Source organism: Mustelus asterias, chromosome 7 (assembly GCF_964213995.1).
Source record: "Mustelus asterias chromosome 7, sMusAst1.hap1.1, whole genome shotgun sequence".
Classification (NCBI taxonomy): Eukaryota; Metazoa; Chordata; class Chondrichthyes; order Carcharhiniformes; family Triakidae; genus Mustelus; species Mustelus asterias.
The window spans coordinates 2,848,436-2,992,614 of NC_135807.1; the positions used below are offsets into that span (position 1 = coordinate 2,848,436).

General features: G+C 45.8%; 1 protein-coding gene across 1 annotated transcript; it reads right to left on the reverse strand.

The window, feature by feature from the left end:
* Positions 1–13,363: 13,363 nt before the first annotated feature.
* On the reverse strand, positions 13,364–104,027 carry ankrd29 (ankyrin repeat domain 29). The gene is made up of 10 exons (XM_078216984.1): positions 104,001–104,027; positions 101,663–101,773; positions 101,355–101,453; positions 97,809–97,907; positions 96,818–96,916; positions 57,343–57,441; positions 39,528–39,626; positions 34,472–34,567; positions 26,312–26,410; positions 13,364–13,447 (listed from the first exon to the last, which is right to left on the reverse strand). The coding sequence occupies exons 1-10, from the start codon at positions 104,025–104,027 to the stop codon at positions 13,364–13,366; spliced, it is 912 nt and encodes a 303-aa protein (XP_078073110.1).
* Between the last annotated feature and the right edge of the window lie 40,152 nt (positions 104,028–144,179).

Genomic DNA, 144,179 nt, shown 5'->3' on the forward strand with positions numbered 1-144,179 from the left:
GGAGGAACAGAGAGATCTTGGGGTCCATAGCCACAGATCTCTAAAGGTTGCCACTCAAGTGGATAGAGCTGTGAAAAAGGCCTATAGTGTGTTAGCTTTTATTAACAGGGGGTTGGAGTTTAAGAGCCGTGGGGTTATGCTGCAACTGTACAGGACCTTGGTGAGACCACATTTGGAATATTGTGTGCAGTTCTGGTCACCTCACTATAAGAAGGATGTGGAAGCGCTGGAAAGAGTGCAGAGGAGATTTACCAGGATGCTGCCTGGTTTGGAGGGTAGGTCTTATGAGGAAAGGTTGAGGGAGCTAGGGCTGTTCTCTCTGGAGCGGAGGAGGCTGAAGGGAGACTTAATAGAGGTTTATAAAATGATGAAGGGGATAGATAGAGTGAACGTTCAAAGACTATTGCCTCGGGTGGATGGAGCTATTACGAGGGGGCATAGCTATAGGGTTCATGGTGGGAGATATAGGAAGGATATCAGAGGTAGGTTCTTTATGCAGAGAGTGGTTGGGGTGTGGAATGGACTGCCTGCAGTGATAGTGGAGTCAGACACTTTAGGAACATTTAAGCGGTTATTGGATAGGCACATGGAGCACACCAGGATGATAGGGAGTGGGATAGCTTGATATTGGTTTATCAAATGCCTTACTAAAATCTATGTATACGACATCAACTGCTCTATCTTCATCTACACACTTAGTTACCTCTGTTGGTGCAGACTCAGTGGGCTGAATGGCCTCTACTGCACTGTAGGGATTCCGCAACTTCTATGAAGTTGGAGAAGGTAGTGAATAAGGCATATGGCATGCTTGCCTTTATAGGACGGGGCATAGAGTATAAAAGTTGGGGTCTGATGTTGCAGTTGTATAGAATGTTGGTTTGGCCGCATTTGGAATACTGCATCCAGTTCTGGTCGCCACACTACCAAAAGGACGTGGAGGCTTTAGAGAGAGTGCAGAGAAGGTTTACCAGGATGTTGCCTGGTATGGAGGGGCTTAGTTATGAGGAGAGATTGGGTAAACTGGGGTTGTTCTCACTGGAAAGACGGAGGATGAGGGGTGACCTAATAGAGGTGTATAAAATTATGAAAGGCATAGATAGGGTGAACGGTGGGACGCTTTTTCCCAGGTCGGTGGTGATGTTCACGAGGGGTCATAGGTTCACGGTGAAGGGGGGGGGAGGTTTAACACGGATATCAGAAGGATGTATTTTACACAGAGGGTGGTGGGGGCCTGGAATGCGCTGCCGGGCAAGGTGGTGGAGGCGGACACACTGGGAACGTTTAAGACTTAACTAGATAGCCACATGAATGGGATGGAGTGGGAATGGAGGGATACAAAAGAATGGTATAGTTTGGACCAGGGAGCGGAGCGGCGCGGGCTTGGAGGGCCGAAGGGCCTGTTCCTGTGCTGTATTGTTCTTTGTTCTTTGTAAACAAAAAGCTGTCCTTTCCACACAATTGTTTTAAAATTGCCTTTTCACTCTAGCCTGCCTGCCTACTCTAACTATTATTGCATGGGATTGTAATACTCAGGAGTTGTTATACTGGCTTGTTAACATGCTGAATTGTCCGTTAATTATTATTTTCAAAATGGTGGGCGGGCTGTTGATTTTGGCGCCTGCATGTTTATCTCTTCATTGGAACTGGACCAGAGGTTGGTGAGAAGGTGAGAACTTGTCAACTGTCATATTTTACATGCCACCCTTAAAACACACCCTTAAAATACAGCCCATAGAAAATGTATGGTCCAGAAGGAGACTGTCCAGCTCTTGGTCCATAGCACTGCAGGTTATAGACTTCAAGTGCACATCCAAGTATTTTTTAATTGCGACAAGCCTTTCTGCTTCCACCAATCTTTCAGACAGTGAATTCCAGATACTCCCAGTCCCATTTGTTTCTTCTTAGCTCATCTTTATTCCTTCTGCCAATTACAGTACAGGAGACAATTCATAAAGTAGTTTATTTATTAGTTACAAGTAGGCTTACATTAACACTGCAATGAAGTTACTGTGAAAATCATTTAGTCGCCACACTCCAGGACCTATTCGGGTACACTGAGGGAGAATTTAGCATGGCCAATGCACCTAACCAGCACGTCTTTCAGACTGTGGGAGGAAACCGGAGCATCTGGAGGAAACCCACGCAGACGCACGGAGAACTTGTAGACTCCGCAGTTACCTAAGCCGGGAATTGAACTCTGGTCCCTGGCGCTGTGAGTCACCAATGCTAACCACTGTGCCACCATGCCGCCCTGTTATATCTGTCATATCTGTGTCATGCTGTCATATCTGTGCCAGCTGAAAAAGCCATCCAACTAATCCCATTTCCCAGCTCTTGATGCATAGTTCTTTGATCTCCCTGCTAAGAAAAAATTAGGTCCTTTCTACTCATTCTATCTAGGCCCCTCATATTTCTATACACATATCTCCCCTCAACCTCGTTTGTTCCAGACAAAACAACCTGTCTATTGCTTTTATCTTATTGTTTAACTCACTGCCACTTCTCTTCCAGGAATGCCTTCCCTGAAAAGAAATACTGCTCTTCTCCATAAGAACATAAGAAATAGGAGCAGGAGTAGGCCATCTGGCCCTTCGAGCCTGCCCCGCCATTCAACAAGATCATGGCTGATCTGAAGCGAATCAGTTCCACTTACCCGTCTGCTCCCCATATCCCCTAATTCCCTTATCGATCAGAAAACTATCTACCCGTGATTTAAACATATTCAACGAGGAAGCCTCCACCACTTCAATGGGCAGAGAATTCCAGAGATTCACTACCCTCTGAGAAAAGAAGTTCCCCCTCAACTCTGTTCTGAACCGGCCCCCCCTTATTTTGAGGCTGTGCCCTCTAGTTCTGGTTTCCCTTCTAAGTGGAAAGAATCTCTCCACCTCTACCCTATCCAGCCCCTTCATTATCTTATATGTCTCTATAAGATCACCCCTCATCCTTCTAAACTCCAACGAGTACAGACCCAATCTGTTTAATCTCTCCTCATAAGCTACACCCCTCATCTCCGGTATCAACCTGGTGAACCTTCTCTGCACTCCCTCCAAGGCCAATATATCCTTTCGCAAATAAGGGGACCAAAACTGCACACAGTACTCCAGTTGCGGCCTCACCAGTGCCTTGTACAGTTGCAGCAAGACCTCCCTGCTTTTATATTCTATCCCCCTCGCGATAAAGGCCAACATTCCATTTGCCTTCTTGATCACCTGCTGCACCTGCAGACTGAGTTTTTGCGATTCGTGCACAAGGACCCCCAGGTCCCTCTGCACAGTCGCACGATGTAATTTTTCTCCATTTAAATAATATTCCAATTTACTATTATTTCTTCCAAAGTGGATAACCTCACATTTGCTAACGTTATATTCCATCTGCCAGATCCTCGCCCACTTGCTCAGCCTATCCAAATCTCTCTGCAGACTTTCCGCGTCCTCCACGCAATTCGCTTTCCCACTCACCTTCGTGTCATCAGCAAACTTGAATACCCTACATTCAGTCCCCTCCTCCAGATCATCTATGTAAATGGTAAACAATTGAGGCCCCAGCACCGATCCCTGCGGCACGCCACTGGTCACCAACTGCCAACCAGAAAAGCACCCATTTATCCCAACTCTCTGCTTCCTGTTATATAGCCAATCCCCAATCCACGCCAACACCTTACCCCTAACTCCGTGTACCCCAATCTTCTGCAGCAACCTTTTGTGAGGCACCTTATCGAACGCCTTCTGGAAATCTAAAAACGCCACATCCACCGGTTCCCCTCTGTCAACCGCACTAGTGACATCTTCATAAAAGTCCAGTAGATTCGTCAAACACGACTTTCCCTTCATGAATCCATGCTGCGTCTGCTTGATCGAACCATTCTTATTCAGGTGCTCTGTTATTTCCTCTTTAATAATGGACTCTAGCATCTTCCCAACTACGGACGTTAAGCTAACCGGCCTGTAGTTACCCGCCTTTTGTCTACTTCCTTTTTTAAACAGGGGCGTAACAGTAGCTGTTTTCCAGTCAGCCGGCACTACCCCAGAGTCCAGCGAATTTTGATAAATTACTACTAACGCATCTGCTATTACCTCAGCCATTTCTTTCAGTACCCTGGGATGCATTCCATCCGGGCCCGGGGACTTGTCTACCTTCAGTCCTATTAGTCTACCAAGCACCACCTCCTTAGTAACAGTAATTGTATTAAGGACCTCCCCTCCCACCAACTCTCGATCTCTAATATTCGGCAAACTATTTGTGTCTTCCACCGTGAAGACCGACACAAAGAACTTATTTAAAGTCTCAGCCATTTCCTCGTTTTCCACTATTAAATCCCCCCTCTCATCTTCCAAGGGTCCAACATTCACTCTAGCCACTCTATTCCTTTTTATATACTTGTAAAAACTTTTACTATCATTTTTTATATTTTGAGCTAGTTTAGTTTCATAATCTATCTTTCCTTTCTTAATCGCTTTCTTAGTCGTTCTTTGTTTTTCTTTAAAGCTTTCCCAATCCACTAATTCTCCACTATTTTTGGCCACTCTGTACGCATCTGATTTTATTTTAATACTCTCCTTTATTTCCTTCGTTATCCACGTCCGGTTATCCTTTTTCTTACAGTCCTTCTTTATCACCGGAATATATTTTTGCTGAGTACTTAAAAAAATCTCCTTAAAAATCCTCCACTGTTCCTCAGCTGTCCTACCTACCAGTCTGCTCACCCAGTCTACATTAGCCAATTCCACCCTCATCCTATCGTACTCCCCTCTGTTCAAGCAGAGGACACTGGTTTGGGACCTTACTTTCTCACCCTCCATCTGTATCAGAAATTCCACCATATTATGATCACTCATCCCAAGAGGATCCTTCACAAGAAGATCCTTAATCCTACCTGTCTCATTGCACAGAACCAGATCCAAGATAGCTCGCTCTCTCGTAGGTTCTGTAACATACTGTTCAATGAAACAATGCCGACAGCATTCCAAGAACTCTTCCTCAAGCCCTCCACGTCCAACTACAGCCCCTCTCACCCGTAGTATAAATCTCTTCTGATTTTCTTTGCTCTTAGCTCTGACGAAGGGTCATTCAGACTCAAAACGTTGGCTCTATTCTTTCTCCACAGATGCTGTCAGATCTCCTGAGATTTTCCAGCATTTTCTGTTTCTGTCTGTCCAATCTTTCTTTAAAGCTGAAATTGTCCATTCCTGGCAACATCCTCATAAATTGTAAATCCTCCTAAAGGAATAGAAGGATATGGTGATAGGGTTTGATGGACTAGGCTGGGAGGAGGTTCATGTGAAACATAAAACCACAGAGACAAGTTGGACCAAGTGAAATGTAGTTCCATGAGTAAGTCCTGGTAGTCATGTGATGATGCGCAGTGCACGGGACAAAGAACAAAGAACTGTACAGCACAGGAAACAGGCCCTTCGGCCCTCCAAGCCTGTGCCGCTCCTTGGTCCAACTAGACCAATCGTTTGTATCCCTCCATCCCCAGGCTGCTCATGTGACTATCCAGGTAAGTCTTAAACGATGTCAGCGTGCCTGCCTCCACCACCCCACTTGGCAGCGCATTCCAGGCCCCCACCACATTCTGTGTAAAAAACATAGAACATAGAACATAGAACATAGAACATTACAGCGCAGAACAGGCCCTTCGGCCCACGATGTTGCACCGACCAGTTAAAAAAAAACTGTGACCCTCCAACCTAAACCAATTTCTTTTCGTCCATGAACCTATCTACGGATCTCTTAAACGCCCCCAAACTAGGCGCATTTACTACTGATGCTGGCAGGGCATTCCAATCCCTCACCACCCTCTGGGTAAAGAACCTACCCCTGACATCGGTTCTATAACTACCCCCCCTCAATTTAAAGCCATGCCCCCTCGTGCTGGATTTCTCCATCAGAGGAAAAAGGCTATCACTATCCACCCTATCTAAACCTCTAATCATCTTATATGTTTCAATAAGATCCCCTCTTAGCCGCCGCCTTTCCAGCGAAAACAATCCCAAATCCCTCAGCCTCTCCTCATAGGATCTCCCCTCCATACCAGGCAACATCCTGGTAAACCTCCTCTGCACCCTCTCCAAAGCCTCCACATCCTTCCTGTAATGTGGGGACCAGAACTGCACACAGTACTCCAAGTGCGGCCGCACCAGAGTTGTGTACAGTTGCAACATAACGCTACGACTCCTAAATTCAATCCCCCTACCAATAAACGCCAAGACACCATATGCCTTCTTAACAACCTTATCTACTTGATTCCCAACTTTCAGGGATCTATGCACACATACACCTAGATCCCTCTGCTCCTCCACACTATTCAAAGTCCTCCCGTTAGCCCTATACTCAACACATCTGTTATTCCTACCAAAGTGAATTACCTCACACTTCTCCGCATTAAACTCCATCCGCCACCTCTCGGCCCAACTTTGCAACCTGTCTAAGTCTTCCTGCAAACTACGACACCCTTCCTCACTGTCTACCACACCACCGACTTTGGTGTCATCAGCAAATTTGCTAATCCACCCAACTATATCCTCATCCAGATCATTAATAAATATTACAAACAGCAGTGGCCCCAAAACAGATCCCTGAGGTACACCACTTGTAACCGCACTCCATGATGAATATTTACTATCAACCACCACCCTCTGTTTCCTATCCGCTAGCCAATTCCTGATCCAATTTCCTAGATCACCCCCAATCCCATACATCTGCAAAACATCCCTCTAATATCTGAGTTATACTTCGCCCCTCTCACTTTGAGCCCGTGACCCCTCGTGAACGTCACTTCTGATCTGGGAAAAAGCTTCCCACCGTTCACCCTATCTATACCCTTCATAATCTTGTACACCTCTATTAGATCTCCCCTCATTCTCCGTCTTTCCAGGGAGAACAACCCCAATTTACCCAATCTCTCCTCATAGCTAAGACCCTCCATACCAGGCAACATCCTGGTAAACCTTCTCTGCACTCTCTCTAACGCCTCCACGTCCTTCTGGTAGTGCGGCGACCAGAACTGGACGCAGTACTCCAAATGTGGCCTAACCAGCGTTCTATACAGCTGCATCATCAGACTCCAGCTTTTATACTCTATACCCCGTCCTATAAAGGCAAGCATACCATATGCCTTCTTCACCACCTTCTCCACCTGTGTTGCCACCTTCAAGGATTTGTAGACTTGCACACCTAGGTCCCTCTGTGTTTCTATACTCCTGATGACTCTGCCATTTATTGTATAACTCCTCCCTACATTATTTCTTCCAAAATGCATCACTTCACATTTATCCGGATTAAACTCCATCTGCCACCTCTCCGCCCAATTTTCCAGCCTATCTATATCCTGCTGTATTGCCCGACAATGCTCTTCGCTATCCGCAAGTCCAGCCATCTTCGTGTCATCCGCAAACTTGCTGATTACACCAGTTACACCTTCTTCCAAATCATTTATATATATCGCAAATAGCAGAGGTCCCAGTACAAAGCCCTGCGGAACACCACTGGTCACAGACCTCCAGCCGGAAAAAGACCCTTCGACCACTACCCTCTGTCTCCTATGGCCAAGCCAGTTCTCCTTGTATCCCATGAGTCTTAACCTTCTTAACCAACCTGCCATGTGGGACTTTGTCAAATGCCTTACTGAAATCCACGGCCCTTCCTTCATCAACCGTTTTTGTCACTTCCTCAAAAAACTCCACCAAATTTGTAAGGCACGACCTCCCTCTTACAAAACCATGCTGTCTGTCACTAATGAGATTGTTCCGTTCTAAATGCACATACATCCTGTCTCTAAGAATCCTCTCCAACAACTTCCCTACCACGGACGTCAGTTTGTCACATGTTTGTCACATACCTCCAATTTGCTCACCCAATCCTTACTCTGGTTTAAAATTAGACTATTCACCTCATAGCTAGTTAAAAGTAGTTATGAGAGGCCTGTGAGTAGCTGATCCATTTGTGCTATATATATGTACAAGGAAATATTGCATTCACATAATGCTGTAAACAAACAATACCACAAGAATTTTTTAACCTGGACCAATTGTTTGCTATGTTCTTTTTAGTCCATGAATATACATTGGAGTGCTCCAAGTGAGAAACTAAAAGGGTTCTCTTGATCCAGATAATTATATTCATAATCATATACTGTACTTGCTGCATTTCAAACTATTCACTAGTCTACTATTCAGACTATTTGTCGCACCAGCACCATCTGCTGGACCAAAGCACAGTCTCAACCAGTTGATATTTAAACAAAAGAAACATAGGAACAGGAGAAGGCCATTCAGCCCCTTGAGTCTGTTCTGCCACAATTCAGTGAGCTCATGGCTGATCAGTGTCTTAACTCCATCGACCCAATACAATTTATATCAATGACTTGGATGAAGGGGCCAAACATTTGGGAGCTAAAATTACTGATGACACGAAGATAAATAGGAAAGTAAGTTATCAAGAGGCAGTAGAGAGTTTGCAAAGGATATAGACAGGTTAAGTAAGTGGGCAAAAATTTGGCAGGTGAAATACAATGCAGGAAAATGTGAAGTTCTCCAGTTTGGTAAAAATACAGGAGCCGAATATTATTTAAATGGAGAGAGATTGCAGAACTCAGTAGTGGGATCCAGATGTACATGAATCACATAGACCAGATTTTAGGCTCACGGGATGGGTGTGCGCTCGTCCGGACCATATGTAAAATATCATCAGATTAGGTTAGTAGTGCTTCCTGAAGTCATCATGCGTGCACACAATTTTGAGATCGGTGGATGTGCGTATCAGATGTGTGCCTGCCAACAGTTAAAGGGCTAATTAAGGCCATTAACAATCCAAACAGTGATTTAATGCTGTTTATGCGATTTATAGCTTGTCGCACAGGCAAAACAGGTGGATGGAAAACACATTTTTAGAATTTCCTTATCCAAGGATGGGATAAAAGGCCCCCAGAGCAGCAGCGCTTTTTCTGTCATTGTGAGTTCATCGCTGTGTGAGTACACAATTGTCCCTGAATTTCTTTGCATTTTGTTGGTTTTCAAGCCTGCCTTTCAGCATTTCAGGACTTCATCTTCCCTGGAAGGTTTCCCTGAGGATTGCAGCACAGTGCTCCCTTATTGGCAAAGCACTGGCCCACTTTATCTCATCGAATGGAAATAGTGTATTCTGCTCGTGGGACCTCCTCCAAAGAGGAAGAGAGTAGCAGGAAGGAGAGGAGGCCAGGTGAGCACGGGCAGTGTCCAATGGAGAAACCATAGAACCATAGAAATGATGCAGCATAGAATGCAGCCATTCGGCCCATATTGTCCATGCCAACCCAAAGACACCCAGGTGCCCTTTCTAATCCTATCTTCCTGCATATGGCCCATAGTCCTGCAACTTATAGCACTTAAGGTGCAGATCCAGGTACTTATTAAACCAGGTTAGGGTCTCTGCCTCCACCACCAACTCAGGTGGCGAAGTCCAGACAACCACCACCCTCTGTGTAAAGAAGATTTTCCACACATCCCTCTAATCTTTCTGTCACTTAGCTTGAATCTCTCACCCCCAAGGGAAACATGTTACTCCTGTCTACTCTCTCCCTGCACCTCACAATTTTGTATACCTCAATCATGTCACCCCTGAGCCTCCTCTGTTCCAAGGAAAACAACTCCAACCTCTCCAATCTCTCCCCATAGCTTCAACTTCGTGGCCTAGGGCTCGGCTCCTCTCTCAGACTGGATCCTAGTCTTTTAACACACAGACCGCAATCAGTAAGGATAGGCAACACCTCTTCCATGATTATCCTCAATACCGGTGCCCCACAGGCTGTGTCCTCAGCCCCTTACTATACTCCTTATACACCTATGATTGTGGCCAAATTCCACTCCAACTTGATTTTCAAGTTTGCTGATGACAATTCTGTAGTGGGTCAGATCTCAAACAATGATGCGACAGAGTATAGGAAAGAGATAGAGAATCTGGTGAACTGGTGCAACGACAATAACTTCTCCTTCAATGTTTGTAAAACGAAGGAGATAGTCACCAACTTCAGGAAGCGTAGTGGAGGACATGCTCCTGACTACATCAATGGGGATGAAGTGGAAATGGTCAAGCGCATCAAGTTTCTAGGTGCCCAAATCACCAGCAACCTGTCCTGGTCTCTCCACACTAACGCTATAGTTAAGAAAGCCCACTAATGCCTCTACTTCCTCAGGAGGCTAAGGAAATTTGGCATGTCCGTTACAACTCTCACCAACTTTTACAGATGCATCATAAAAAGCATCCTTTCTGGTTGTATCACAGCTTGGTATGGCTCTTGCTCTGTCCAAGACCGCAAGAAACTACAAAAGATCATGAACGAAACCCAGTCCATCACGCAAAAGCCCCCCATTCATTGACTCTGTCTATGCTTCCCGCTGTCTCGGAAAAGCAGCCAGCATAATCAAGGACTCCACACACCTTCTTCCATCAGAAAAAAGATACAAAAGTCTGAGGTCACGTCCCAACCGACTCAAGAACAGCTTCTTCTCTGCTGCCATCAGACTTTTGAATGGACCGAACTTATATTAGGTTGATCTTTCTCTGCACCCTAGCTATGACTGGACTCCATCTGCCACTTTGCTGCCCATTCCATAAATCTATCTCTATCATTTTGGAGCTTACAATTATCCTCTGCACTATCCACTAGACAGCCAATTTTTGTCACATCGGCAGATTTCCCAATCATGTTCCCCATGTTCAAGTCCAAGAGAGGCGCAGGGTGAGGACATTGAGGCAGACAACTGGAACCTTCACAGAGGCCCAGATACCAGGGATGTCTTGTTCCTGTGAACCTCCAGCTAGGCATCGAAGGCATTGATGCTTCCTCTGGCAAATGGCATTGTCTCCTTTGCAAACAATCATTAAATGAGAACCCAACCCAGAACATCAGCACCACACAACACAATACACCTACAAGCCTGTGTTGCATCTAGCACCTATTCAAACTATCCAGCCAACTCAGGCCTGTTAAAGTAAACTAAATATTCATGTTACTGTACGTGAACAGACAAAGAACATACAAAATTGCCATCCCTAACACAAACTTAAAAATAATCAATGCAAATAATGTCACCCATGACACGCCCAGTTTTGCTCAACCTGCCTTCTACTCACATCTGCAGATGCTGCCTCTTGGTGCACCCTACCCACCCCACCTCACTGGTAGCAGCATTGGAGGCTGACTTTGCTGTCCTGGTGGCCATGATGACTTTGGTGGTCATGATGACTTTGGTGGTCATCCTTTGGCCACCAGAGCCTGAATAGGCTGTGCCTGGGAGGGTGTCCATAGCTGGAAACTCCTCAGTCACCATGGCATCAGATGCAACGGCCACTGGCAGAGGGATGGAGGAGCTGATGTCCTCATCCGAAGTGCTCTGAGAGGAGCCCACAGAGACGACAGATGGCTTGTTTGTCAATGTGAGGCATGTTAGCATCTCCCTGCTCATCATTGATGGACGGGCACCTAGCAGAGGGACTAGGTATCCTGTCCATCTCTTACACTGGTAGTGACCTCCTGATTGGATTGCAGGCCCGAGCACAACCCCAAGGACCCTGAGTCTGTTCCTGAATCTGCCTCTCCAGGAGAGTCACCGCTCTCTCTTCATGGAGGGGGCTGTCCACTTGGTGTTAAGGGTCAACACAATACCCACACTCCACATGGACCGCTCAAACACATTAGGTAATACTGTGAGAAACAAATGCATCTATTAATTGGGAACCACCTGGTAAGGCAAGAATGTCTCTAAATGTCTTTTCCCCACTGTAGATCCACATGGAAGCTCCTGAAGAACAGGTATATTTTTGTTTCAACAACAGTAACAGTGAGAATGCTTGCTAGCTTGTACTCACTACTTGCCAACATATGACCACCCCCCCCACTCCCTAGACAGGATTAGGATCAATCTGAGGACCATTGGTGAGCTGCCTTGGGATATATGGTAGACATTCACAGCCAGTCTTACTAAAATGAGACCCCAGATCCAATATTGATAGAGCCTGGGGTTCTACTTGTTCAAGTGCAAAGACTGTTCTCCTGGGCCCACTCTGTATTGGTTTAAAAGCATAAACATGTTTCTGCTCCAAGGATTGAGTTAAGTAGAAATTTCTTTACTCAGAGGATTGTGAATTTGTTGAACTCTCTGATTCAAAGGCAAGAGATGTTTATTTGAATATATTCATTGGTGAGAACGCTAGGGGCGGAATTTCCCACCTGCCACAGGAATTGTAGATCAATCATGATCTTATTGAAAGGTTTAGCAAGCTGAAGTGACTGCCACTGCTATTTCTTATGTTCTTAAGAGACTTTGGAGTCTTATGATTCTGATACTGGTAGAGGTTTGTGCAGGTGAAACAATACCTTATACTGTCAAGTAGTGACAATATGCCTAACAGCAGGTCCTATGCTGATTTCGCCACATCTTGCAGTCTCCCATTTAAGACTGAGATGAGATTTTTTTTTCTCCAGAGGGTCAGCAGTCTGTGGAATTATTTTCCAAAGAAAGCATTGGAGGCTGGGTCATTGAATATATACAAGGCTGAGTTAACAGATTATTGCTTAACAAGGTAGTCAAGGATTTTGGTGCGGAACTGGCAAAAAAGAAAATAAAATTGAGGTGGCAGTCAGATTAACCACGATCTGGTCCTGGAGCAACTTGCAAAGGGCAGGGATGACCTCCTGAGACCTCAGATGACCCTGATACCCTAATACTCCCACGGTAATTTGTCAAAAAAATTTGGATTTTCCGATAAAACAGTCAAATAAATACTGGTAACATTTCAGTTTAGTTATGGTTTAATAAAACAATATTAACTTAAAAATTATTATTTGGTTCAGTACAAGCGACCCATCTCCCACATGCAGTTGTGCAGGATGATCCTCAGAAAGTTGCATAGCATGTTTTCTAGTGAAATGATAAATCAATATTTCAACACTGTCATTTATTAATAATAGAATGGATTTTGATAAAAAAATTGTTTTATGGCAAAACATTAACCATTCGCAAGAGACATGAAGGAATAGTTTGCTATTTCTAGCAAAAGTGTAAATGCATTCTTCATTCTCAAGTTTACAATTTAGTCACCAACAGCAAGTAAGAAATTCCATCCATCCATTCTTAATGAATCAAATGCCAAAAACAATTGGGCACCAGTAACAAGACTTATGAAACCTAATTTTTACTTTTAATTAGAATAAAATAAAAAAGGGATTCACAACAACCCTTTATATGGCTCACTAATTTTTACATAACATTCTTATGATCACTCAACTGAATTGTGTCCCTGGTCGGAAGCAGATGCCATTACAATTCTCACTACTGTGTGTTTGTCAGAATGGACCTTGTGCCTAGTGTGTTGCACGTCTTCAGCTTTCTGCCCTTCTTTGTTTTGACTGAAGCTGTTGGATCAGACGATCATTCCTTGTTAGATCTGCTGGTAATTCTTCTGTCTGAAATACAAAGTGCAAATTGAGGTTTCTATGATATTTCAGTGGAACATATTTTCCCATGATGTGGCCAGGTGTTGTGGAAGATCACATGCAGAAGACAACACTGGCAATATGCAGTAATATTATATGGAAACAGGGCAGTTCATGTCAGTGCTTACCCTCCATACGACCAGATAGTTCCAGTAACATTTACTGTTACTAACCCCCTTCAGCCCTTTACTTTCATCCACCTGACAAGCAGTTAATATTTCAAGCAGTTGTTTACCACATGGCATGTAGAATCACATAACGCAGAGAAGGCCATTTGACTCACTGTGCCGATGCTGGCTCTTAAATAGTTTTACTCCTAACAGGCCTGCAAATGTTTCCCCTTCCAGTATGTATCCAATAACCCCTTGAAAACAATTAACTAAATGCTTATTTCATAATGTGAAATATTTCTACTGAACTATTTCTACCTACTGTGTATACTCATGTCAAAGTCGAGTTATCTTTAGTCAGAAAAAGTAGGGAATAGACTTAAGAGTAATATTTTCAAGAGGCTGAAATCCACCCTCTCCCATTAAGAACATAAGAACATAAGAAATAGGAGCAGGAGTAGGCCATCTAGCCCCTCGAGCCTGCCCCGCCATTCAATAAGATCATGGCTGATCTGACGTGGATCAGTACCACTTACCCGCCTGATCCCCATAACCCTTAATTCCCTTACCGCTCAGGAATCCATCCATCCGCGCTTTAAACATATTCAGCGAGGTAGCCTCCACCACCTCAGTGGGCAGAGAATTCCAGAGATTCACCACCCTCTGGGAGAAGAAGTTCCTCCTCAACTCTGTCTTAAACCGACCCCCCTTTATTTTGAGGCTGTGTCCTCTAGTTTTAACTTCCTTACTAAGTGGAAAGAATCTCTCCGCCTCCACCCTATCCAGCCCCCGCATTATCTTATAAGTCTCCACAAGATCCCCCCTCATCCTTCTAAACTCCAACGAGTACAAACCCAATCTCCTCAGCCTCTCCTCATAATCCAAACCCCTCATCTCCGGTATCAACCTGGTGAACCTTCTCTGCACTCCCTCCAATGCCAATATATCCTTCCTCATATAAGGGGACCAATACTGCACACAGTATTCCAGCTGCGGCCTCACCAATGCCCTGTACAGGTGCATCAAGACATCCCTGCTTTTATATTCTATCCCCCTCGCAATATAGGCCAACATCCCATTTGCCTTCTTGATCACCTGTTGTACCTGCAGACTGGGCTTTTGCGTCTCATGCACAAGGACCCCCAGGTCCCTTTGCACGGTAGCATGTTTTAATTTGTTTCCATTGAGATAGCAATCCCATTTGTTATTATTTCCTCCAAAGTGTATAACCTCGCATTTATCAACGTTATACTCCATTTGCCATATCCTCGCCCACTCACTCAGCCTGTCCAAATCTCTCTGCAGATCTTCTCCGTTCTCCACACGATTCACTTTTCCACTTATCTTTGTGTCGTCTGCAAACTTCGTTACCCTACACTCCGTCCCCTCCTCCAGATCATCTATATAAATGGTAAACAGTTGCGGCCCGAGTACCGATCCCTGCGGCACGCCACTAGTTACCTTCCTCCAACCGGAAAAACACCCATTTATTCCGACTCTTTGCTTCCTGTCGGATAGCCAGTCCCCAATCCACTTTAACACACTACCCCCAACTCCGTGTGCCCTAATCTTCTTCAGCAGCCTTTTATGGGGCACCTTATCAAACGCCTTTTGGAAATCCAAAAACACCGCATCCACCGGTTCTCCTCCATCAACCGCCCTCGTCACATCTTCATAAAAATCCAACATGTTCGTCAAGCACGACTTTCCCCTCATGAATCCATGCTGCGTCTGATTGATCGAACCATTTCTATCCAGATGCCCTGCTATCTCCTCTTTAATTACTTCACAGAGTTAACATAGAACATAGAACATAGAAAGCCACAGCACAAACAGGCCCTTCGGCCCACAAGTTGCGCCGATCACATCCCCACCTCTAGGCCTATCTATAGCCCTCAATCCCATTAAATCCCATGTACTCATCCAGAAGTCTCTTAAAAGACCCCAACGAGTTTGCCTCCACCACCACCGACGTCAGCCGATTCCACTCACCCACCACCCTCTGAGTGAAAAACTTACCCCTGACATCTCCTCTGTACCTACCCCCCAGCACCTTAAACCTGTGTCCTCTCGTAGCAACCATTTCAGCCCTTGGAAATAGCCTCTGAGAGTCTACCCTATCCAGACCTCTCAACATCTTGTAAACCTCTATCAGGTCACCTCTCATCCTTCGTCTCTCCAGGGAGAAGAGACCAAGCTCCCTCAACCTATCCTCATAAGGCATGCCCCCCAATCCAGGCAACATCCTTGTAAATCTCCTCTGCACCCTTTCAATGGCTTCAACATCTTTCCTGTAATGAGGTGACCAGAACTGCGCGCAGTACTCCAAGTGGGGTCTAACCAGGGTCCTATAAAGCTGCAGCATTATCTCCCGACTCCTAAACTCAATCCCTCGATTAATGAAGGCCAGTACGCCAGTTGCTAGGATTGGAGACTGTTCTTGTCAACTCTACCCCCAAAAGCAGCACAAAAGGAGCCAAAAAGCATTTTTATTTATAAATAAATAACTTCCATGGAGACAGACATTAATTGTGTACACTAAATAAATCAAATTTATAACATTCAAAAACAAAAGCCATATATACAAATTCATACAATTTCATTCAGTTATCTCCAGAGTGCAAGGAAAAGTACTACTTAACGCCATGGCATGCAGTGAATGTTTTTTAAAGTCATAAAAATCACCCTTCTCCTCATCTTCAGAATCAAATAACATGTCCCAATCTGCTTCTTAATTAGGATCATCAACATTATCTTCATCAACAATCATGTCATCATTTCATCCCACAAATAATGATCTGTGTCATCAAGTGCATTGAATATCCCATATTTCTTGAATGATTTGTGAACAGTCTTTGTTCTGGTTTTGTTCATTCTACAACACGTTTACAAATGTCAGAGCCCCTATATTGCTCTTTTTATTTTGGTTCATGAGATGTGGGCATCGCTGGCTGGGCCAGCATTTATTGCCCATCCCTCAGGGCAGTTAAGAGTCAATCACATTGCTGTGGATATGGAGTCACATATAGGTCAGACCAGGTAAGGACAACAGATTTCCTTCAGTGAACCATTTGGGTTCTTATAACAATCGACAATGGTTTCGTAGTCATTAGAATTTGAATTCCAATTTCACCATCTGTTGTGGTGGGATTCGAACCGTGGTCCCCAAAGCATTACCCTGGATCTCTGGATTACTAGTCCAGCAACAATACCACAACATCACACCCCCTTCCTTTTGGGGAGCCGCCCCTTTTACTTTGTCCCTAAGTTAATTTGAGTTCGTTTACTTGATTGGTGTCGAAAGAAATACTTGATTGGTATCGAAAGAAATCCCTAAGTTAATTTGAGTTTGTTTACTTGATTGGTATCGAAAGAAATACCACAACGTCACTGTCTCCCCATAATGATCTTGAAGGGCTTGCTTAAAGAGATATCCAATGGTTGAACAAGACAAATTAGACAGCAGGTAATCACTACAATTGTTAGGAATTGGTTAACAGACCTTCCAATTAAGTCTTAATTTGATGTCAATTATTCAATGGAAGTCACTGATATATAAAGGGGCCACAGGTGGCACTGAGCCTCTTTTAGGGCAAACCAAATAAACCAACTCAAATTAATTCAGGAATAAAGGAAAAGGGGCAGCTCCCCAAAAGGAGGGAACAGCCCAAACAGAACAGAAGTGCAAAGGAAACTTAAAACAACAAATCATAATGTGATTATTGGGGTCTACAATGCACCCCAGCCCCTGCAGTGCCCAATGGGCATGGAATGTGACAGGTGGCACTGGATGGTTGGTGGAGAATTGTGTGTGGAGTTGGATCAAAGAAATAAAGGTATTTTATGAAGAAGCAGAAAGCGTGTCTCCTTTACTGAACAGCAACTGAGAGGCTCAAACACTGGTAGCAGAGAATGGTTGTTGGTTCCAAGTAAAGGGCTGTGAGTTATGACTTTTTTGACAAAAAAAAGACTTCACTTGAATTCTAACTCAATACAGGAGTGAGTAGGCGACAACAAAATAGTGGAACCCAGAGTAAAAGTGTCAGATTATGACTATCCACCATTATTTTCAGAAACTGAACTCTGCCCAATAGAGAAGTGAAGTCATCATGTGGACTATGGTAACTACTTTGGGGAAAAGGAAACCAGGTATGGCCTTGGATCTTTCTTTACCATATAGAAGTAAAATCAGACAAAGTATTTTCCAAATTGGAGTTGGAACATTTGAACTTGGAAGAAGGTCTGGACAATTTATTAAACTTTATGGATAAGATTTATCAAAAGGATGACTTAAGTGCATATGAAGCCTGGTCAGAATTTGATAGATTTCAGAAATCAGAGGATATTTCTATTGAAGAATATGTGATGGAATTAAGTAGACTATATAAAAGCTGCAAAAACACTGCCTGGAATTTCCACAGTCTGTGTTGGCATTTAAGTTACTGGACTGTGCTAAAGTTACAAATATGGATAGGTTCCTAGTTTTGATGGGAGTTAAGTTTGCAGATAAAAATACCTTGATCAAATGTCAGCGGCCCTAAAAAATCTTTTCGGGAAACATTCTATCCCTATGGCTTTTATGACACAAATGGGTCAGTCAGTGATTAAACAATGTGGAAGATACACTTAACAGGATGGTGAGATCGGACAGGCACAAGCAGGCTTCAAGAGTATGGCAAAAGATTGGGACCCAGAAATTACTAGGACAAAAAACCCTTTGATACCTATAGCAGGAGGAAGGATGTGGAGAATGGTAACAGGAACATGAACCCTGGAAATGCCCAGGGTATGATTTTTCTGGTGTGACTCTAAATTTCATTATGCTTTCAACTATCCAAAACGATCTAATAGTGTTTGAAGCTACACATGACATGGAAGAATTGGAAGAGGAATGAGGTAGTGACCAGAAAGAAGGCACTGTCTTATTAGCAAGAAGCTTTACTCCTGTAATGAGAGTTTTGCTTGCAGAGTCCTTTAATTGTGCTGCATTGGACAGTGGCTGCACATCTACCTTGTGTGGTACTGTGGTTGAACTGTTACCAGGGCTCTTTAAAAGCTGAAAATGGGAACAAGGTTAAAGAATTTGAAAGTTCCACAAGTTTCAGGTTTGGGGATGATAATACCCTGAAGTCACTGAAAAGAGTGGTGATCCCTTGCAATATTGCAGGAGTGAATCATTTTATTAGCACAGATGTGATGTCAAGTGAGATACCTTTGCTTCTTAGTAGACTATCAATGCAGAAAGCACACGAAACTGGATATGGAAAATGAGGCAACAGTTTTGGAAAAATGGATTTACAATTCACACAGTCGGGACACTATTGTATTCTGTTAACGAAAGTTAATTTTTTGGGTAAAGAGGTTAAGGAAGTGTTATCAGCATCCAGAAATGTGACTTCAGCTGATGAAAAGCTCATTGTATTGAAACTGCATCAGCAATTTGCGCATCCATCTCCTTGGAGATGCAAAATTTATTAAAGGATGCAGGGGTAAGAGTGTGCTCACTGTGAGGTTTGTAGGAAGTACAGAAGGACACCTTCACGACACATAGTAACTCTACCTTTCGCCATAGAACTTAAGATCTGGGATAAAGCAAACAATATATTCATTTTGCACTTTGTAGATTTGGTCAATCAACCGTTGTACGTAGTAAAGAAAAGAGTAATCCTGGATCCGATCATGGAAAAATGGATAAGGACAGGAATGGGGCCACTGGCAAAGTTCCTCACAGACAGTGGGGGGGTGGGGGGGGGAAGAAATTTGATAATGATGAGTTTAGGAATGTGTGAAAACATGAATATCATAGTAATGAATAAGGCTGCGGAAAGCCCATTCAGTAATGGAGTGTGAGAAAAACCATGCGGTAATACATGAGGTGCTCTGGAAAATTTTGTCAGATAGACCAAATTGCAAATTAAATTCAGCCTTAGCATAGGTGCTGTATGCAAAGAAACATAATTGGGCCTAATTGCTGGAATGTTTGTTTATAATCTGGGTGAATGCCAATCTTTTAGTATTTTCTCCTGAGGTTTTTCAAGTGGGGCACGGTTAAGTTGATTAACAGGAAAAGTCATGTGGCTTGTCAGGGCAGGGCTAGGTTCACAAGCTTAGTTGCTGTTTGGGAGTTGTAGCAAGAAGCAGCTCTTTTTATCTCAAGATTAGAGACAGGTATCTGCCAGAAAATAGGTCTCTTTCTCTGAAGTTCTGCTGTTTGAAGTTGGCTTTTTCTCTGGAGGTAGCTGTATGGGAGTTTGAAGACATGTGGCTTTCTGGATCTCTCTCTTGAGGTGTTAAAAGGCTCACCTAGCATACATGTGAGCTATGTTTTGTGCTAACTGAATCTGAAGAAGAATGTATGTGTGGGGATACTGCTTAACTTGGAACTATGGCAATAGATAACTGTTAAGAATTATATCTTGTGATGTTTAAGTATTTCAATTAGTAAAAGTTATGCTAATTCTTTTTGTTATATTTTAACTGTTAAATAAATTTTGTTTTAATAAAAGCTTCCTAGTGGGTTAACAGAATCACACCTGGAGTGACGCATCTTACGTTTGTAGTAATGCCCAAATCAAATAAAGTCAGGGTCCAGGATAACTTCATAATATAACTTGCAGTTATTTCAGAATGCGAAGTAAAACCACTACTGTGGTGTGTACACAGTCCCTGGGACTACAGCTCAGTAGGCCCAGTCCTAGGCCTGCCTTATAAAAGGCTCAGAAAATGAGTTCCAGCTGGGCAGGCCACTGGCTGTTACCAGGGGAACTCATACTCAAGGAACCCCACAGGAAATCAATCAGTGATTTCCCCATGGACCATGTGGGGGTTACGACAGTTCCTTTCTATGAAAGACTTTTATTGAACTATATATAAATGATTTGGAGGAAAATATAACTGGTTTGATTAGTAAGTTTTCGGACGACACAGAGGTTGGTGGATTTGCGGATAGCGATGAGGACCATCAGAGGAATCAGCAGGATATAGATCGGTTGGAGACTTGGGCGGAGAGATGGCAGATGGAGTTTAATCCGGATAAATGTAAGGTAATGCATTTTGGAAAGTCTAATACAGATAGTAAATATATAGTAAATGGCAGAACGCTTAAGAATATTGTTAGGCAGAGGGATCTGGGTGTACAGATACACAGGTCACAAAGTGGCAACGCAGGTGGAGAAGGTAGTCAAGAAGGCATATGGCATGCTTGCCTTCATTGGCTGGGGCATTGAGTTTAGAAATTGGCAAGTCATGTTACAACTTTATAGAACCTTAGGCCGCACTTGGAATATAGTGTTCAATTCTGGTCGCCACACTGCCAAAAGGATGTGGAGGCTTTGGAGAGGATACAGAAAAGATTTACCAAGATGTTGCCTGGTATGGAGGGCATTAGCTATGAGGAGAGGTTGGAGAAACTTGGTTTATTCTCACTGGAACAACGGAGGTTGAGGTGCGACCTAATAGAAGTCTACAAGATTGAGGGGCATGGACAGACTGGATAGTTAGAAGCTTTTTCCCAGGATGGAAGAGTCAATTACTAGGGGGCACAGGTTTAAGGTGCGAGGGGCAAGGTTTAAAGGAGATGTTCGAGGCAGGTTTTTTACACAGGGTGGTGGGTGCCCGGAACTCACTGCCGGGGGAGGTAGTGGAAGCAGATATGATAGTGGCTTTTAAGGGGCGTCTTGACAAATACATGAATAGGATGGGAATAACGGGATACGGTCCCTGGTAGGGTAAGGTAGGGGGTTTTAGTTAAGTCGGGCAGCATGGTTGGTGCAGGCTTGGAGGGCCGAAGGGCCTGTTCCTGTGCTGTAATTTTCTTTGTTCTTTGAACTGATTAGAGCGAGCTATCTTGGATCTGGTTCTGTGCAATGAGACAGGTAGGATTAAGGATCTTCTTGTGAAGGATCCTCTTGGGATGAGTGATCATAATATGGTGGAGTTTCTGATACAGATGGAGGGTGAGAAAGTAGGGTCCCAAACCAATGTCCTCTGCTTGAACAGAGGGGAGTACGATAGGATGAGGGTGGAATTGGCTAATGTAGACTGGGTGAGCAGACTGGTAGGTAGGACAGCTGAGGAACAGTGGAGGATTTTTAAGGAGATTTTTTTAAGTACTCAGCAAAAATATATTCCGGTGATAAAGAAGGACTGTAAGAAAAAGGATAACCGGACGTGGATAACGAAGGAAATAAAGGAGAGTATTAAAATAAAATCAGATGCGTACAGAGTGGCCAAAAATAGTGGAGAATTAGTGGATTGGGAAAGCTTTAAAGAAAAACAAAGAACGACTAAGAAAGCGATTAAGAAAGGAAAGATAGATTATGAAACTAAACTAGCTCAAAATATAAAAAATGATAGTAAAAGTTTTTACAAGTATATAAAAAGGAATAGAGTGGCTAGAGTGAATGTTGGACCCTTGGAAGATGAGAGGGGGGATTTAATAGTGGAAAACGAGGAAATGGCTGAGACTTTAAATAAGTTCTTTGTGTCGGTCTTCACGGTGGAAGACACAAATAGTTTGCCGAATATTAGAGATCGAGAGTTGGTGGGAGGGGAGGTCCTTAATACAATTACTGTTACTAAGGAGGTGGTGCTTGGTAGACTAATAGGACTGAAGGTAGACAAGTCCCCGGGCCCGGATGGAATGCATCCCAGGGTACTGAAAGAAATGGCTGAGGTAATAGCAGATGCGTTAGTAGTAATTTATCAAAATTCGCTGGACTCTGGGGTAGTGCCGGCTGACTGGAAAACAGCTACTGTTACGCCCCTGTTTAAAAAAGGAAGTAGACAAAAGGCGGGTAACTACAGGCCGGTTAGCTTAACGTCCGTAGTTGGGAAGATGCTAGAGTCCATTATTAAAGAGGAAATAACAGAGCACCTGAATAAGAATGGTTCGATCAAGCAGACGCAGCATGGATTCATGAAGGGAAAGTCGTGTTTGACGAATCTACTGGACTTTTATGAAGATGTCACTAGTGCGGTTGACAGAGGGGAACCGGTGGATGTGGCGTTTTTAGATTTCCAGAAGGCGTTCGATAAGGTGCCTCACAAAAGGTTGCTGCAGAAGATTGGGGTACACGGAGTTAGGGGTAAGGTGTTGGCGTGGATTGGGGATTGGCTATATAACAGGAAGCAGAGAGTTGGGATAAATGGATGCTTTTCTGGTTGGCAGTTGGTGACCAGTGGCGTGCCGCAGGGATCGGTGCTGGGGCCTCAATTGTTTACCATTTACATAGATGATCTGGAGGAGGGGACTGAATGTAGGGTATTCAAGTTTGCTGATGACACGAAGGTGAGTGGGAAAGCGAATTGCGTGGAGGACGCGGAAAGTCTGCAGAGAGATTTGGATAGGCTGAGCAAGTGGGCGAGGATCTGGCAGATGGAATATAACGTTAGCAAATGTGAGGTTATCCACTTTGGAAGAAATAATAGTAAATTGGAATATTATTTAAATGGAGAAAAATTACATCGTGCGACTGTGCAGAGGGACCTGGGGGTCCTTGTGCACGAATCGCAAAAACTCAGTCTGCAGGTGCAGCAGGTGATCAAGAAGGCAAATGGAATGTTGGCCTTTATCGCGAGGGGGATAGAATATAAAAGCAGGGAGGTCTTGCTGCAACTGTACAAGGCACTGGTGAGGCCGCAACTGGAGTACTGTGTGCAGTTTTGGTCCCCTTATTTGCGAAAGGATATATTGGCCTTGGAGGGAGTGCAGAGAAGGTTCACCAGGTTGATACCGGAGATGAGGGGTGTAGCTTATGAGGAGAGATTAAACAGATTGGGTCTGTACTCGTTGGAGTTTAGAAGGATGAGGGGTGATCTTATAGAGACATATAAGATAATGAAGGGGCTGGATAGGGTAGAGGTGGAGAGATTCTTTCCACTTAGAAGGGAAACCAGAACTAGAGGGCACAGCCTCAAAATAAGGGGGGGCCGGTTCAGAACAGAGTTGAGGGGGAACTTCTTTTCTCAGAGGGTAGTGAATCTCTGGAATTCTCTGCCCATTGAAGTGGTGGAGGCTTCCTCGTTGAATATGTTTAAATCACGGGTAGATAGTTTTCTGATCGATAAGGGAATTAGGGGATATGGGGAGCAGACGGGTAAGTGGAACTGATTCGCTTCAGATCAGCCATGATCTTGTTGAATGGCGGGGCAGGCTCGAAGGGCCAGATGGCCTACTCCTGCTCCTATTTCTTATGTTCTTATATTACAAGATGTCTATCTCCAGAAACGGATTCATGACATGGTCACATGGCTACAGAGAGCCTGAGGAATCAATTGGACTTGTTACATTTCAAAACGCAAACAGACACTGTCAGTCGATATTTCTCCTCTTTTTCTTCCAACTCCTTTTCTTGCAGGTGATGATAAACATACGTGGATGTACTGTAGAGTTTCTCCAGATTGGACCAGGAAGTGGAGTATTGATTTAAGCAAGCCAATAGTTAGTTCAATTAAGTTTCTCATTACTCACGTTGTTGGCCTGTTTTGCATCATGACAGGAGTATTGAGTCATGTTTAGAAAGGGTAAGCTATTATTTAATAGCCGGTATGTAACTTGGCAACCTGCTTGGAATAAAAGCAGCACAGAGGATTGGTATAGAATGAAAAAATCTAGAAGTGTGATGAGGGTCTGGAACTCATTGCAAATATATTTGTGTATGCACTTGAGGTGCCATAACCTACAGGGATATGTACTAAAGGAGGAATTTTCCCATCCTGCCCACCACGGGAATCGTAGCAGGTGTGGGGCGGACCATGCAAAGGTACGTTGACCTCGGGTGGGACTTTCCAGTTTTGGGGCGAGCGTGGCTGGAAAATCCCATCGTAAAGCTAGAATGTGGGATCAGACAGCTTAGCTCTTTTTCAGCCAGCACAACGTGCTAAAGGCTTCCTTTTATGCCGTAAATATTTCTATATTTTTGTTTCTACCACTCAAAGTATTGCAAAACCCCCAATGCTTTTTTGAGGCCAGGATCACATGATACAGTACAAATTCCCAGTAGCCTCTGTGGCAGGAAACAATCTCCATCCCCGCCATGGAACCTTGTCCCAGCAGGGAAAGTTTCAGCCAATCTAAAGTTCAGAGCTCCTTGCACCCAGTTAAAGCCTAAAGTGAAATCTAATGTTCTGTCTTCCTGTGTCACTGTGTTCCTCCTGGTACAGACAGCTTCAGTGACCTCCCTGATACATCAGCGTACTGGAAGTTTGGCAGTGTGAAAGAAACCCGCAGTGTAAAAGTTGAGAGCCATGCTGACCAGGATTGATACAGGCAGTATTGTCCATTCTATGGTTTGAGACTGGGGTTGTGCCTGTAACAGGTGATGTAGCATGGTGACTGGCTGCTTGGTAGAGCAACTGTGACTAAGACATTGCCCCTGAGTAAAATTAATGTAGAAGGGATCTCTGAATACCCACTATGAGTATGACCTCTCACGCAGTGCCCCCTCCTCTTCCTTGTAACAGCTGCTCCAACTCTATAGTGTCTTGATACTCCTTCCTAAAATGGCAGTCCTAAGAGGGCTACCCCTGATGGCAGTCAAATTATTTCTGAGGCAGCGAGGAACAAGACAACACGAAAATGGTTCAAAAATAACAGAAAATGCTGGAAAAACTGGAGAAAGAAACAGGGTTAATGTTTCGAGTATGTATGACTTCTTCAGAGCTAAGGAGAGGTAAAAGTGTATTGGATTTTATATTGTTGAACAGAAAAGGTGGAGCAAAACCTTTCTCTGTTTACACAAATGAACATTCCAGAGTGATTCAAACAAAAAAATTGCTGAGAAGTTCATCAGCCTGAAAGGAGAAACCAGAAATTAATTTGTAAGATTATAGAACATAGAACATAGAACATAGAAAGCCACAGCACAAACAGGCCCTTCGGCCCACAAGTTGCGCCGATCACATCCCCACCTCTAGGCCTATCTATAGCCCTCAATCCCATTAAATCCCATGTACTCATCCAGAAGTCTCTTAAAAGACCCCAACGAGTTTGCCTCCACCACCACCGACGTCAGCCGATTCCACTCACCCACCACCCTCTGAGTGAAAAACTTACCCCTGACATCCCCCCTGTACCTACCCCCCAGCACCTTAAACCTGTGTCCTCTCGTAGCAACCATTTCAGCCCTTGGAAATAGCCTCTGAGAGTCCACCCTATCCAGACCCCTCAACATCTTGTAAACCTCTATCAGGTCACCTCTCATCCTTCGTCTCTTAGTGTGATCCCTTTAAATACTGCTGGCAAGGGGGACTTCCTGCTGGCTAGCACGTAGCAAGCAAAGCACTGGGGCAATCTACACAGGACCCTAAGGGCAATTAGGGATGGGCAATGAATGCTGGCCTAGCCAGCAAAGCACACCTCCCTTGAATGAATTTGTTAAAAATCCCCCTTTTAAATGTTTCTGACATCTGCTCCAAAACCAGTACAAACACTTTACAACCACTTTTCACCAATGTTAACATTACTGATGAAAGGTCAGACATTAATTGTTATCTCCTTTGCTCTCTCCACAGATGCTGCCTGACCTAAATATTTCCAGCATTTTCTAGTTGTATTTCATCAATATAGTGGGTAGCCTGAAGTGTGGATGCATGTCTTACTGCACCCCATTTTGCAGCCTTGATGAGCTAGTTAATGCCTGAAAAAAATATTCTGTGAAGCTGAATACCTAACCCTGGGCTTACAAACATCAGGAAATAAAAGGCAAAGGTAAGTGCTTATTACCGTATTCCTTAAACTTGGATCTGCTCCAGAATCAAGGAGAAGGCCAACTGTTCTAACACTGCCTCCTAAAACCGCAGCATGGAGAGCTGTTGTCCCATTCTGTATAGGAAAACAAAAAGTCAATAATCTGTCCTGCGTTCAACGCAACCAACATTGTACCAATCAAACCATAATACAATTTAATACACCACAGCTACGTACATGTTAACTGGCCACCTGTTTCAGTTACCAAAAATGCTACGATACCTGGCTGTCTTGACTGGGAAATAGGGTAACGAGTTCCGAGAAGGAAATAAATTTTCAATGGGATAAAATAAAAAAATGTTGAAGATAGCGTGCAACATTTAGGGTATCTACTTATTTTTAAACATGGAATACTTTGAATAGAACATTGAACATCGAAAAGCTACAGCACAAACAGGCTCTTCGGCCCACAAGTTGCGCCGAACAATTTCCTTATCTTCTGGGCTCATCTATAACCCTCAATCTTACTAACCTCCAGGAACCTATCCAAAAGTCTCTTAAAAGACTCAATCGAATCCGCTTCCACCACCACTACCGGCAGCCGATTCCACGCACCCACCACCCTCTGAGTGAAAAACGTACCCCTAACATCTCCTCTATACCTACTCTCCAAGCACCCTAAACCTGTGGCCTCTCGTGACAACCATTTCAGCCCTGGGTAAAAGCCTCTGAGAATCCACTCTATCAATACCTCTCAACATCTTATACACCTCTATCAGGTCACCTCTCATCCTTCGCCTCTCCAAGGAGAATAGACCTAGCTCTCTCAACCTATCCTCATAAGGCATACCACTTAATCCTGGCAACATCCTCGTAAATCTCCTCTGCACCCATTCTATGGCTTCCACATCCTTTCTGTAATGAGGCGACCAGAACTGGGCACAGTACTCCAGGTGGGGTCTGACCAGGGTCCTATACAGCTGCAGCATTATCTCCCGATTTCTAAACTCAATTCCTCTATTGATGAAGGCCAGTATTCCATACGCCTTCTTAACCACAGCCTCTACCTGCGACGCCGCTTTGAGGCCTATGAACCCGGACCTCAAGATCCCTCTGTTCTTCCACACTGCCAAGCGTCTTACCCTTAATATTATATTCTTCCATCCTATTCGGGCGGCCCGGTAGCACAGTGGTTAGCACTGCTGCTTCACAGCTCCAGGGTCCCGGGTTCGATTCCCGGCTCGGGTCACTGTCTGTGTGGAGTTTGCACATTCTCCTCGTGTTTGCGTGGGTTTCCTCCGGGTGCTCCGGTTTCCTCCCACAGTCCAAAGATGTGCGGGTTAGGTTGATTAGCCAGGTTAAAAAATTGCCCCTGAGATGTGTAAATTAGAGGGATTAGCGGGTAAATATGTGGGGGGTAGGGCCTGGGTGGGATTGTGGTCGGTGCAGACTCGATGGGCCGAATGGCCTCCTTCTGCACTGTAGGGTTTCTATGATGATTCTATGATTATTTCTATTCGACCTGCCAAAATGAACCACCACACACTTATCTGGGTTGAAGTCCATCTGCCACTTCTCCGCCCAGTCTTACATCTTATCTATGTCTCGTTGCAACTGCTGACATCCCTCTACACTATCCACAACACCTCCAACCTTTGTGTCATCAGCAAACTTGTCAACCCATCCTTCCACTTCCTCATCCAGGTCATTTATAAAAATCACAAAGAGCAAGGGTCCCAGAACAGATCCCTGGGGCACCCCACTGGTGACCGACCTCCACTCTGAAAAAGACCCATCTACAACCACTCTTTGCCTTCTGTGGGCAAGCCAGTTCTGAATCCACAAAGCAACGTCCCCTTGTATCCCATGCCCCTTCACTTTCTCCATAAGCCTTGCATGGGGCACCTTATCAAACGCCTTACTGAAATCCATATAAACCACACCTACCGCTCTTCCCCCGTCTAAGTGTCTAGTCACATCTTCAAAAAACTCAATCAGACTCGTAAGGCATGATCTGCCTCGGACAAAGCCGTGCTGGCTACTTCTGATCATATTATTCCTTTCCAAATGTTCATAAATCCTGCCTCTCAGGATCTTCTCCATCAACTTACGTACCACTGAGGTTAGACTCACCGGTCTATAATTTCCTGGGCTATCTCTTCTCCCTTTCTTGAATAACAGAACCACATCCGCCATCCTCCAATCCTCCGGAACCTCTCCCGTCTCCATTGACGACGCAAAGATCATCGCCAGAGGATCAGCAATCTCTTCCCTCGCCTCCCACAGTAACCTGGGGTACATCCCATCCGGTCCCGGCGATTTATCTAACTTGATGCTTTTCAACAGCTCCAACACATCCTCTTTCCTAATGCCCACATGCTCAATCTTCTCAGTCTACTGCAAGTCTGCACTGCAACTACTAGGATCCTTTTCCACTGTGAATACTGAAGCAAAGTATTCATTGAGTACCTCTGCTATTTCAACCGGTTCAACACAGACTTTCCCACCATCACATTTGATAGGACCTACTCCTTCACGTCTTATCCGCTTGCTCTTCACATACTTGTAGAATGCCTTGGGGTTTTCCTTTATCCTGCCTGCCAAGGTCTTCTCATGTCCCCTCCTGGCTCTTCTAATTTCCCTCTTTAGTTCCTTCCTACTCGTCATATACTCTTCTAGATTTCTAACATTACCTAGCTCCCTGAACCTTTTGTAGGCTTTTCTTTTCTTCCTGACTAAATCCGTTACAGCTTTCGTGCACCACGGTTCCTGTAACCTACCATAACTCCCCTGTCGCACCGGAACATTGCTGTGCAGAGCTCCAGACAAATTCTCCTTGAAAATTTGCCACATTTCTTCCGTACATTTCCCTGAGAAAACCTCCTTCCAATTTATGCCTCTAATTTCCTGCTTAATAGCATCATAGTTGCCCTTACTCCAGATAAACACTTTCCTAGCTCGGCTGATCCTATCTCTCTCCAATGCTAATGTAAGGGACTGAGAAAAATGGGGATTTGTGGGGAAGACATTTACAAGTGTTCTTTGTCCCTTGTGGGTTTCAGTGTCCTGTTTGCTGAACAGGATGCTGTTTGTTGTGTGATGTGGGCTGGGCCAATCGGATTGCTCTGGGCGCGGGAAGGAAAAAAAGGCGCCAGGAAGTGAAGCAGCTGCGGAGTGGGCAGAGAGTGTGAAGAGAGAGAGAGCCACGTTTTGAAGAGGAGCTTTTCCCAGGCAGTGAGAATGCGGTTTGGAGTGAGAGGCAGCCAAGCGTTCTCCTGCCTGTTCTTTTCATTACTGCTGAGGAGGACAGCCTTCAGTGCACTGGACCTATATTGCTGCACTGATAGCTCGAGGCACCTCTGCCTCCTGCGGCATCATCTTCCACACCTGTGTCTCTTCTGGACTGTGTGTGTGTCGTGAGTAATTGGTGGGGACTATACAATCCAACTGGAACAGTATCTACAAGTGTGTTACTGAGGACGAGGTCCCCCATGTGTGCACCAACGGATGGGCCCCAACGGTTATAGATCAGAGCTCTTGGTGATGTTTTGAACATTTTTTTTAGGGTTGAAACTGTTTGGTGGGAAGATCTTCGGTTTGGGATTCTTTACCTGTTGTATATCTGTTAATTATATTTGTTATTAAATTTATTTTTGTTATTCCGATTACAGTACTGACATTTATGGGTAAACAGGGAATTAGCCAAATCAACATCAACCGCTAGGAATTCGGGATCCTGTTGATTGAATATTTAAATAGTAGCCCCATATAGTGGTCAGCAGGGGGTTACACTAGTGTAAAGGAGATAGAGTTATGATCACTATCCCCAAAATGCTCTCCCACTGATAGATCTGACACCTGCCCAGGTTCATTCCCTAATATCAAATCAAGCACAGCCTCTCCTCTTGTAGGCTTATCCACATACTGTGTCAGGAAGCTCTCCTGAACATACCTAACAAACGCCTTTCCATCTATACCCCTTACCCTAGAGATATTCCAATCGATATTTGGGAAATTAAAATGAGGTTATGTAAACCTTATCTCTAAGATTTTACAAACCTATGTTGCTGGCATGGAACCTCATTCTCACAAGGGGAAATAATTTCTCAGCATCTACCCTGTCAAGCCCCATGAGAGCCTGTGTCTCAATAAAAGCCCACTTCTCATTCTTCTAAATGCCAATGAGTACAGGCCCAACCTACTCAACCTCTCAAAAGAACAAGAAAACTACAGCACAGGAACAGGCCCTTCGGCCCTCCAAGCCTGCACCGACCATGCTGCTCGACTTAACTAAAACCCCCTACCCTTTCAGGGACCATATCCCTCTGTTCCCATCCTATTCATGTATTTGTCAAGACGCTCTTAAAAGTCACTACCGTATCCGCTTCCACTACCTCCCCCAGCAACGAGTTCCAGGCACCCACTACTTTCTGTGTAAAACATCTGCCTCGTATATCTCCTTTAAACTTTGCCCCTCGCACCTTAAACCTGTGCCCCCTAGTAATTGACTCTTCCACCCTGGTAAAAAGCTTCTGACTATCCACTCTGTCCATGCCTCTCATAATCTTGTAGACTTCTATCAGGTTGCCCCTCAACCTGTCTCATTCCAGTGAGAACAAACCAAGTTTCTCCAACCTCTCCTCATAGTTAATGCCCTCCATACCAGGCAACATCCTGGTAAATCTTTTCTGTACCCTCTCCAAAGCCGCCTCATCCTTCTGGTAGTGTGGCGACCAGAATTGAATACTATATTCCATGTGTGGCCTAACTAAGGTTCTATAAAGCTGCAACATGACTTGCCAATTTTTAAACTCAATGCTCCGGCCGATGAAGGCAAGCATAGAACATAGAACATAGAACAGTACAGCACAGAACAGGCCCTTCGGCCCACGATGTTGTGCCGAGCTTTATCTGAAACCAAGATCAAGCTATCCCACTCCCTATCATCCTGGTGTGCTCCATGTGCCTATCCAATAACCGCTTAAATGTTTCTAAAGTGTCTGACTCCACTATCACTGCAGGCAGTCCATTCCACACCCCAACCACACCACACCCCAACCACTCTCTGCGTAAAGAACCTACCTCTGATATCCGTCCTGTATCTGTATCAAGAAGGCATGCCATATGCCTTCTTGACTACCTTTTCCACCTGCATTGCCACTTTCAGTGACCTGTGTACCTGTACACCCAGATCCCTTTGCCTATCAATACTCTTAAGGGTTCTGCCATTTACTGTGTATTTCCTATCTGTATTAGACCTTCCAAAATGCATTACCTCACATTTGTCCGGATTAAACTCCATCTGCCATCTCTCCGTCCAAGTCTTCAACCGATCTATATCCTGCTGTATCCTTTGAAATGAAGGCCAAATTGCACGTGCCTTCCCTATTACCTGCTGAACTTGCATGCTAGCTTTTTGTGATTTATAGAAGCAGGAGGTGACCACTTGGCCCTTCGAGCCTGCTCCAACATTTATAACGATCATGGCTGATCATCCAACTCAATAGCCTAATCCTGCTCTCTCCCCATAACCTTTGATCTCATTTGCCCCAAGTGCTACATCCAGCCGCCTCTTGAATGCATTCAATATTTTGGCATCAACTACTTCACCACTCTTTGGGTGAAGAAATATCTCCTCACCTCCATCCTAAATGGTCTACCCCGAATGCTCAGACTGTGACCCCTGGTTCTGGACTCCTCCACCATTGGGAATATCCTCCCTGCATCTACTCTGTCTAGTCCTGTTAGAATTTTATAAGTCTATGAGATCCCCCCTCATTCATCTGAAGGCCAGCAAAACAGTCCTAACCTAGTCAATTCCACCATCCCCGGAATCAGCCTGGTAATCCTTCCCTGCACTCCCTCGAGAGCAAGAACATCCTGCCTCAGAAAAGGAGACCAAAGCTGCACACACTACTCTCGGTGTGGCCTCACCAAGGCCCTGTATAATTGCAACAACACATCCCTGCTCCTATACTCAAAACCTCTCGAGTGAAGGCCAACATACCATTTGCCGCCTTTACCACCTGCTGTACCTGCATGTTTACCTTCAGTGACTGGTGTACAAATACACCCAGGTCCCACTGCACACTCTCCTCTCCCAATTTACTGCCATTCAGGTAGTAATTTGCCACCTTGTTTTTGCTTCCAAATTGAATAATCTCACACTTATCCAAATTATACTGCATCTGCCATTGATTGGCCCACTCACCCAACCTGTCCCAGATCATTCTGAAGGATCTCTGCATCCACGTCACAGTTCACTCTTCCACCCAACTTGGTATCATCTACAACTTTGAGATGTTACATTTCGTTCCCTCATCCAAATCATTAACATATATTATGAATAGCTGAGCTCCCAGCACCGATCCCTGTGGCACCCCACTAGTTACTGCCTGCCAATTTGAAAAGCACCCATTAATTCTTACTCTTTGTTTCCTCTCTGCCAACCAGTTTTCTATCCATCTCAATACACTTCCCCAATCCCATGCGCTTTAATCTATGCAACTGGACACCCAGATCCCTCTGAACTGCAGCTTTCTGCGGCCTTTCATCTTGGCACAGTGGATGGCACTGCTGCATCACAGCACTAGGGATCTGGGTTCAATTCCGGCCTCCGGTGACTCTGTGTGGAGTTTGCATGTTCTCCCGGTGTCTGCGTGGGTTTCCTCCAGGTGCTCTGGTTTCCTCCCACACTCCAAAGGTGTGAAGGATATGTTGATTGGCCATGCTAAATTGCCCCTTAGTACCTCGGTTGAACCTGCCTCCAACACATTTCCAGGCAATGCATTCCAGACCGAACACACATCGTGTGAAAACATTTTTTCTCACCTCACATTCCTGCTCCTATTTTCTATGTTTCTGTTTTGTGATCCAGAGAATGTGGGTTCAAATTCCATCATGACCATCTGAGAATTCATTTGAGATCTTTAAACTAATACATTTTAGGGAAAGAAACCAGTTAATCTTACCTGGCCTGACCTATACATAACTCTGAACACACACTTCAAGACTGACTTTTAACTGCTCTTTGAAGTGACCTAGTAAACCACTCAGCTGTATCAAAACTGCACTAAGAAGATTCACTATTAACTTCTCTGGGCAACTAGAATGGGGCAAAAATGGGAGCCAGGTCCCAACAATAATATAGAAAGCCGTGAATAGAGATTTCAATATAGTGTACTTTTGAAGGGACTCTGAGGGACAGGATCTACCAACATTTGGATGGACAAGGTCTGATTAGGCATAGTCAACACGGCTTTGAGCATGGGAAGTCATGTCTGACGAATCAGAGGTAACCAAGAGGATGAATTAAGATAGGGCAGTAGATGTTGTTTATATGGACTTTACTAAGGCCTTTGACACGGTCCTGCATGGCAGACTAGTCTGGAAGGTTAGGTCACATGGGATCCAGGAAGAACTAGATAATTAGATTCAAAATTGGGTCAATGGTAGGAAGCAGAGGGTCAAAGGTTGTTTCTCGGACTGGAGGCCTGTGACTAGTGGTGTGCCTCAGGGGTCGGTGTTGGGGCCCTTGTTATTCATTATTTATGTAAATAATTTGGATGTAAATATACAAAGCATGGTTAGTAAGTTTGCGGATGTTACTAAATTAGGAGGTATCGTTGATGGCGAAGAAGATTATGAAAAATGACTGGGGAACCTTTATCACTTAGGGAAATGGGCCGAGGATTGGCAAATGGATTTCAATACAGATAAGTGTGAGGTGCTGCATTTTGGAAAGTAAAACCAGGATAGGACTTGCACAGTGAATGGTAGAGCCCTGGGGAGTGTTGAGGAACAGAGGGACCTAGGAGTACAATTACAAAGCCATCAGTTTATCCCTCTCTCTACTTTGGAAAGACACCATGATTTTGAATATTTCTATCCAATCTCTCAACCTTCTCCAAGGATAACAGTCTCAACATCTATCAACAATCTATCCATGTGCATTAAGTGCACATTCCTGGAACATTTCTTGTGATTTTTGTTCCTGCACACTCTAATACTTTCACATTCTTCCTTAACTGGAACTGCCTAGAACGAGATGCAGTACTCCAGTTGAGGCTGAACTAGTGTTTATACAGGTTTTTCATTACTTGCATCCCATTCCTGATTCAGACAGTGTTATCTTCGATTTATGACTTGGGGTTGTTTCTCAAATCAATATTGACATAAAAATAATTTACTTTTTACCTCAAGAATTCCCAGTGAAGGAGAATATGTCAATAACTCTCGAACAACTTCCGTAAAACCTTTGTATGCAGCTTTGAATAAAGGTGTCGAGCCATCCTTTTGAAAGAGTAATAATTGTGGATTAACATGGGATTTCTGGTTTGTTAACTTAAAGGTTTTCATAATCAGAAATGTTCATTTTATGCATTTTGCAACAATCCAAGTTGCAAATTTTTTATATGTGGAAGAGATTCCAGTTTATGTTAATTCATCTTTATGACTTGTTCAAGTGATAAAATATTTTCATGCGTAAGACCAGAAGACATAGGAGTAGTAGTAGATCATTCGGTCTACTGGATCTGCTCTGCCATTAATTGAGATCATGACTGATCTGATATAATAATCCTCGACTCCATTTTCTCACCTCATCCCCATAGTTGTTGAATCCCTTTATCTCGGCCTTGAACATATTTAACCACCCAGCCTCTACAGCTCTCTGTAAAGAATTCCACAGGTTTACTACCCTCTAAGAGATGAAATTCCTCCTCGTCTGTCTTAAATGGATGACTCCTTACTCTGAGATTATGGCCTCTGGTCCTAGACTCTCCCACAAGGGGAAACAATCTCTCAGCATCTACCCTGACAAGTCTCCAAGAATCCTATATGTTTCAATAAGGTTGCCTTTTGTTCTTCTGAATTCCAACCTACTCTATCTCTCCTCATAAGAAAATCCTTCCACACCTGGGATCAACCTCGTGAACCTACTCTGGACTGCCTCCAATGCTAGTATATCTTTCCTTAGATATGGGGACCAAAACTGTTCACGGCATTCCAGATGCAATCTAACCAGTGCCTTGTATAGTTTTAACAAAACTTCCCTATTTTTATACTTCTTTCCCTTTGGAATAAAGGCCAACATTCCATTTGCCTTCCCTATGACCTGCTGAACATGCAACTTTTTGTGATTAATGCACAAGATCCCAAAACCCTTGTGTGGTAGCTTTTTCCATTCAAGTATTATTCAGATCCATTATTCTTACCAAAGTGCACAACTTCACATTTTCCTACATGAAATGTAATTTCATAAATGCCATTTTTATTGAACCCCTGTTATGGTTCTGATTTAATTTATCATATTTATGACTTGTTCAAGTGTTAAATATTTTCATGCATAAGACCAGAAGATGCCAGAGTGGGCCTACTATTACTGTTGATGATGGGGGTCTATGATTCCCAAATTGATCATAGAATCCTACAGTGCAGAAAGAGGCCATTCGGCCCATCGAATCTGCACCACCACTATCCCACCCAGGCCCTATCCCCATATCCCTACATATTTACCCATGAATCCCTCTAACCTATGCATCCCGGGACACTAAGGGGCAATTTAGAATGGCCAATCAACCTAGCCCGCACATCTTTGATACAGGCTGCATGCGGGTCCTCATATGACCATAAAGACGGGGGCAGAACTCTTGTATCTGGGACTAACTCCTGTGGTGGGGGTGGGAATGGGCAGTGTTTCTCGCTGTGGAGGCCAGTAGGAAAACAGTCCATGGGTGCGATTTTACAAGAAAAATACGAATTGACCAGCTAGCATGAACAAATGAAAGTTTCAGATCCGTTTTCTGGGCGAGTCTTTACTCCGAGTCTTATGGACATAGACTGTGAAAAAATAGGCTAGACCATTTCCAGCCACTAAAAGCAATGGGTGGGGCTTAAGTCACCAGCCAGCTTGCTCTAGCAGCAGAGGAAGCTACTGCGCATGTGCAGACCTTTGTGGCGAGAGATCTGTCAGGTCTCTGCTGCTGCAGCTGGCCTCAATGAACTCCAACATCCCCAGCTATCAAGGGGGTCCATGGCCTATCGTGAGCCCCACACCACCCAGAAATATTGTCCCCGCATCGAAAGGAGCGCTCAGACCTCATTTGATGGCACAGAGGTACTCGTTGGTAAGGCTGAAGGCAGTGGTCGCAAAGGGACTCGGGCTACAGTCAGACGCCAGGTATAGGAAAGGGATCTTTCCAACGGGTGCACCAAGACTGTCAGGACGGAAGCAGTCATGAGGGAACTCGGACGGCAACTGACAGGAAGAGGAGTGGAGCACATTCAACGAGGGAGCTAGAAGTGCACGGAGAGCGACAAAAGCACAAAGTGGCTACAGAATGTGAAGGCGAGAAACAGATAGAAGCAGGAGGAGTTTATTTGGCCCTTTGAGCCTGCACCGCCATTCATTCTGATCATCAAAAGCAATATTCTGATCCCTTTAGCCCCAAGAGCTATATCTAATTTCTTCTTGAAATCACACAATGTTTTGGCCTCAACTCCCACCAAAGGAACCAGAAAAGGGCAGGCCAGTTCAGGGCAATGGAGCCTTTTAATGAAGATATGGAGAGCTGGATGCTATACATGGAGCGTCTCAACCCTTATTTAAAAACAAATAAGGTAGAGGAGGAACTCGCAGTCGCAGTGTTCTAAAGCACTATCGGGACTGAAACGAACGCGAAGTTAAGGAGCCTCATACAACCATAGAAATCTGCGGAGTGTCCGTTAGCCGAGTTGTGTGAATCACTAAAGAATCATTGTGTCCCAAAGCCATTTGAGAGCAGAACGGTTCTTGTTTTTGAGCAAATGCAATTGGAAGGTGAATGCATTGCGCAATTTGTGGCTGTGTTGAAGAGTCAAGTGGAGCACTGTGAATTTGGTGCCTTCCGACAGGATGCTTTGAGGGACCATATGGCGTGTGGGCTTCGCGATGAAGTGATGCAATGGAAACTGCTGATACAAAATGTCTAGATTTAAAGTGGCTTTTGCGATAGTTGCCTTTATGGAACTGGCTACAAAATATGCAACGCAACTGGGTGTCGGTGCCCGAGTACACAAAGTAGCCGAAGAGTAACAATGTGGTGTTCACCATAGAATGCCGCCACTGGCAAGTCAGGCCACAAGGAATCCGCATGTTGGACTCACGAAGTCCAATGTTGCTGTAAGCGGGTAGGTCACATTGCTCGGAATTGTAAAGCGTGAGGAAAAGGGGAATTAGAGATGAACCTGAAGACTAAGCACAAAATACATACCACCAGCCAAAAAGGGACAAAGAGCCCACCGGATCTGCCGAGGAGGCAGAAGAACCCAAATTGACAGACTTTTGCTTGAACATTTTATCAGTTAGAGGAGCAGCCAATAGATTCTGGGTTCTTCCAAAGGTGGAAGGGAAGGTAATCAAAATGGAAGTTGATACGGGGGCAGTGGTATCACTGATCCCGGGACTCAGTATACAAAGACAAGTTTAAACTCTGCTGTTGAAGTCTTCAGAAATCACCACCTAGAGTCATACAGTGCAGAAAAGGCCCTTCAGCACAGCACACTAATCCCATTTTCATGCACCTGCCCCATATCCTTTTGAATATTATGATACTTCAAGTGCTCGTCCAAATATTTTTAAAGGTTGTAAGGTTTCTGGCTGCAACTACCTTCCCAGGCAGTGAATTCCAGATTCCCACAAACCTCTGAGTGAAAAGTTTTTTTCTCAAATCCCCTCTGAATCTCCTGCTCCTTACCCTAAAACTATGCCCTTTTGTGATTGGCTCCTCAACGAAGGGGAACAGCTGCTCCTTACTCAGTGTTCACACCCATCACAATCTTATACACCTCTAAATCTAGCACTCTGTGCAGACCAGTACCTACATCCTTTGATCGAGGATTGGCAGGAGGGAAAGTTTTGAAGATGGACTTATCTCAAGCATATCTTCAATGGGAGTTGTAAGGGTCCCAACCAACTCTGACAATCACAACTCATCGGAGGCTTTTCCATTATAAGCATTTTCCCTTTGGTATTACGTCGGTGCCAGCCATTTTCCAAAGGGCAATGGACCAAATTCAGTGTGGGTTACCTGGGGTCCATTGTTACTTGGACAACATTTTTGTTATGGGCTCCACTGAAGAGGAGCATTTGAAGACCCTCAGGAGGTTGCAGGGACATGCCTGAAAGTTAAGAAAGAGAAGTGCGATTTCTTTAAGGATTCGATTGAATACCTGGAACATGTTATTGATAGTGAGGGACTTCGAGGCGCCCAAGAAAATGGAGGCTATCATGAAAGCTCCCAGACCAGAGAATTTATCGCAGTTACGATCAGTCCTGGGAATGGTAAATTATTACGGCAGATTTGTCCACTGTACTGAAACCCTTACACCGCCTGCTGGGTAAAGGCCAACAACCATGGAGATGGACCCAGGGGTGTTAAGGGGCTTACCGGCAGGTAAAACATGCCTTACAAATGTCTGAGGTGTTGAAACACTTTGATCTAAAGTTGCCATTGCAGTTGAAATGTAATTCCTCACCTTATGGGGCTGGCACTGTATTGTCACATGCATTGTCCATAGGAGAAACATAGAAATTAGAAGCAGGAGTAGGCCATTCAGCCCTTCGAGCCTGTTGCACCATTCATTTTGATCATGGCTGATCATTGAATTCAATATCCTGATCTCCTCCCCCTCCCTCTTCCTCCCACATCCCTTGATCCCTTTAGCCCCAAGAGCTATATCTAATTTCTTCTTGAAGTTAGACAGCAGCTAACCACTCTTACAAAAGTCCAGCAAGCTTTTTTTAACTTTAATGTTTGTTTTATTTAAACCCGCAGCTGCATCTAAGAATTACCTTGTATGCCTTAATGGCCCCCACCCTGTTCTCAAATTCACCTTTGAAATAGAGCAGGCAAGTGAAGTCCCATTCCTTGGCAAACTAGTTGAGAAATCTGACAGGCGGTTCTCTAACATGGTTTAAATTCTAAACAATGTTTGGCAATTAACTGTCAGTCACCATCAACTGGCACATTCTCCATGGCAATGTCTCTACCAATCAGAGTATACTTGCCAACCAATCAGCAAACTCCTCTTATGTGCTATAAATTGTTGTTCCCTTTATATTTGGCATGCTTCAAATTGAATTCAAGACAAAAAGCTTTGACAAAGTCTCTTTTTCAGCAATAGTCAAATTCTGCCCTAGCAAACAACTATTAATAGGTTTCCACTGAACTGATATAAATTGAATGCAAGCTTTCACAAAGAGAGATCTGACCTTCCGAGGAGTATCTGAATTAGCTCCCTGCTGGAGAAGCAGCTTAACAATACCACTGTGTCCCATCTGTGCAGCTATCCACAATGGAGTTGTTAGATCCTAAACAAAACAAATAGAGATTTTAGGACAGGCTTTGTCAATTTAAGAGGTTTTTGTAAGGGAGATGAGAGAAGCAGAGTGGTTTAGAGAGGGAATTCTAAGGCTTAGGGCTATGACATTTACCAATTATGGGGTTAAGGAAACTGAAAATGGACAACAGGCCGGAATTGGAGGATTATCGAGTATTTCATAGAATCCCTACAATGCAGAAGGAGGCCATTTGGCCCATAAAGTCTGCACCAACAACACTCCCACCCACCTACCCCATAAACCCCACATATTTCCCCCACTAATCCCCCTGACACTAGGGCCAATTTAGCATGGCCAATTAGCCTAACCCACCCATCTTTGGACTGTGGGAAGAAACTGGAGCACCCGGAGGAAACCCAGGCACACATGGGGAAAATGTGCAAACTCCACACAGTGACCTGAGGTCAAAATTGAACTCTGGTCCCTGGTGCTGTGAGGCAGCAGTGCCACTGTGCCGCCCACACTTGGAGGATTGTAGGGCTGGAGTAGGTTATAGAGTTTTAAAGTTTATTTATTAGTAACACAAGTAGGCTTAAATTAACACTGCAATGAAGTTACTGTGCAAATCCCCGAGTCGCCACACTTCAGCACCTGTTCGAATATATTGAAGGAGAATTTAGCATGGCCAATGCACCTAACCAGCACGTCCTTCGGACTGTCAACTTTGTTTTCATTAACTTTTTATTTGACATTTGAGGAGGTCACGGATAAGTTTACAGTCCATCTTGAGGTCACGAATGAACCAGACATGGCCAGGAAATTATAAAGCCAGCTGGCAGGCAGACTTCCTGGTCCCATTCCGGGTGTCAGCCATTTTGACCAAGACGGTTAAGGGTCACCATCTCCTTCAGGCGGAAGGCAATGAAGGCTTGTAACAGACAATTGTAAAAGGGATTTTCCTGTCGGCTGTCTCTTTTTTTATTCATACATGGGCATTGCTGGCTGGGCCAATATTTATTGCCCATCCCTAGTTGCCCTTGGAGGGCAGTTGAGAGTCAACCACATTGTTGTGGCTCTGGAGTCACACATGTAGGCCAGACCACGTAAGGACGGCAGATTTCCTTCCCTAAAGGACATTAGTGAACCAGATGGGTTTTTCCGACAGCTGACAATGGTTTCATGGTCATCTGTAGATTCTTAATTCCAGATATTTTTTATTGTATTCAAATTCCATCACCTACCTTGGCGGGATTCGAACCCGGGTCCCCAGAACATTAGCTGGGTGCCTGGATTAATAGTCTAGTGATAATACCACAAGGCCATCACCTCCCCAGACAGCATTTATTAGTGTCACAAGTAGGCTTACATTAACACTGCAATGAAGTTACTGTGAAAATCCCCTAGTCGTCACACTCGGGCACTTCAGGTACACTGAGGGAGAATTTAGCATGGCCAATGCACCTAACCAGCATGCCTTTGGAGCTGTGGGAGGAAACCGGAACACCTGGAGGAAACCCATGCAGTCACAGGGAGTACATGCAGACTTGGCACAGACAGTGGCCCAAGCCGGGCATCCAACACAGGTCCGTGGCGCTGTGAGGCAGTAGTGCTAACCAATGTGTCACCATGCCACCCCATGGAGTACTGGATGACGAAGGGTACTCTGTCCGCCATGTCCCCTGTTTTGTCTTCTGAGGAGATCGGTGTGGTTTTTCACTGTGTTTCAGGAAGGACAGGGAGGGAGGCAAGAGAGGGGGGGGAGTGGCACTGTTGATCAGGGATAGTGTCACGGCTGTAGAGAAGGTGGACGCCGTGGAGGGACTGACTACGGAATCTCTGTGGGTGGAGGTTAGGAATAGGAAGGGGTCGGTAACTTTGCTGGGTGTTTTCTATAGGCCGCCCAATAGTAACAGAGATGTTGAGGAGCAGATGGGGAAACAGATCCTGGAGAGATGTAGGAATAACAGAGTTGTCGTGATGGGAGATTTTAATTTCCCAAACATAGATTGGAATATCCCTAGGGCTAGGGGTTTGGATGGAGAGGAGTTTGTTAGGTGTGTCCAGTAGAGTTTCCTGACACAGTATGTGGATAAGCCTACTAGAGGAGAGGCTGTTCTTGATCTGGTGCTGGCTAATGAACCTGGACAGGTGGAGGATCTCTCGGTGGGTGAACATCTTGGGGATAGCGATCATAATTCTATCTCCTTCACGATAGCATTGGAAAGAGATAGGGTCAGGCAGGCTAGGAAAGTGTTTCTCTGGAGTAAAGGGAAATACAGTGTCATCAGGGAGGAAATTAGACGGGTAAATTGGAAGGAGGCATTCTTGGGGAAAAGTACCGAAGGAAAGTGGAGGATTTTCAAGGAATGTTTGTCTGGAGCTCTGCATGACAACGTTCCGATGAGACAGGGGGGTGTTGGTAGGGTACGGGAACCGTGGTGCACGAAGGTTGTGATGAACCTGGTAAATAAGAAAAGAGAGGCGTACAGAAGGTTCAGAGAGCTAGGAGGTGTTAAGGATTTAGAGGAGTATACGCGATGTAGGAAGGAGCTTAAGAAGGAAATTAGGAGAGCGAGAAGGGGTCATGAGAAGACCTTGGCGGGTAAGATTAAGGAGAATCCCAAGGCTTTCTACAAATATGTCAAGAGTAAAAGGATGAGATGTGAAGGCATAGGACCCTTAAAAGGTGAAGGGGGAAAAGTTTGTGCGGAACCGTTAGAAATGGCGGAGGTGCTTAATGAATACTTTACCTCGGTATTCACGGTGGAAAGGGATCTGGGTGGTTGTACTGCTGGATTGCGGAGGACAGAAAGGATCGAGCATGTGGACATAAAGAAAGAGGATGTGTTGGAACTATTGAATGGCATCAAGGTTGGTAAGTCGCCGGGACCGGATGGGATGTACCCCAGGTTACTGTGGGAGGCGAGGGAGGAGATTGCGGAGCCTTTGGCGATGATCTTTGCATCGTCGATGGAGACGGGAGAGGTTCCGGAGGATTGGAGGATTGCGGATGTGGTCCCTATATTCAAGAAAGGGAACAGGGACAGCCCGGGAAATTACCGACCGGTGAGTCTAACCTCAGTGGTTGGTAAGTTGATGGAGAGGATCCTGAGAGACAGGATTTATGATCATCTAGAGAAGTTTAGTATGATCAAAAGTAGTCAGCACGGCTTTGTCAGGGGCAGGTCGTGCCTTACGAGCCTGGTTGAGTTCTTTGAAAATGTGACCAAGCACATTGACGAAGGAAGAGCGGTGGATGTGGTCTATATGGACTTCAGCAAAGCGTTCGATAAGGTCCCCCATGCAAGACTTCTTGAGAAAGTGAGAGGGCATGGGATCCAAGGGGCTGTTGCCTTGTGGATCCAGAACTGGCTTGCCTGCAGAAGGCAGAGAGTGGCTGTGGAGGGGTCTTTCTCTGCATGGAGGTCAGTGACCAGTGGAGTGCCCCAGGGATCTGTTCTGGGACCCTTGCTGTTTGTCATTTTCATAAATGACCTGGATGAGGAAGTGGAGGGATGGGTTGGTAAGTTTGCTGACGACACCAAGGTAGGTGGTGTTGTGGATAGTTTGGAGGGATGTCAGAAGTTGCAGCGAGACATAGATAGAATGCAAGACTGGGCGGAGAAGTGGCAGATGGACTTCAACCCGGATAAGTGTGTGGTGATCCATTTTGGCAGATCCAATGGGATGGAGCAGCAGTATAAAATGAAGGGTACCATTCTTAGCAGTGTAGAGGATCAGAAGGACCTTGGGGTCCGGGTCCATAGGACTCTTAAATCGGCCTCGCAGGTGGAGGATGCGGTCAAGAAGGCGTATGGCGTACTAGCCTTCATTAATCGAGGGATTGAGTTTAGGAGTCGGGAGATAATGCTGCAGCTTTATAGGACCCTGGTTAGACCCCACTTGGAGTACTGCGCGCAGTTCTGGTCACCTCATTACAGGAAAGATGTTGAAGCCATTGAAAGGGTGCAGAGGAGATTTACAAGGATGTTGCCTGGATTGGGGGGCATGCCTTATGAGGATAGGTTGAGGGAGCTTGGTCTCTTCTCCCTGGAGAGACGAAGGATGAGAGGTGACCTGATAGAGGTTTACAAGATGTTGAGGGGTCTGGATAGGGTGGACTCTCAGAGGCTATTTCCAAGGGCTGAAATGGTTGCTACGAGAGGACACAGGTTTAAGGTGCTGGGGGGTAGGTACAGGGGGGATGTCAGGGGTAAGTTTTTCACTCAGAGGGTGGTGGGTGAGTGGAATCGGCTGACGTCGGTGGTGGTGGAGGCAAACTCGTTGGGGTCTTTTAAGAGACTTCTGGATGAGTACATGGGATTTAATGGGATTGAGGGCTATAGATAGGCCTAGAGGTGGGGATGTGATCGGCGCAACTTGTGGGCCGAAGGGCCTGTTTGTGCTGTGACTTTCTATGTTCTATGTTCTATGTTCCCTTCGTCGTCCAGTACTTCCCTGGAGTGGAGAAGCTACAACATCTCCGGAGCCTTCAATATGTCATCGATGAAGACGAACATCTCGCTAAGACCATCCCTACACCCCCACTACTTGCCTTCAAACAACCACACAGCCTCAGACCACTGTGCGCAACAAACTACCCAGCCTTCAGGAGAACAGTGACCACAACACCACACAACCCTGCCACAGCAACCTCTGCAAGACGTGCCGGATCATCGACACGGATGCCATCATCTCACGTGAGAGCATCGTCCGCCAGGTATACGGTACATATTCTTGCAACTCGGCCAACATTGTCTACCTGATACGCTGCAGGAAAGGATGTCCCGAGGCATGGTACATTGGTGAACCATGCAGACGCTACGACAACGGATGAATGGACACTGCTCAACAATCACCAGGCAGGAATGTTCCTTTCCAGTCAGGGAACACTTCAGCAGTCAAGGGCATTCAGCCTCTGATCTCCGGATAAGCGTTCTCCAAGGCGGCCTTCACGACACACAACGCAGAATCGCTGAGCAGAAACTGATAGCCAGGTTCCACACACATGAGGACGACCTCAGCTGGGATTCATGTCACACTATCTGTAACCCCCACGATTTGCCTGGGTTTGCAAAATCTCACTCTGTCCTGGCTGGAACAATATCCACCTCTTTAACCTGTGCTTAACCCTCTCTCCACTCACATTGTCTGCACCTGTAAAGACTTGATTACCTGTTCAGACTCGCATTCCAACCATTATCTTGTAATTGAATTTGTGTCTATATATGTCCTGTTTGTGAACCAAATCCTGCACTCACCTGATGAAGGGGTAATGCTCCGAAAGCTCATGCTACCAAATAAGCCTGTTGGACTTTAACCTGGTATTTTGAGACTACTTACTGTGCCTACCCCAGTCCAACGCCGGCAACTCCACATCATAGGAATGGGTTAATAGACCTTCCAATTAAGTCCTAATTTAATGTCAATTATCCAATAGAAGTCATCAATATGTAAAGGGGTGGCACTGTGGATTGGGAAGAATTGTATGTGAAGTTGAATCAAAGAAATAAAGGTAGTTTGTGAAGAAGCAAAACTTGTGTCTCCTTTACTGAACTGCAACTGAGAGGCTCAAATACCACTCTTCGTTGGTAGTGTAGGGAGTGAATGTTTTTTGTGGGAGGGTTGCAAATCAAGTGGGATGCTTTGTCCGAGATGGTGTTGAGCTTGAATGTTGCCCTTGGTGAGCTGCCTTCAAGAACTGCTGCAATCCATATGGTGTAGGTAAAGTGCTGTTATGAAGGGAGTTCTAAGATTTTGACAGTAAAGGAATGGCAATATAGTTCAAAATAAGGATGGTGTGTAGCTTGGAACTTGCTGAACATAAGAACAAGGAGCAGAAGTAAGCCATCTGACCTCAAGCCTGTTCTGCCAGATAATAAGATCATGGTTGATCTGATAGTAACCTCAAACTTACATACCATCTACCCCCAATAACCTATTACCCTCTGTTTTTAAACCAAGAACCTATCCATCTCTGCCTTAAAATATTCATACTGTGCTTCCATCACCTTTTCTGGATGAGAGTTTGTGATCTTAGTGTACCTTTAAGAAATGTGTTTTTTTAAGTCAGGTTCTCTGCAGCTTTCAAAGCCTCAACCTATTTCATTGTTGCTGAGTTGTAGGTAGGAGTCCTTTTATTGCTCCTTCAGTGGTTTAAATGGGGTTTTGTTTATTTTTATTCTGGGATCTTTTATGACCCTGCATTGTAAGGAGGAAGACTGGGTGGCAGGTCATGTTTTGGACAATTTGTTTTCTGAGTGAATTTAAGGTTTAATTTTCTGTTTGGCTGGCTGCAGTTTGAGTTTAGAAGGGACATCAAGCTGAAAAGAAGTGTTTCTCTCTCTTTGGTTTTGGAAATTCTGCTGGTTAGCTGAAAGCAAGGCTTCTTGTCTTCCTGGAGTGGAAAATCTGCTGTTGGTGGTTAAGAACACCTGGTGTTCTGGGAAGCTGTTCAGGGTGTACCCAGAGGGCTGCGAGAAGTTACAAGGCTGAGAAGTCAGGGTTTCAATTCTCCAACCAAAGGACTCAGTTCCAGTATCATGTGAGCATTAGTCTTTGCTGTGTTAAACCTCTGGAAAGAGTTTTGTCTGTGGGAAGTTTTGTTTGATTAGAACATTTTAGATATGTTAATTAAGGATTATACACTCATGGTGTTTTTTTTGTAATTGATAAGTTATGGCTAATTTTCTTTCTATATATGTTAACTGTATTCTTAAACAAACCATTTGATAAAAGCTCCCTAGTGGGTCATTTGGATCATACCAGAATTGAAATATCTCTTGCTCACCCTAGCCAAATTCAAAGTGTAAAAGTTATGATCCAGGTGGGCTTCATAAAACACTCTGGAGTTTCTGACCTGAATTATAACAAGTTCCAAAGACTCATAACCCTCAGAGAAAGGGCGGCCCCTTATTTTTAAACAAATGCACCTAGTTCTAGGTTCTCTTACAAGAAGAAACTTCCTCTCAACATCCTGTCAAGACCCCTCAGGATCTTATGTTTCAGTCAAGTCGCCTCTTACTCTTCTAGCCTAGCCTGTCCAACCTTTCCTCACAAGACAACCCACCTATTCCAGGGATGAGTCAGATATACCTTCTCTAAACTGCTATCCAATGCATTTATATCCTTAAATAAGGTGACCAATACTTTAACCGTACTGCATCTGTGGTTGTACTGGTGCTCTGTGTAACTGAAGCATAACCTCCCTACTTTTGTGCTTCTTCCCCAAGCAATAAATGAGAACATTAGCTTTCCTAATTATTTGTTGAACCTGCATATTAACCTTGTGCAATTCATGCACTAGGACACCCAGATCCATCTGCATCTCAGGGCTCTGCAATCTCTCACCAATCTAGATGATAAGCTTCTCTCTCATTTTCCCTGCCAAAATGGACAATTTTGTAATTTTACAAATTATGCTCTAATTGCTAGATCTTTACTTACTCACTTGACTTAGGTCTCCTTGTGTCTTCATCACAATTTATTTTCCAACCTATCTTTGTGTCATCAGCAAATATGGAAACCATCCCATCCATCCATCCCTTTACCTAAGTCAATTATATTAATTGTAAACAGTTGGGTCCCACCACGGGCGATGGTGGCATAGTGGTAATATCAGTAATCCAGAAGCCTGGATAATCCTTTGGGGCATGGGTTCAAATCCCACCATGGCAGCTGGTGGAATTTTAATTTGTCAGTAACAAATCCAGAATTGAAAGCTAGTCTCAGTAATAGTGACCATGAAATTATCACTGTCACAAACACCCATCTGGTTCCCCAATGCCCTTTAGGGAAAGAATACTGCCATCCTTCCCTGGTCTGGCCTACAAGTGACTCCAGATTCCCAACATTGTAGTTGAATTTTAACTGCCCTCAGAAATAACTTGTCAAGCCATTCTCTTCAAGGGCATTTAGGGTTCAACCATACTGCTGTGGGTCTGGAGTCACTTGTCACAGGGAAAGATGCCAGAATTATTTCCCTAATGGGTATTTAGGGATGGACACCAAATGCTGGCCTTGCCACTGACACCGACTTCCCATGAAAGAATGAAAATAACTGATCCCTGTGGCACACTACTCATATTGCCAACCTGCAAATCACAGAATTGTTACAACTTCTTGTTTTGTTGTAGCTTCACGCATCCAAGCAAGAGTGGAGAGTATTCTATCAGACCCTAGATTTGTGCCTTGTAAGATGGTGCAAAGATTTGGGGAATCAGGAGGTGAGTTGCTCTCTACAGAATTTCCAGCTTCTGACCTGTTTTTGTAACCGCAGTATTTATATGCCTAGTCCAGTTCAGTTTTTGGTCAATGGTAATCTTCAGGATGTTGATCGTGGAGAATTCAGTAATGGTGCTGCCATTAAATGTCAAAGGGAGATGGTTAGATTCTCTCGTTGGCGAATCTCATTGCCGGGCACATGTGGCATGAATGTTACATGCCACTTATCACCCCAAGCCTGAATGTTGTCCAGGTCTTGCTGTATATAGACACAGACTGCTTCAGTATCTGAAGTCGAAAATGGTTGTCCAAACATCCCCATTATGATAGAGGAAAGGTCATTGATGAAGCAGCTGAAGATGGTTGGGCCTAGGACCCTGTGGAACTCCTGCAGCAATGTCCTGGGACTGAGATGACTGACCATTCACAACCACAATCATTTCCTTTGTGCCAGGTATGACTCCAACAGGTGGAGAGTTTCCCCCATGATTTGCATTGACTGTAGTTTTGCCAAGGTTCCTTAGTGCCACAATCAATCAAATGCTGCCTTGATAGCAAGGGCAGTCTCTCTTAGCTCAACTCTGGAATTCGGCTCTTTTCTCCATGTTGGACCAAGGCTGTAATGAGGTCAGAAGCTGAGTGGCCTGGCAGAACTCAAACTAATCATCAGTGAGCAAGTTTTGGCTGAGTGCTTGATGGTGCTGTCAATTACGCCTTCCATTACTTTGGGCCCGATTTTACCATTGCGTCATGCCCGAAAACAGGCGTGAAAACTTGGTAAAGGGGAGCATGAGGCTATTAGCGCGATCCGTGCCCACGTCCGCGCAGATGCCCACTTTACCAAGGCCTGAAAATGGCCGTGATCCGAACTGCGCCCGAAACGGGCGCAACGGCAATTTAAATGTATTTGCATTTAAATTGAATCAATGGGCTGCCTGCCCAACTTTATCAGCATTTCCCCCTTTACCATCGCCCGTCCAGATTCAGCGCGAAACAGACACGCTCGGCAAAAGTCTGTTTCGGGTGCTCCAGCTTCTGAAGAGGTACGTTCAGAGCTTCCAATGGCTCTCTAACTCAGATTGGTGGTGGTGGGGGGGGAGGAAGGCAGGCCAGATCATTCTCTGGTGGGAGAGAGGGAGGAGGAGGGAGGCCCGATCGTTCTCTGGTGGGGAGGGGAGGAGGAGGGAGGCCCAATTATTCTCTGGTGGGGAGGAGGGAGGCCAGATGGTTTTCTGGTGGGCACGGGGAGAGGAGGAAGGCCAGATCGCGCTCTCATGGGAGGGGTGGGCGAGGAGGGAGGCGGGTCTGATGTATCTCTGGGCGGGGGTGGGGGGGAGGCCCGATCATTCTCTGGTGGGGGAGGAGGGAGGCCAGATGGATCTCTAGTGGTGGTGGTGGGGGGGGGGGGGGGGGGGCGGAGAGAGAGAGAGACCAGACCAGATGGATCTCTGGTGGGGTGGGGGGCGTGGGGCAGGGGGTTCTGCTGCCACTCTGTGGGTGATGGGAAGGGGGGCAGAGGGTCACGATCATTCTGGGTAGTGGATGGGGTGGGTAGATAAGGGGGACAGTTATGTTGTGGGGGTGGGGCAATGTCTGTGGGGGCCATCGCTCCCGGGCCGCTTTATCTGCTTTTTGCGGTCTGGGAGCGATGTGACAGGGGCGCGTTTTTCAATTTTTTTTTCCACTGTGCATGCGCAGTTCAAAGCTCCGATCAGCGCTGCAGCGTTTCAGGCATGATAAGCCCCACCCGCAGCGCGATCCAGACCCGCGATTTTTATTTCGGGCTGAGTGCATATGGGGGCGCCTGAGAGCAGTTTTCCAAGTCTGATCTGATTTGCGCCCAGATTCAGTACTTAGAGTCAAAATGGTAAAATCGGGCCCTTTGCTCATAATTGAGAGTAGACTGATGGAGCGATAATTGACCAGGTTAGATTTGTCCTGTTTCTTGTATACAGGACCTAGTTGGGCAATGTTCCGCTGGTTAGATGCCAATGTTGTTGCTGTACTGGAACAGTTTGACTAGGGGCACAGCTAGTTGTGGAGCACAAGTCTTCAGGACTACTGTCAGAATGAGGTCAAGGCTCATAGCTTTTGCAGTAGCCAGTGCCTTCAGCTGTTTCTTGATATTATGTGGGGTGAATTGAATTGGCTGAAGACTGGCATCTGTGATGCTGGGAATCTCAGGAGGTGGTCAAATTCAAGTTTACAGAATGTGAAAAATGTGAGGCCAACCAAGTGAGAACTGGAATTGTCAAGTCTGAAGGTAACAAAATCAACAATGATATTTGTATCGTGTTTTATTTGGAGCAATTGGGAGATTTTAACCCAAAATACCCCGGCTGCAAAAATAATGGGATTAATGCAAAACAGGTTAGTGAAAGGGCAAGACGTTGGCACTTGGAGTATGACACAGGGAAGGGGAGGTCATTCACTTTGGTTGTAAAAACAAAAATGCAGAATAATTTATAAAGGTGTGAAACTTTTAAATTTGATGTTCAAAGAGACTTGGGTGTACTCGTACAAGAAACAAAGTTAGCATGCAAATACAGCAGTTAGGAAGATGGTGTATGTTCACCTTTATTGCAAAAATATTGGAATATGAAATTCACTCTATAATTGTACAGGGCTTTGGTGAGAACAAACCTGGAATACTCTGCAGTTTTGGTCTCAATTTTAAGCAAGAATATGCTTGCCTTGGAAGCAGTACACCAAAGGTTCACAAGTTGGTGAGAGGATTGTCTTATGATGAGTGGCTCAGTAAATTGGTCCTATACTCTGAAGTTTAGAAGAATGAAAAGTGATCACATTGGAACATACAGGATTCTGGGGTTTAACTAGGTAGGTACTAAGATTATTTCCCCGAGCTGGACATAGAGGTTGATTTCCCCTAATCTAGATAATGGCTTGGTCTGATGAGTGACAAGCAACATTTGTACCTCAAGATGGTCACGTAATGATCAACTGCAACAAAAGATGTTCAACAGCATTACCATGAATTAATTTCCCACCATTAACAAAGAACAGTACAGCACAGGAACAGGCCCTTCGGCCCTCCAAGCCCGTGCCGCACCCTGGTCCAAACTAGACCATTCTTTTGTATCTCTCCATTCCCACTCCATTCATGTGGCTATCTAGATAAGTCTTAAACGTTCCCAGTGTGCCCGCCTCCACCACCTTGACCGGCAGCACATTCCAGGCCCCCACCAGCCTCTGTGTAAAATACATCCTTCTGATATCCGTGTTAAACCTCCCCCCACCGCCCCTCACCTTGAACCTATGACCCCTCGTGAACGTCACCACCGACCTGGGAAAAAGCTTCCCACCGTTCACCCTATCTATGCCTTTCATAATTTTATACACCTCTATTAGGTCACCCCTCATCCGCCGTCTTTCCAGTGAGAACAACCCCAGTTTACCAAATCTCTCCTCATAACTAAGCCCTTCCATACCAGGCAACATCCTGGTAAACCTCCTCTGCATTCTCTCTAAAGCCTCCACGCCCTTCTGGTAGTGTGGCGACCAGAACTGGGCGCAGTATTCCAAATGCGGCCGAACCAACGTTCTATACAACTGCAACATCAGACCCCAACTTTTATACTCTATGCCCCGTCCTATAAAGGCAAGCATGCCTTCTTCACTACCTTCTCCACCTGTGACGTCACCTTCAAGGATCTGTGGACTTGCACACCCAGGTCCCTCTGCGTATCTACATTCTTTATGGTTCTGCCATTTATCGTATAGCTCCCCCCTATGTTAGTTCTACCAAAATGCATCACTTCGCATTTATCAGGATTGAACTCCATCTGCCATTTCTTTACCCAAATTTCCAGCCTATCGATATCCTTCTGTAGCCGCTGACAATGTTCCTCACTATCTGCAAGTCCAGCCATTTTCGTGTCGTCCGCAAACTTACTGATCACCCCAGTTACATCTTCTTCCAGATTGTTTATATAAATCACAAACAGTAGAGGTCCCAATACAGAGCCCTGCGGAACACCACTAGTCACAGGCATCCAGCCGGAAAAAGACCCTTCCACTACCACCCTCTGTCTTCTGTGACCAAGCCAGTTCTCCACCCATCTAGCCACCTGGTGGTGGCTAGATCCTGGTGGTCACTATTGACCAGAAACTGAACTGAACAATTCATATAAATACTGTGGCTATGAGGACAGATCAGAGGTTGGGGAATTCTGTGATGCATAATTTATCTCCTGACTTCTAAAAGTATTCCATGCACAAGATATAAGTCAAGAATATTTGTTGGTGTATTATTCTCCACTTGCCTGGAGGAATGCAGCTCCAACAACACTCAAGAAGCTCGCCGCTATCCAGAACAAAGCAGCCCACTTGATCTACACCACACCCACCATATTAAACATTCACTCCCTCCATCATTGGCACACCGTGACTGCAGTGTATACCATCTTCAACACTGCCTTCCAAACCTCAACCGCTGAGGGCAGCAGACACATGGGGGAACAAAGAACAGTACAGCACAGGAAACAGGCCCTTCGGCCCTCCAAGCCTGTGCCGCTCCTTGGTCCAACTAGACCAATCGTTTGTATCCCTCCATTCCCAGGCTGCTCATGTGACTATCCAGGTAAGTCTTAAACGATGTCAGCGTGCCTGCCTCCACCACCCTACTTGGCAGCGCATTCCAGGCCCCCACCACCCTCTGTGTAAAAAACATCCCTCTGATATCTGAGTTATACTTCGCCCCTCTCACCTTGAGCCCGTGACCCCTCGTGAACGTCACTTCTGATCTGGGAAAAAGCTTCCCACCGTTCACCCTATCTATACCCTTCATAATCTTGTACACCTCTATTAGATCTCCCCTCATTCTCCGTCTTTCCAGGGAGAACAACCCCAGTTTACCCAATCTCTCCTCATAGCTAAGACCCTCCATACCAGGCAACATCCTGGTAAACCTTCTCTGCACTCTCTCCAATGCCTCCACGTCCTTCTGGTCGTGTGGCGACCAGAACTGGACGCAGTACTCCAAATGTGGCCTAACCAGCATTCTATACAGCTGCATCATCAGACTCCAGCTTTTATACTCTATACCCCGTCCTATAAAGGCAAGCATACCATATGCCTTCTTCACCACCTTCTCCACCTGTGTTGCCACCTTCAAGGATTTGTGGACTTGCACACCTAGGTCCCTCTGTGTTTCTATACTCCTGATGACTCTGCCATTTATTGTATAACTCCTCCCTACATTATTTCTTCCAAAATGCATCACTTCGCATTTATCCGGATTAAACTCCATCTGCCACCTCTCCGCCCAATTTTCCAGCCTATCTATATCCTGTTGTATTGCCCGACAATGCTCTTCGCTATCCGCAAGTCCAGCCATCTTCGTGTCATCCGCAAACTTGCTGATTACACCAGTTACACCTTCTTCTAAATCATTTATATATATCACGAATATATCACAAACACTATCACTAAAGGTTTCCCTTCAAACCACACATCATCCTGACCTGGAACTATTTTGCCAGTCCTTCACTGTTGCTGGATCAAAATCCTAGAATGTCATCCTGAACAGCACTCTGGATGCACCTACACCATATGGAATGCAGTAGTTTAAGATGATGGCTCACCACCACCTTTTCAAGGGTAATTAGCGATATGCAATAAATTCTGGCCTTGCTGGTGATGCTCACATCCCACAAACAAATAAATAAAAACAAATAAAGTCTAAGGGAATAGAGCAAGAAATGGAGCTGGTCTATTTTAACTGCTCACCAGCATTTTTGCTCACTAAGATTTTAAACTTTAGCCTGTTTTTTAAAACAGTGTTTTGCAGAGCCAACTCTTCAGGCTGAGAGCACAGCTTTGGGGTTGGAGTCTGGGGAATCCTCTGAATGCACCATGCCAAGGCCAAAGCTCCCAGAATAACACTCAAATGGAAACTGTTCCAAATGAATTGCTCTGAGGGGAGTTGCGAGAGGAACTACTCCGAATGAACCGCTCTGAAGGGCACAATTCCTCGGAAAGCCAACCCATGGGAAACCACTTGAGGGGGATCACTCTGAGGGATGCCACTCCAAGGCATAACACTCCTAGGGAACATTGAGGGAAACCATTGTGAGGGAAATACAATGAGGGATCCAGTCCAAGGAACCGTTCCAAGAGCTGTCCATCAAAACCATTCCAAAAGCTAGGTTCTGAAAGGATCAATCATAAGGACATAAGATATCGAAGCAGAATTAGGCCATTCAGTCCATCGAGCCTGCTCTGCCATTCATGCAGTCAGCATAATTAAGGACCCCATGCACTCCGGACACACACTCTTCCACCTTCTTCCGTTGGGAAAAAGATACAAAAGCCTGAGGACACGTACCAACCGACTCAAGAACAACTTCTTTCCTGCTGCTGTCAGACTTTTGAATGGACTTACCTCGCACTAAGTTTATCTTTCTCTACACCCTAGCTATGACTGTAACACTACACTCTGCACTCCTTTCCTTCTCTACGAATGGTATGCTTTGTCTGTATAGCGTGCAAGAAACAATACTTTTCACTGTATACTACATGTGACAATAAAAAAATCAAATCATGGCTGATAAGTTTCTCAACCCCAACCTTCCATCTTTTCCACATAACCCTTGATTTTTGATTTGATTTATTTGATCCCCTGACCAATCAAGAACCTATCTATCTCCGTTTTAAATGCACTCAATGACCTAGCCTCCACAACCTTCTGTGGCAAAGAGTTCCACAGATTGACCACCCTCTGGCTGAAGAAATTCCTCCTCATCTCAGTTCTAAAGGGTCGACTCTTTACTCTGAGGCTGTGTCCTCGGGTTCTAGTAAGCCACAACGTGAGTACTGTGTGCTCCAATAGTAGACGCATGTCTTGCCAAGAAGACATGACAGAATTTATTCATATATATCATCCCAACTACTTTGTAAGATTAATATTTTGAAAATATAATGCACAAAGCATTTACACTGACTGAAACCATGACTGGCTATAATTTGCACAAAAGGTATTTCTAGCCTTCAGAAAACCAGAGAAATCTTGTTATCTTTAAAGAAGCGCTAATACCTCACGACTGCAGAAAACAAATTCCAAGGAAATGCACAAAGGCCCCTTTACACATCTGAGGTAAAGTCTTGGCCAACAGAGACAAACTATCTGTAAGGACAAAGGACCTGGTAAATTTAATGAACAAAATATTAACCATCTCAAGAATTCAGAACACGAATATACATCCTTTGTCCAAACCAAGTGGAAGAAGTGGGAGTTATTTCACCTGACCTCCCCATCAACATTCCCGCAAACCATGCCCCCCAATCTGCTAGGACCTGTAAATTGCCTTGTGAAGATCAAGGAAGCAGTCTACCATACTCCATCAGCCAAACAGCTGTAGAACCAGAGCTTTGTCCAGGTTTAAATTGCCTGGCTCTCCTCAATGGGCAGCACAGTGACACAGTGGTTAGCATTGCTGCCTCATAGCGCCAGGGACCCGGGTTTGATTCCCAGTTTGAGTCACTGTCTGTACGGAATCTGCACATTTTCCCCGTGTCTGCGTGGGTTTCCTCCCACAATCCGAAAGCTGTGCTGGTTGGGTGCATTGCCATGCTAAATTCTCCCTCAGTGTACCCGAACAGGCCCTGGAGTTTGGCGGCTAGGGGATTTTCACAGTAACTTCATTGCAGTGTTAATGTAAGCCTACTTGTAACACTCATAAATAAACTTTAAATTACACTGCTTCTACTGGAAAGTCTGAACTTCTGGACCAAAGCCTACTACAAAACTTTTCATCTCTACATGTTTTTCCCATTGTGAAAAGTGGATCACCCTGCATCAGCTTCAGTCTGCTAACCTCTCTGAAGGAATACACCATTTGACTTGTGATTCTGGACTCAAGTGAAACAATAATTCTTATTTTGTCTGTAGTCTTTGTCCTGTCCTGTCCCTTTTCTTTTCCCTCTTTTATTGTGGAATGTACTGGGGGAATACAGAGCAACAACTCCCCCGCCCCTCCATTTTGAGTGTGTGTATAATAAACTAAGCGTATCTTGAGTTTGGAAGGTCCAATGCATGTAGGAATTACGCAGTAAATGGTAGAACTCGTGGGAGTATTGTCAGGCAGAGAACGTGGCAACGCAGGTGGATAAGGTAGTCAAGAAAGCACACGGCATGCTTGCCTTCATCGGTTGGGGAATTGAGTATAAAATTTGGCAGGCCATGCTGCAGCTGTACAGCACCTTACTTCGGCCTCATTTAAAATATTGTGTACAATTCTGGTAGCCACACTACCAGAAGGATGTGGATGCTTTGGAGAGGGTACAGAAGAGGTTTACCAGTATGTTGCCTGGTCTGAAGGGTATTAGCTATGAGGAGAGGTTGGATAAACTTGGTTTGTTCTCACTGGAACGACGGAGATTGAGGTTTACAAGATTATGAGTGGTATGGACAGAGTGGATAGTCAGATGCTCTTTCCTAGGGTAGAAAAGTACTAGGGGACACAGGTTTAAGGTGCGTGGGGAAAAGTTTAGAGGGGATGTGCGAGGCAAGTTTTTTTACACAGAGGGTGGTGAATGTCTGGAACGCGCTGCCTGGGGAGGTGATGGGAGCAGGTACGATAGCGGCATTTAAGGGGCAACTAGACGAATACATGAATAGGATGGGAATGGAAGGATATGGACTCCATAAGTGCATACGGTTTTAGTTTAGGTAGGCATCATGATCAGTGCAGGTTTGGAGGGCCGAAGGGCCTGTTCCTGTGCTGTACTGTTCTTTGTTCTTTGCTCCGGAGTTGTCAATAGAAATCGGGTCACTCCAAAACTAAGGTGTTGCGGAAAATATGCCACTACTTACAAAGGGGAAATTAAAAATACCCTTGTTTATGGATGGTGAATGTTGAAATCAGGGCTGTTTTAAATTAAATGCTCTCCTGTCCTTAATACTCGAAACTCCAATGGAGTGATCAACTGTGCAGGATTTTATGGCAGCATCTTATATTCGAAACTGTTGTCCTGTATCCCAGGTCATATGTTGCTCAGATGTTGTTATGCCTGTATTTTAGACTTTTAGATTTTGTTCTTGTGCAGTACGCATCTGCATGTTTCTGTTGCTCCTGACTGCCAGTCAGACATGTTTGCCATGCTTTCACATGTTTAATAACTCCTCCACTACCACTCTCACAAGTCCGCCAGCAACCCCTGAAAGCTCGTACAGACCGAAAGGGCGGGATTTTATGGCTTCGCTAGTCCCGAAACCGTAAAATGCCGCCTGAGGTCAACGGACCTTTCTGTGCTCCATCCCTTGCCCGCTCTGATTCCCGAGGCAGGCAGGGCAGTAAAATACCGGCCAAAGTGTCCCCTCACTTTTTCCGGAGAGTTGGTCATTCTGATGGGTATAGGTACAACCAGTTCCTCATAAGTTAAGCCCTTCATCCCAGGAATGAGTTGAGTAAACCTGCCCTGAATGGCTTCTAATGCAGTGCAGTCAAGTTGTTAGAGTGATATTCATTCGCATATTTTTACAACTATAAAGAACAATATATACCTGTCTTGGCTGTTCAATCTTTGCCCCTGATGCAAGTAGCATGTGAACCACATTGAGGTGGCCTCCTTGTGCTGCCAGAAAAAGTGATGTAGCACCATCCTGTAACAGAGAGAGGAACCTGGTCTATTGACATGCTCTTCAAAAAAAATTTATAAAATATGAGAATTTTAACAAAAGAAAAATCACATCTTGTTTAAAAAAGATTAAATTTTAAGTTTTTTACATAAACATATGAATTAGGTGCAGGAGAAGGCCACTTTGCCCCTCGAAACTGCTGCACCAGTCAATAAGATCATGGCTGATCTTACTGTGACCTCAACTCTACATTTTGCCTACCCCCAACTCTACATTTTGCCTACCCCCAACTCTACATTTTGCCGACCCCCATAGGTTCTTGACTAACAAAGGAGTTGAAGGTTACCTCTGCCTTAAAAATATTCAATGAACCTTCCTCTACTGCTCTCTGGAAAAGAGAATTTCAAAGACTCAAGATCCTCTGAGAGAAAACACTTTCCTCATCTCCATCTTAGTTGGGAGACCCCATGGCCAGAATTCTCCCAAAAAAACTTAAGTGTCAAATTCACATGAAAACTGGAGTATAGAATCTCCACAGTGCAGAAGGAGGCCATTGAGTCTGCACTGACCACAATCCCACCCAGACCCTATCCCCATGCATTTACCCCAGCTAGTCCCCCTGACACTAAGGGGCAATTTAGCATGGTCAGTCCACCTAACCCGCACACCTTTGGACTGGGGGAGGAAACCAGAGCACCCGGAGGAAACCCATGCAGACATGGGGAGAATGTGCAAACTCCACACAAACAGTGACCCAAGCCAGGAATCAAACCCAGGTCCCTGGCGCTGTGAGGCAGCAGTGCTAACCACTGTGCTACCGTGCTGCCCCATAAAAATAATGAATAAATCACACTGTTTCTTTCTGCGTTTCCCAGAATGAATCTCTCTCACTCTGTGCACTGCAGAGGCCACTAGCGTGATCACCATTAAAAGCCAGAGGATGAAGTTAAAATAAAGTTTATTTATTAGTCACAAGTAAGGCTTACATTAACATTGCAATGAAGTTACTGCAAAATTCCCCACATTCCGGCGCCTGTTCAGGTCAACGCACCTAACCAGCATGTCTTTCAGATTGTGGGAGGAAACCCACGCAGACACGGGGAGAATGTGCAAACTCCATACAGGCAGTGACCAGAGCCAGGAATTGAACCAGGGTCCCTGGTGCTGTGAGGCAGCAGTACTAACCACTGTGCCACTGGGCCTATTCCTGCTGAAGAGGCTGAAATCGACGTGATGAGCGGGACCCCGTGCATGTGCACATCTCTGGGAGATCACTAAAAAGACCTCCCAGCATTGAGATTGCTGGCCCCATCGCTGGCCTCTCACCCACTTCATCCCCCTCCCTGATGGGACATTGCTGGCCTCTCACTCCCCCACCCCCAATACAACTAGCCTGTGCTGCCATGCGCAACCCCTGCCTGCGAGCATTTCCCCTTGTTGTTTGAGAGCCTTGTGCATTGCACCCCCTGGACATAGTACCTTGTTGAATGAGAGCCAATCAGCATCCTGAGAGAGATGGCTCACCCTCTACTGAAAACAGGTTCCCTTTACATTTCTCACAAGGAATTTTTACTAACGGGCCCATGACTGGCCCAAACTGACTGCACCTGGACTCTCCGAACAATGATGTGGAGATGCCGGCGTTGGACTGGGGTGAACACGGTAAGAAGTCTCACAACACCAGGTTAAAGTCCAACAGGCTTTTTACTCTTATGTGAGGAATAAAAGAATGACCAGGGTGAGGTTAGGGCCGGTCAAGGACAGTAGTGGGAACTTGTGTATGGAGTCAGTAAAGATAGGCGAGGTGATGAATGAATACTTTTCTTCAGTGTTCACCAAGGAGAGGGGCCATGTTTTTGAGGAAGAGAAGGTGTTACAGGCTAATAGGCTGGAGGAAATAGATGTTCGGAGGGAGGATGTCTTGGCAGTTTTGAATAAACTGAAGGTCGATAAGTCCCCTGGGCCTGATGAAATGTATCCTAGGATTCTTTGGGAGGCAAGGGATGAGATTGCAGAGCCTTTGGCGTTGATCTTTGGGTCCTCGCTGTCCACGGGGATGGTGCCAGAGGACTGGAGAATGGCGAATGTTGTTCCTCTGTTTAAGAAAGGGAAGAGAAATGACCCTGGTAATTATAGGCCGGTTAGTCTTACTTCGGTGGTTGGTAAATTGATGGAAAGGGTCCTTAGGGATGGGATTTATGACCATTTAGAAAGATGCGGATTAATCCGAGATAGTCAGCACGGATTCGTGAAGGGCAAGTCGTGCCTCACAAATTTGATAGAATTTTTTGAGGAGGTAACTAAGTGTGTTGATGAAGGTAGGGCAGTTGATGTCATATACATGGATTTTAGTAAGGCGTTTGATAAGGTCCCCCATGGTCGGCTTATGATGAAAGTGAGGAGGTGTGGGATAGAGGGAAAGTTGGCCGATTGGATAGGCAACTGGCTGTCTGACCGAAGACAGAGGGTGGTGGTCGATGGAAAATTTTCGGATTGGAGGCAGGTTGCTAGCGGTGTGCCGCAGGGATCAGTGCTTGGTCCTCTGCTCTTTGTGATTTTTATTAATGACTTAGAGGAGGGGGCTGAAGGGTGGATCAGTAAATTTGCTGATGACACCAAGATTGGTGGAGTAGTGGATGAGGTGGAGGGCTGTTGTAGGCTGCAAAGAGACATAGATAGGATGCAAAGCTGGGCTGAAAAATGGCAAATGGAGTTTAACCCTGATAAATGTGAGGTGATTCATTTTGGTAGGACTAATTTAAATGTGGATTACAGGGTCAAAGGTAGGGTTCTGAAGACTGTGGAGGAACAGAGAGATCTTGGGGTCCATATCCACAGATCTCTAAAGGTTGCCAGTCAAGTGGATAGAGCTGTGAAGAAGGCCTATAGTGTGTTAGCTTTTATTAACAGGGGGTTGGAGTTTAAGAGCCGTGGGGTTATGCTGCAACTGTACAGGACCTTGGTGAGACCACATTTGGAATATTGTGTGCAGTTCTGGTCACCTCACTATAGGAAGGATGTGGAAGCGCTGAAAGGAGTGCAGAGGAGATTTACCAGGATGCTGCCTGGTTTGGAGGGTAGGTCATATGAGGAAAGTTTGAGGGAGCTAGGGCTGTTCTCTCTGGAGCGGAGGAGGCTGAGGGGAGACTTAATAGAGGTGTATAAAATGATGAAGGGGATAGATAGAGTGAACGTTCAAAGACTATTTCCTCGGGTGGATGGAGCTATTACAAGGGGGCATAACTATAGGGTTCGTGGTGGGAGATACAGGACGGATATCAGAGGTAGGTTCTTTACGCAGAGAGTGGTTGGGGTGTGGAATGGACTGCCTGCAGTGATAGTGGAGTCAGACACTTTAGAAACATTTAAGCGGTTATTGGATAGGTACATGGAGCACACCAGGATGATAGGGAGTGGGATAGCTTGATCTTGGTTTCAGATAAAGCTCGGCACAACATCGTGGGCCGAAGGGCCTGTTCTGTGCTGTACTGTTCTATGTTCTAGGTTTATTTGGGAGCACCGAAAGCTTATGGTATTTGCTACCAAATAAACCTGTTGGACTTTAACCTGGTGTTGTGAGACTTCTTACCGTGCTCTCCTAACAAGCCAGAGCAGTATATAAGCTGCAATAATGGATGCACAGCCAGCTAAGCCAGGAAGATGGCTGGAAAGAAACCTGCCCCAAGGTTCTGCCAGGCTGAACAGGCCCGCCTGATGGACGCAGTGAAGGAGAGGCGCCAGCTGCTGTTCCCCACTCAGGCCGTCGCCCAAGGGGTCATGCCGCAAAGGAATTGTGGAGGAAGTGGCAGCTGCAGTTAACGCCAGGACCTTGACACCTCGATCCAGGAAACAGTCAGAAGAAACGGAATGACTTTCTTCGGGCAGCAAGGGTAACTGTGCATCTCATTCTGAAACCTGCACATGGACTAACAATGTCAAACCATGCTCACACCTGAAAGGCATCCAACAACAACAGAAAAACGCACACAACCGGCAAGAGAGACGGTGTGCCTGAGTAGCGGCGCCTGAGTGGCGGCACCTGGTGGTTTGTAAGCAGCGTGCCTTAGAACTGGCAGGGGCAGAATCAATGCCTAGAATGGTAACCGACAGCCAGGTCGGCATCCAGCATGCAAGTGAGCATCAGCTTAACCCTCTTCCTAAGTCTTCTTTGAACTAAGTGCTATGCTGCGCAGACTGCTATCTCTCCCTTCCCCTAATGTGCATTCTTTGTTACAGTCCTGGACCCTGATGTACCAGGCTCTTTGGGTGTCGCCTCCCCCTGCTCATGAAGAAGCTCCCCGGGACACCTCAGAGGATATTTTGTGAGGCATGCACAGGGTCATACTGCAGGGCATCCCCAGAGCGGCCCAGATAGCGGAACCGCATCTTGAGCAGGCCAATGCACCACTCTATTATGGACCGGCTGGCAGCATGGGCCTCATTGTAGCTGGTCTCCGCCTCGGTCTTGGACCTCTGCACTGGTGTCATCAGCCATGACCTCAGCGGGTAACCCTGTCCCCCACGAGCCATCCCGACAGTCTGGGCAGTCTGAGCCCAGGGATGTTCAACAGCCTCAGCACATAGCTGTCATTGACATTCCCTAGGTGGTATGCACAGGCCTGCATGTTGACCATCCGGTGGTCACAGACGATCTGGACGCTCAGGGAGTAGAACCCCTTGTGTTTGATGAATGGTTGCCCCTCACCTTGCGTGGACCACAGGGTGATATGTGTCCAGGGCCTGATGGGATATACCCCAGAATACTGAGAGAGGCAAGGGAGGAAATTGCTGGGGCCTTGAGAGAAATCTTTGTATCCTCACTGGCTACAGGGGACGTCCCAGAGGATTGGAGAATAGCCAATGTTGTTCCTTTGTTTAAGAAGGGTAGCAAGAATAATTACAGGCCGGTCAGCCTTACTTCAGTGGTAAGGAAATTATTGGAGAGGATTCTTCGAGACAGGATTTATTCCCACTTGAAAATAAGTGGACGTATTAGTGAGAGGCAACATGGTTTTGTGAAGGGGAGGTCGTGTCTCACGAAGTTGATCGAGTTTTTCGAGGAAGTGACGAAGATGATTGATGAGGGTAGGGCAGTGGATGTTGTCTACATGGACTTCAGTAAGGCCTTTGACAAGGTCCCTCATGGCAGACTAGTGCAGAAGATGAAGTCGCATGGGATCAGAGGTAAGCTGGCAAGGTGGATACAAAACTGGCTCGGTCAAAGAACAGTAAAAAGTTCAAAAAAACCAGGTTAAAGTCCAACAGGTTTATTTGGTAGCAAAAGCCACACAAGCTTTCGGAGCTCCAAGCCCTTTCTTCAGGTGAGTCTTGTGTGGCTTTTGCTACCAAATAAACCTGTTGGACTTTAACCTGGTGTTGTTAAACTTCTTACTGTGTTTACCCCAGTCCAACGCCGGCATCGCAACATCGGTCAAAGAAGACAGAGGGTAGCAGTGGAAGGGTGTGTTTCTGAATGGAGGGCTGTGACAAGTGGTGTTCCTCAGGGATCTGTGCTGGGACCTTTGCTGTTTGTAATATATATAAATGATTTGGAGGAAAATGTAACTGGATTGATTAGTAAGTTTGCGGATGACACAAAGGTTGGTGGATTTGTGGATAGCGATGAGGACCATCAGAGGATACAGCAGGATACAGACCAGTTGGAGACTTGGGCGGAGAGATGGCAGATGGAGTTTAATCCGGACAAATGTGAGGTAATGCATTTTGGAAGGTCTAATACAGATCGGAAATATACAGTAAATGGCAGAACCCTCAAGAGTATTGATAGGCAGAGGGATCTGGGTGTACAGGTACACAGGTCACTGAAAGTGGCAATGCAGGTGGAGAAGGTAGTCAAGAAGGCATACAGCATGCTTGCCTTCATTGGCTGGGGCATTGAGTTTAAAAATTGGCAAGTCATGTTGCAGCTTTATAGAATCTTAGTTAGGCCGCACTTGGAATATAGTTTTCAATTCTGGTCGCCACACTACCAGAAGGATGTGGAGGCTTTGGAGAGGGTACAGAAAAGATTTACCAGGATGTTGCCTGGTATGGAGGGCATGAGCTATGAGGAGAGGTTGGAGAAACTTAGTTTGTTCTCACTTGAGCGACGGAGGTTGAGGGCAGACCTGATAGAAGCCTACAAGATTATGAGAGGCATGGACAAAGTGGATAGTCAGAAGCTTTTTACCAGGGTGGAAGAGTCAATGACTCGGGGGCATAGGTTTAAGGTGCGAGGGGCAAGGTTTAAAGGAGATGTACGAGGCAGATGTTTTACGCAGAAAGTAGTGGGTGCCTGGAACTCATTGCCGGGGGAGGTTGTGGAAGCAGATACGGTAGTGACTTTAAAGGGGCGTCTTGACAGTTACATGAATAGGATGGGAATAGAGGGATATGGTCCCCGGAAGGGTAGGGGGTTTTAGTTAAGTCGGGCAGCATGGTCGGTGCAGGCTTGGAGGGCCAAAGGCCCGTTCCTGTGCTGTAATTCTCTTTGTTCTTTGTTCTATCCACTGCTCCCTGGACATGGGACATCCTGCAATGGCTGCGAAGCCTGCAGCCTGATCCTCCTGCCTACCCTGCCCAACATTAAAATTGATGTATTAGCCTGCCAGGGCATACAAGGCATCTGTGACCTGGTGAACACATCTGTGTACTGAGGCCTATGAGATACCATACAGGTCGCCACTGGGTGCCTGAAATGACTCAGTTGTGTAGAAGTTAAGGGCCTCCATCACATTAACCTCTACTGGAAGCAGGTGGCTGCCCCTCCCATCAGGTGCTAGGTGTGTGAGCACCTCACACAGGTGCCAGACGGTGTACTTGGATAGGCGGAGCCGGCGATGGCACAAAACCTCCAACAGCCCCTAAATGAATGCCTGGTCTGGTACCCACTTTGCCTCTGAATCCCCCTCCTTCTGGCCAACCTCTCGGGAGACTGCTCTCCCACCTCGTAACCTTCAGAGGCAGCCCCCTCCCTTCCTTCCTGAGGGCTTGCCACTGGCTGCTCCTGCAGTGGCCACCCCACACCCTCCACGTCCTGAGCCTTCTCCTCATCCTCAGCCGCCACAATGGTGGCCAGCTCTAAATCTATCAGTCTCAGATCCATTCTGCACAGTGGGGGTTAGAGAGAGAAAGATTGATAGATTCATGTTTATTGCTTGCATCTACCCCAGCATCCCCCCCCCCCCCCCCCCCCAAATCCCTCACTGGGTCCAGTACTCCCAGCTGGCAACACAATCTGATTAGGTTACCTGCCATGGCATCGTGAATACGGCTGGCAAGGAGAGTATGCAGGTTGGTGTGTGAGCGTGGCCAGTGTGTCCCTTTGAGCCATTGCCATGAGTGCAACTACAGCATTCCCTTCCAGGCATGTGTTGCATGTCAGGGACGTGGGGACGGGACTGACTCCTAATTATCACAAGATGGGTTCCCATTCACTGCAGAGTACATGCAGTATGAGTGTCTATGTTAACCTGAGCACCAGCTGCTTGAACTGATGAGTCCTCAAGCACATGGTGCACTTCCCCTTCCCCTCCCTAAAACCCCAGCACTCAGTCCAGTCCCTCATCACACTCCACACCCAGAACAAAGGAACAGCACAGTGGCTGCAGAGAGCAGCCTGGCCAGCACTCCCTTAAGAGCCCCACCCCACCCACAGTGCCAGGGCACATCTTCTGAACATAGGAACATAAAAACTAGGAGCAGGAATAGGCCATCTGGCCCCTTGGGCCTGCTCCACCATTCAATAAGATCATGGCTGATCTTTTCGTGGACTCAGCTCCACTTACCCACCCGCTCCCATAACCCTTAATTCCTTTACTGTTCAAAAATTTATCTATCCTTGTCTTAAAAACATTCAGCGAGGTAGCCTCAATTGCTTCACTGGGCAAGGAATTCCACAGATTCACAACGCTTTGTGTGAAGATCTCCAGGAAGCTCCCCAAAGTGAGCAGGCCCTGCCTCCAAACTCCCCAGCACTCCAAGGGCTGCAGCACCATAAAACATACCTCCTTACTCCTGTTCAACACTGCCACACAACTCCCAACTTTTATATACCTAGTGTAAACTGCGCCAGTGACATCATAGTAAGAAGTCTCACAACACCAGGTTAAGTCCAACAGGTTTATTTGGTAGCACAAGCCACTAGCTTTCGGAGCGCTGCTCCTTCATCAGGTGAGTCAGTGGAGGTTAGAGAAATGATTTTGTTGCGTAGAAGTTAACGGCCTCCGTCACATTAACCTCTACTGGGAGCAGATGGCTGCCCCTCCCATCAGGTGCCTAAAGTGGATAGGACTAACCTGATGAAGGAGCAGCGCTCCGAAAGCTAGTGGCTTGTGCTCCCAAATAGACCTGTTGGACTTTAACCTGGTGTTGTGAGACTTCTTACTGTGTTTACCCCAGTCCAACGCCGGCATCTCCACATCAGTGACATCATGCCAGAGAGGTGGGAGACGCTAACATGGGCGGAGATTGTTGTTGCAGACCCCCTAATCTGATGGTAAGGTATGTAAATGCATGCAAAATGTCCATTACGCTGATTTTCAGCATGATTCTGTCGGTGCCAAAAAACCTGGGTTGGGAGACGCTACCGGGGCAGGAACGTATGCGCGAATACTGTGAATAGGCTGACGTGAGAATCCCTCAGGCCATTGTGCTAAAAAATTAGCACAGCGGGATGGGAGAATAACCCCCACCCCCCCCCCCCCCAAACTTTCAAACTGTGTCCCCTAGTTCTAGTCTTTCCTTCATGGGAAAACATCCTTTCCACATTCACCCTGTAAAGTCTCTTCATGTCTCAATAAGAATCACAGAATTATGGAATTGTTACGGCACAGGAGACCATTTGGCTATCGTGTCTGCATCCACACTCCAAATGATTAGTGCCATTCCCATGCCTTTTCCACATACCCCTGAACATTGTTTCTATTAAAGTAAACATCTACTGCCCTCCACAATGCCTCAATTGGACCTGTCTTCACCACACTTCTATGCAGCACATTCCAGTTCTGAACCCTCATTGTGTGAAAAAGTTTTTTCTCACATCACATTTGCTTCTTTTGCAAATCACTTTAAATCTGTGTCTCCTTGTTCTTGATCCTTGGACATGCGGAACAGTCTGTCCCTAACTACTCTGTCTATCCTCCTCATGATTTTGAACATCTCTATCAAATCTCCTCTTAGTCTTCTTTTATCCAAGGAAAACAGTCCCAACCTCTCCAATCCATCCTCATAATTGAAGTTTCTCATCCTTGGAACCAGTTTTGTAAACAATTCTACACTCTCTCTAATGCATTTACATCCTTCATAGTGCGGTGCCCAGAACTGTATAAAATATTCCAGCTGAGGTTTAACTAGTGTCTTGTATAAGTTCAGCATAACCTTCTTGCTCTTGTAATCTATGCCCTCTATTAATAAAGCTCAGAATATTATCTGCTTTATTAACTGCTTTCCACCTGTCCTGCCACCTTCAATGATCTATACACATAGACACCCAGCTCCTTCTGCTCCTGCGTCCCTGTAAGAATTTTGCCATTTATTTTATATTGTTTATGTTCTTCCTACTAAAATGCAGCCCTTCACACTTCTTCACATTGAACTTCACCTGCCCACTCCACCTACTCGTCTTTGTCCTTTTGAAGTTCTACTGTCCTTTACAATTCTCCAAGTTTTGTGTCATTTGCAAACTTTGAAATTGTTACCTACACACCAAGATAGAAATCATTAATATCTATCAGGTAAAGCAAGGGTCCCAATTTTGACATTAGTTACCTTTAAGAGATTTTTTAAAAATCATGCTCTCTGTAGCTCACAGCCTTAGCTGATGTCATTGTTGCCGAGGAGGAGTTCTTTTATTGCTCCTTAAGTGGCTCAAATGGGGGTTGTTTATTTTTACTTTGGGAATTAGTTTTATGACTCTGCATTATCAGGAGGAAGAATGTTTGCAGGTCAGGTGATAGGAACTCTTTCATTTTCAGTTCAGAGCTGCAGTTTTGAGTTTTAGAAGGGAGTGGACCTCAGACTGAAAGCAGTGTCTCTCTCCCCCTTGGTTTTGGAAGTTCTGCTGGTTAGCTGAAAGCAAGGCTTTTTGCCTTTCTGCAAGTAGAAAATCTGCTGTTGGTGGCTTGACCAGTCTCTCCCTGGTGTTTTGGGAAGCTGTTCTGACTTCAAACTATTCTGAGTGTAAAGAGAATTGCAACATTCATCCAAAGGACTTAGATCCAGTATCATGTGAGCTGCCTTGGGTCTTTGCTGTGTTAAACCTGTGGAAGGGTTTTTGTTTATGGGATTAGTTTGATTGGAACATCTTAGATATCTTTTAAGGGACATTATCGTGATTGTTTTGTTTTTATTTGTAATTGATAAAAGTTCTTGCTAATTTTCTTTCCATACATGTTAACTATATTTTTAAATAAACTTTGTTTGATAAAAGCTCCCTAGTGGGTCATTTGAATCATACCCTAGGTGAAACATATCATGTTTATCCTAGCCAAATTCAAGATGTAAAACTTATGATCCAGACGGACTCCATAAAACACTTTGGAGTTTCTGACCTGAACCATTACACAATACCAACCCCTGGGGTACACCACTACAAACCTTCCTACAGCCCAAAAAACTATTACTCTCTGCTTCCTATTATTCAGCCAATCTTGCATCCACGTCACTACTGACCCTTTTAATCCATGAGCAAGACTTTTCTCGCAGATCTGTTGTGTGGCACTGTATTGAATGCCTTCTAAAAGTCCATGCACACCACAGCAACAGCATCAACCTCATCAACCCTTTCTGTTACCTCCTCAAAAAAACTCTAGAAGCTAATTAAACATGATTTCTCCTTTAGAAATCAATGTTAGCTCTTCCTAATCAACTCACATCTTCCCACTAATTCTATTCTGAATAATTGTTTTTTGATGCTTTTCTATCACTGATGTTAAACAAATTGGCCTGTATTTGCTAGGGCTATCTCAATCGCCTCTCATTCTTCTTAAGTTCAATGGATACAGACCATGTCTGCTCAACCTTTCCTCATAAGATAAACCCCCAACCCAGATTAATGTCAAGTGAACCTCCTGCTCTCACAAGTTAGTTATATCCTTTCTTAAATAAGGAGACTGAAATTGCTCACAAGAACACAGGAGCAGGAGTAGATCATATGGCCTGTCAAGCCTGCTCCAACAATTAATATAATTGGAGGCAGTTCAGAGGAGGTTCACTAGATTGATTCCAGAGATATGTGGGTTTGTCTTAAGAAGAGAGATTGAACAGTTTAGGCTTATATTAGGCCTAGGGGATTTTCATAGTTACTTCATTGCAGTGTTAATGTAAGCCTACTTGTGACTAATAAATAAACTTTCTTTCTACTTTCTTTCATATTCTCTCGAGTTTAGAAGAATGAGAAGAGATCTAATTGAGGTACAGAAGATGATAAAGAGGATTGACAATGGAGACATGGAGAGGAAGTTTCTCTTGTGGGGAAATCTAGAACAAGAGGTCATAGTTTTGGGATAATGAGTTAACAGTTTAAAACAGAGATGAGGAGAAATGACTTCTCTCAAAGGGTGGTGAATCTGTGGAATTCACTACCCCAGAATGCGGTGGATGTCGGGACATTAAGTAAGTTTAAGGAGGAGATAGACAGACAGATTTTTAATTAGTAATGGGGTTGAAGGACTATCAAGAACAGGCAGGAAAGTGGAGTTGAGGCCGAGATGAGATCAGCCATGATCGTATTGAATGATGGAACAGGCTCGAGAGGGTAAATTATCTACTCCTGCTCTAGTCTCGAGCCTTGTCTCACATTGCTGTTCCTCAGTGGATTTAACGTTGACAGAGTGAGCGCATTAGTAGGTCACTGCTGATGACAGCTGAGATCAAATCCTAGCGCATCAAGAGGTCAGTATGCCAACTGTGATTTTTAAAAAATTCTTTCATGGGGTATGGACATTGCTGGCTGGGCCAGTATTTATTGCCCATCCTTAATTGCCCTTGAAAGGATATTTAAGAGTCAACTATATTGCTGTGGATCTGGAGTCACATGTGGGCCAGACCAGGAAAGGATGGCAGATTTACTGCCCTACAGGACAGTAGTGAACAGATGTGCTTTTACGGCAATTGACAATGGTTTAATTCCAGCTGCTTCTACTGAATTTCAATTCCACCAGCTGCCTTAAAGTTTAAAGTTTATTTATTCGTGTCACAAGTAGGACAAAGGACAAAGAAAAGTACAACATAGGAACAGGCCTGTGGTGAACCACTGTAGTTGTCTGTTTATGTGATAGTTTATGTGATATGCCTGGACACGCCCCTGCTGCCTCAATCTGGGGCTCCGCCCTTCTCGGGGTATAAAGGTGACTGCTCTCCGCCCCTTTTGCCTTAGTTCGGATTAGCTATCGGTTCAGGAGTGCTCCAGTTCTTTGTTAATAAAAGCCTGTTATTTCGCAACAACGAGTCTTTGCGTAATCAATGGTGCACCAATTTTATGAACAAACATTTTGGGATGGAGCAACTCCTGAAACCTGACAAATTGGACTTGGATCCACAGGCTGTTGGGGCCTCAAATGCTTTTGATCACTGGCTGCGCTGTTTTGAGACCTTCATCGCCTCCTCCTCCGCCGTCATCGTAACCAACATCGACAAACTACACATGCTCCACGCCCGCGCTCATGTCTTCGCGATGATCCGAGACGCGGAAACTTACCAGGAGGCAATCGATCTCCTAAAGAGCCAGTACAACTGGCAGTCGAATGAGGGCTACGCCAGACATCTGCTGGCCACTCGCAGACAGCAGCCCGGGGAATCGACTGAACAATTCTTGCGCGAACTGCGTGCACTCGGCAGAGCCTGCAACTGCAAGGCCATTTCAGCTGCCCAAAGCGCCGACGACCTGATCAGAGATGCCTTTGTCGCGGGCATCAGGTCGACCTATATCCGGCAGTGTCTGCTGGAACAAGGTGGGCTGGACCTGAAGAAAACTGTGGAGCTTGCCGGCTCGCTGGAGGTGGCTTTCCGGAACCTCGAGGCCTACACCCCTGACCACGAGGGCGCACCGTGGACACCGCGACCGCAGCCATCTCTGTACCCGGGAGGGCTGAAAACCTACGCCATGCCCCGTACCGACACCGAACTGACCACTGCGGCAGTCTCCGGAGGCCCAAGGTGCTACTTCTGCGGCCTGGAGAAGCATCCATGGTGACTCTGCCCGGCGAAAGACGCGATCTGCTCTGGCTGCGGTAAGAAGGGCCATTACCTGAAAGTTTGCAGGGCAAAATCGGCCCCCAGGCCCAGCAGAGCCGCGTGCGATCCGCGGGAGGCACTGTCTTCGACGCCATCGGCCATGTGCGATCCGTGGGAGCCGCCATTCTGAACGCCATCGGCCGCGTGCGACCCACGGAGGCCGCCATTTTGGATGCCATCAACCACGTGCGACCCACGGGAGCCGCCATCTTGGATGATGTCAGCCGCGTGTGAGTCACGGTGGCTGCCATTTTGGGAACTGTCCACCGCATCGCCTAATCCGACGGTGGCCTCGGTCACGTTGGACCAGTCCAGGCCTCACCAACTCGCCTGGTCTATGATGTACATCAAGGTAAACGGCCACACTACTAACTGCTTATTTGACAGTGGGAGTACGGAGAGTTTTATCCACCCTAACACGGTGAGGCGCTACGCACTGCCAGTACTGCCAATGCAGCAATCAATTTCCATGGCTTCGATGTCCCAGTTGGTGAATGTCCTCGGCTACTGTGTGGCATCTCTGACTGTACGGGGCACGGTGTACGTGAAGTGCAGGCTCCTCGTGCTGCCACAACTCTGCGCTGCCGTACTACTGGGGCTAGATTTCATGTGTCACCTGGGGAGCATCACCATGGTGTATAATGGGCCTTTTCCCCCAATCTCCGTCCAAAATCCACAGCTATTAGACCAGCCACCGCGCACCATCTGTGGTCTCTCGACCCTTAAAGTCGCCCCTCCCTCGCTCTTTGAACACCTCACCCCCGACTGCAAGCCCATTGCCACCAAGAGCAGACGGTACAGCACTGAAGATAGAGCGTTTATTAAGTCCGAGGTGCGACGCCTCCTGGGGGAGGGGATCATTGAGGCCAGTACCAGCCCCTGGAGAGCCCAAGTGGTGGTTGTTAAGACTGGGGAGAAACATCGCATGGTTATTGACTACAGTCAGACCATCAACCGATACATGCAGCTGGACGCGTATCGCCTTCCCCACATCTCTGACATGGTCAATCAGATTGCACAATATCAGATGTTCTCCACCATTGATTTGAAGTCTGCATACCACCAGCTCCCTATCCGCCCGGAAGACCGCCAATACACTGCCTTCGAGGCATATGGCCGTCTCTATCACTTCCTTCGGGTCCCCTTCGGCATCACCAACAGGGTCTCGGTTTTCCAGTGTGAGATGGACCAAATGGTGGACCAGAACGGGCTGCGGGCCACCTTCCCGTATCTGGATAACGTCACCATCTGCGGTCATGATCAGCAGGACCACGCGCCAATCTCCACAAATTCCTCCACACTGCGGCACTCCTCAACCTGACCTATAATAAGGAGAAGTGTGTATTCCGCACGCGCCGCCTCGCCATCCTTGGTTGTGTTGTGGAGAACGGGGTCATCGGCCCCGATCCCGACCGCATGCGTCCCCTCCTGGAACCTCCCCTCCCCACCACCCTCAAAGCACTGAGGAGATGCCTCGGCTTCTTCTCATACTACGCCCAGTGGGTCCCCAATTATGCGGACAAAGCCCGTCCGCTCATCAAATTCACATCTTTTCCCCGAACTGCGGAGGCTCGGCTGGCCTTTGACCGCATCAAAGCGGATATCGCGAAGGCCACGATGCACGCTGTAGACGAATCCACCCCATTCCAGGTGGAGAGCGATGCGTCCGACTTTGCCCTCGCCGCCACTCTTAACCAGGCAGGCAGACCCGTGGCCTTCTTCTCGCGCACCCTCCAGGGCCCTGAAATTCGACACTCCTCTGTCGAAAAAGAGGCAAAAGCCATCGTGGAGGCTGTGCGGCACTGGCGCCACTACTTAGCTGGCAAACGGTTCACCCTGCTCACGGACCAACGGTCCGTTGCCTTTATGTTCAGTAACACGCAGCGGGGCAAAATCAAGAACGATAAGATTTTGAGGTGGAGGATCAAGCTCTCCACCTACAATTACGACATTTTATACCGGCCTGGGAAGCTCAATGAGCCCCCAGACGCCCTGTCCCGGGGGACCTGTGCCAGCACGAACCTAGACCGGTTACAGACTCTCCACGATGACCTCTGCCACCCGGGGGTGACCAGGTTCTTCCACTTCATCAAGGCCCGGAACCTGCCCTATTCCATCGAGGAAGTCAGGTCTGTAACCAGGCACTGCCAAGTCTGCGCGGAGTGCAAGCCGCACTTCTACCGGCCAGACAGAGCGCACCTCATCAAAGCCACCCACCCTTTCGAACGCCTGAGCGTTGACTTCAAAGGCCCCCTCCCCTCCTCTGACCGCAACATATACTTCCTCACCGTCATCGATGAGTATTCACAGTTCCCCTTTGCTATTCCCTGCCCGGATATGACCTCGGCCATGGTCGTCAGGGCCCTGCACAGCCTCTTCACCCTGTTTGGTTTCCCCAGCTATATTCATAGCGACCGGGGTTCCTCTTTAATGAGTGACGAGCTGTGCCAGTACCTACTCTCCAAAGGCATAGCCTCGAGTAGGACCACCAGCAACAACCCCAGGGGGAACGGACAGGTGGAGAGGGAGAATGCGACAGTCTGGAAGGCCGTTTTATTAGCTCTCTGGTCTAAGGGCCTTCCAGTCTCCCGCTGGCAAGAGGTTCTCCCTGATGGGCTACACTCAATTAGGTCACTACTGTGCACGGCTACCAACGCCACCCTTCATGAACGAATGTTTGTTTTCCCCAGGAAGTCCTCCTCGGGGAACTCACTACTGTTGTGGCTGACGTCCCCAGGCCCTGTCCTGCTCTGGAAGCACGTGTGGACCCATAAATCGGACCCCCTGGTCGAAATGGTCCGACTCCTCCACACCAACCCCCATATCACGACGGGCAGGAGGACACGGTCTCCATTCGCGACCTGGCACCCGCAGGTACTACGTCCCATGGCCTCTCACCCCCAGCTTCCAACGTTGCCCATGATGCACCAGGGTCGCAGCACGCTCATTTAGCCCCCGTGTATGGCATGCCTGAGCCCCAGGAGCAGCCTCCACACACCCGGCAGTCTGAAGGCGCTACGGATGGCTTCACCGATTATGGACTGGCGTCTGACTCATCACCGCGGCCTCCTGAACCGGCACCATGGCCGACACTGCGGCGGTCGCAGTGGCAGATCAAGCCCCTGGAGAGACTGAACTTGTAACTCTGACTGTTGTTCCACCACCTCGCCCCCGCCGAACTTTTTTTTAAACGGGGTGAATGTGGTGAACCACTGTAGTTGTCTGTTTATGTGATAGTTTATGTGATATGCCTGGACACGCCCCTGCTGCTTCAATCCGGGGCTCCGTCCTTCTCAGGGTATAAAGGTGACTGCTCTCCGCCCCTTTTCCCTCAGTTCGGATTAGCTATCGGTTCGGGAGAGCTCCAGTTCTTTGTTAATAAAAGCCTATTATTTCACAACAACGCGTCTTTGCGTAATCAATGGTGCATCAAGGCCCTTCAGCCCTCCAAGCCTGTGCTGATCAGGCACCCACCACTCTCTGTGTGAAAACCTTTCCCTGCATATCTCCCTTAAACTTTCCCCCTCTCACCTTGAACCTGTGCCCCCTTGTAATTGACATTTCCACCCTTGGAAAAAGCCTCTGACTATCCACCCTATCTATGCCTCTCATAACTTTGTAAACCTCTACCAGGTCTCCCCTCAGCCTCCATCTTTCCAGTGAAAACAATCCTAGTTTATTCAACCTCTCCTCATAGTCAACACCCTCAAGACCAGGCAACATCCTGGTGAACCTTCTTTGAACTCTCTCAAAAGCTTTCATGTCCTTCTGGTAGTGTAGTGACCAGAACTGCATGCAATACTCCAAATATGGCCTAACCAAGGTTTTATATAGCTGTTTGACAAGGTCCCTCATGGCAGGCTGGTGCAAAATGTTAAATCTCTCGGGATAAAAGGTGAGCTAGTTAGATGGGTGGAGAACTGGCTTAGCCATAGAAGACAGAGGGTAACAGTGGAGGGGTCTTTTTCCGGTTAGAGGTCTGTGACTAGTGGTGTTCCGCAGGGCTCTGTACTGGGACCTCTGCTGTTTGTGATATATATAAATGATTTGGAGCAAGAAGTAGCTGGTGCGATCAATAAGTTTGCGGACGACACAAAGATTGCTCGAGTTGCGGATAGTGATGAACATAAGAACATAAGAACATAAGAAATAGGAGCAGGAGTAGGCCATCTAGCCCCTCGAGCCTGCCCCGCCATTCAATAAGATCATGGCTGATCTGACGTGGATCAGTACCACTTACCCGCCTGATCCCCATAACCCTTAATTCCCTTACCGATCAGGAATCCATCCATCCGCGCTTTAAACATATTCAGCGAGGTAGCCTCCACCACCTCAGTGGGCAGAGAATTCCAGAGATTCACCACCCTCTGGGAGAAGAAGTTCCTCCTCAACTCTGTCTTAAACCGACCCCCCTTTATTTTGAGGCTGTATCCTCTAGTTTTATCTTCCTTACTAAGTGGAAAGAATCTCTCCGCCTCCACCCTATCCAGCCCCCGCATTATCTTATAAGTCTCCATAAGATCCCCCCTCATCCTTCTAAACTCCAACGAGTACAAACCCAATCTCCTCAGCCTCTCCTCATAATCCAAACCCCTCATCTCCGGTATCAACCTGGTGAACCTTCTCTGCACTCCCTCCAATGCCAATATATCCTTCCTCATATAAGGGGACCAATACTGCACACAGTATTCCAGCTGCGGCCTCACCAATGCCCTGTACAGGTGCATCAAGACATCCCTGCTTTTATATTCTATCCCCTTCGCAATATAGGCCAACATCCCATTTGCCTTCTTGATCACCTGTTGTACCTGCAGACTGGGCTTTTGCGTCTCATGCACAAGGACCCCCAGGTCCCTTTGCACGGTAGCATGTTTTAATTTGTTTCCATTGAGATAATAATCCCATTTGTTATTATTTCCTCCAAAGTGTATAACCTCGCATTTCTCAACGTTATACTCCATTTGCCATATCCTCGCCCACTCACTCAGCCTGTCCAAATCTCTCTGCAGATCTTCTCCATCCTCCACACGATTCACTTTTCCACTTATCTTTGTGTCGTCTGCAAACTTCGTTACCCTACACTCCGTCCCCTCCTCCAGATCATCTATATAAATGGTAAACAGTTGCGGCCCGAGTACCGATCCCTGCGGCACGCCACTAGTTACCTTCCTCCAACCGGAAAAACACCCATTTATTCCGACTCTTTGCTTCCTGTCGGATAGCCAGTCCCCAATCCACTTTAACACACTACCCCCAACTCCGTGTGCCCTAATCTTCTTCAGCAGCCTTTTATGGGGCACCTTATCAAACGCCTTTTGGAAATCCAAAAACACCGCATCCACCGGTTCTCCTCCATCAACCGCCCTATTCACATCTTCATAAAAATCCAACATGTTCGTCAAGCACGACTTTCCCCTCATGAATCCATGCTGCGTCTGATTGATCGAACCATTTCTATCCAGATGCCCTGCTATCTCCTCTTTAATAATGGACTCCAGCATTTTCCCTACTACAGACGTTAAGCTGACCGGCCTATAGTTACCCGCCCTTTGTCTCCTTCCTTTTTTAAACAGCGGCGTAACATTAGCCGTTTTCCAATCAACCGGCACTACCCCAGAATGCAACGAGTTTTGATAAATAATCACTAACGCATCCACTATTACCTCTGACATTTCTTTCAATACCCTGGGATGCATTCCATCCGGACCCGGGGACTTGTCCACCTTCAGTCCCATTAGTCTACCCAGCACTGAACATTGTCAGAGAATACAGCAGGATATAGATAGGCTGCAACATTGGGCGGAGAAATGGCAGATGGAATTTAATCCAGATAAATGCGAAGTGATGCATTTTGGTAGATCTAATGTAAGGGGGAGCTATACAATAAATGGCAGAACCATCAGGAGTATAGACACACAGAGGGACCTGGGTGTACAAGTCCACAGATCCTTAAAGGTGGCAGCATAAGTGGAGAGGGTGGTCAAGAAGGCATATGGCATGCTTGCCTTTATTGGATGCGGCATAGAATATAAAAGTTGGCATATGATGTTGCAGCTGTATAGAACGTTGGTTAGGCCACATTTGGAATACTGCGTCCAGTTCTGGTCGCCACACTACCAGAAGGACGTGGAGGCTTTGAAGAGAGTACAGAAGGAACAGAGGGAAGTACGATAGGATGAGGGCTGAATTGGCTAAGGTGGACTGGGAGAGCAGACTGGTAGGTAGGACAGCTGAGGAACAGTGGAGAATTTTTAAGGAGATCCTTTTCAGTACTCAGAAACAATATATTCCGGTGATAAAGAAGGACTGTAAGAAAAGGGATAACCAGCCGTGGATAACAAAGGAAATTAAGGAGAATATTAAATTAAAGACCGATGCGTACAGAGTGGCCAAAAATAGTGGAGAATCGGAAGATTGGGAAAACTTTAAGAAACAACAAAGAACGACTAAGAAAGCGATAAAGGAAGGATAGGTTATGAAGCTAGGCTAGCTCTAAATATAAAAATGATAGTAAAAGCTTTTACAAATATATAAAAAGGAATAGAGTGGCAAGAGTGAATGTTGGACCCTTGGAGGACGAGAGGGGGGATTTAATAGTGGGAAATGAGGAAATGGCTGAAACTTTAAATAAGTTTTTTGTGTCGGTCTTCACGGTGGAAGACACAAATAGTTTACCGAATATTAACGATAGAGGGTTGGTAGGAGGAGAGGTACTCCTACACAAAAGGTTGCTGAAGAAGATTGGGTCACACGGAGTTGGGGGTAGGGTGTTAGTGTGGATTGGGGATTAGCTATCCGACAGGAAGCAGAGAGTCGGAATAAATGGGTACTTTTCTGGTTGGCAGATGGTAACTAGTGGCGTGCCGCAGGGATCGGTACTGGGGCCTCAAATATTTACCATTTATATAGACAATCTGGAGGAGGGGACTGAGTGTAGGGTAACAAAGTTTGCAGACGACACAAAGATAAGTGGAAAAGTGAATCGTGTGGAGGGCGTAGAAGGCCTGCAGAGAGATTTGGACAGGCTGAGTGAGTGGGCGAGGATCTGGCAGATGGAGTATAACGTTAACAAATGTGAGGTTATTCACTTTGGAAGAAATAATAGCAAATTGGATTATTATCTAAATGGAAAGAAATTACAACATGCTGCTGTGCAGAGGGACTTGGGGGTCCTTGTGCATGAGACGCAAAAATCCAGTCTGCAGGTGCAACAGGTGATCAAGAAGGCAAATGGGATGTTGGCCTATATCGCAAGGGGGATAGAATATAAAAGCAGAGATGCCTTGCTGCATCTGTACAGGGCATTGGTGAGGCCGCAGCTGGAATACTGTGTGCAGTATTGGTCCCCTTATTTGCGGAAGGATACATTGGCCTTGGAGGGAGTGCAGAGAAGGTTCACCAGGTTGATACCAGAGATGAGGGGTGTTGATTATAGAACATAGAAAAACTACAGCACAAACAGGCCCTTCGGCCCACAAGTTGTGCCGAACACATCCCTACCTTCTAGACCTACCTATAACCCTCCATCCTATTACGCTCCATGTACTCATCCAGGAGTCTCTTAAAAGACCCTATTGAGTTCGCCTCCACCACCACTGACGGCAGCCGATTCCACTCGTCCACCACCCTCTGTGTGAAAAGCTTACCCCTAACATCTCCCCTGTACCTACCCCCCAGCACCCTAAACCTGTGTCCTCTCGTAGCAGACATTTCCACCCTGGGAAAAAGCCTCTGAGAGTCCACCCGATCTATGCCTCTCAACATCTTATACACCTCTATTAGGTCTCCTCTCATCCTTCGTCTCTCCAAGGAGAAAAGACCGAGCTCCCTCAGCCTATCCTCATAAGGCATGCCACTCAATCCAGGCAACATCCTTGTAAATCTCCTCTGCACCCTTTCAATCTTTTCCACATCCTTCCTATAGTGAGGCGACCAGAACTGAGCACAGTACTCCAAGTGGGGTCTGACGAGGGTCGTATATAGCTGCATCATTATCCCCGGACTCCTAAACTCAATCCCTCGATTGATAAAGGCCAGCACACCATATGCCTTCTTAACCACCTCCTCCATCTGCAGGGCCGATTTCAGAGTCCTATGGACCCGGACCCCAAGGTCCTTCTGATCCTCTACAGTACTAAGAGTCTTTCCCTTTATATTGTACTCCTTCATCCCATTTGACCTACCAAAATGGACCACGACACATTTATCTGGGTTGAAGTCCATCTGTCACTTGTCCGCCCAGTCTTGCATCCTATCTATGTCCCTCTGTAACTTCTGACATCCCTCCAGACTATCCACAACCCCACCAACCTTCGTGTCGTCGGCAAACGTACGACCCATCCCTCCGCTTCCTCATCCAGGTCATTTATGAAAATGACAAACAGCAAGGGTCCCAGAACAGATCCCTGGGGCACACCACTGGCGACCGACCTCCATTTAGAAAAAGACCCATCTATACCCACTCTCTGCCTCCTTTGGGCAAGCCAGTTCTGGATCCACCGGGCAGCAGCCCCTTGGATCCCATGCCCTCTCACTTTTTCTAGAAGCCTTGCATGGGGGACCTTATTGAACACCTTGCTAAAATCCACATAAACCACATCTACCGCCTTCCCTTCGTCAATGTGTTTAGCCACATTTTTTAAGAACTCCACCAGGCTCGTAAGGCACGATCTGCCCTTGACAAAGCCATGCTGAGTATTCTTGAGCATACTAAACCTCTCTAAATGCTCATATATCCTGTCCCTCAGGATCTTCTCCATCAGTTTACCAACCACTGAGGTTAGACTCACCGGTCGGTAATTACCTGGGCTATCCCTATTCCCCTTCTTGAAAATAGGAACCACATCCGCAATCCTCCAATCCTCCGGCACCTCTCCCGTCTCCATTGACGACGCAAAGATCATTGCCAGAGGCTCTGCAATCTCTTCCCTCACCTCCCACAGTAATCTGGGGTACATCCCATCCGGACCTGGCGACTTATCTATCTTGATGCCATTCAAAGATTCCAGCACAACCTCTTTGTTAAAGTCCACATACTCAATCCTTTCAGTCCACCGCACGCCCGCAGTACATCCACCCAGGTCCTTCTCCTCTGTGAAAACTGAGGCAAAATACTCATTGAGCACCTCTGCCATTTCTACTGGTTCCGTACAGACTTTCCCGCCTTCACCTTTTATAGGCCCTATTCCATCACGTCTCATCCTTTTACTCTTCACATATTTATAGAACGCCTTAGGGTTCCCCTTAATCCTACCTGCCAGGGCCTTCTCGTGACCCCTTCTGGCTCTCCTAATTTCCTCCTTTAGTCCCTTCCTACAAGCCGTATACTCTTCTCAATCCCTATCTTCGCCAAGCTCTCTGAGCCTTTTGTACGCTTTCGTTTTCTTCTCGACTAGGTCCCGCACAGCTTTCGTGTACCACCGTTCCTTTAACTGACCAACACCTCCCTGTCTGCTCGGAACGTTGTCCTGCAGAACTCTAGACAGACATTCCTTGAAAAACTGCCACCTCTCTTCAGTACATTTCCCCGAGAATACCTCCTTCCAATTTACTCCTCTAATTTGCTGTCTAATGTCTTCATATTTCCTCTTACTCCATATAAACACTTTCCTAGCTTGCCTGATCCTCTCTTTTTCCAATGCAAGCCTAAAGGATATAGAGTTATGATCGCTATCCCCAAGATGCTCTCCCACTGAGAGATCTGACACCTGTCCAGGTTCATTGGTCAGTATCAGATCAAGTACAGCCTCTCCTCTTGTCGGCTTGTCCACATGCTGTGTCAGGAAACCCTCCTGAACACACCTAATGAACTCTTCCCCATCCAATCCCCTTCCCTCGGGATATTCCAATCTATGTTTGGGAAATTAAAGTCTCCCATCACAACAACTCTGCTATTACTGCATCTCTCCAGGATCTGTTTCCCTATCTGCTCCTCCACCTCCCTGTTACTATAGGGCGGCCTATAGATTATGAGGAGAGACTGAGCAGATTGGGTTTGTATTCGTTGGAATTTAGAAGGCTGAGGGGGGATCTTATAGAGACCTATAAGACAATGAAGGGGCTGGATAGGGTAGAGATGGAGAGATTCTTTCCACTTAGAAAGGAAACTAGAACTAGAGGGCACAGCCTCAAAATAAAGGGGGGTCAGTTTAGGACAGAGTTGAGGAGGAACTTCTTCTCTAAGAGGGTGGTGAATCTCTGGAATTCTCTGCCCACTGAAGTGGTGGAGGCTACCTCGTTGAATATGTTTAAATCACGGATAGATGGATTCCTGATCGGTAAGAGAATTAGGGGTTATGGGGATCAGGCGGGTAAGTGGAACTGATCCACTTCAGATCAGCCATGATCTTATTGAATGGCGGGGCAGGCTCAAGGGGCTAGATGGCCTACTCCTGCTCCTATTTCTTATGTTCTTATGTTCCTAAAAGGTTTACCAGGATGTTGCCTGGTATGGAGGGTCTTAGCTATGAGGAAAGATTGGGGTAAACTGGGGTTGTTCTCCCTGGAAAGACGGAGGATGAGGGGAGACCTAATAGCGGTGTATAAAACTATGAAGGGCATAGATAGGGTGAACAGTGGGAAGCTTTTTCCCAGGTCGGAGGTGACGAACACAAGGGGTCACGGTTTCAAGGTGAGGGGGGGCAAGGTTCAACACAGATGTCAGGGGGACGTATTTTACACAGAGGGTGGTGGGGGCCTGGAATGCACTGCCAAGCAAGGTGATTGAGGCGGACACGCTGGGATCGTTTAAGACTTACCTAGATAGCCACATGAACAGACTGGGAATACAAATGAATGGTCTAGTTGGGCACATGAGTGGCGCAGGCTTGGAGGGCCGAAGGGCCTGTTCCTGTGCTGTATTGTTCTTTGTTTAATGTAGCTCTGCACTCCATTCTTTGAAATTATAAATTTGAAATGATGCAGCTATGCACCTTTACTACTGCCTTTACTCTCCAAGGCTGCATTTCTACCTTCTGTCAATGTTGAAACTTTAATATGAGTTCTGCCTATCCCTTTAGCAGAGCAGATTGAAATTATTAGCTTGCAATTTTTTCCTGGGCAAGAAGGTCTCGATTCTGTGATAATTGACCTGGATCCTGTCCACTGTAGCAACATCAACAAGTGAATGTATGTCCCAAGAAGGAGCCCCATAGCCCAGTTTAGCAGTGCTCTCACACTGCCTCATATCCTTCCCAGTCAGAACCAATTTTACTTTCGGCTTTACACAATGATGACGCTCCACCTTTGCAACAGGATGGAGCTCGACCCTCCCTCCCTCACTGTCTGCATGCCTCCAATTTACCTGGAGGCTCACAATGTGTAAGTGGAAATGGCATCCGTTTTTCTACAGCCTTCACAATTAATTCTGGATCCAGTCATTATGGTGATGTAAATTCCCCCCTGAGCCCATCACCTGTGAGACACTCATGCCCCATATGGATTTCTACCCACCCCATCTGTGTGCACTGTTATGTAAAAAAGTGGCACCCTCCCAACCCCCTATGACAGCTTCACATGCCACCCTTCCTCCACACACTCCCCTGTATTATTGCTGCATATGCCCCCTGTGATCATCACCATTCCCTCTGCAGACCAATACAGAGCTCGCCAAGCACAGGGACATCGACTGTAGGACAGTCCTGCACACCAAGCTGTGCATTTTACCCGTGGAGCTCAAACAGCCCTTGCCCCTCCCTGCAGCTGGGGTACACCATGCTTCCAGTGATTGCTCCTCCTGCAAGCCCACTGCACTCCTGCATTGTCTCCTATCATTGTCTTCTGAAGTCTCTGGATTTCCTATCATCTGTGACTCCTTTCCATTTTGCTGGAGGAATCTCTTCATTCTGTGACTCCTATCTGCTAGCACTTGAACTAAAACGGGAACTCTAACATAGTTCCCCTTTCCAAAGAGAACTGTGACTCTCCCAAACCACTATAGCCCTAACTTCTGAGTGTTAGTGTGAACTATCCCTATATGTCACATTAACACACCGCCACACCATATTGTGCGGTCTTCGTGCATTCCCTTCCCTAAACGATGTGGTATCCCTTTGACCTCATTGTTTGTCACTGTTTCATGTAGCCTTGTCAAGGTCCTGCTTCCCTCCCCTCAGTGTTCCCTCTGTCTTCCATTGTTTGTCATCTGCATCCATGCCCTTGCCCCTCTGCCTGCCATCGTGCCCCTCGCCCTTCTGCTCTCCTTCCACATTGCCCCCCTCTGTGTTTGCCCCCTCCGCCCTTGTACAACCCACCTTCTACATTGACCCCCCCCCCCGCCTTGACTCCCCGCATGCCCCCCTTGACCGCCACATCCTTTGAAAAGATTAGAGGGATCTGGGCCAAATGCAGGCAATTGGGACTAACTGGGAGGGCACCATGATTGTATGGATCGGTTGGGTCGAAGGGCCTGTTTTTGTGTTGTATTTCTTTATGACTCTATGCCCCCCACCACCCATTTCTCCTCGCACCCAATTCCTGGTCGAACTTTGGTCTATTGAAGTGGAGGCTGCATGAGTCCCAAAGCACAGATAATGGTGTCAGGAAATGGAGAAGAAGACCCCTGCACTTCCCAACCCTGGGCTCAGTACTGATCCAAGTCAGTGAAACAGGAAGGCCCATAAGTCCAGCAGCACAGTGCTGCCAATAAAGATCAGCTCGGTATGGAGCTAGAGGCACAAACCTGTTGCCTCAACAGAGCGGCATCCAGTGCAAAAGGAGTAGTAGGTAGGCTGTGTGTGTTGCACTCACCTCGAAGTGTCTTGCGAACTGAAATCCGCCTCATGTATGCCACTCCTTTTCAAATGGGTTTAAGGCCGACATGATTTCCCACTGTTGTGACACAAGATTGGAAGGCCTGACGAGATTCCAGTGAGCAGCTGTTTTAATGAGAATTATGAGATGCAGATGGAATTCACACCCCCAGGCTGTGGGAAAACCGAGCTGCCATTAACCCCCCATTGGAAGAATTTCAAACTCTCTTTACGCTGGTGAGTCTCTGGCTTTTTGGTACCTGCTGGATTCACTGTTCTGCTGGTCACTAAACCTGCTGTGGGCAGGATGGGAAAATTCCACCCAATGTATTTTCAGTTTTAAATTCTCTCTTCCTTTGATTCTTTATTACAGTTAAAAGACAGACTTACATTTCTACTGCACCTTTCACAACCTCAATTTTCCAACACTCTTTATAACCAATGAAGCTCCTAAGTGTAGGTACTTTTACAATGCAAGAAGCATGGCAGCCAATTTGCACACATGTTTCTACAAACAGCAAGATAGGGACCAGATAATGTATTTAGTGATATTGGTTCAGGGATAAATGTTTACCGGGGATAGCTCCCCTGCTCTACTTCAAATAGTGCTGTGGGATCTTTTCTTAAAATATATTTCATGGGATGTGGGCATTGCTAGCAAGGCCAGCATTTGTTGCCCATCCCTCATTGCCCTTCAACCGAGTGGCTTGCTGAGCAATTAAGGGCAATTAAGAGTCAACCACATTGCTGTGGATCTGGAATCACATGTAGGCCAGACCAGGTCTGGTAAGGACGGTAGATTTCCTTTCCTGAAGGACATTAATGAACCAGATGGGTTTTTACAACAATCAATAATAGTTTATTATCAAAATGAACATGGGAACAGGGATAGGTCAGTCAGCCCTCAAACCTGTTCCACCTTTCAATGAGAATATGGCTGATCGTGACCTAATTCCACCTGCGATGTCAGATGAGGCCTATTTAACATGTCATTCAAAAGAGGGTACCTCCAACAGTGCAGCACTCTTGCAGTAGTGCACTGGAGGACAAACCTTGATTGTGATCCTGTACTTGGATTGGGCTTGAATCTACAACTGTACTTAACCATTTTCTGCTTCCTTGATCAATATAAAATAGTTACCCAAATGTGATAGACTATTAATATGTAACATATGTTATTAATTCAGATAATAGCTACAGATTCTCAACCCATTTTAAGCAATCAATAACATAGATCTAACTTACTTTTCTAATGTAGCATTAAGCATTTCCAAGCACTTAACCATGTTTGTCTTGAACAGTTAGTACGTGTGGTTATAATTAAGTAAATGCAGAATCCTGTTATTATTGATCACTGAGAAAACCATGTATTAGAAATTGAATTTGAATATTTTCCTGGAACATCAGGCAGGGCTAAATTAGTTGCCTACCTTAGGAACGTAGGAGAATGAGTCAGTGATTTGACCCCTCAAGCCTGCTCTGCCTGTTCCCTGGTTCAGGATCAGCCAACCAGGAGAAACATCTTTTTTGCATCTACCCTGTCAAGCGCAGTAAGAATTTTGTATGTTCCAATGAGATCCTACTTCATTTTCCTAAACTCTAGAGAATACAGGCACAGTGTCCTCAATTTCTCCTCAAAGGACAATGACGTCAAGCAAGAAATCAGTCCGGTGAACCTTTGTTGTGGCAAGTATATTCTTCCTTCGGCAAAGGGACCAAATCTGTACACAATACTCCAGGTGCCATCTCACCAAGGCTCTGTACGATGGTCAGTTGACTTCTTTACTCCTGTTCCACAACCATAGAAAGTTTATGGCACAAAAAGAGGCCGTTCAGCCCATCTTGTCTGCACTGGCCAAAAAGTGAAAAGAAAAAGAAATTGCCACTCATTTAAATTCTACTTTCCAGCACCTTGTCCATATTGTTGCAGGTTCCAGCACTTTATAGAACCAGGTACCTTTTAAAGGAGTTGAGCATTTCAGCGTAAACCAATTTAGGCAGTGAATTTGAGACACCCACCACCCTCTGGATGACAACATTTTTCTCCTGTCCTTTCTAATCCTTCCACCAATCACCTCAAATCTTTGCCCCCGGTAATTCACCCCTCAGCTAGGGGAAACAAGTCTTTGTTGACCTATCCAGGCCTCTCATAATTTGATGAAGGGTCATCCTGACTCGAAACGTTGGCTCATTCTCTCTCCACAGATGCCGTCAGACCTGCTGAGATTTTCCAGCATTTTATGTTTTTGTTTCAGATACAACGTCCAAGTTATTTTGCCTTTTCACCTCATAGTCTTGTACACCTTAAATAGGTCACCCCTCAACTTCGTCTATTCTAAGGAAAACAGTTCCGATCTTTTCTTGTAGCTGCAATTTTCAAGCCTTGGCAATATTCTTGTAAATCTCTGTACACTCTGCAGAACAAATATGTCCTTCCTGTAATGTGATGACTAGGTACACAAATGTTCAGCTGCAGCCGAACAAGCAGTTTATACAGTTCCAGCACTACAGGCCCGATTTTCATTCTAAGTGCTGAATCTGGGCGTAATGCAGATCCGACTTAGAAATCTGCTTTCAGGCGCCCCCATACGCACACAGCCTGAAAAAAAATTCGCGGGTCCCATTCGCGCTGTGGGCGGGGCTTAGCGCAGCCGAAACGACCAGAGCTCTGAACTGCGCATGCGCAGTTAGAAAAATAATTTGAAAAAGCACGCTCATGTCAGATCGCTCCTGAGCCGGAGAAAGCGGCCCAGGAACAAAAATCGGAAGCAAGGGTGCACACACACACATCACTGTCCCCCTTATCCACCCCCTCACTACCCACACGCATCACTGTCCCCCTTATCCACCCCGCGCTACCCAGACCGATCGCCACCCCTGCCCCTCCCCCCCACCCCCACCGATCGCCCACAGAGTGGCAGCGGACCCCCCTGCCCCCCCGCCCCCCCCACCAGAGACCCATCTTCCCCCCCCCACCAGTGAGCGATCGGGCCTCCTCCCCCCCCCCCACCCTGCGATACATCTTACCCGCCTCCCCCCTCCCCCCCACCCCCAGACAATGATCTGGCCTCACTCAACTCCCCCCCCCCCCCCCCCCCACCAGACAATAATCTGGCCTCACTCATCCCCCCTAGAGAATGGTCTGTCCTCACTCACCTCCCCCCCCAGAGGAACATCTGACCCGCCTCCTCCTCCCTCCCCGCCAGACAACGATCAGCCCCCCCCCCCACCAGAGATACATCTGACCCGCCTCCTCCTCCTCCTCCCCCCCCCCCCCCCCCCCCCCACCAACAGACAAAGATCTGGCCTCACTCCCCCCCCCCCCCCCCCCCCCCCGTCCCCCCAGCCAGAGAATGTTCTGACCCGCCTCTCCCCGCCCACCCCTCTCCCCCCCACCGATCTGAGTCAGAGAGCCGTTGGAAGCGCTGAACGCGCTCTTCAGAAGCTGGAACGCCTGATTCAGACTTTTATTCAGCAGGTCCATTACGGCGCGGTTCCGGATCGGCGAACGTGGTGGTAAAGGGGGAAATGCTGATAAAGTTGGGTGGGCAGTTCATTAATTCAATTTAAATGCATGCAAATACATTTAAATCGCCATTGCGCCCATTTTGGGCGCAAAGCGGATCGCCGCCATTCCCGGGTTTCGGTAAAGTGGCAATCTGCGCGGACACGGGCACGGATCGCGTTAATGGCCTCACACCCGACTTTACCACGTTTTCGCGCCTGCAATGGTAGAATTGGGCCCTACATCTCTGCTTTTTATTGAATATCTTGTTCAAAAAAGGAAAGCATTCCATATGCTTTTGATGGGTATAGATAGAGTGAATGCCAGCAGCCTTTATCCGCTGAGGCTAGGGGAGAAAAAAACCAGAGGGCATGGGTTAAGGGTGAAAGGAGAAAAGTTTAAAGGGAATATTAGGGGGGGCTTCTTCACGCAGAGAGTGGTGGGAGTGTGGAATGAGCTACCGGATAAAGTGGTAAATGCTTTTAACATTTAAGAAAAACTTGGACGGGTTCATGGATGAGAGGGGCGTGGAGGGATATGGTCCAAGTGCAGGTCAGTGGGACTAGGCAAAAAATGGTTCGGCACAGACAAGAAGGGCCAAAAGGCCTGTTTCTGAGCTGTAATTTTCTATGGTTCTATGGCTACCACCTTACCCAATGTCCTGCCACTTTCAGGGACTTGCGGAAATGCACTCCAAGGTCTCTTACTTCCTCAACCCCTCTCAATATTCTCCCATTTTTTGAGTATTTTCTTGTTTGTTTTGCCCCCCCTCCCCCCCCCACTCCATGAATTGCCTCACATTTCTCCAAATTGAATTCCATTTACTACTTTTTCACCCACACAACCAAACCATTGACATCATTCTGGAGACAACACCTGTCCTCTTCACTATCAACTGCACAGCCAATTTTTGTGTCATCTGCAAATTTCCCGATCATGTTTCCCTCAAGTATAAATCACTGATGTATGCAACAACCAGCAAAGGCCCCAACACTGAGCTTTATGGAACATCTCTGGAAACCACTTTCCATTTGCAATAACATCCATCAAACATTACCCTTTGTTTCCTGTTGCTGAGCTAAATTTGGATCCAATTCACCACTTTCCCCTGTATCCCATGGGATTTCACTTTTTTGACCAGTCTGTCATGTGGGAACTTGTCAAATGCCTTACTAAAATCCACTGTAAAATTCACAGCACCCACTGTAGTACTCTCATCAGTCGAAATCTCAAATCTTACTGCAATAAAGGCCAACATACCATTTGCCTTCCTAATACCTTGTTGCACCTGCATGCTAGTTTTCAGTGACTTATTAACAAGGATACCCAGGTCCCTTTGGACATCAGCACTTCCCAATTTCTAGCCATTTAAGCGCACACAAACGTAGGAATAGGAGTTGGCCATTCAGTCTATTGAGCATGCTCCACATTCAATATGATCATGGCTGATCATCCACTTCAATACCTTTTCCCCACATTATCCTCACATCCTTTTATGTCATTGGCATTTAGAAATCGTCAATCTCTAAACATACTCAATGATTGAGCTTCCACAGCCTTCTGGGGTAGAGAATTCCAAAGATTCACAACTCTCTGAGTGAAAGAAATTCTCATCTTAGTCTTATGTGGCTTCGTCCCTATTTTGCAATTGTGTCCTGTTGTTCCAGATGTCCCTACCAGGGGAAACATCTTACCTGCAACTACCCTGTCCTTCCTTTAAGTATTTTGTAGGTTTTAATGAGTTCACCTCTCATTCTTCGAAACTCTAGAGAATACAGGCCCAATTTCCCCAATCTATCTTCACAAGACAATGCTGCCATCCTGAAAACAAGGTCTGCTGAATGTTCGTCACGCTTCCTCTGTGGCAAGAATATCCTTCCAAAGGTGTTCTGGTTTCCTCCCACAGTCCAAAGACGTGTGGGTTAGGTGGATTGGCTGTGCTAAATTGTCCCTTAGTGTCAGGGGACTAGCTAGAGTAAATGCATGGGGTTATGGAGATAGGGCCTGGGTGGGATTGTGGTCGATGCAGACTCAATGGGTTGAATGGCCTCCTCCTGCACTGTAGGATTTTATGATTCTATGTAAGGGGAACAAAACTGCACACAGTATCCAGGTGTGGTCTGAGCAAAGGTTCTATACAGTTGAAGCAATACTTCACTACTGCTGTCCTCAAATCCTTGTGCGATAAAGGTCAACATATCTTTATGAAAAACCTTCTGAGAATCTTTGGTTATTGGGGTTAAAGGGATCAAGGAATATGGGGGCAAGGGGGGATCAGGATAATGAATTCAATGATCAGCCATGATCAAAATGGGTGGTGTGGAGCAGGCTCGAAGGGCCGAATGGCCTCCTCCTACTTCGAGTTTCTATGAATCCAATTATACCACGTCCACCAATTCCCCTGCATAAATTCTGTTAATAATATCCTCCAAAAACTCCCAACAGGTCCGTCTGACGTGGGGCCTGATTCTCCTATCCTGACGCACATGTTGTTTGGTGCGTCAGGATGGGAGAATCACGTGTTGGCCATTTCGTGGGATTCGCACATGTGTTCCTGACACATGCGCATTTCCCAGAGCCGGAGAGCAGGCGCAGTCGGGGCCGTGCTGGAAACCGGCAGAAAGAGAGGTAAGTCATTTAAATCTGATTTTCATGTATTTTAAGTGTCATTATTGGGCCTGGCACGGAATTCTCCGGGCCCGATAGCAAATCCCACCCCGCCAGGAGTATTTCACTTTGGGGTTTAGAGTAGGTCCCCACTTGCGGAGAACTAGCGGGAGACCCCGCCGGAGTGAAAGGAGGGCAATCGGGGGCGTCCAGGGGGTCATTTGGTGGGGAGGTAGTGACCCCTGGGCATGGGCACCCTGGCATTGCCTACCGGACATCGCGCCATGCCAATGAGGTGGGGCCTAGGGAGACAAGGGAGGATTTATGGGGCAAGGGGTGGGGCCTCAGGGCGGGGCCCGGGGAAGGGGTGGGCCGGGAAAGGGGCCTATTGTGGGCAGGGCCAAGGGGCGATAGGTGGGGTGGGGGGTCCTGCTGCCACTCTGCATTGGCTAGAGGGAGGCCAGCGATCAGGGGGGGTGTGGTCTGCTGGGGGGGGGTGTGGTCTGCTGGGGGGGGTGCCTGCCTCTCATGGGGGAGGGGGCCTGCCTCCGGGGGGGTCAGCTGGGAGGGGGGGTCGGCCAGGTGGAGGGGGGGGGGGGGGTGGTGGGTGTGGGGGGAGGGCGGGATCGTCACTGCTGGGGGGAGGGCTGGAGATCGGGGCACTCCGGGATGGGAGGGAAGTCGGTATGGTCCGGGAATGCTTGTGGGGGCCATGATTGGGCCATGGGGGAGGTTGGAGGAGCAGCAGTGTTGGCCATCGATTGAGCTGACCAGCGATGTACAGGCTGACAGTTAGGGACCACTGCGCATGCACAGACATCCGGAACTGTCAGACTCCGGCATGAATAGGCCATGTGCCTGGAGCTTTTAATTATATTTGCAATTGTGACCTCTGCATTGCACAGGGTGTGGGAGATTTGATTCTGAAATTGCATTGAAAGAACAATCATGATTTACACCAGTTTTCTTGTCAATTCAGCACTTAGAATTTATTTTGGAGAATCGGGCCCATGATTTCCCATTCATAAATCCATGTTGACTTTACACAAAAACATACATAGAAAATAGGAGCAGGAGTAGGCCATTCAGCCTTTTGAGCCTGCTCCACCATTCATTTTGATCAAGGCTGATCATTGAATTCAGTATCCTGATCCCCCTTCCCCCATATCCCTTGATCCCTTTAGCCCCAAGAGCTATATCTAATTTCTCCCTTAAATCACACAACATTTTGGCCCCAATTACTTTCTGTGGGAGTGAATTCCACACATTCACCACTCTCTGGGTGAAGAAATTTCTCCCCACCTCAGTCTGAAAAGGCTTACCTCCTTATCCTCAAACTATGACCCCTAGTTCTGAACTCCCCCACCATTGGGAACATTTTTTCTGAATATATCCTGTCTAATCTTGTAGAATTTTACAAGTTTCTATGAGATCCCCTCTCACTCTTCTAAACTCCAGTGAATATAATCCTAACCGACTTAGTCTCTCCTCGTATGACAGACCTGCCATCCCAGGAATCAGCTTGGTAAACCTTCACTGGACTCCCTCTATAGCAAGGACATCCTTCCTCAGATAAGGACACCAAAACTGCACACAATACTCCAGGTGTGGCCTCACCAACGCCCTATACAATTGCAGTAAAACTTCTCTATTCCCATACTAAATCCTCTCGCTATGAAGGCCAACATACCATTTGCTTTCTTTACTGTCTGCTGTACCCGCATGTTTACTTTCAGCGACTGATGCATGAGGACACCATGGTTTCGCTGAGTATCCACCTCTTTCAATTTAAACCATTCAAATAATAATCTGCCTTGCTATTTCCTGTCCCAATGCCCCAGAAATCTGAAACCCTCCCCCCCACATATATTCATCCCATATATCCTGCTGTTTCTACTCTAACTAACACATGGCACTGGTAGTAATCCTGAAATATCTACGTTTGAAGTCCCACTTTTCAACTTGCTTCCTAGCTCCCTATATTCTGCTTTTAGGACCTCATCTTTTTTTAAAATCTATGTCGTTTATACCAATGTGTACCTCGACAACTGACTGTTCACCCTCCCTCTCCAGAATGTCCTGAGACATCCTTGACCCTAGCACTAGGGAACCAACATACCATCCTGGAGTCTCGATTGCAGCTACAGAAATGTTTTATCTATTCCCCTCACAATTGAATCCCCTATAACTATTGTATTTCTATGCCTTTTGCTCCTTCCCTGTGTAGCAGAGCTAACTGTAGTGCTATGATTTTGGCTGCTACTGTTATCCCAAGAAGTCATTCCTCTCAGAAGTATTCAAAATGGTATATCTGTTTTGCAGGGGAATAGCCACAGGAGATTCCTGCACTGCCTGCCTAGCTCTCTTGCTGTGCCTGGTGGTTACTCATTCCATTCCTGCCTGTGGAGTCTGACCTGCAGTGTGACCACCTCTCTATATGTGCTATCCACGATACTCTCTGCCTTGTAGATGCTTCACAGTGTCCCCAGCTGCTGCTCCAGCTCCAAAATGCTGCAGCTGGAGACACTTCCTGACACATGCTGGTCCTGGGAACTGGAAACACATGGAGCAAGAAAAGTGTCAGACCACAGCTAAGTGCTCTCCTGCTATGTCTTACCCCTTTATGCTAAATTCATGCTTTTAATATTAAACAATATTAACGAGGGCCCTTTTTTCTGCTTTGTTATTATAGAATATATTTCTTACAATGAATCACAGAGTGATATCTTAATAATTATAGCCAATCATAGTAGTAAATACTTACCCAACTGTACTCAGTGATACAGCTGTTTCAATTTCCTTGGGAGATGTAAACTTGCACTCCGCTCTTTCTTACAGTCTTTTAACCATGTGGTTCGGGTCTTAGATTCACTTTGTCTTTACTCCTTTATCCTCCTAGCTTTGTTCCCTAACTGTTAGTTTGTTTAGTTATTTAAGTTTCAGCTGTGTAAATACTATACTTTTCACTGTATCCCAATACATGTGACAATAATAAATCAATTCAAATTTAAAGACAGTCCCTAATATCAGTTACTCACCAACGAATTAGCTCACCGCTTTCCTGTGATGTCACTCTTCGATTTTTCAAACTCAGCGTGCTGTTTGGGGCCGTCCCTAATGGGTCCTCGAGTCTCGCGCTCCTTTCATCCTCCGCTTCCAAAAGAGTGTCCCTCACAGGTCCCCGAGCCTAATGCTCTCTTTATCCTCCACTCCCAGAAGAGTGTCCCTCACAGGTCCCCGAGCCTCACGCTCCCTTTATCCTCCACTTCTAGAAGAGTGTCCCTCACAGGTCCCTAAGCCTTGCACACTCTTTATCCTCTACTCCCAGAAGAGTGTCCCTCATTGGTCCCTGAGTTTAATGCTCTCTTTATCCTCCACTCCCAGAAGAGTGTCCCTGACAGGTCCCCGAGCCTCACGCTCCCTTTATCCTCCACTTCCAGAAGAGTGTCCCTCGCAGATCTGGTGCTCTCCGCACCCCGAAGGTAAGTATGCCCAAGCAGATTAGTATTATTCAGGTGTCTATTAATCACATCCTTTACAATAGATTCTAGCACATTTCCAACTATTGATGTAAGGCTAATAGGTCTGCATTTCCCTGTTTTCACTCTCCCTCCCTTCTTAAATAGTGGAGTGACATTTACCACCTTTCAATCTGCAGGAACCATCTGTGGGAGGAAACCGGACAAATAATGGAAGTATGCTGAGAGGTTTAGAGAGGTTTAGAGGAAGTGAGGAACTTTGGACTGAATGTCCACAAACGCTTGAAGGTAGATCGATCAGGTCGAAGGCACCTGGAATCTTTTCTTTTATTGCAGAGGTATAGAATATAACAGCAGGGAGGCTATGCTGAAACAACATAAAACATTAGGTAGGCCACAAACTGTGTGCAGTTCTGGTCACCTCATTGCATAAAGAATGTAAATACACCAGACAGGTTACAGAGGAGATTTACAAGGGTGTTGCCAGGACTGGAAAATTGCAGCTATGAGGAAAGATTGGATAGACTGGGGTTATTCTCCTTGTACCAGGGGAGGCTGAAATGAAATTTAATTGAGATGTACAAAATAGTGAGGGCCTGGACAGGAGGCCCAATTTACTTTAGTAGAGAGGTGTGAGTGACTGGGCAGCATGAATTTAAAGTGACTGTTGGAAATATTAGAAGGGAGGTGAGGAAATAATGTTTCCACCAAGAGGGTTGTGGGGGACCGGAATTCATTGCCTTAAACGGTAGTTGAGATAGAAACAATTTATTTAAAAAGGTGTCTGGATATGCACCTAAAGTGCTGTAACCTGCAGGGCTACAGACCAAATTTTTTTAAAAATCAACTATGGGATGTGGGCATCGCTGGCTAGGCCAGAATTTATTTCCCATCCCTAAGCTGCATTCCGCGGTGTAGGTATACCCACAGTACTGTTGCGGAGGGGATTCCAGGATTTTGACCCAGGCACCGTTAAGGAACGGCCAATATATTTCAAAGTCAGAATGGTGAGTGGCTTGGAGGGGGACTTGCAGGTGGTGGTGTTCCTAGGTATCTGCTGCCCCTGTCCTTCGAGATGGCAATGGTCATGGGTTTGAAAGGTGCTGCCTAAGGAACCTTGGTGAGATCCTGCGTGCATCTTGTAGATGGTACATACAGTTGCCACTCTTCGTCTGTGGTGAAGGGATTGAATGTTTGTGGAAGGGGTAATAATAAAGTGGGCTGCTTTGTCCTGGATTGTGTCGAACCTCTTGAGTGCTGTTGGAGCTGCACTCATCTGGGCAAGTAGACAGTATTACATCACACTCCTGATTTGTAGATGGTATACAGGCTTTGGGGAGTCAGGAGATGAGTTACTCGATGCAGGATTCTTAGCCTCTGTCCTGCTCTTGTAGCCACAGTATTTATATGGCTATTTCAGTTCAGTTTCTCATCAATGGTAACCCCAGGATGTTGATGGTGGGGAATTCAACGATGGTAATGCCATTGAATGTCAAACATAGAAACAGGAGTAGGCCATTCAGCCCTTCATGCCTGCTCTGTCATTCATTTTGATCATGGCTGATCATCGAATTCAATATCCTGATTCCACCCCCCCCCCTTCTCCCCATATCCCTTGATCCTGTTAGCCCCAAGAGCAATATCTAATTTCTTCTTGAAATCAGACAATGTTTTGGCCTCAACTACTTTCTGTGGTAGTGAATTTCACACATTCACCACCTTCTGAGTGAAGACATTTCTCCTCACCTTAGTTCTAAAAGTTTTACCCCTTATCCTCAAACTATCAAGAGTTAATGGTTAGATCCTCTGTTGTTGGAGATGGTCATTGTCTGGCACTTATGTGGCGTGAATGTTACTTGTCAGCCCAAGCCTGGATATTATGTGGGTCTTGTTGCATTTGGACATGGACTGCTTCAGTGGCCAAAAGAAAACTTGCCTCCTCCATAATAGCTTTGCATGTTTCTCCTTTTCACATATTTATTCAATTCCCTTTTGAATATTGCCACTAAAGTTGCTTTCACCACCCTTTCTATCAGTGCATAGCAGATCATGACAATTCATTGTGTAAAAAAAAGATTCTCTTGTTGTTCTTTTGCTAATAATCTTATATTTGAGTCTTCATTCTATTCCTTTCTCCTTCATGTACTTATCCAGTTTTCCCTTAATCTTATCTATGCTATTTCTCACAAACACTCCCTGTGGTCACCTGTTCCAAATTTTCACCACTCCAGGTAAAAAAGTTTCTTCTGAATTCCCTGTTGGATTCATAGTGATTACCCATATTTCTGGCCCCTAATTCCTATCTCTTTCATAAGTGGAAATATCTTCTCATTGTCTTTCTAACCATTTCATAATCCAAAAGACACTCCTCAGACTTCTCTTAATCCATTAAGTCACTCCTCAGACTTCTCTTTTCTAGAGAATTCCAAAGGAACCTCTGTCTTTTGTGATAGCTATAAGCTCTCAACTTTGATATCATCCACTTAAATCCTTTCCTGCACCTTCTACGTTGTCTCCATATTCTTTTTAATACATGGTGATCAGAGCTGCTTACAGTTGTGGTCTAACCAAGGTTTCTTTCCATGTTTATTTGTACAGCAACTCACCAAGGATTCTATGATAGCACCTTCAAAACCCATGACTTGTACTACCTAGAAGGACAAGGGCAGCAGATGCATGGGAATGCCACCACCTGCAAGTTCCCCTCCAAGCCCCCCACATCCTGACTTGGAACTATTTAAGAAGGATTTCTTAATCTATTTAACAGATTTCTTGTCACTAAATGGGGGTGGCACAGTGGTTAGCACTGCTGCCTCAGTTCCAGGGACCTGGGTTTAATTCCTGGCTTGGGTCACTGTCTGTGTAGAGTTTGCATGTTCTCCCCGTGTCTGCATGGATTTCCTCTGGGTGCTCCGGTTTCCTTCCCCAGTCCAAAGATGTGCGAGTTAGGTGCATTGGCCATGCGAAAGTGTCCCGGGATGCATAGGTTAGAGGGATTAGTGGGATACATATGTAGGATTATGGGGATAGGGCCTGGGTAGGATTGTGGTTGATGCAGACCCGATTGGCTGAATGGCTTCCTTCTGCACTGTAGGGATTCTATGATTAAAGGTGCCAATGGGTATGGGGAAAGAATGGAAGTATGGTGTTGAGATAAAGGATCACCCATGATTACATTGAATGGGCTGAATGACCTTCTCCTGCTCCTATTTTCTATTTCTATGTTTACATCAGTGTTCCTTCCCTGTTTGGTCAAAACCCTGGAGCCCCCCTTGGCATGTTCGCTACGACTCTCATCAAATTTAACAGATGCACCATAGAAAGCATTCTTTCTGGTTGTATCACAGCTTGGTGTGGCTCCTGCTCTGCCCAAGACCGCAAGAAACCACCTTCTTCTGTCGGGAAAAAGATACAAAAGTCTGAGGACACGTACCAACCAACACAAGAACAGCTTCTTCCCTGCTGCCATCAGACTTTTGAATGGACCTACCTTGCATTAAGTTGATCTTTCTCTACACCCTAGCTATGACTGTAACACTATATTCTGCACTCTCTCCTTTCCTTCTCTATGAACAGTATGCTTTGTCTGTATAGCGTGTAAGAAACAATACTTTTCACTGTATACTAATACATGTGACAATAATAAATCAAATCAAATAAACCGGATGGACTTCAGTGGTTCAAGTAGGTAGTTCACCAGCAGCTTCTCCAGGCAATTAAGGAGGGGTAATAAATGCTGACCTAGCTAACAAGGAAACATAAAAAGGACTCAGGTACCATTTTTAAAACTGAAATGGTAGTGTCCCCCAGTCACACAAAGTTCTTACCTTCAGTTGAATGTTAACATTGCATTGTCTGTTGAGTAAGGTCTCCACCACATTGATATGCCCATACTGACTGGCAATTGATAGGGGAGTAGCACCATCCTGTGCAGGAAGAATACATGGAAAATTTACTTTACTTTATCTTCAATTTTCACACCTGCTTTTATTTCCTGAAGACTTATTCCTTAGTAGAATCCAGTTTCCACAGGCACTGGTTATGTTCCAGAATCTTGTTTTTCTTCATGTGTAAGCTTTGACAATGAGTGAAAATAAGCTACATGATTACTATCGGTATAATTGTCAACATGAGCCAACTCTGACGACGTCTACTACGGGTTACAGGATAACAATCATGACTTAGAACAAAGCTAAGGGGAAGTGATGGCCTAGTGGTATTATCGCTAGTCTATTAATCAGGAAACTCAGCTAATGTTCTGGGGACCCGGGTTCGAATCCTGCCCCGGTAGATGATGGATTTTGAATTCAATAAAAAAAATCTGGAATTAAGAATCTACTGATGACCATGACACTATTGTTGATTATTGTAAAAACTCATCTGGTTCACTAATATCCTTCAGGGAAGGAAATCTGGCCTTACCTGGGCTGGCCTACGTGTGACTCCAGAGCCACAGCAATGAGGTTGACTCTCGACTGCCCTCTGGCAACTAGGGAAGAACAATCTTCCGTGCTGCCATCAGACTTTTGAATGGACCTACCTCGCATTAAGTTGATCTTTCTCTACACCCTAGCTATGACTGTAACACTATATTCTGCACTTTCTCGTTTCCTTCTCTATGAACAGTATGCTTTGTCTGTATAGCACGCAAGAAACAATACTTTTCACTGTATATTTGTGACAATAATAAATCAAATCAAATCAAATAAATGCTGGCCAACAACGCCTGGGTCTCACATTAACTGAGTTTCTGGATTAATTGTCAAATGATAACACCACCCGGCCATCGCGTCTGATTACAATATTTAGTTCTCTTACTTTAGTTGCTAGTTCAGTGGAAGCCCCATACTCCAAAAGAAATTTCACAATTGTATCGTTTCCTTGTTGGGCAGCAAAGTATAATGCTGTAGAACCTGACTGTGGAAAAAGAAAGAGCATTAATTCACTCAGCAAAAAGCAGCTACTGCTATGATACTGACTCTACTGCTTTCAATCTTTTATAAGGCTTTAATTATGTTAATTGTAATGACTTAATTGAGTTTGAATTGTTGTTCATCTTAATCCTCCCATTAACGTTTCTTTCTTCCCACACTGACAGATGTTTTCTTCTAACTTTGTTCATGCCATATTGCAGAGAATCTGCTTGTGGCATTTTTTCCCTCAATTGGTCGCTATGATTTTGGCAGAAGGTCCATGTAGGCACTAGCCAGAGTTTGTGTCAATCCTCCACCAAAGTTTTACTGGCCAACCAGATGAACTCAAGAAGAAATTCCCCATTTCAGAAAAGCAAGTAGGAAAAACAAAAAGGGGAGTTTTGACTCATAGAACAAAATTTACAGCATGAAACATGTTGTTCAGCCCAGTGGGTCTGTGCCACTGTTTATGCTTCACTCAAGCCTCTTACTTCTTGCTTCATCTCACGCTATCAACATAACCTTCTATTCTTTTCTAGATTGTATTTTTTTAATATCCGATCATGATATACAGTCATCATTTTGGCAGGGCCAGCATTTACTCCCCATTCGTAATTCCCCTTGAGAAGGTGGAGGTGAGTTGTCTTCTTGAACCAAAGCAATCCACGTGGTATATTGTTGTTACAGAGGGAGTTCCAGATTTTTGACCAGCGACACTGAAGGAATCGTAATGTATTTCCATGTTAAGGCCATGAGTGGCTTGGAGGGGAACATGCAGGTGGTGCTGTTCCCATGCATCTGCTACCCTTGTACTTCGAGGTGGTAGAGTCGAGGGTTTGGAGAGTACCGTTGAAGGAGCCTTGATGAGTTGCTGCAGTGCACCTAGTAAATGGTACACACTACTGCCACTGTGTGTTGATGGTGGAGACAGTGAATGTTGATGGTGGTAGATGAAATGCTAACCAAGCGGGCTGCTTTGTTCTGGATGTACTGCTGAGGCTGTATAAGGCTCTGGTCAGACCCCATTTGGAATATTGTGAGTGGTTTTGGGCCCATAATTAAGGAAGGATATGCTGGCTTTGGAGGGGATCCAGAAGAGGTTCACAACAATGATCCCAGGAATGAAGGGTTTGTCATATGACGAGCGGTTGAGGAATATTTGATTTGATTTGATTTTGATTTATTATTGTCACATGTATTAACATCCAGTGAAAAGTATTGTTTCTTGTGTGCTATACAGACAAAACATACCGTTCATAGAGAAAGAAATGAGAGTCCAGAATGTAGTGTTAGTGAGGGTGAAGAGTCTGGGTCTATACTCAAGGATGAGGAGGGATTTAATTGAAATTTACAGAATACTGAGAGGCCTAGATAGAGTGGACATGGAGAGGATGTTTCCACTAGTGGGAGAGACTAGAACTTGAGGGCACAACCTCAGAGTGAAGAGATGCTCCTTTAAAACTGAGATAAGGAGGAATTTCTTCAGAGGGTGGTGAATCTGTGGAACTCATTGCCACAGAGGGCCTTTGACAAGGTACCACATGGTAGGTTGTTGCAGCGTTTGACAAGGTACCACATGGTAAGTTGTTGCAGCGTTTGACAGGGTACCACATGGTAGGTTGTTGCATAAGGTTAAATCTCATGGGATCCAGGGTGTGGTAGCCAAATGGATACAAAATTGGCTTGATGACAGAAGACAGAGAGTGGTTGTAAAGAGTTGTTTTTCAAACTGGAGGCCTGTGACCAGTGGTGTGCCTCAGGGATCGGTGCTGAGTCCAATGTTATTTGTCATTTATATTAATGATTTGGCTGAAAATTTAGGAGGCATGGTTAGTAAGTTTGCAGATGACACCAAGATTGGTGGCATAGTGGACAGTGAAGAAGGTTATCTAGGATTGCAACGGGATCTTGATCAATTGCACCAGCGGGCTGACAAATGGCATATGGAGTTTAATTTAGATAAATGTGAGGTGATGTATTTTGGTCGATCGAACCAGGGCAGGACTTACTCAGTTAATGGTAGGGCGTTGGGAAGAGTTACAGAACAAAGAGATCGAGGGGTACAGGTTTATAGCTCCTTGAAAGTGGAGTCACAGGTGGACAGAGTGGTGAAGAAGGCATTCAACATGCTTGGTTTCATTGGTCAAAACATTGAATACAAGAGTTGGGATGTCTTGTTGAAGTTGTACAAGACATTGATAAGGCCACACTTGGAATACTGTGTACAGTTCTGGTCACCCTATTATCGAAAGGATATTATTAAACTAGAAAGAATGAGAAAAGATTTACCAGGATGCTACTGAAACTTGATGGTTTGAGTTATAAGGAGAGGCTGGATAGACTGAGGCTTTTTTCTCTGGAGTGTCGGAGGCTTAGGGGTGATCTTATAGAGGTCTATAAAATAATGAGGGTCATAGATCAGCTAGATAGTCAATATCTTTTCCCAAAGATAGGGGAGTTTAAAACTAGAGGGCATAGGTTTAAGGTGAGAGGGGAGAGATACAAAAGGGTCCAGAGGGACAATTTTTTCACACAGAGCATGGTGAATGTCTGGAACAAGCTGCCAGAGGTAGTAGAAAGGCGGGTACAATTTTGTCTTTTGAAAGGTGTTTAGACAGTTACGTGGGTAAGGTGGGTATAGAGGGATATGGGCCAAACGTGGGTAATTGGGACTAGCTTCGGGGTTAAAGAAGGGGCAGCATGGACAAGTTGGGCCGAAGGGCCTGTTTCAATGCTGTAAACCTCTATGACTCTATGGCTGTGTAGGCCAGGTCATTGAGTGTCTTTAAGACAGAGATAGATAGGTTCTTGATCAATAAGGGGATCAAGGGTTATGGAGAGAAGGCAGGAGAATGGGGATGAGAATCATATCAACCATGATTGAATGGCGGAGCAGACTTGGTGGGCTGAATGGCCTAATTCTGCTCCTATATCTTATGGTCTTATGGATGGTGTCGAGCTTTTTGAGTGTTGTTGGAGTTGCATTCATCCAGACAAATGGAGAGTATTCCACCACTTGGGCCTTGGTGGACAAGCTTTGAGGAGTTAGGAGGTGAGTTACTTTCTGCAGGATGTCCACCCTCTGACCTGCTCTTGTAGCCACAGTATTTATATAACTGGTCTAATTCAGTTCTTGGTCAATGGTAACCCCCAGGCTGTTAATAGGGATTCAGAGATGGTAATTATTAGTGACTACCTTAAATTGACAGCCTCTAGTTTTGATTCACCCCAGAACTAAATAATTGGAAACATCTACTCGACATCATACCCTACTGAAACCCCTTCATAGTTTTGAAGACTTTTATTTTAGTCAGTTCTTAGTCTTCTCCTTTTGAACCCACCAAAACAATGATTTATCATTGGAAACCTACTCCATCCAGCATACTGTGTTCCTGGATGAATAGTTTCCAGTTCACATACAGTCATTACAGTAACACTTGCTATGCATTACCTCTCTTTGGATATTGATGTCTGCTCCTTGCAGGATCAGTTCCCGAACACAATCCTTATGATTGCAGTATGAAGCCACCATCAGGGCAGTGGTCCCAAGCTGCCAATAAGAAAATATTAATGATCATCAAGAATTGAGTGGGAGGTTGGAATATTTATTGAAATCAGCCATGAATCAAATAGAGTTAGCAGACAATGCATGCAGTTAACAAAATACAGATATGAAAGCTTTGCTGTAACCCCTACCACAATGAATTATGGGAAAGGGGATACACTTGCTGTTGATTGACATGCATTCATTGACCATACACTATCTCTGCAGTCTGCATCCATTCGACCACTGTTTAAAAGCAGCCTCAAGAGAGTCACGTTTCCTTTTCGTGCAGTCCAGAATACAGCATTTGCAAGTGGCATTTCCCTCTGTTAGAAAAATACAAGTTCAATTTCAGTACTGAAATATATAATCAAAATAGGTAGATGAGTTAAAATGATTCTTAAACATTTTGTAGTCTTAAGTTGCAACTGAGAAAATCATAAGTCAATTTATGCTGTTGCGTCATCAGATCATTTGTGACACAAATTCTGTATTCTAAATGCATTTGTGGTTAGTAACATGCCTGGTACTGTACGGAACGTAGAACTATCCTTAAAAGAAAGACTTGCATCTGGTAGGACCTTTCACAACTTCAGGAACTCCCAAAGCACTTCACAACTACTTTTGAAGTATGGTCACTGTTAAAATATTGGAAATGAGGCAGCCAGTTTCCACTCAGCAATCTCTCATGAACAGTAAGATAAATAATGACCAGATAATCTGTGTTCTAGTTATATTAATACAGGGATAAATATTGGCCCAGGACACTAGGGACAACCTCCTTGCTCTTTTTTAAAGTAGTGCTATGAATCTTTTATGTCCAACTGAGGAGGGATGAGGCAGATATTTTGTGCTGTAAAAAAACAGCTCCAATAGTGAAACATTCCCTCAATCCTTAAGGAGATTACACAATACAGCATTAACACCTTGCAATTATAGTGCCTTTAATATCATATAATGTCCAAAGACTCTTCACAAAACCGTTATCACACAAAATTTGAGCCATATAAGGCACTATTCGGACAGGTGATCAAAAGCTTGATAAAAGAGGTAAGTTTAAGGAGCATCTTGAAGGAGGAGAAAGAGGCAATAAGGAAATAAAAATTGCTAGGCAGCATATTGTCTGTGATGCAATACGTATCCAAGCAATTCAGTAAATACGCTGAGACATAGCACTACATCAGCCTTTTCACCAGGACCTGACTGCAGGGCCAATATACATTTACCAATGTCACCAAGATTGCTAAGGTAAAATTCCCCATCACATTCCTCATATCTTTCCATCAGCACTATTAATCCTTCCCTTTCTCTTTTGACAGGGCTATTCATAGATTACAGGGAAGATCTCATTGCATCTCCTTTTTTTCTTTGTTACAATTATGAGGTTTATGTTTTGAGACTGTGGGTGGGATTCTCCGCTCTCGTCCATTCCCGCACTGCTGTCAGCGAGAATGGAGAATTTGACGCTAAGCCAAAGCTACATTCACTGCAGTGGCATTGGAGAATCCCAGCCATGGACGAGGTCAGGGTTTTTGGCACGTGTCTTTAACTAAAGTAAAATGAAGGGGATCATGTGACCTGCTCTGAAGTCTGTCTGACAACAAAGCTGGGTGATTTGATTGTTAGAGATAAACAACAGGGCACAGATTTAAAGCAATTAACAAAAGAAGCAAATGTGATGTGAGAAAATACACTTTCACGCAGCAAGTGGTTTGGATCTGGAATGCACTGCCTGGAAGTGTGGTGGAGGCAGGTTCAAATAGAGACATTCAAGAGGACATTAGATGATTATTTGAATAGAAACAATGTGCAGGGGAACAGGGAAAAGGCAGGGGACTGGCACTAAGTCATAACGCTCATTTTAAGAGCCAACGCAGACGCAATGGGGCAAATGTCCTCCTTCTGCAATGTAACAATTCTGTGATGAAGGTGAGCCTGATTGTTTGACTGGGACGAAGTTGCTTACACTTGGAGACGATGGCAGCAGCAAATACTGAATACTTCTGGATGATCAGTTCCTGTCCCTGGTCACCCAGCAGCCATGACTCTGTAATCCCGACTATATCATACCCGTTTACATCTATTTGCACAATTAATCCATCCACTGCATTGTGAATGCTCTGCGCATTAAGGCACAAAGCCTTTAGGCCCGTTTTCTTTGGTACCTTTGCTATCTAGATGGTGCTTTGAGCTAAGAGCTGTGGCAGTTGCTCTCCTTTTGTCCCACTGCCCCCCTTATTTTATACCTGTAATGACATATCAATATTTCCCACAATAGGATTGGACCTAGGTTGTCAAAACCATCAGATTTAAATTTAATAGGTTCTTGGTATCTAAGTGTCTGATTCAAATTGATTGGCTGAATTCAAAAAAATCAGAAGTCTTGGTAACACTGCTGCTTGGCCTTTCGATACAAATGTTTCAGTTTGGACTCTCTGTGTACTTGCATTTTTTAACTCTCTAAGCACAGCAAAAGGACCATCTTTTTAAAGAAACCATGCAATGCTTTCTCCCGAGCATTTTACAATTTTACAGCCACCAATCTACAATTACTCTCCTCAACTTCGCAACAATAGCCATGGTCCTGAAGGTGTGGGACAAGGATCGGAGTCGTCATCTGTTATATTTTGTAGATATGGCAACCAGGTTCAGCATAGCTATTACAGTAAACAACAAGGACAGATGGAAAATAGTGGATAAAGAAATGGGAAAGAAGGTCAGCTCAGGCCTTGAGTCACCAACAAAATTCTTAATAGATAATGGAGGTGAAATTGTGAATGAAGAGTTTAGGGACATGTGTGAGTCCTTAAATATTATAGTCATGCACATTGCTACAGAAAGTCCATTCAGCAATGGCTTGTCGGAAAGAAGCCATGCCATAATTAGTGAAATGTTACACAAATTACAGACAGATCAGTCAAACTGCAAGTTTGAAATGGCACTGGCAAGAGCAATACATACAAAAAATTCCTTGCAGATTATTGGGGCGTATAGCGCATAATCCAGAATCCAGAATCGTACAACCAGAATCCAAAATTGCCTTCAGTGCTATATGATGATCCTCCAGCACGAGAGGGCACGACTAGTAGTTCTACTTTTGCCATTTACTTAAATGCACTACTGCCGGCAGAAAAGCATTTATCAAAGCTGAAGCATCAGAAAACATTGAGAGAGCTTTAAGACATCATATAAGACTACCTGGGGGAGATTTCTGTTCTGATGAGCCCTTTCATTATAAGAGAGAAGGACGCAAGGAATGGAGGTCTAGAAAAAATTATTGGACATGACAGGAAAACTCTAATAATACAACATGGGAATCAGTCTATAAAAGAACACTCTTCACAAACAATCGGGGTGAGTTATGAACTTTCAAACTCTGAGAACATGAGTGATGGTGACAATAATGAAGCATCCTGTACTTCACATCCCTATGAGTTCTACAATTTGGAGCCAGTGGGACAGGATTTGAGAGCTCAGGAAATATTGATATGCGAATTGATCATAAAGAACATGAAAAAGTAATCTCATGCAGGGCTTTAAGTAGGTTCCTGGTGGTGTACTGGCAAGCAGGATCAGACAAGTGGAGGGAGGCCATGATAGTGGGATGAGCAGGTAAGTATTTGGGCAAATATAAAAATTTTCTAAATGTCCAAGATGAGGGATGAGGTGAGATTGGCAGTAGGAAGCACAAGAGTGGAGAATAGTAAAATGTAGCTCATGTTCGAGTACTGACTTGGGAGGTACATATAGAAGGAAAAGATCACATGGTAGAAAAAATCTCCAGTAGTCTAAAGAGGTCTCAACAAGAGAAAAGAGGCTTCAGCCTGACAGGACGACAGTGTAGCATAGGAAATGGAGATCCTTCTTGGCAAAAAGACGGAAGTGATTGAAAGCTGTTTGTCGCTGCTATTAGAATAGAAAATAGATGATAAGAGAGCGTTACAAAGCTGGAAAGAATTCAGGGTATATTTGGAGGTTGATGATGAGGTCAACCTGCTCTATCATACAGATGGATCTGTATGGAAAAGATCCTATCAGATGGGACCTAAATAGCCCAGGCTAGGTTGGTAACTAGAGGTTTTGAGGAATGCTTGGGGATAGAGAGATCAGGGTAGACTTAGCCACTCCAGCCAGGGTGTCACTCCCAAGGTGGCACTGCCCCCTGCCATCCTGGCAGTGTCAGGTACTTCCCACTGCCTCGGGAAAGCAGCCAGCATAATCAAGGACCCAATGCACCCCAGACCTAGGGCAGAATTTTCCTGTTCCGCCCGCCACAGGAATCGTAGCGAGCGAGACATAGAACATGTAAAGGTCCATTGATCTCAAGAAGGATTTTCCGTCTTGGGCAAGCACGTCTGGAAAGTCCCACCCATTCTCTCTTCCACCTTCTTTTGTCAGGAAAAAGATACAAAAGTCTGCGATCGTGTACCAACCGATTCAAGAACAGCTTCTTCCCTGCTTTTGACTTTTGAATGATCCTACCATATATTAAGCGTTTGATAAGCTCCCCCATGGTCAGCTCATGAAGGAAGTAAGGATGTGTGGGATAGAGGGAAATTTGGCCGATTGGATAAGTAACTGGCTATCTCACAGAAAGAAGTTTAACAACACCAGGTTAAAGTCCACCAGGTTTATTTGGTAGCAAAAGCCACACAAGCTTTCGGAGCTCCAAGCCCCTTCTTCAGGTGAGTGGGAATTCTGTTCACAAACAGGGCATATAAAGACACAGACTCAATTTACATGAATAATGGTTGGAATGCGAATACTTACAGCTAATCAAGTCTTTAAGATACAAACAACGTGAGTGGAGAGAGCATCAAGACAGGCTAAAAAGATGTGTATTGTCTCCAGACAAGACAGCCAGTGAAACTCTGCAGGTCCAGGCAGGCTGTGGGGGTTACAAATAGTGTGACATGAACCCAATATCCCGGTTGAGGCCGTCCTCGTGTGTGTGGAACTTGGCTATCAGTTTCTGCTCAGCGACTCTGCGCCGTCATGTGTCGTGAAGGCCGCCTTGGAGAACGCTTACCCGAATATCAGAGGCCGAATGCCCGTGACCGCTGAAGTGCTCCCCAACAGGAAGAGAACAGTCTTGCCTGGTGATTGTCGAGCGCATTCCAACCATTATTCATGTAAATTGAGTCTGTGTGTTTATATGCCCTGTTTGTGAACAGAATTCCCACTCACCTGAAGAAGGGGCTTGGAGCTCCGAAAGCTTGTGTGGCTTTTGCTACCAAATAAACCTGTTGGACTTTAACCTGGTGTTGTTAAACTTCTTACTGTGTTTACCCCAGTCCAACGCCGGCATCTCCACATCATATCTCATAGCAGACAGAGGGTGGTGGTGGATGAAAAATTTTCAGACTGGAGATCAGTTACCAGCAGTGTACCACAGGGATCAGTGCTGGGTCCTCTGCTATTTGTGATTTTTATCAATGACTTGGAGGAGGGGGCTGAAGGGTAGATCAGTAAATTTGCTGATGACACCAAGATTGGTGGAGTAGTGGATGAGGTGGAGGGCTGTTGTAGGCAGCAAAGAGACATTGATAGGATGCAGAGCTGGGCCGAAAAATGGCAGATGGAGTTTAACCCTGATAAGTGTGAGGTGATTCATTTTGGTAGGACAAATTTGAATGCGGATTACAGGGTCAAAGGTTGGGTTCTGAGGAATGTGGAGGAACAGAGAGATCTTGGGGTTCATATCCACAGATCTCTGAAGGTTGCCACTCAAGTGGATAGAGCCCGTGAAGAAGGCCTATAGTGTGTTAGCGTTTATTAACGGGGTTTGAGTTTAAGAGCAGTGGGGTTATGCTGCAACTGTACAGGACCTTGGTGAGACCACATTTGGAATATTGTGTGCAGTTCTGGTCACCTCACTATAAGAAGGATGTGGAAGCACTGGAAAGAGTGCAAAGGAGATTTACCAGGATGCTGCCTGATTTGGAGGATAGGTCTTATGAGGAAAGGTTGAAGGAGCTAGGGCTTTTCTCTTTAGAGTGGAGGAGGTTGAGAGGCGACTTAATAGAGGTTTATAAGATGATGAGGGGGATAGATAGAGTGGACGTTCAGAGACTATTTCCTCGGGTGAATGTAACTGTTACTAGGGGGCATAACTAAAAGGTTCGTGGTGGAAGATATAGGAGGGATGTACGAGGTAGGTTCTTTACTCAGAGAGTGGCTGGGGTGTGGAATGGACTGCCTGCTGTGATAGTGAAGTTGGACACTTTAGGAACTTTCAAGTGGTTATTGGATAGGCACATGGGGCACACTAGAATGATAGGGTGTGGGATAGCTTGATCTTGGTTTCGGAAAAGGTTCGGCACAACATCGAGGGCCGAAGGGCCTGTACTGTGCTGTACTGTTCTATGTTCTATGTTAATCTGTTCTTTCTCTACACCTTAGCTATGACTGTAACACTATATTCTGCACCTCTCCTTTCTTCTCCTTTATGGACTCTACATATGGTATGCTTTGTCTGCATAGTGCGCAAGAAACAATACTTTTCACTGTATACTAATACATGTGACACTAAAACAAAAAGACAAAAAAAATTAAATCAAAGGGGGTGAGACCTCAAGGGGGCGGGGCTTTTGTTGTCCCCATATTGGAGTCTCTCTCTTGTGGACGGGAGTGAGACCACTAGTGGGGCATTGTGAGAGTGAGGCCTCTGACTGGGGGCTTGTGGGGGTGAGGCCTCTGACTGGTGGCTTGTGGGGTGGAGCCTCTGACTGGGGGTAGGTGGGGGTGAGGCCTCTGACATGGTTGGGGTGGAGGTCGGGTCACCTTCATGCCTGCGTGGTGTGGGGATGACTCGAACATTTAGTGGTGGAAAGGGATGTTGGCTCTCTGTGTTGAAGGGTTGGAGTGCTCTCCTTGTCTGCAGGGGGGATAGCAATGTCCATGGGGGAGGGGAGAAGCACTCTGAGATCAGGGTGACCTGTAAAAACGATCTCTGTGAAGCCGGGCTGGCCAGCATGTTTCAACTGGGAGATTTATTTTCAACCAAAGAATGGTTGAATCCCACTTGGTTAGCGCTGCCAGCACCAGTGGGAAACACACCAATTTTCCTGCTGACAGCAGCACTTTGGAAAATTGCTTTTTTGGGGAAATCATGCCTGCGGTCTCACTAATATCCTGTATATCTGAAGAAAAACATACCTACTTTTATGTTCAATAAAAAGGCGATCATAGAATCCCTACACTACTTATTCGGCACATCAAGCCTGCACCACCAACAATCCCACCCAAGCCCTATCCCCATAACCCCCATGTATTTACCCTGCTAGTTCCCCTGACACTGAAGGAGAAATTAGCATGGCCAATCCACCTAACCCGCACATCTTTGGACTGTGGGAGGAATCTGGAGCACCCGGAGGAAACCCACGCAGACACGGGGAGAATGTGCAGACTCTGCAATGACAGTGACCTAAGCTGGAAATCGAACCCGGGTCCTTGGCGCTGTGAGGCAGCAGTGCTAACCACTGTGCCACAGTGCCGCCCAGAAAACCTCAGTGGGTTTGATGGCCTAATGGTATCATCGTTGGATTGTTAATCCAGAAACTCAACTAATGTTCTGAGGATCCAGGTTCGAATCCCGCCATGGCAGATGGTAGAATTTGAATTCAATAAAAAAAAGTGGAGTTAAGAATCTACTGATGACCATTGTTAATTGTCGAGAAAATGCCACCTGGTTCACCAATGCCCTTTAGGGGAGGAAATCTGCCATGCTTACTTGGTCTGGCCTACATGTGACTCCAGAGACACAACAATGTGGTTGACTCTCAACTGTCCTTGGGCAACTAGGGATGGGCAATAAATGCTGGCCAGCCAGCAACGCCCATGTCCCACAAATGAAATTTTTTTTAAATTCCACTGGTAATAAAGGATAGCGGTCCATTGGCCTTCTTGGTTACATGCTGTACCTGCATATTAACTTTTTGTGACTAATGTACTGGAACACCTAGATCCCTCTGCACCTTGGTATTCTGCAGTCATTTTCTGTTTAATTAATACTCCGTTTAAGTAATTCTTCCTGCCAGTGATCAACTTCACATTTTCCACATTATACTCCATCTGCCAAATTTTTGACCACGACTGAACCTACCAATATCCATCAGCAAACTCCTTTTGTCCTCTTCATAACACATTTTCCTAACTATCTTTGTGTTTTCTCCAAGTTTAGCTACCACGCCTTCACTCCCCTCACCTAGGTCATTGATGTAGAATCATAGAATCCCTACAATGCAGAAGAAGGCCATTTGGCCCATCGAGTCTGCACCGACCACAATCCCACCCAGGCCCTATTCCTGTAGCCCCACATATATACCCTGACACTAGGGTCAATTTACTATGGCCATAGTAAATTTACTATTTACAATCAACCTAACGCGCACATCCTTGGACTGTGGCACACCTGGAGGAAACCCATGCAGACATGGCGAGAATGTGCAAACTCCACATAGACAGTGACCCGAGGCCGGAATTGAACCCAGGTCCCTGGCGCTATGAGGCAGCAGTGCTAACCACTGTGCCGCCCAATGTAAATTGTAAAATGTTGAGACCCCAGCATCTACCCCTGCAGCACTCCACTCGGCACCTCCTGCCAATCAGACACAGACCCATTTATACCTCATCTCTGTTTTCTGCCAGCCAAATGTCTACCCATGCTACTACATTACTCCCTTCACCATGAGCTTTTATTTTCCACAATAGCCTTTGATGCGGCACCTTATCAAATGCCTTCTGGAAATCCAAGTGCAGTATGTCTACAGGCTTCCCTTTATCCACAGCACATGTTACTCCCTCAAAGAACTCTAATAAATTGCTTAAATATGATATTCCTTCCACAAAACAATTCTGACTCTTCCCAATTAGCTCAAGTTTTTTCTAAGCGCCCAGCTACAACCTTTTAATGGTCCCCCACTATCAACATCCTGCGAGTTACCAATGACCATAAACTGAACTGGACCAGCCATATAAATACTGTGGCTACAAAAGCACATTAGAGGCTAGGAATCCTTTTTCAAATTTATTCAGGGGATGTGAGCATCGCTGGCTGGGCCATCATTTATTGCCAATCTCTAGTTTCCCTTGAACTGAGTGGTTTGCTAGGCCATTTCAGAGAACATTTAAGAGTCAGCCACATTGCTGTGGCTCTGGAGTCACATATAGGTAGACCATACCAGGTAAATAATGGTGGCAAATGTCCTTCCCTAAAGGACATTAGTGAATTAGTTGGATTTTTACAACAATTGACAGTTGTTTCATGGTCATCATTAGACTTTTAATTTCAGATTTTTAAAATTGAATTCCCCAGAGCATTACAGTGGGTCTCTGGTTTACTAGTCCTATGAAAATACCACCATGCCACTTCCTCCTTGCCTCCCTTCAGCGAATGACTCATTTCCTGACTCTCCAGAGCCTGTCCACCATCTACAAGGCACTAGTCATGAGTGTGATGGAATACTCTCCACTTGCCTGGATGGGTGCAGCTCCAATAACACTCAAGAAGCTCAACACCATCCAAGAAAAAGCAGCCTGTTTTATTGGCACCCATCCATCAGCTTAAATATTAACTCCCTCACCACCAACGCGCAGTGGCAACAATGTGTATCATAGAGTCATAAGAGGTTTACAGCATGGAAACAGGCCCTTGGGCCCAACTTGTCCATGCCGCCCCTTTTTTTTAACCACTAAGCTAGTCCCAATTGCCCACATTTGGCCCATATCCCTCTATACCCATTTTACCCATGTAACTGTCTAAACGCTTTTTAAAAGACAAAATTGTACCCGCCTCTACTACTACTTCTGGCAGCTTGTTCCAGACCCTTTGTTCACCACCCTCTGTGTGAAAAAATTGCCCCTCTGGATCCTTTTGTATCTCTCCCCTCTCACCTTAAACCTATGCTCTCTAGTTTAAGACTCCCCTACCTTTGAGCGGCACGGTAGCACAGTGGTTAGCACTGCTGCTTCACAGCTCCAGGGACCTGGGTTCAATTCCCGGCTTGGGTCACTGTCTGTGTGGAGTTTGCACATTCTTCTCGTGTCTGCGTGGGTTTCCTCCGGGTGCTCCGGTTTCCTCCCACAGTCCAAAGATGTGCGGGTTAGGTTGATTGGCCATGCTAAAATTGCCCCTTAGTGTCCTGGGATGCGTAGATTAGAGGGATTAGCGGGTAAAATATGTCGGGATATGGGGGTAGGGCCTGGGTGGGATGGGGGTAGGGCCTGGGTGGGATTGTGGTTGGTGCAGACTCGATGGGCTGAATGGCCTCTTTCTGTACTGTAGGGTTTCTATGATTCTATCTAGCTGATCTATGCCCCTCATTATTTTATAGACATCCATAAGATCACCCCTAAACCTCCTATGCTCCAGGGAAAAAGTCTCAGTCCATCCATCCTCTCCTTATAACTCAAACCATTAAGTCCCTGTAGCATCCTAGTGAATCTTTTCTGCACTCTTTCTAGTTTAATAATACCATCTACAAGATGCACTGAGGAACTCAACAAGGCAGCACCTCCAAACCCACAACCACTACCATGTAAAAGGACAATGGCAGTAGATATATGGGAACACCACCACCTGGAGGTTCCCCTCTAAGTCACTCACCATCCTGACATTTCCTTCACTATCGCTGGGTCAAAATCATGGAACTTCCTCCCTAAGATAATTGTGGGTGTACCTGCACCACAAGGACTGCAGTGGTTCAAGAAGACAGCTCACCATCTTATCAAGGGCATAGTTCTCTAATTAGATGGTTCACAAGAGCCCTAATCCAGCATGGTTCAGACTGTTCCAATGGTAGAACCCCCATCAGAACTGAAGCTCCTCCATGAAGGAGCCCTTGCTAGTCTCTGTCTTTCTGGACTCTGGCAATCACATGAACGGATGTCCATATCTGTGGTGCTTTTTTTAGTTGTAAAAACCTCTCTTTCCTCTCTTATTGTATGCTTGTGTGTATATTTGAAGTTGCGCCCATTCCCTGGGTTTGAATGTGTGAATAAACTATACTTTTCATTTAACCCTAAGGAGAGTTTGCTGCTGGTCACTTTATAAAATCACATCACAAACAGAGAGTTTGGGGAAACACGCCACAACCTACTTAAAAAAATTAAAACATCTCTGCTTATGGACAGACAGCACGCAAATAAAGACGTTTTCCTGAATATAACAGCAGTCTATTCTACCTTGGTGAAGATAGATGGAAAGTGCTCATTTAGTACCTCAGCCATGTCCTTTGCCTCCATATGTAAATCTTCTTTTGGTCTCTCATCAGCCCTGTTTTTTTAGTCATCTCTTTACTATTTTTGTGCCAAAGGAAGGTGTTTGTATTCTAATTTTTTTAACTTCTGCTCTGCAGTTAGCCTGGTTCTCCTTTGTGTTTTCAAACTGACACCAGTTATAAGCATCCTGCTTCATCTTATTCTATCTATTTTACCATCAGCTTTGAAAAGGGAATTGAATAAATACTTGCAAAGTAAAATACTAAAGACCTCTGGAGAATGAGCTGGAGAGGGGTGGTGGTGGGGCTTGGTGAGAGTGGTGACCAACTGGACAGATCGTTGTACAATTGGATGGCTGAAATGCTGCCAGTTTCCACATCTACTAGTTATCTGGATCCAAGCAGGATGAATCCTAACCTTCAATGATGGGTCAGTCACTCCACAGTACAAGCCAGGTCAATCTATAATTACACTCCAAAATCTGCCACAAATGCTGGAATTATTTCTAATCTGTTATTGCTGAATGTGTCATTTCGGAGCTACCTCATCCATAAATTCCTAATCATCGTCCCTTCTCGAAGGTCCACCGCATAAAATTGCTGCATGGAAACAGACCATTCAGCCCAACTGGTCCGTGCCGGTGTTTATGTTTCAGAAGCGCCTCCTCCCACATAATTTCAGATCACCTTATCATCTTAATTTTCTGTTCCTTTCTGCCTCATGTACCATCACGCTTATCCTCGAATCCCTATGATTATCCACACAACTGCAGGCACATTGCAAAGATGAGGGGATGTGAAAAACATATCTGTACTGCTTCCAATCTTCTACCTTATCACCAAATAATTACAAGACCATATACAGGTTTTCCCCTGGTATCTGCAATGAGTGCAAGCGTCCCTGGAGACACATGAATGTAAACCGGCCATCTCTCCATTCAGTGACACTTGGGAGAAAATGGCACATTCTTGAGAGATCTTGACATTTTGCTTTATCAATTACAAGGGAAAATGCACAACAAACGGTTGCAAACAATTAGAAGGTTTCACAATATGTCGGCATTTACTCTGATCCCATTTTATGCAGGATCCGATCTATTTTTAACGGGATGCAGTTGTTAGTTCCCTGCTCTGCAATGATGCACAGGATGCTGTGAATCAAATAATATCATTACCTTAAAAGACATCCTGATGTAATTTCCCAGGAAGTGATATTAAGGCAGAGGTGAGCTGAGGCGCGTGGTTGTTTTCCTCCTTTCACAGGATTTAGGAACCGTTATCAGGGTTGGAGTGGTTCAGTCCCGCAGAATATCCGGCACCAACATCCCTAATTAATATTAAACTGGCTGCTCAATGATCAGTCTGACCCTGCGCGCACTTGTTTTCTGTAGATCTGCGCGACACTCTCCAAACTGTCGCTCAGTCAACCATAAAATCCCACAGCACAGGACATTGTAAATGTGAGAGAGCTATCCAGCTATCCTCACTCCCTCAGAACACTGCAGTTTCTCTTTTTCAGGTGTTTCAGTAGCCTCAGCAATTCTGGAGCTTGGGGCCCACCAGGCAACTGAAGGCATGGCCCCCAAAGGTGGAGCAATTAAAATCGGAATGCTCAGGAGGTCAGAACCGAAGGAGTACTGAGAACTCAGACAGGCTTGTGGGACTGGGGAAGATGCAGAGATAGGGAGGATGCAACCATGGAGAAGTTTGAAAACAAGGATGAAGATTTTAAAATTAATACTTTGCCAGACTGAGGGATGATTTTACCATTGCCAGTCGATGGGAAGGGTGAGCCGGTGAGATCGCAAGAGAGCCGAGAAATCAGGTTCCAGCCCGATTTCTCGCCCCTCGCAATCTTATTGGCTTAAAAAATATATTTCAATCAAAATTTACATCAATTTAATGAGCCCGGGACAGAACCGTCTGGGCTCACTTGCCTGTGTGACCTCGCTGGGAGAGGTTCTCTCCGGTGAGAATCACAGCTGGTCCCCAGCAACGGAGATCAGTCATGATGGCCTCGCCGATAGAACTGGAGGCCATTGAGGCCCCCCTGGGAAATCAGGGGCAAGGGGTGGCACCCCTTGGGCAATGCCAGCATGGCACTGCCAGCCTGGCACCCTGGCACTGCCCACTGGGCACCCTGGCACTGCCCACCGGGCACCCTGGCACTGTCTACTGGGCAGGGCTATAGGGGGTGGGGTGTACTAGGGGGTGCGGGGCCAGACCGGGGCAGCCGGTCAGTGGTGGGGGAATCACTGCCGCTCTGTGCTAGAGATCGGTGGGGGGAGGGAGGGGATCTGCTGCCACTCTACACTTGGGCTCAATTGGGGCCAATCAAGACTGGCAATGGGGGGGTGGGAGGCCAATTGCGGGGGGGGGGGGTGGGGTCAGGAGGCTGATCGTGGGGGGAGAGAGGCAGGGGGCCGTGAAAGGCTGCAGGTCCCCGTGGTAGCTGGGGGCTGCTGTGGTTAAGCCATGGAGGCAAGCTGAGCACAGCAGAACCTGAATGACAGATCTGTGCTGCTAGAGACCTGCATTTGCACAATGATGCCCTCTGCTGCCTGCTGACGCCCTTGGAAATTTGGAGGAGCTCAAGGAGAACATTGGAATGGCCAAATCTCGAGACATGGCTGAATCAGGGATATTAGGGTGGTAGAAATAGGCAGTCTTAATGCAAGTTCATCTTGGGTCAAATATGACAACAAGGTGGCAAGCAGTCTTATTCAGCCCCAGGTTTCATCTAGGAGCATGGGTTTATGGTGGGGATTGAAGCCAATGGCTTCTACTTAATAATTCTTAATTTCTGCTCATCCAGTACCAGATGTCAGACAAGCTGCCTGGCAATTCAGAGACAATGGAGGGATTGAGAGAGATAGGGTGTACATCGGGAACAAAGAGAGGCAGCATCTAGGTGAAAAATAGGAGAGGGTCAAGGATAGATCCTTGGAGAACTCCAGAATTAACAATGTTGGAGTATGAAGATAAGCCATTGATTCTTTGGCTATGACTGAATAAATAAGGAAGAACCTGATGAGCGCAATGGAGAAGGCTGGTGTGGGCAACTATGTCAAAGGCAGCAGATAGGTCGAAAAGGGTGAGGGTGGATAAGTTCCATGGTCACATTCGCATAGGATGTTATTTGTTACTCTAATAAGTGGTGTATTATGCATATATATGTGTACCTTGAATATGTTCCTAACTTTAAGGCAGATATAAATGCAACTTCATGTTGTTGTTGTTGGAGTGAATGAGAAGACTTATTATCGAAAGGCTAGTCATAGCACAAATCAATTTCAGCCTCCCGGACTGCCTGAATCCACTACAGTGGATAGAGAATCTGGTGAACTGATGCGGCAACAATAATCTCTCCCTCAATGTCAACAGAAAGACGGAGATTGTCATTGACTTCAGGAAGTGTAAAGGAGAACATGCCCCTGTCTACATCAATGGGGATGAAGTAGAAAGGGTTGAGAGCTTCAAGTTTTTAGATGTCCAGATCACCAACAACCTGTCCTGGTCCCCCCCCTGCCGACACTATAACTAAGAAAGCCCACCAACGCCTCTACTTTCTCAGAAGACTAAGGAAATTTGGCATGTCAGTTACGACTTTCACCAACTTTTGCAGATGCACCATTGAAAGCATTCTTTCTGGTTGTATCACAGCTTGGTATGGCTCCTGCTCTGCCCAAGACCACAAGGAACTACAAAAGGTCATCAATGTAGCCCAATCCATCACGCAAACCAGCCTCCCATCCATTGACTCTATCTACACTTCCCGCTGCCTCGGCAAAGCAGCCAGCATAATTAAGGACCCACGTACATTCTCTTTTCCACCTTCTTCAGGTAAAAGATACAAAAGTCTGAGGTCACATACCAACCAACTCAAGAACGGCTTCTTCCCTGCTGCTGTCAGACTTTTGAATGGACCTACCTTGCATTAAGTTGATCTTTCTCTACACCCTAGCTATTCCTGTAACACTACATTCTGCACTCTCTTGTTTCCTTCTCTATGAACAGTATGCTTTGTATAACACACAAGAAACAATACTTTTCACTGTATGTTAATACATGTGACAATAATAAATCAAATCAAATCAAAGCTTAGGAGATCCCTGTACTTCACATTTTTCTATAGGTTCCAAGTTTTGGCATCTCAGATATTAAGGATTGATTATTTCAGGAAACTCAAGATCCTGTGACACTTGAGACCTTGGGACAATATTCTTGAATTTTATACCATCACTTGAAACAGGGTAATTTTGAGATTGTGCATAATGAGAAAAATGCACAGATATAAGACCATAAGCAACTGGAAAGCATGGTGGCACAGTGGTTAGCACTGCTGCCTCACAGTGCCAGGGGCCCAGGTTCAATCCACCCTTGGGTAACTGTCTGTGTGGAATCTGCACGTTCTCCCCGTGTCTGCGTGGGTTTCCTCTGGGTGCTCTGGTTCCCTTCCACAGTCCAAAGATGTGCAGGTTAGGTGGATTGGCAATGCTAAGTTGTCCATTAGTGTCCCAAGATTTGTAGATAAGGTGGATTTGGGGTGACAGGCATCGGGCGATGCAGACATGATGGGCCAAATGGCCTCCTTCTGAACAGTAAGGATTTTATGAACTGGAGTAGCAACTCACGAAGGCTCCTTTGACAGTACCTTCCAAAGTTGTGAAGAGGACATAAGAGGCATGATCCTACTGGCTCATCGCCCGGTTGATCAGCAGGGCAAGCCGGGGAGATAGCATGAGAGGCCCCCTATTACTGGTGAGAACATAGGATTGACTAAATTTAAGTCCACTTACTGGGCTGCTTCCACCCTCTCAGATTGAATAAACTGGGATTGTTCTCCCTGGAAAGACAGCGGCTGAGGGGCGACCTGATAGAAGTTTATAAAATTATGAGGGGCGTGGATAGGGTGAACAGTTGGAAGCTTTTTCCCAGGGGAGAAATGACAATTACAAGGGGGCACAAGTTCAAGGTAAGGGGAGAAAGGTTCAGTGGAGATGTGCGGGAGAAGATTTTTACACAGAGGGTGGTGGGGGCCTGGAATGCACTGACAAGTGAGGTGGTTGAGGTAGTTATGTTACATTTAAAACTTATCTTGATAGGCATATGAACAAATGGGGAATAGAGGGATATAAGTGGTAGGTCTAGATAGGACAACGTGATCGACGCAGGCTTGGAGGGCCGAAGCGTCTGTTCTTGTGCTGTACTGTTCTTCTTTGTTCAGATGCTCCCCCCCCACTTGCCAGTGAGACGTCACACTGGCAAGAATCACTACTCCTCTGCAGTAACGGAGACCAGGCACATGGCCATGCCGGGGGGATTGGAGCCATTAAAGCCCCCGGGTGATCGGGAGCATAGTCAGCCAGTGCCCATTGGGCAGTGCCAACTTGACTGTGTCTCGTAGCACTCTGGCAGTGCCCTGGTACTCTGGCAGTGCCTACCTGGCACCTGGCAGTGCCCTGGTACTTTAGCAGTGCCCCTGGCGTTCTGACAGTGCCCCAGCACTCTGGCTGTGCCCACCAGGCACCCTGACAGTGCCCCAGCACTCTGGCAGTGCTCAAATGGGCACCATAAGTGGGTGGGGCTTGAGTGTGGGTGGGCCCTGAGTGGAGTGGGGCTTTGACGGTGGGGCCATGCACAATGATGGGGGCATATGGAGGGGGGTGGCATACACTAGGGTGGTGGTCGTGCATGGGGGGAGCTCTGCAAGGAAGGGAGCTCTGCAGTGGGGGAGTTCTGCAGGTGGGGGACTGGTTGAGCAGGGGAGAGTATTATGACACGGAGGTTGACCCCCTTTTTAGAAGGAACGCCGAATCCCCCAAAGAGGAACACCTCGCTTCGTAATCTGTTAAAAGGGTGTGGGAATGTGTGAACTGTTCTTAACGTTTAGTGGTTAATTAACAGAAATACCTGAGACTCACTTTAAAATGAATACTTAACAATTTGTTTATTTAATTAACAGGAAATTTTAACTAAACAAGTAACATACCAAATAAAATAAGATTCTAATGGAATGCTGTTCAAATAAATACAATATTCATTCATTAACCAAAAAAAGTAATAACAGAATTTAGTCACTCTCAAAAAAATATATAACCAGGTTTTGTTTCTTTTGGAAACTTCTGGAGTTTCTCAGTTGATTTCTTTGTAAGGTCTTTCTAATTTGGTACCTTTTGTTGGTTTGGGTCCTTTTGTGATCTTTGGGTCCTCACTGTCCACGGGGATGGTGCCAGAGGACTGGAGAGTGGCAAATGTTGTTCCTCTGTTTAAGAAAGGGAATAGAAATGACCCTGGTAATTATAGACCGGTTAGTCTGACTTCGGTGGTTGGTAAATTGATGGAAAAGGTCCTTAGGGATGGGATTTACGACCATTTAGAAAGATGCGGATTAATCCGGGATAGTCAGCACGGATTTGTGAAGGGCAAATCGTGCCTCACAAATTTGATAGAATTTTTTGAGGAGGTAACTAGGTGTGTTGATGAAGGTAGGGCGGTTGATGTCATATACATGGATTTTAGTAAGGCGTTTGATAAGGTCCCCCATGGTCGGCTTATGATGAAAGTAAGGAGGTGTGGGATAGAGGGAAAGTTGGCCGATTGGATAGGTAACTGGCTATCTGATCGAAGACAGAGGGTGGTGGTGGATGGAAAATTTTCGGACTGGAGGCAGGTTGCTAGCGGAGTGCCGCAGGGATCGGTGCTTGGTCCTCTGCTCTTTGTGATTTTTATTAATGACTTAGAGGAGGGGGCTGAAGGGTGGATCAGCAAATTTGCTGATGACACCAAGATTGGTGGAGTAGTGGATGAGGTGGAGGGGTGCTGTAGGCTGCAAAGCGACATAGATAGGATGCAAAGCTGGGCTGAAAAATGGCAAATGGAGTTTAACCCTGATAAATGTGAGGTGATTCATTTTGGTAGGACTAATTTAAATGTGGATTACAGGGTCAAAGGTAGGGTTCTGAAGACTGTGGAGGAACAGAGAGATCTTGGGGTCCATATCCACAGATCTCTAAAGGTTGCCACTCAAGTGGATAGAGCTGTGAAGAAGGCATATAGTGTGTTAGCTTTTATTAACAGGGGGTTGGAGTTTAAGAGCCGTGGGGTTATGCTGCAACTGTACAGGACCTTGGTGAGACCGCATTTGGAATATTGTGTGCAGTTCTGGTCACCTCACTATAAGAAGGATGTGGAAGCGCTGGAAAGAGTGCAGAGGAGATTTACCAGGATGCTGCCTGGTTTGGAGTGTCGGTCTTATGAGGAAAGGTTGAGGGAGCTGGGGCTGTTCTCTCTGGAGCGGAGGAGATTGAGGGGAGACTTAATAGAGGTTTATAAAATGATGAAGGGGATAGATCGAGTGAACGTTCAAAGACTATTTCCTCGGGTGGATGGAGCTATTACGAGGGGGCATAACTATAGGGTTCATGGTGGGAGATATAGGAAGGATATCAGAGGTAGGTTCTTCACGCAGAGAGTGGTTGGGGTGTGGAATGGACTGCCTGCAGTGATAGTGGAGTCAGACACTTTAGGATCATTTAAGCGGTTATTGGATAGGCACATGGAGCACACCAGGATGGTAGGGAGTGGGATAGCTTGATCTTGGTTTCAGATGAAGGTCGGCTCAACATCGTGGGCCGAAGGGCCTGTTCTGTGCTGTACTGTTCTATGTTCTATGTTCTATGGTTAGATGGTGTGTCCTCTTAAGAGATACCTGAAGCTGATAGGGTGGAGAGCTGCTGTCTCCCTCTCGAGGTGGCAGTTGCTAATTCATGTTTTTCTCCCTTGCACTCTCTTTTATACCTGTGATGACCTATCAATGTTTCTACAATAGGATTGTAGGTGATCCTGGCCGGTGATCAGGGCACCCTGTGCAATGGCGCCCGAGCGCTCTGAAGCCGGCTTCACCCCTACCAGCACAGAACTCCCAGCTGTCATAAAAATTGACAGAGTGCCGGAAGATTGCAGTGTCGAGCTTGCTCAAAACACCGGCATGGAGGACTCCTATTTTCATGCTGTTATGACACTTAGAACAAAGTTTTATATAAAAATTCTAAGTGCTGAATGAGTGAAAAAGTGGGAGAGTTTCAGACTTGTTTTTTGGGTGAATTAAAAATGCAAACTTACGGCACTTAATCAAAAACTGTGCCAGGATGCAAATCTTGCCAGTAGGGGGCAAGGCAGAGCCTAATCTTGCCAGTGAAGCTGACTGCTGAGCTCTAGGGGCACCATAGCACAGGCTCCCGATATCCCAGAGCTCTAGGGGATCTCCTGTCAGCTCCACCCCCCCCCTCCCCCATGGACATCGGGATCTGCTGCTGATCGCCCCCTATGCCGGTCTACCCCCCTTCACCAGTGCCAATCGCCACCTCTGCAGAATTCCCTTTCCCCCACTCGCCATAGCTGCAGAGTCCCCCCCCGCCCACCCCCCGTGGTTATTGAATTTAACATGGTAGCAGAGGATGAACATTCAACTCTGGTGATTGGATGTTGAATAAGAAGTTTTTTGCCACTATCTTTGGAGAGAAAAGGAACACATTGCTCGTGACAACTTCAGTTACAGACTATTTGATTTGATTTGATTTATTATTGTCACATGTATTAACATACAGTGAAAAGTATTGTTTCTTGCGTGCTACACAGACAAAGCATACCGTTCATAGAGAAGGAAAGGAGAGAGTGCAGAATGTAGTGTTACAGTCATAGCTAGGGTGTAGAGAAAGATCAACTTAATGCGAGGTAGGTCCATTTAAAAGTCTGACAGCAGCAGGGAAGAAGCTGTTCTTGAGTCGGTTGGTACGAGACCTCAGACTTTTGTATCTTTTTCCCAAAGGAACAAGGTGGAAGAGAGAATGTCCGGGGTGCGTGGGGTCCTTAATTATGCTGGCTGCTCTGCCGAGGCAGCAGGAAGTGTAGACAGAGTTAATGGATGGGAGGCTGGTTTGCGTGATGGATTGGGCTACATTCATGACCTTTTGTAGTTCCTTGCGGTCTTGGGCAGAGCAGGAGCCATACCAAGCTGTGATACAACCAGAAAGAATGCTTTCTATGGTGCATCTGCAAAAGTTGCTGAGAGTTGTAGCTGTCATGCCAAACTTCCTTAGTCTTCTGAGAAAGTAGAGGCGTTGGTGGGGCTTTCTTAACTATAGTGTCGGCGGCGGGGGGGAGACCAGGACAGGTTGTTGGTGATCTGGACACCTAAAAACTTGAAGCTCTCGACCCTTTCTACTTCTTCCCCATTGATGTAGACAGGGGCATGTTCTCCTTTACGCTTCCTGAAGTCGATGACAATCTCCTTCATTCTGTTGACATTGAGGGGGAGATTATTGTTGCCGCACCAGTTCACCAGATTCTCTATCTCATTCCTGTACTCTGTCTTGTCATTGTTTGAGATCCAATCCACTATGGTGGTGTCATCAGCAAACTTGAAAATAGAGTTGGAGGGGAATTTGGCCACATAGTCATTGATGTATAAGGAATATTGTAGAGGGCCGAGAACACAGCCTGGTGGGGCACCGGTGTTGAGGATGATCGTGGAGGAGGTGTTGTTGCCTATCCTTACTGATTGTGGTCTGTGAGTGAGGAAGTTCAGGATCCAGTCGCAGAGGGAGTGCCAAGGCCCAGACCACGCAGTTTGGAGATGAGTTTCGTGGAATAATTATATTGAAGGCTGAGCTATTGTCAATGAATAGGAGTCTGACATAGGTGTCCTTGTCCTCTAGGTGTTCCAGGGTTGCTGAAAGACTGCTGAAAATTGCTGAAGACTAGCTGAAAGCTGATGCGAATTTTCAAGCTTTGATTATTCTTCAGAGTCTGAACCATATGAACAATGGAAAAATGAAGCAGAAATGTGGGCACAGCTTACCTTATCCTGGAAGGAGCAAGGTATGGCTTTGGCTTTGTCATTACCAGTAAAATATTAAGATTAGGAGTGAAGTGTTTTTAGAACTGGATGTGATTGACTTGGATACTGAAGCAGGATTAATTACATCTTTTGATACATTTTGCAAGGAGAATGATTTGTTGAAAGCATACAAAGTACGGTCAACATTTGATAAATTTAAGAGAGACAATCAGTCCATAGAAGAATATATTATGGACTCTTATAGGTGGTATAAGAGATGGAGAAAGTATGAACTTGAAATCTCAGAGAACGTGCATTCAAGTTACTGGATTGTGCACAGGTTTCAATTATAGGTAGACTTCAGGTATTGAAGGAGATTCAATTTCATGGAAAAGACTCCCTCTGAGACCAAATGGCTGCTGCCTGAAAAATAAATTTTGGGAAAGCAATCATTTCCAGCTACCTTTTCCAATCAAGCAGAGGCAACGCTGCAGTGATGCAAAGAATGGAGGACTCCATGGTTGCGGAATTTTGATATTGCTTAAATACTACACATGGCATCAGTACAAAGACAGGGTTGCTAAATGACAGTCTGAAGATTGTTGCACTTTTAACCCGTTTGAGAATCAAGAAAATATATGGGTCTGGGTTGGTGATCGTCGGTGCTTGAACTCTAGGGAATGATTGATGGGTGTTATTGTTGTGATTCCAAGTATCATTATGCAATGAGTTGTCCAAAGAAAAAAGTCGAGTCTTGAGATAATGTATGAATTCTGATGCTGAGAATGATGATGGTGACTGGTCTGTAGGAATTGTATTTGTCAATGGAAGTTTGAGTCCGGCGATGAGTGTTTTGGTCACTGATTGTTCAACTGTATGGTGTTAGGTAAGAGTTGAACTTCCACAGTGCTCCATTGCTACTGGGAATTTCTTGACAAGGAAGATTGGCATAAGGTTAAAGAGTATGAAAGCTCCAACTTATTAGGTTTGAGGATGACAACACACATCTTTCAAAAAATAAAGTCCTTCATGCAAGACAACTGGGATATGTCTCTTCATTAGTATTGATATGGTCTCCATTAGACATAGGAGCAGAATTAGGCCACTCGGCCCATCGGGTCTGTTCCACCATTCAATCATGGATGATACTTTTCTCGTCCCCATTCTCCTGCCTTTTCCCCGTAACCCCTGATCCCCTTATTAATCAAGGACCTATCTATCTCTATCTTAAAGACACTCAATGACCTGGCATCCACAGCCTTCTGCGGCAAAGAGTTCCACAGATTCACCACTCTCTGGCTGAAGAAATTCCTCCTCATCTCTGTTTTAAAGAATCGTCCCTTTAACCTGAAGTTGTGCCCTCTGGTTCTAGTTTTTCCTACTAGTGGAAACATCCTCTCCACGTCCACTCTACCCAGGCCTCGTAGTATCCTGTAAGTTTCGATAAGATCCCCCTCATCCTTCTAAACTCCAACGAGTACAGACCCAGAGTCCTCAATTGTTCCTCATACGACAAGCTCTTCATTCCAGGGATCATTCTTGTGAACCTCCTCTGGACCCTTCCCAAGACCAGCACATCCTTCCTTACATGCGGGGCCCAAAACTGCTCACAGTACCCCAAATGATGTCTGACTAGAGCCTTATACAGCCTCAGAAGTACATCCCTGCACTGTATTCTAGCCCTCTCACCATGAATGCTAACATTGCACTTGCCTTCCTAACTGCTCTAGTGAGATACATTTATTGTTGAGCGAATTCTGGATTGGAAAAAAGCATAGAGGAAATTCGATATGAAGGATGACAAAGCGCTTGTATTCAGGAAAACCGTGGATTTGCATTTTTTTTGATCAGCGCATTATTGCGTACCACTGAGGAAGCCAGATATTTCTCATCAGGGAGCTCAGGCAGTGTTGTTGACTTCAGATGATAAGAGTTCAGTTAGCATGAAAAAAAAAAGTAAGTTACGTGGACAATTTGCACATCCTCTGCCACAGAAATTGAAAGCTGTGTTGTCGGATGCTAGAGAAATAGATAAAAAATATGAAATTCTTCTTGAGCAAGTTACAACTCATCATGACATTTGTGGCAAATATCAGAAGACATGCCTTGTTGTAAGCCTTCCATTGGCCAGGGAATTTAATGATGTAGTGGCAATGATTCCAGAAGTATGGTATCAGGATCAAGGTATATTTTTGTTACACTTTGTGGGTATGGTGACTAGATTCAACCTACTTATGGTGTTAAATGGCAGGGACAAACAGACCATCAAAGGAAATGATCATGGGAAAAATGGGTTGGTACTGGACTAGGAAGGTCTACAAAAGATTTGGTGGATATAGAGAAGAATTCACAAATGGAATAAGTAGTGGTGTCGGTTTCTCCCCTGCTCCAGAAGGAACTACCATTATCATTGAATCCCTACAGTGCAGAAGGCATCTGAAGTCGGTAAAAATACCTCTTGAGGCTGGTATGAGTCAAAATAGAGTAGGCTTTATTCTCACAAGCTTGTGGGAGAACCTGACTGCTTGAAAGCGGAAGCCAAAGTTCTCTCTGAACACAAGAAGCGTGGACATTTATACATCAGGGTTCCCAATACAAGCCATAAAGCAAAGTCCAGTTAACAGTCCTTGATCATAAATTATAGTTCCTTTAACAGCTTCTGATAGTCTCTAACCATAATCCAGAGTATATCTGGTATCCTTGGGTCATAAAGCACAATTCTCCTCGTAGCTGTAGTCAAGATGCAACCTCTGGTCCCCCGCTCTTCCCGCGGCCTTTCCTTTGAAGTGACTGTGCGATTACAGCTGTCCCAGTGGGAGTCCTCCTTCAAACGGCCATTCTCGCACTCTATCATTTGGTAGCTGCTTCCTTTGTTTAAATCATACACAAGCCTACAGGAAACGTAAGACTTACCACCCAACATTTTCATTTAACTGTCTGTTTTATCAGAATGATATAAACAAGCAAGGGAACCATGAACAAATGGCTTATACTACTACCAGGAGCAATATAAACAAAGGGGAGGCTAGCCATAAGGAAGGGTTATGTTTGTGATACATTCCAGGTACAAAGTTCAACCTTTTAGGTACAAAATACATTGAATACAAAAATAAATTAACCCTTTCCCTTCTTCAGTGTCCATTCAGTCCATTGAGTTTGCACTGACTCTCTCTGACAGAGCATCTTACTCAGATCCTTTCTCGCACCCTATCCCCGTAACCCCACACATTTAACATGAGTAATCCATATAATGTATGCATTGTGGGCACTAAGGGGCAATTTAGCTCAGCCAATCTTTTTTTCATATTCATTCGTGGGACATGGGCGTCGCTGGCTAGCCGGCATTTATTGCCTATCCCTAGTTGCCCTTGAATTGAGTGGCTTGCTAGGCCATTTTAGAGGGCAGTTGAGAGTCAGCCACGTTGCTGTGGCTCTGGAGTCACATGTAGGCCAGACTGGGTGAGGGCAGCAGATTTCCTTCCCTAAAGGACATTAGTGGTCCAGATGGGATTTTCTGACAGTCGATGATGGTTTCATGATCATCAGTAGATTCTTAATTCCAAATAAATTCTTATTTATTGAATTCAAATTCCACCATCTGCCGTGGCAGGATTCGAACCCAGGCCCCCAGAACATTAACTGAGTTTCTGGATTAATGGTCTATTGATAATACCACTAGGCCATTGCCTCCCCTTGGACTGTCTTTGGACTGTCTTTGGACTGTCGGAGGAAACTGGAGCACTCAGAGGATACCCACGCAGACAAGGGAGAACATGCAAAATTGACAGTCACCCAAGGCCAGAATCGAACCCAGGTCCCTGGCACAGTGAAGCAGCAGTGCTAACCATTGCGTCGTGTCATCCTAGTTCTATTTTTTCTGCACACTTGAATGCCTTGCATGCTGACAGGAAAGCTTTATTCAAGGCTGAAATTTTGGAAAGAATTTGGAGAGAATTGTTACATCATGTAAGACTGTGTGATATAAACTTTACATTAGGTGTTCCTGTTTATTATAAGAGACTGGGGCAAAGGGAATGGAAAGGTGCAAGGAAAATTATAGGGTGTGAGTGGAAAACTGTGATTATCCAATATGAGAGTCAAACAATGAAAGCCGATTCTACACTGGTCATCAGAATGAATTATAACAAACAAAGAACAAAGAACAATACAGCACAGGAACAGGCCCTTCGGCCCTCCAAGCCCGCGCCGCTCCCTGGTCCAAACTAGACCATTCTTTTGTATCCCTCCATTCCCACTCCGTTCATATGGCTGTCTAGATAAGTCTTAAACGTTCCCAGTGTGTCCGCCTCCACCACCTTGCCTGGCAGCGCATTCCAGGCCCCCACCACCCTCTGTGTAAAATATGTCCTTCTGATATCTGTGTTAAACCTCGGTTCACCTTGAACCTATGACCCCTCGTGAACGTCACCACCGACCCGGGGAAAAGCTTCCCACCGTTCACCCTATCTGTGCCTTTCATAATTTTATACACCTCTATTAAGTCTCCCCTCATCCTCCGTCTTTCCAGGGAGAACAACCCCAGTTTACCCAATCTCTCCTCATAACTAAGCCCCTCCATACCAGGCAACATCCTGGTAAACCTCCTCTGTACTCTCTCCAAAGCCTCCACGTCCTTCTGGTAGTGTGGCGACCAGAACTGGACGCAGTATTCCAAATGCGGCCGAACCAACGTTCTATACATCTGCAACATCAGACCCCAACTTTTATACTCTATGCCCCGTCCTATAAAGGCAAGCATGCCATATGCCTTCTTCACCACCTTCTCCACCTGTGACGTCACCTTCAAGGATCTGTGGACTTGCACACCCAGGTCCCTCTGCGTATCTACACCCTTCATGGTTCTGCCATTTATCGTATAGCTCCTCCCTACATTATTTCTACCAAAATGCATCACTTCGCATTTATCAGGATTGAACTCCATCTGCCATTTCCTTGCCCAAATTTCCAGCCTATCTATATCCTTCTGTAGCCTCTGACAATGCTCCTCACTATCTGCAAGTTATGAATTTACAAGATACTGATTATGTTAGGGGATGACGAAGCACCATGTGTATCTCAGACTCATATAGTTGGCGCAGACTCAATGGACCGAATAGCCTCCTTCTACACTTTAGGTTTTCTATATTTTGTGGGACAGAGACAGAGGGACAAGATACAATAGATCAGGTTGTAGATCTCTGATTGTGATGAACAGGAAAGAGCTATTTTGTGCAGAGATCAGCTGCCCAGAGTTGATTCCTGAGTATAGTATTGTCCAGAAGGACTGGATAACTGGAAGATGCAACACCAGTGGAACGGACAGGAAAATCTATTGAAAAATATAAGAATTGGTTGAATGTCCAGGGAGGTGAATGGACAAGCAGTGAAGCCAATGGACTCAGAAAACAGAGTACGTGAATGGAGAATAACAGCTGAGAAAGACTTCAACAGGCAAGTAGGGGTCGCTGTTTGGCTCATTGACATAATAGGATAGAGAATGCAGAACCATCATGACACGAGTAGAAGAAGTCCTCGTGACCAAAAGGTTTTTGTAATGACCAACAAATTAGGGGATAATTCTAAACAGAGGGTTAAACAGAAGGAGTTGGACAGTTGAAGGAAGTTTGATGTGTATTCAGAAGCCTCAAATACGAACGTTATCATATTGGTGGGTCTGCACAGAAAGGTCCTGCTGGATTGAATTTATCAGGATGTGGAGATGCCGGCGTTGGACTGGGGTAAACACAGTAAGAAGTTTAACAACACCAGGTTAAAGTCCAACAGGTTTATCTGGTAGCAAAAGCCACACAAGCTTTCGGAGCCTTAAGCCCCTTCTTCAGGTGAGTCCTGAAGAAGGGGCTTAAGGCTCCGAAAGCTTGTGTTGCTTTTGCTACCAAATAAACCTGTTGGACTTTAACCTGGTGTTGTTAAACTTCTTATTGAATTTATCAGACCGGGATTAGTGGCCTGGGATTTTGAAAATGCTTAGCAGATAACGAAGAGAGAGAAGTCACCCACAGCAGGGAAGATAATTTTGAAGTTTTTTAGGCCCTTGTGGTGACTTTGTGGGAGCGTGATATCAAAGCTAGATTTCTGCAGGATGATTGTATCCAGAAAAAAGTGCTTCTCTTAAGAAGGTGCTAGGCGTAGAAGGAAAATTTGGAAATTGAATAAGTTCATCTATTGTTTGAACAATGCTTCCAGAGTATGGTACTTTTTAGTTCAACCAGTGTTGGTAAAGTCCAACTGAAGGCAGATCCTGTCATGTTTTATTGGTACCATGGGAGGGAAGCTTGCGGGCATCTTCTTGATGCATGTTGACTATTTTCTATGGGGTGGTTCTACTGAGTTTCAAAACAAAATTTGTTGACAGGATTCGGACTGACTTTAAGGTTGGGAGTCAGGTTTATGGGGCTTAAATATGTTAGATTAGAAATAAAATGGTATGAGTCTGCGGTTACTTTACACCAACAATCATATTTAGAAAGTGTTGGTGGCAGGGTGGTACAGCAGTTAGCGTTGCTGCCCCACAACACCAGGGACCCAGGTTCAATTCCAGCCACAGGTGACTGTGTGCGAAGCCTGCACATCTCCCTGCGTCTGCGTGAGTTTCCTCTGGATGCTTTGGTTTCCTCCCACACTCCAAAGATGTGCGTGTTCGGGTGGATTGACCATGGTAAATTTCCTGTCAGTGTCAGGGGAACTGGAGGGTAAATATGAAGGGTTACAGGGTAGGGCCTGGGTGGCATTGCTGTTGGTGCAGGCTCAATGGGCCAAATGGCCTCCTTCTGCACTGTAGGGATTCTATGGTTCTATCACAGTCAGTTGGGCTAGGTCCTTACAAAAAGATGCAGGCACTTTCAGATATGAGATGGAGTAGCTGCAAAGCCTAAAAGGACAATTAAATTGGCCAGATGCAAGCTTTGATGTCCTTGAGCTGAGTATTAAAATAAAACATTTCAAGATCTAGGGCATCTTGTGGGTGAACAAAGAATTTTAAAAAGATTAGAGCCGGAGAAATGTGTATTGAAGTTCCCATTTTTGGGTGACCCTAAGAATAAAATTCATTGTGTTTAGTGATACCTCTTATGCAAACCTTGTTCATGGTTTTCAAGTGCAGCGTATATTGTAATACTTCTTGTGGGTGAAAATGGCTTGCGAAGCAAAGAAAATAAGGTGAGTCGTAAAGAACACTGGCTACAGATACTTTCGCATTAGCACAGGTGATTGATGTGTCAATGATGAAGCGAATGTCCCAGCAGAGTGTTATATTGACAATTGAACCCTTTGGGATATGCACATTCCACAAAGCGCGCAAAAGGAAAAAGTGGCCTCACAGCGCCAGGTACCCGGGTTCAATTCCCAGCTTGGGTCACTGTCTGCATGTTCTCCCCGTGTCTGCATAGGTTTCCTCCGGGTGCTCCAGTTTCCTCCCACGGTCCGAATGACGTGCTGGTTAAGGTGGATTGGTCGTGCTAAATTCTCCCTCAGTGTACCCGAACAGACGCCAGAGTGTGGCAACTAGGGGGGATTTTCACAGTAACTTCATTGCAGTGTTAATGTAAGCCTACTTGTGACTGATAAGTAAACTTTAAAATAAATTTTAAAAGATTACGAATTGATATCTGTAATGGCTCAAGAAGCCCAATAGGAAAGGAACATAGTTTATTACAGAATGCAAAGTAAAACCTCTACCATGGTGTACAAACACTAGTCCCTGCCACTCTTTTGGGTTAAACAAATTAAACTAAACTGAGGGACAAAACAAGGAGGGTAGCCCCTTAAAGAGGGAACACCTGAAGCAAAAACAAAACACAAATGAAACTTAAAACATCAAACCATGGGGATTAAAGAAGCCGATAACACACTCTAGTCCCTGTGGTGCCCAATGGGCTTGGAAGGCCCTGATGGTGCCCATAGACACTTCATACTTCCTTTCCAGAGACACCAGCCGCGGATATAGCCGCGGTAGAGGGGCAGGCAGTCAGGTCAGATGACCCTCTCGGTTGCCCGCTGCCTGCACCTTTTGATGGCCAGTTTGGACAGATCCAGGAGCAAGTTTACAAGGAGGTCTTCCTCCTTCCCTGCTCCCCTCTGCACCCGATGAGACTACCTGTTACCAGGGGAACTCATACTCAATGAGCCCCACAGAGAGATCAGTCAGTGATTCCCCTGGACCCTGTGGGGGTTATCACAATATCACAAGTCTAAAACAAATGGTGGACAAAAAGGAAATCTCTAAGCTCCAATCGTCTGATATAAGCCATCAGTTACCAAATTGTTTCACCAAAAGAAATGCTTCCAGTGAAAGATTATTGGAGATATTAGAAGGTGATTCAGGATGTGAGTCGGCAATTTTTGTTTTGTCTGAGAAGAAATGCATTTATTTTTAAAAAAGAAAGGACTCTGTTAATGTTGAAACTGTGCTCCAACACAGTACATGCTTTAAGTTGGTAATTAAGAATAACTTCCCTGAATTGGAAAAGGATTAGGGAATCATTTAGAAACGTAGAAACATAGAAAAACTACAGCACAAACAGGCCCTTCGGCCCACAAGTTGTGCCGAACACATCCCTACCTTCTAGACCTACCTATAACCCTCCATCCTATTAAGCTCCATGTACTCATCCAGGTGTCTCTTAAAAGACCCGATTGAGTTCGCCTCCACCACCACTGACGGCAGTCGATTCCACTCGCCCACCACCCTCTGTGGAAAAACCTACCCCTAACATCTCCCCTGTACCTACCCCCCAGCACCCTAAACCTGTGTCCTCTCGTAGCAGACATTTCCACCCTGGGAAAAAGCCTCTGAGAGTCCACCCGATCTATGCTTCTCAACATCTTATACACCTCTATTAGGTCTCCTCTCATCCTTCGTCTCTCCAAGGAGAAAAGACCGAGCTCCCTCAGCCTATCCTCATAAGGCATGCCACTCAATCCAGGCAACATCCTTGTAAATCTCCTCTGCACCCTTTCAATCTTTTCCACATCCTTCCTATAGTGAGGTGACCAGAACTGAGCACAGTACTCCAAGTGGGGTCTGACGAGGGTCTTATATAGTTGCATCATTATCCCCGGATTCCTAAACTCAATTCCTCGATTGATAAAGGCCAGCACACCATACGCCTCCTTAACCACCTCCTCCACCTGCGGGGCCGATTTCAGAGTCCTATGGACCCGGACCCCAAGGTCCTTCTGATCCTCTACAGTACTAAGAGTCTTTCCCTTTATATTGTACTCCTTCATCCCATTTGACCTACCAAAATGGACCATGACACATTCATCTGGGTTGAAGTCCATCTGCCACTTGTCCGCCCAGTCTTGCATCCTATCTATGTCCCTCTGTAACTTCTGACATCCCTCCAGACTTTCCACAACCCCACCAACCTTCGTGTTGTCGGCAAACTTACCAACCCATCCCTCTGCTTCCTCATCCAGGTCATTTATGAAAATGACAAACAGCAAGGGCCCCAGAACAGATCCCTGGGGCACACCACTGGTGACCGACCTCCATTTAGAAAAAGACCCATCTATATCCACTCTCTGCCTCCTTTGGGCAAGCCAGTTCTGGATCCACCGGGCAGCAGCCCCTTGGATCCCATGCCCTCTCACTTTTTCTAGAAGCCTTGCATGGGGGACCTTATCGAACGCCTTGCTAAAATCCATATAAACCACATCTACCGCCTTCCCTTCGTCAATGTGTTTAGTCGCATTTTCAAAGAACTCCACCAGGCTCGTAAGGCACGATCTGCCCTTGACAAAGCCATGCTGAGTATTCTTGAGCATACTAAACCTCTCTAAATGCTTGTATATCCTGTCCCTCAGGATCTTCTCCATCAGTTTACCAACCACTGAGGTTAGACTCACCGGTCGGTAATTTCCTGGGCTATCCCTATTCCTCTTCTTGAAAATAGGAACCACATCCGCAATCCTCCAATCCTCCGGCACCTCTCCCGTCTCCATCGACGACGCAAAGATCATCGCCAGAGGCTCTGCAATCTCTTCCCTCGTCTCCCACAGTAACCTGGGGTACATCCCATCCGGACCCGGCGACTTATCTATCTTGATGCCATTCAAAGATTCCAGCACAACCTCTTTGTTAAGACCCAGGCCAAGAACTCCAAGATGTTTTATTTAGCCTAGACCCTAAGTTTTACATTTGATTTTAGCACGGGTGAGCATAAGGCGTTTCACTCCATGTATGATTCAAATGACCCACCAGGAAGCTTTTATCAAACAAAGTTTATTTAAGAACACAATTAAAATATAACAAAAATCATTAGCTTAACTTTTACCAATTAAAAGATTTGAACATTTAATTTGATTTGATTTATTATTGACACATGCATTAGTAAACAGTGAAAAGTATTGTTTCGTGCACGCTATACAGACAAAGCATACCATTCATAGAGAGAAGGAAAGGAGTACAGAATGTAGTGTTACAGTCATAGCTAGGGTGTAGGGAAACATTAACTTAATACAAGATAGGTCCATTCAAAAGTCTGAAGGCAGCAGGGAAGAAGCTGTTCTTGAGTCGTTTGGTACGTGTCCTCAGACTTTTGTATCTTTTTCCTGACGCAAGAAGGTGGAACAGTATGTCCAGGGTGTGTGAGGTCCTTAATGATGCTGGCTGCTTTGCCGAGGCAGCGGGAAGTGTAGACAGAATCAATGGATGGGAGGCTGGTTTGTGTGATGGACTGGGCTTTGTTCACAACCCTTTGTAGTTTTTGCAGTCTTGGACAGAGCAGGAGCCATACCAAGCTGTGACACAACCAGAGAATGTTTTCAATGGTGCATCTCTAATGTTGATGAGAGTCATAGTGAATATGCCCAATTTCCTTAGTCTTCTGAGAAAGTAGAGGCGTTGGTGGGCTTTCTTAACTATAGTGTTGGCGTGGAGAGATCAGGACAGATTGTTGATGATCTGGACAGTTAGACACTTGAAGCTCTCAACCATTTCCACTTCATCCCCATTGATGTAGACTGGGGCATTTCCTCCACTAAGCTTCCTGAAGTCAATGACTATCTCTTTAGTTTTGTTGACATTGAGGGAGAGATTATTGTTGCCGCACCAGTTCACCAGATTCTCTATCTCATTCTTGTACTCTGTCTCGTCATTGTTTGAGATCCAACCCACTACGGTGGCGTCATCAGCAAACCTGAAAATCGAGCTGGAGAGGAATTTGGCCACACAGTCATAGGTGTATAAGGAGTGTAGGAGGGGGCTGAGAACACAGCCTTGTGGGGCACTGGTATTGAGGATGATTGTGGAGGAGGGGTTGCCTATCCTTACTGATTACGGTCTGTGGGTTAAGAAGTTCTGAATCCAGTCGCAGAGGGAGGAGCGAGGCCCAGGGCACAGACTTTGGAGATGAGTTTCGTAGGAATGATGGTCTTGAAGGCTGAGCTGTAGGCAATAAATAGGAGTCTGACACAGGTGTCTTTGTTATCTAGGTGTCCCAGGGTTGAATGTCGGGCCAGGGAGATTGCATCTGCTATGGGCCTGTTGTGGCAATAGGCGAACTGTAATGGATCCAGGCAATCTGAGAGGTTGGAATTAATTTATGCCATGACTAACCTTCCGAAGCCCTGCATAATGATGGATGTCGGAGCCACCAGACGATAGTCATGAAGGCACACTGCCTGGCTTTTTTTTGGTGCCTGGATGATGGACAACTTCCTGAAGTACATAGGGACCTCAGATTGTTGTAAAGAGAGGTTGAAGATGTCTGTGAATACCCCCGCCAGCGAGTCTGCGCAGGATCTGAGTGCTCATCTGGGTACCCCATCCGGGCCAGTCACTTTCTGTAGATTGACCTTTGAGAAAGCCGCTTTGATGTGTGCGATGGTGACCTTGGATACAGGTTTGTCCAAGGCTTCCAGGGTGGAGGGCATGCTCTCGTTGACCTCTTGCACAAAATGGGCATAGAATGCGTTGAGTTCATCGGGGAGGAGTGCGTTGGTGCTGGCGATTTTACATGCCTTCATCTTGCAGACCTTGCCGTAGTCAGTGGGAGTCTGTGTGGCTAGCCTGGGGCTCTAGCTTGGTCTGGTACTGTCTTTTGGCATCTTTGATGAATCTTTGTAGACCATATCTGGATTTCTTGTATAGACCAGGGTCACCTGACTTGAACGCCTCAGACCTGGACTTCAGCAAGCAGTGGATATCCCTGTTCATTTTAGTGTCAGGTATTCTAGGTCCAAGGAGCAGAAGCTCGCCAGTTTTGCTACACCAAGAGGTGTTGATTAGAAGGTAGACCCCACCTCCCCATGCCTTGTCTGAGGCTGCTGTATGGCCCATTTGGTGGATTGACAAGCCCCCTGGCTATAGGACACAGTCCGGTGAAGCAGGATTGAGCCATGTCTCCGTGAAACAGAGTATACAACTGTCTCTCAGTTCCCTTGACATGACAAAGTATAATCCTTAACAGCTAGCTATCTATGTTGTTCCAAGTTAAACACCATCCCACAGACACACACTCTTCTCCAGACTTAGCACAAAAAGTGAGTATGCTCATGTGATGCTGGATCTTCAGCTTTTCAACGCCTATGTGACTTGGTCCTTTGAATGTTGGATCAAATCTCTGAGGCTCCCCAGTCCTGGAACTTTCAGAAAGCCTCTTGAGAGAGAGAGAGAGAGAGACAGAGACACTGCCTTATTCCACCAGCCTCTACCAGCAACTGAGAAGTGAAACTAAAAACGAGAATGCTCTGTGGAAGAAACCTGTTTGAGAGCACATTTCCACTCCATCTGACGAAGGAGCAGCGCTCCGAAAGCTAATGGTATTTGCTACCAAATAAACCTGTTGGACTTTAACCTGGTGTTGTTAAAACTCTTACTGTGTTCACCCCAGTCCAATGCCAGCATCTGTACATCAAGAAACCTGTTCCCAGGCATATCAGCTGACCTGCCAATCAACCTCAATCAAGCTTCACTCAGCAGTCCTCGGGGATGCATTAAAACCACAGGACCCTGCCTTAGTGCAGATTAAAATCAACACTGCTTCAATGATACTGCCTCAACAACAATACAGGACACCAGCTACAGACAACACGATGCTGACAAATTCCAGGGCCTGCTAGAAACATGCTGCAGAGAAACATGATTAAAATACTTTCTTTAAAGACACATTATCGTCACACATTGCAAAATTATAAAGACCAATTTGCCTAAGGGCAAATGTGCCCCATGAAGTTTGACATTTTGGGTTGACTTTTTAAGTTTAATTTCTGATTTGTTTTTGTTTAAGGCATTCCCCTTTAAAGGGTTGCCCCTTTTACTTCATTCCTCAGTTTGTTTAATATAATTATTTTTCATTTTCAACAAAAGAGTTGGAACCCCTGGATTCGATTGGGACAACCAATGATGCTGTTTCTTGTTCCTGCTGTAGTTGGGAGTTGCTGTTTCTGCTGCTGCTGCTGTTGAGACTGAAGCTATCTTTCCCCACTGGGGTGCAGGAGCCAGAGAGTTTCTCCTAGACCCGGGACATGTGCACTTTCCTGCACAAAAAGGAAAAGATCAGTTTGCACTGGGTGTTGAGGGAACTAGAGGAATCTGTGTCTTTACTTGGGAAATTTGGACGTAACCATGGCTTAAGGAAAAGACTGGCTCCAGATTCATCCTTTCTTCAACATATGATTATTGGATCCTTGATGATTGCACCCTAATCCCCCCCCGCCCCCCTCCCTGGATATCGCTGCCACCCCTGGCTGATGGCTGCCCCCCAGCGCAGTCGATTGCCCACCCAATTGGGGTGGTCGGTCGCCACCTCAGCCAATTGCAGTGAAGAGTATGCAGCCCCCCGCCCCCCCGATAACCAGTTGCAGAGTACGCAGCTCCCCCCCACCCAGCCGATTGCCAGTTACAGAGGACGCAGCCTCGCTCTCTGCCCACCTCCCTTAAGCCCTGGCCCCATCATGGACCTGCCCCATCATGGACCTGCCCCCATCATGGCCCCACCCCTTGGCCCTGCCTGATGCCCGGTGGGCAGTGCCAAGCTGGCAGTGCCAGGGTGCCAGACTGCCACAGGCGGGCTGACACAGACCAAGGGGCACTGCCTCCCTGCCTCCGACCTCCCTGGGTGCCTCAAGGGCCTCTGGTCCTACTGGTGAGGCCATCATGTCATGTCCCCGTTGATGGAGACCATATGTGATCTTCGCCGGTGAAGACCTCCACCAGTGAGGACGTTAAGACAAGTGAGCCCGGACAATTTTGTCTCGGCTCACTAATTCTATTTAAATCAGGATTTAAATTGATTTAAATATTATAATTAGCCTCGTACCCTTCCTGGGCGTTGGAAATCTGGACGCTGGAAATCTGAGACTGATTTTTCACCTCTCGCGCGATCTTACCAGCTCGCCCTGCCTATCGACTGGCATGATGAGCCGGTAAGATCGTCCCCAAGGAATCTCTCATTTAAGACTGAGATGGGGCAAAATCTTTTTTCTCAGGCTCATGAGTCTTTGAAACTCTCTTCCCCTGAGATCGGAGGAGTCAAGATTATTGAATGTTTTAGGGCAGCGGTCGATAGATTTTTGACGAACAAGAGAGTCAAAGGTTATTCGGGGTAGGCAGAATGTGGAATTGAGGCCACAATCCAATTAACTCTGATCTTATTGAATGGCAGAGCAGGCTCAAGGAACCAAATGACCAACTCCTGTGCCCAATTTGAATGTACATGTGTTCCAAGCCTGCAGGACTACTATCTAGAGGGGTAAGGCAAGCAAATGCACAGGGAAAATCACCACCTGCCAGTTCCCCTTCAAGCCATTCTCCACCCTGACTTGGAACCAAATTTCCATTCCTTCACTGAGATAGAAGCAAATTACTGCGGATGCTGGAATCGGAAACACAAACAGAAATCTCCAGAGCTTTGACGAAGTGTTATCCAGACTCGAAACGTTGGCTCTATTTTCTCTCCCCAGATGCTGTCAGACCTGCTGAGACGTTCCAGCATTTTCTGTTTTTGTGCCATTCCTTCACTGTCAGTGTGTCAAAATCCTGGAACTCCCTCCCCAACAGCACTGTGGGTATACCTACATCACATGGACTGCAGCGGTTCAAGAAGGCAGCTCACCACCACCTTCTTGAGATAATTGGAGATGGGCAATAATGCTGGCCTAGCCTACATCCCATGAAAGAATACATTTAAAAAATCCTGAGCAGGCTTTCATTTGCATCTTAAATATATGCTCTCCTGAAGTATGGATATGCATGAGCTGCCAGAACAGGCTTTTAAAAATTCTTTCATTGGAGTTGTTTCTGTTGACCCAATGGCGAGGTGGTGACGTAGTCGTATTGCCACTTGGCTAATAATCTAGAGATCTGGTGGATGCTCAGGGAACCTGGGTTTAAATCCCACCATGGCAGATGGTGAAATGTGAATTCCATATTTTGGAATTCAAAATGATGATGAAACCATTGTCAATTGTTGTAAAAAAACATCTAGTGCACTAATTTAGGGAGGGAAATCTGCCATTCATACCTGGTCTGGCCTATATGTGACTTTTATGCCCTCTGAAATAGTCTAGTAAGCCACTAAGTGCAAGGACAAATAAGAATGGGCAATAAATGGCCCAGCCAGCGACGCCCACATCCCTTGAATGAATGGAAAAAACCTACCATATCCGATCAGGTGGTGCTTGTAGGGTCAGCAGATGAGCTGTTTGGAGGTTTATGCGTTCTCTCCCACACCTCAACTTTGTCACTCAATGTGTTAATTCCCTTTCTGAATAAACCTCCTTCGTTTTGGTTGGTCACAAACCAGAGATTCCCATGAGTTGGTGATATAGTTTCAGGTGAGAATTGTGACTTGGAGGGGAACTCGCGGTGTTCCCATGGGTCTGCTGCCCTTGACCTTCTCGGTGGTAGAGGTTATTCACAAAGGAGAGGGATGTGTTGACTGAGAGTGTCTCTGAGGGGAGTGTTGAACCGTTGGAGAAAATCTCCATTACAAGGGAGGAAGTGTTAGGTTTGTTAGAGAATATAAAGACTGACAAATCCCCAGGGCCTGATGGAATCTATCCAAGGCTGCTCAGGGAGACGAGAGGTGAAATCATTGGGCCTCTGACGCAAATCTTTGTCTCGTCACTGGACGCAGGTGAGGTCCCAGAGGATTGGAGGATAGCCAATGTGGTCCCGTTATTTAAGAAGGGTAGGAAGGATAACCCGGGTAATTATAGGCCGGTGAGCTTGACGTCCGTGGTGGGGAAGTTGTTGGAGAAGATTCTTAGAGATAGGATGTATGCGCATTTAGAAAGGAATAAACTCATTAACGATAGTCAGCATGGTTTTGTGAGAGGGAGGTCATGCCTCACTAACCTGGTGGTGTTTTTTGAAGAAGTGACCAAAATGGTTGACGAAGGAAGGGCCGTGGATGTTGTCTATATGGACTTTAGTAAAGCGTTTGACAAAGTCCCTCATGGTAGGCTAGTGAAAAAGGTTGGATCTCATGGGATAAAGGGGGAGGTGGCTAGATGGGTGGAGAACTGGCTTGGTCATAGAAGACAGAGGGTGGTAGTGGAAGGGTCTTTTTCCGGCTGGAGGCCTGTGACTAGTGGTGTACCGCAGGGCTCTGTATTGGGACCTCTGCTGTTTGTGATTTATATAAATGATCTGGAAGAAGGAGTAACTGGGGTGATCAGTAAGTTTGCGGACGACACAAAACTGGCAGGACTTGCAGATAGTGAGGAACATTGTCAGAGGCTACAGAAGGATATAGATAGGCTGGAAATTTGGGCAAAGAAATGGCAGATGGAGTTCAATCCTGATAAATGCGAAGTGATGCATTTTGGTAGAAATAATGTAGGGAGGAGCTACACGATAAATGGAAGAACCATAAAGGGTGTAGAGACGCAGAGGGACCTGGGTGTGCAAATCCACAGATCTTTGAAGGTGACATCACAGGTGGAGAAGGTGGTGAAGAAGGCATATGGCATGCTTGCCTTTATAGGACGGGGCATAGAATATAAAAGTTGGGGTCTGATGTTGCAGATGTATAGAACGTTGGTTCGGCCGCATTTGGAATACTGCGTCCAGTTCTGGTCGCCACACTACCAGAAGGACGTGGAGGCTTTGGAGAGAGTACAGAGGAGGTTTACCAGGATGTTGCCTGGTATGGAGGGGCTTGGTTATAAGGAGAGATTGGGGAAACTGGGGTTGTTCTCCTTGGAAAGACGGAGGATGAGGGGAGACTTAATAGAGGTGTATAAAATTATGAAAGGCATAGATAGGGTGAACGGTGGGAAGCTTTTCCCCGGGTCGGTGGTGACGTTCACGAGGGGTCATAGGTTCAAGGTGAAGGGGGGGAGGTTTAACACAGATATCAGAAGGACATATTTTACACAGAGGGTGGTGGGGGCCTGGAATGGGTTGCCGGGCAAGGTGGTGGAGGCGGACACACTGGGAACGTTTAAGACTTATCTAGACAGCTATATGAACGGAGTGGGAATGGAGGGCTACAAAAGAGTGGTCTAGTTTGGACCAGGGAGCGGCGCGGGCTAATTTTTCTTTGTTTCTCGTTTCAAGGCTTCATTCTATGATCATCTTGCTGGTGCCAGTACAGAGCGAGACTGCGGATAGTTGGGAACCTGTCTCGGGGGCAGGGAATTCAGATGGTGTTCATAAAGCAGAAGTGGAAATGAATAGGGTTGGGAAGCATTTTCTGATCAGGGCCAGTGTGATCTCCTGGACTCGTTTCGATCGCCTCAGGGGGTCGGAGAGGAATTTCCCAGATTTTTTTTTCCCCATATTGGCCCTGGGGTTTTCACTCTGGGTTTTCGCCTCTCCCTGGAGATCACATGGTCTGGAATGGGGGGGTAGGGGTGAGTTAATACGTTGTGATGAACAAAGCATCATAGCTGTGAGGGACAGCTCGGGGATAGGATATTAGTATGTAGATAGGCTGGAAAATTGGGCGGGGATCCTGGATTCAGGATTCAATCCTGGACCGGGGAGCGGCGCGGGCTTGGAGGGCCGAAGGGCCTGTTCCTGTGCTGTATTGTTCTTTGTTCTTTGTTTGTTCTTGTTATGGGTACTGCTGAAAGAGCCTTGGAAAATTGCTGCAGCGCATCTTGTAATTGGTACACACTGCTCCAGTGGTGAAAAGTGTAAATATTACAACTGGTAAATAGGATGCAGGCTGCTTTGTCCTGCATGGTGCCCAGCTTCTTGAGTGTTGTTAAAATTGAACTCATCCAGACAAGGGAAGCATTCCATCACACTCCTGACTTGTGTCTTGAGATGGTGGGCAGACTTTGGGCAGTCAGGAGGAGAATTACTCACTGCATAATTCCCAATCTCTGACCTCTTCTTGGAGCCACAATATTTGTATGGCTGATCCAGTTTAGTTTCTGGTCAGTGGCTTACTGAGTCAGATATGTTTGAAGTCTAATATCACTGCAAAATACAGTGGATGCTGTGAACCTAAAGACAAATCTAATGTGGTGACAAATAAAAGGTAAAGTTGCCATATTCGCAGATGGCCATAGGCTGCTCTGCCTTTTGATGGGGAGAGCTGACTGGTGTTGATTTAACCTGAGGATCACCACACCTCAGGTTAAGATTGAGAAGGCAGGGACTTCATGAATAACCTCACCAAAGAAAAGCCAAGTAGCGTGCCTTAATGACTATCGGCCGGTGACTCTGACATCCATCATTATGAAGTGCTTCGAAAGGTTAGTCATGGCACAAATCAATTCCAGCCTCCCAGACTACCTGGATCCACTAATGTTCATCTACCGCCACAACAGATCCACAGCAGACACCATCTCCCTGGCCCTGCACTCAACCCTGGAACACCTAGATAACAAAGACTATTTATTTATTGACTACAGCTCAGCTTTCAACACCATTATTCCTACGAAAGTCATCTCCAAATTCCATAGCCTGGAGCTCGGCACGTCCCTCTGCGACTGGATTCTAAACTTTCTAACCCACAGACCACAATCAGTAAGGATAGGCAACAACACTTCCTCCATGATTATCCTCAACACCAGTGCCCCACAAGCGTGTGTTCTCAGCCCCCTACTATACTCCTTATACACCAATGACTGTGTGGCCAAATTCCCCTCCAACCCGATTTTCAAGTTTGCTGATAACACCACCGTAGTGGGTCGGATCTCAAACAATGACAAGATGAAGTACAGGAATGAGATAGAGAATCTGCTGAATGTGGTGTGACAACTATAATCTCTCCCTCAATGTCAAGAAAATGAATGAGATAGTCATCAATTCAGGAAACGTAAAAGAGAACATGTCCCCGTCTACATCAATGGGGACGAAGGAGAAATGGTCGAAAGCTTCAAGTATTCAGGAGTCCAGATCAGCAACAACCTGTCCTGGTCCCCCCATGCCGACACTATAGTTAAGAAAGCCCACCAATACCTCTACTTTCTCAGAAAAAAAAATACAGCACAGGAACAGGCCCTTTGGCCCTCCAAGCCTGTGCCGCTCATGTGCCCAACTAGACCATTCGTTTGTATCCCTCTATTCCCAGTCTGTTCATGTGGCTATCTAGATAAGTCTTAAACGATCCCAGCGTGTCCGCCTCAATCACCTTCTTGGCAGTGCATTCCAGGCCCCCACCACCCTCTGTGTAAAATACGTCCCGCTGACATCTGTGTTGAACCTTGCCCCCCTTACCTTGAACCTGTGACCCCTTGTGTTCGTCACCTCCGACCTGGGAAAAAGCTTCCCACTGTTCACCCTATCTATGTCCTTCATAATTTTATACACCTCTATTAGGTCGCCCCTCATCCTCCGTCTTTCCAGGGAGAACAACCCCAGTTTACCCAATCTCTCCTCATAGCTAAGACCAGGCAACATCCTGGTAAATCTTTTCTGTACTCTCTCCAAAGCTTCCACGTCCTTCTGGTAGTGTGGCGACCAGAACTGGATGCAGTATTCCAAATGTGGCCTAACCAACGTTCTATACAGCCGCAACATCATATGCCAACTTTTATATTCTATGCCCTGTCCAATAAAGGCAAGCATGCCATATGCCTTCTTGACCACCCTCTCCACCTGTGCTGCCACCTTTAAGGATCTGTGGACTTGTACACCCAGGTCCCTATGTGTGTCTATACTCCTGATGGTTCTGCCATTTATTGTATAGCTCCCCCTTACATTAGATCTACCGAAATGCATCTCTTCGCATTTATCTGGATTAAATTCCATCTGCCATTTCTCCGCCCAATGTTCCAGCCTATCTATATCCTGCTGTATTCTCTGACAATGTTCATCACTATCCGCAACTCCAGCAATCTTTGTGTCGTCCGCAAACTTACTGATCACACCAGCTACATCTTCCTCCAAATCATTTATATATATATATCACAAACAGCAGAGGCCCCAGTACAGAGCCCTGCAGAATTCCACTAGTCATGATGTGGAGATGCCGGCGTTGGACTGGGGTAAGCACAGTAAGAAGTCTCACAACACCAGGTTAAAGTCCAGCAGGTTTATTTGGTAGCAAATACCATAAGCTTTCGGAGCAATGCTCCTTCGTCAGATGGAGTGGTCTCTGTTCTCAAACAGGGCACAGACACAGAAATCAAATTACAGAATACTGATTAGAATGCAAATCTCTACAGCCAGCCAGGTCTTAAATGCACAGACAATGTGGGTGGAGGGAGCATTCAACACAGGTTAAAGAGATGTGTATTGTCTCCAGACAGTACAGCTTGTGAAATTGTGCAAGTCCAGGAGTCAAGCTGTGGGGGTTACTGATAATGTGACATAAATCCAACATCCCGGTTTAGACCGTCCTCATGTGTGCGGAACTTGGCTATCAGTTTCTGCTCAGCGACTCTGCGCTGTCGTGTGTCGTGAAGGCCGCCTTGGAGAACGCTTACCTGAAGATCCAAGGCTGAATGCCCATGACTGCTGAAGTGCTCCCCCACAGGAAGAGAACAGTCTTGCCTGGTGATTGTCGAGCGGTGTTCATTCATCCGTTGTCGTAGCGTCTGCATGGTTTCCCCAATGTACCACTAGTCACAGACCTCCAACCGGAAAAAGACCCTCCACTGCTACCCTCTGTCTGCTATGGCTAAGCCAGTTCTCCACCCATCTAGCTAGCTCACCTTTTATCCCGTGAGATTTAACCTTTTGCACCAGTCTGCCATGAGGGACCTTGTCAAACGCTTTACTAAAATCCATATAGACGACATCCACGGCCCTTCCCTCGTCAGTCGTTTTTGTCACCTCCTCAAAAAACTCAACCAAATTTGTGAGGCATGACCTCCCTCGTACAAAACCATGCTGTCTATCGCTAATGAGATTATTCAGTTCTAAATGCGCATATATCCTATCTCTAAGAATCTTCTTCAACAATTTCCCTACCACGGACGTCAAGCTCACCAGCCTATAATTACTAAGGAAATTTGGCATGTCCGCTACGACTGTCACCAACCTTCACAGATGCACCATAGAAAGCAGTCTTTCTGGTTGTATCACAATTTGGTATGGCTCCTGCTCTGTCCAAGACCGCAAGGAATTACAAAAGGCCATGAATGAAGCCCAGTCTATCATTCAAACCAACCTCCCACCCATTGACTCCGTCTGCACTTCCGCTGCCTCGTAAAAGCAGCCAACGTAATTAAGGACCCCACGCACCCCAGACACACTCACTTCTGCCTTCTTCTGTCGGGAAAACTATACAATCAATCACCTTA

Excerpts from the sequence above, each read along its gene's own strand:
- ankrd29 (XM_078216984.1), bottom strand. The coding sequence starts at position 104,027 with ATGGCTATTGTTGCGAAGTTGAGGAGA. Across the intron at positions 101,454-101,662 it reads ATGCAGACTGCAGAGATAGT|CTTGGGACCACTGCCCTGAT; the intron begins GTATGGTCAATG and ends TCTTATTGGCAG. Across the intron at positions 13,448-26,311 it reads ATCCAAGTTTAAGGAATACG|ACAGAAGAATTACCAGCAGA; the intron begins GTAATAAGCACT and ends TTTGTATTTCAG.